Source organism: Pimephales promelas, chromosome 5 (assembly GCF_988280905.1).
Source record: "Pimephales promelas chromosome 5, fPimPro1.hap1.1, whole genome shotgun sequence".
Taxonomy (NCBI): Eukaryota; Metazoa; Chordata; class Actinopteri; order Cypriniformes; family Leuciscidae; genus Pimephales; species Pimephales promelas.
The window spans coordinates 34,770,937-34,892,699 of NC_142773.1; the positions used below are offsets into that span (position 1 = coordinate 34,770,937).

A 121,763-nucleotide genomic window follows, 5' to 3' on the forward strand; every position below is an offset into this window, starting at 1 on the left:
CGATCCTCTCTGATGGAAAAAAAAAATCCTCTCTGATGGAAAAGAGCGAAGGGGCGTCGTCCATCTTTTTTTACAGTCCATGACGTAGACAAACAGATTCTCGTCGCTGTGACTAAATCTGGTCAACTAATTGACGCAAACCTCTGATTTATTGATAGCATCTGGCAGGAATAGACATTGCTATGTTTGGCTGGTGATATCCTTAAGCTAAACAAATACGACGTATGGCACCGTATGCATGTTTCAGTGCAGTTAGAGTTCAAATGTAATACAATCATGCTTGTATATTTCAAACAAATTGCTATTTAGCACAATTGTCGTCATTTTGAAGAAACTTTTATGTATCTCTATTTTTTTCTTATCTGTTATCTGTTAAACAACACTGTCTTAACGCCATCATGTGGTACATTCAGGATATAACAGACCATCTAAAACCACTACTTTCATGTGTTTTCTTTTTATTTGTCAAAATAGCATTTTTTTTTTTTACCAAGGTGTTAAATGGCTCTTAAGGCATCTGCATGAATCCATGCAGAGGTTACGAATATCATTAAGGTTAAAAACGTATTTCATATTTCAAAAATGTGTCAAATAATACCACTTTTTCAACAAATCTTACAGCAATATGACAATATGATCATTAAATATATTCACAGAGCAACACAAACACACAAAAAACACCAACCAAGGATTAAGATAGCAACTAACCCGTCTCATCCAGTACAATGTAAACAAAATCCCTTTAAGGGTACAACGTAATGATGTTAAAGAATTCGAAACATCTAGGGAATGCAAGGCCCGGGGTTAAAACACAATTAAACGTTCAGAGACGCTCACGTCTTCAGCAGGAAGAGGTGTTTGGTAGGAGACTAAACAGGGGGGTAGTTCATTAACAAAAATCAATCAGTCATGCCTGTCTGTGGAGTGTTAAATTAGGTCCTTTCGACCTGTTGAGGACCGTAAATGGGAGGGACAACAGGGAGTAAAGTAGTGCAAGTACCCCTTTATTGTCCGCAACTGCAACTGCTTTATTCGGTCACCAGGACCCGAAAGGTGACGCGGCCAAGAAACTTGTCACGCTCGTCGTTGTTCTTGAGGTTGGAGCCCTCTACCTTGCACTCTACAATCAGCTCCGAGTTATAGTCTTCCTTCTTAAGCAACAGCTTTACAGCAACCAGAGGCTGAACGTAACCCTTCTATTGAGGATCAGAGACAGAAAAACAGAGGTGAAATAATGTGTACTTCACTACACGCACACATACACAATCAAATTAAGATCTAATACTATATTTTCTGAGAGAAATGTCATCATAACATAATTTAGAGTACCATTGTACTCGTCCATCGATTTTTTTTCTTTAAAGTTTGTGTTACGAAGATGAACAAAGGTTTTACGGGTTTGGAGCGACATGAGGTTTAGTAATTAATGACATAAATTTCATTTTTGGGAGAACTAACCCTTTAATAGACCATTTTGCAAGATGTAAACAACACTGGTCCAGAAGCACTTCCTGTTTCAGTTTTTAACACTACATAAAAGCTGGGATAAAATACAACCAACAGAACATATAAAACTGAATCAAAAAGTTAAACAAACATCTTTAAGATGTTTTCTTTACATGTGAAATAAAGAAAACAGTTACAAACTGAAACAGGAAGTGTTTCTGGACCAGTGTTGTTTACATCTTGCAAAATGGTCTATAGGGCCAATTTTGTGAGGATTTAAAAACAGAAATGTGAAGGATACTTTATAAAAGTACTTTTAAAAGGCATATTAAATCTTCTATTAAAACTATATTTGATTACTTCAGGGTTTATAGCATTTCATATGGCAATAAAATTGTAAAATTGGATACACAGAAAAGGCGATTTCTTTTAACACAAAAATCATGTTGACAAATTTGTTTTGTTATCTTATATAACTATACAAATTAAATATTTTAACATTTATAAATTGACCCCAATAACTTCCATTGTATGTGCCTCACTGTAATCCATACTTTAACCCTTTTTTTAAAAAAAAAGGACAGACAAGTGGAATTGTTTTAGTGCTATTAATCATTATACTACAAATACTGTTGATTGGGCTTAGCTTGTATTGAACCTGGAATATTCCTTTAAGCATGTGCTGAGCGCCATACTTACATGTGTCTTTTTCCCATAGTACGGGAAGTACATCCTATCAATAGTCCCCTCATGGGGGAAATACTGCATCTGAAGAGGTTTCTCACGCTGAAGAGAAGCAAGAAAATACCATCAGACAACAGAAGACAACAGATTGTCACTGGGTGAGAGTGAATGATGTACACAAAAAATGGCAAAACACTAAGCTTTTAAATAGCCTTAACCACAAATCATTGGTCAGGAAATGAGAAAAAAATAAGTAAATGCACTTCTTAAAAAAGGAAAACATTTATTAAGAAAAAAACAAAACAGTTTTTGACAGATTATGGGAAGAATATGTGTGTGTGATGAATTATAATGACACACGAGTTGTATGGTGATGCTCCAGAGCGGTGTCTTTGAAAATCTGCTAAGAATGCATCTCAACCCCAGTGAAGAATGGAGGAAGAGTGTCATTGTGTGGGGAGCCTTTTTAGGTGCAGGTATTGGTGAGCTACTTCACTGTGAAAAGTTATTTAATGCTTTGGAGTACTGGAGAATACTGCAAAATGGCTTGCTTCAAATGAAAAGACAACCAAAAGCGGCTTGAGAACAAGTCCATCAGGCTCATGTTTTGGCCTGGTCAGAGTCCAGATATGAATCCTAGTGAATATTTGGTCTCACATCAAACTCAGTCGAACTGGGAGACATTTTTCAACTACTTATGAGCTGTTTGAAGAACACTGACGCTGTCTGCAAGTTCACCACATCTTAAAATTTTCAAGAAAACAAAGGAGAAGGCTATTCCATGCTAAGTTACTTTATCCACAGTATTTGTGGAATACTTGTTAATTTCCAAACCAGTAATTTGTGATTAAAATGGTTAAGACTAAAAGGCCACTAAATAGTTTGCCATTTTTAGCTTCGCATCCCTGATATAAATCATCCATTTGACATATACAGCAGATGCAGCGTAATAACACATTTGAATGCAGTGCATAATTAATCCCAGCAGAAGAAGCAGACTCCTTGCTTTGGAGAAAATGAGCGCTGAAAGACATGCTGCTGCGTTGCCATGCTAAATAAATTACAATTTGCCCCAGTATTAGGCATCCATCTTGATCAAAAATAGCATTAGCAACTCATCTAATATCATAACTCATAATAATATTAAAATGATAACAACCGCGAGAATGGTCAATCAATTGATTGTGATTAGGGATGCATGAGATATCAATTTATTTGAATTTGTTGATATTAGATATTTAATTGTATTCTATTGAAAACTAATAGAATTATTATAATAATAATGCTTTCGTTGTTATTTTGGTTGTTGGATCTGTCATTATTTTATCCTTGTTGTTTTTTTTTATGTAGTATCATGTAAGCAGAATTAGTATTAATATATAATAATAATAATATTAATAATAATAATAATAATAGACAAAGAGAGAAAAATGTGTCACAATTGAAGGTAGATTATATGGTTTGGGCTTGTCGTATATGTATGTGTATATGCATGTATATATTTTTTTTCTTTAAGTTTTCTGTTAATTGTCATTTTATGTTGGTGAGGTCATCTAATTTGTGAATCTTGTTTATAGGAATGGGGTAGGAGCTTATAAGATTTTTTTCTTCATCCTACTCCTGTTCTTTTTTTGTCATGGAATGTACTTTAAATTGTTCTTGTGGCATTTCGTGTTGCATTACCATGAAAAGAGAATAGAAAAATAAATGAAATGAAAAAAAATTGTGCACATAATTTCCACTATTTTTACATGTAGAATACCTTTGCAACCATCGAACACGCACTTTAAGTTAATCTTTAAATACAATAACAGTTCCCTAAATTCACCTGTAACATTTAAAATTATTGATCTTAGTTTTTAGTGGTTTTTATAGTTCATTTTAGATCATATTTAACATATCGGCGCATCCCTAATTCTGACAAGATGTTATTTCAATGTTAAAGCTTGCAGAAATTCTGAAGTAAGGAACGACAGCATATACATGAGAGACATGCTCAATCACATCGGTGGCAAACGACCGGGTGAATGAGAGAGACCATATATACAGTGATCTTACCCATCACTTTACTAAGGAGTTCAACTGGCAGCATGCAATTGAGACATGAGAGGAAAAGGAAAAAAAACACACACACATTTGAGAGAGGATGGAGTAACAATTTGAAATTCAAGCTGGAGACACAACAACATATAAATCAAACCTTAAAGCTGAAATCCATAAGAAAACTACAGAAAACACTGACAATTACAAACACCCAAGAGGATCTGCTCCTACATTGGCTGCCTTGCAGAGCAATGAAACACCCTAAAAGGATTAGAGCTGTATGGGGACCAATCAGAGATATGCTTTGCTGACATCATACTCTATCATTGGTCACATGATTTTTTCCTTCATTATAGCTTAGTATAACCAAAATGATTGAGTGATTCTCTTTTAAATTGCAGCTTTAATCCACAAAAAACACCACAGATACAAACTTGTACATTTATGATCTTATATGGTCTACTATATCTTAATATCAGTAATGTAAATTCAATCTTTAAGCTACTTCCATATTAAACAGGTTTTCAATTGTTACCTTTGATGTGCAGTTGATGTACGGATCTCCAGATGGCCTGAGACCAATGACCTGAGGGGAAAGGATAAGGCAAAATCAGCCTGATTCACCCTCAGTCAGATATGGATAGATAAGGATACCTAGCCAATTTGGCTTTATAAAATGCATTATTAATTTGGAATTAAATGTTTTGTATTCACCACCATTCAAATCTTTGGGGTTTATTATTTTTGAAGCTGTCTTTGACAATTGTCTTGAACAATTGCATCCTTGTTGAATTAAATATACTTAATTTATTAAAAAAAAAAAAAAAATCGTACCGGCCTGAAACTTTTGAATGGATGTTACGGTTACTCACCCTATTCATCTTGACAATAAAACACGGCTGCCCCTTAGCATAGCCGAAAGTGGTGTCCTCCATCCCGGAGCAATGGTGGAGTAAACTCCTCTTAAACTGGCACACTTTCTTCAGAGGTTCCTCATCCTGTTCAGAGTACTCACCCGCCATACACAAGTCATTTTTGGCTTGCTCTGAGTCATTATACTCTGGAAATGGAAAACAGACAAAGTATAAATAAACAAGACTATAGTATCCAAGTACTACGCAACCAGATGAGAAATTATTTAAAAAGCAGGGTGAGGGAAAGTGTAGAGCACTTACGATGAAGAAACGATTCTAGATGCTGAACGTACTGGCCATATTCAAGAGAATCTGATCTGTTAAAAACTATATTCAAAGAGTTTGGCCTGATAACCAACCCTGTGAAAAAGAAAAAGTTAGTTATATATTAAATATATTACTTTTTTAAATATATTATATGTCTCAGGTGTCCCAAAAATGTGTGGTTTTTAGCTCAAATATCATTTATTTTACATTTATTATGTTGTATTTGCCCATTTTTGAGTGGAAGGAACAACGTACTGTTCTCGTGCATGTATTTTTAAATGCAAAAGAGCTGCTGTTTCCCACCCTGTACGGCTACAGATACTCTGCCAACAAAACATCTGTTTGGTTTTGATTTTCTTTTTTATCATAATCACGCGTACTAACATTGACATTGCAGTTCTTTATCATGATGAAATTGTATTATCTGGATGTGTCTTAAAGCCATTTCAGTCTAAAATTCAGATATGTGGTTTTCTGAGCGCACACACTCAAAGCTGGATGTCAGACGGCGTGTCACGTGAATATTGAGTTCACATAAACAGTCATTTTTATTATTATAGGGTGGTTAATACACACACTCTCGACATATTTATGTTCAAACACCATGTAAAAGTGAATTTTGGATAATAGGTCACTTAGGATATTAATAGGTTTTTATTTTCTCTTTTTTATTAACACTTATTGTCAAATTTAATACAAGTTTTCTGTTGCACATATACCCAGTACAGCCTGATAATAAGAGCTGCACACTGACCTGGGGATGCGACACGATCTTGATACTTTGGCATGTCGTCATTCAGCATCTGAAGCATCACCCACAGAGTGAAGACAAACATGGCAGCCAAGAAGACATAGAATACCAAGTAAAAGAGGAGGATGATGCCTGAAAGACAGTACCTTAGACAGTAAAAATAGATATTTCATACATACATTTAAACAGTATAAAATATAAACATAACCAACCGATGACAGAACGAATCAAATCCAAATATTTTGCTAGTGTTTCATATAGAGCTCATTTTAATCTGACCTAGCTTATCAAAATTCAATTTATTTCTCTCTCTGAGATACTTAATTCTGATTGGTCATTCACCGATTTTCAATTTCAGTAATTTATTCAGTGTAGCTACACGATGCACTGTGTATAATTATTTTGTAAATATATAAATACACACACATGCATGTATATTTAATAAAAAAATATTATTTATATATAAAATATTTATATTTATATATAATAAATCTATATAGAGTATATACATGAAAATATTTCTTAAATATATACAAGCATGTGTGTGTATTTATATAATATAAAATAATTATACAGAGCGCACCCACATATATTATGTAAACACAAACTTTTATTTTGGATGCGATTAATCGCGATTAATCGTTTGACAGGCCTAAAAATTATGAAAAAAAGCTCAGTCAAGAATACAAAAAATATTGAAAATATTAAAATCAGAAATGTCAGAAATCCGAATGTGCATAAAAAAATGTCCATCAAAACCATCTCGTAAAACTATGTTCATAGTGCAGTCAAATCGATTAATCGATTCTAAAATTAAAGTCTGTTTATATAATATATGTTATGTTTGTGTAATTGTAGGCTATATACACACTATATATATTATATATAAATATAATATATATATACACACATACATTATACTACATCGTTTTCCTACACAGAGAAAAGTAGCTCTGGCTACTGTGGTGCTTGTATGATGTGAGTGGTGTAAATTTCCCACGAATCATTCAAAACAGCAAACCTCCAGGGAGACACCAGCTGTAAAAACAAAAGTGTCCTAAGTCAAGGGGTTTCATCCTTCGAATGCTGCGTTAGAAGGAAATGTGTCACAGCAGAACGACAAAGTCTGTCCCAATTTAAAGGCTTCTTCAGATGCAGCCTTTAAATTAGTGGATTACTGATGTTTAGTTAGCGAATGAATCAGTAGTTTCACCAAACCAGACTGAACCATCTGAAACGGTTCCGCAATCAAACTCACTTTCAAACATGCCAGACAGTCACTCTGACTCGAAATGAACCAGTATCCACGAGTGTATGTTATTATAATGCATATTCTCATTCAGCACTCCAGTTAGTCCATCAGTACACAGCTGTAATATATATATATAGGCTAAATGTATGTTTCTAATAAGTAACTAGATAAGAACATTCGGGTGCGAGTCTTTGCAGTTTACATTGTAGAGCAAAATGTCAAAGTGTCGTCAAGTTATGTTTCCCACAGGCTTTATTTAACTCATAAAAAGAAAAAAATATTTTAAAGCACATAGGAAAATCTCGAGAGAATCAGTGGCGAATTAGACTTTGAAGTCATCCCTGCACCACTCTATTGGGACCATACTTTGAAGGACACAGTTAAAGAAATCATTATTTAGGTGATCATACGTTCCAATAGGATTAAAATAAAGGGGGAAATTATTTAGTAATTTATTTTATATATTCACAATGTAGTAAAATAATGTAACAGTCCTATTCAGCCAGTGGCGTAATGCACATCTGTGAGAACACCCCCCACCCCACACACACCCTACCCTGCAAAGCACGTGATGGCATGTATGAAAATCAGTTGTGTGTTTGTGCTTATGTCTGTCTCCCCACATACATAAAGTAATTGATTTAACGGTATAAATATCTGATTTAGCATGCAGTGAATTATCATTGCATAGATGCATTCAATTATATAGGCCTAGACTATAATGTAGGCTTATATTATGTGCAGTGATTTTGATATAGGCTATGAAGCCTAAATATAGCCTAGTTCTTTCTAGTCGGACTAAAATCCCAGAAAGGGATCCCAGAATCCCCCAAACTTCAGAAAGTGTGTGAGCTGACCATTAACAAATCTGGTGGGGTAACTGTTTCTTTTTTTGTGTGCAAAATAAAAATAATATTATAAAAATAAAGTTTTTGGGGGTATTTTAGCACTGTTTTCTTCTATGTTTGCCTTTTTTTTGCTATTTTATTTTTCATCTTTACTCAATGGAGTGTAGATCTAAAAAAAAATAGAAAAGCAAAGGCTACTGGTATAGGCCTAGGTGAATCTGCGACATAGCAGGGATGGGGGATGTGGGGGGCCCACACTGCACTGCCTGTAAAAAAATCAAAGGTATCATTCGACCAGAAGGTTTAGTGAGGCGCAAAAACGTAAATTCCCCACAGCCAAGCGACGTCACGGCGTTCAGCGACGACACATTGATGTTGCCGAGCGCTATGAAGTTGTCATTTAGGTCTATGATCTTCAAAATGAACGAGAATGAATGTTTTTTTTTTTGTTTTTTTTTTAATGGGGGCCATTCTTATGGCGGACTCAAAGCGTCTAATCCCTGTAGGCTTTTAATCATTTAGACGCGCACTGGTATCGTCAAAGGCATATTAGGTCAAAAAGAACACGAGAAGGTTAATCACACTAACATTTAACACAGTGGAGTTTCTGACGATCTCGTTATTTTGAAGACTTGCAAGTTATTTAATAAGCACACAAATGTTTTCGTTAGCTAAATAGTGTAAACAAGAGCCTTGATAAATAAACTTAGATTAAAACCACAATACTAACAGTCTGGAAGAAACAGCGTAGGCTATATGGCCACTGAGAGCCGTCTAATGACGTTTATTAGCATCAGGATCCGATTTGCTCCACAGTGAAATATAACTGCGAAACACGGACAATCGTTTCGTTCCATTTTTAAAACAAACAAATAAATAAATAACAACTTAAAAAAATACCAGGCAATAAAGACATCCTGCCGTTTCTTATTATTTTTACATAATTTTAATTTTGTATCAAGTATTGATTCCGAATCCAAAATGTTGTCATTGAGGTTGTTGAGCATTGAGCAACATTATTTACATTGTAGATCATTCGAAACGCCGAGAGATTAAGACATTAAAATACCACTGATGTCATCAGGGAATGAGTTGATGACATTAAGATGCCGGAATGCCTAAGATAACGATGCTTTCGTCATTTTCAATGCACACTCGTCTTAATTCATCATGACCCTGGGGGGTCTTCATGTTTAATAAGCTTTACAGTTCCCTTCTGTCATAAAAAAAAATCCGCCTATAATGAAGGCTATGCAAACTGCACATTTCATGAATGACGCCGTTAGGGTTTCTGTCAACTCACCCCAATTTCTACCAGTCCGACCGAAGAATTCTCCAGTTCTTGGATTGTAGATCACGTCTTTCCAGTTACTCTCAAGCTCTTTGCCCTCCGCTGGTTTTTCGCTCTTTTTAGACATGCTTGTAATTTAGGTGCAACTGATGAAAAAGAGTGCGTGTGCGTGTGTGTGTGTGTGTGTGTGTGTGTGTGTGTGTGTGTGTGTTGCGAGCTGTTTGGTGTGGATGATGCTCTGGTGAAAGAGCGAAGAACCTCCGGTCTCTGACGTCTCCAAATGTTCCTGATTCTAAACTGGTCCAACAGACCTGAACCGACAGCAGCACGTTATGTTGTGGGGGAGGGCACGAAGGGGCAGCTGTTTCGCGCATGCGTACACAGTGCAACCCTGAAATTGTTACAAATTTATTGTGAAATTTATATTGGAGAATCTTGGTGATGATCATCGGCTCTATTGTATTATTCATTATGCATGTTATATAAGGTCGTATCAGTACTGAATTATTAGGCTACCATATTCACATCCCATGCTTTTATATGCTAAATAGCCTACACAAGCCTACTCTTGATGTTACCATGATGCATGCTCAATATATAGGCTACATATACATATATATATATATATATATATATATATACATATATATATATACATATATATATATATATATATATATATATATATATATATATATATATATATATATATATATATACTGATGGCCTATTAATAACACCCGTAATAATAATTATAAATATAGGTGTTGGGATGTTTTAAATTGTCATTTAGTTTCTAATTTTAGTTTTGATGATGATGATGATGATGATGATGATGATGATGATGATAATGCATTTTATTTAGTGTGCTTTTCTCCAACCCAAAGCGCTACATAGTATAGTAGAAAAATACAAGATAATAAAACAGAAGAATCAAACAACAATATACAAATACCAGACATACTACACCTCAAAGACAATAAACATTTTTAAAAAGTTTTCAGATAAATGTTTACTCGTGGGACTCCTGAATGGACAGACACGTCTTCTGAGATTCTAATGAAGAAATTCAACAGTAACTTCAACTGGCAAGATAGATAACCTTTATGAATATGGTTTATTCCTAAAAATAAGTGGGAAAGTTTTAAACACCTTTTAAAAACCAGTGCGCATGCATGTAAAGCTAAGCTTTTGTATGGCTGATAAGCGGATATTCACAGACCTGTACTAAATAATCGACCAGAACTTGCTGAAACCCCTTAAACACACAGGTAATCGATTGAGGTAAACCTCTAACGAGAATGGAAGAAAAGAAGGGAACAAAGTGAAGAACTGCAAAATGAATGCTATTCCCATCACTATTTTCTTCTGCTTTCTGAGCACAGCTGGGCTGTAATGAGGCTGTTAATTAGTGATGACCTCAGTAAACACAGATGACTTATGTAACACACACACACACACACACACACACACACACAAAACATGATTTTTTTCAATGGTATGAATTATGAATTAAAAGCTAAAATTCCTCAGCTAAAAAGTGTAATGCTCTACATTTCTTATTTGAGGTTAGTTGAATAAAATCAGCCATTTCAGATCATACATTTGAACAAATACTGATTTTCATTCGTCTTTCTTTCAAATGTCACCACATTTTTTTCCTTCATTGTGTGCTTCTGAAATGTTTGTTAGTGTTTACATATAAAGCTCCAGTCTGTAACTTTTTATCCCAAATAAATTAGAGCATACCCAGTATTCAAAACTATCTACTTGTCATAGCTTGTCATCTATCTATAAATTACAGGAACGTCCAGCTCTTTCTTTCTCATGTTGCTTGCTGCTCTTCTCACAATCAGATGACCAGCAGGCTCACTTACTTTGTTTTGTTTACTAGTTCTGAGAGCACACACAGTTTAATATGCTATTATACTCTAATAACTCCATGTAAAAGCCAGAAACTAAGCTTTTTTTTTGTTGTTGCACAGGCCTAAAGGGTTAATGGTGCCCCCTATCAACAGTAAAAATTAAAAATGTTTACCTCTTCCCAAGCAGGGAAAACCACCCGAAAAAAATCATGATTATATGGTGTCATGGCTTTGCCATAAAAAAATGTGGTTATAATGGAATTCAATGGGGCAAAAACAGCCAGGAACAGTAAACGAGGGAGTTAAAATGTTAAAATGTGATGCTGCATGAAAACTAACAATGCATCAAAAACCAATGTTGTTTCTAATCTTTGCCATGTCCAAGGCTGTGATAAAAGGTAAAAAAAAAAAAAAAAATCAGTCTACAATCACATTTTACATTGAAAATAAGTAATTTTGTCGCACACAAAAAAACCAGACATAATTTATGAACTTGGCAAATAAAGAGTTAAAATCTGATTTAAAAAAAAAAAACTTTTAGTAGTTTTGATCAGGACTGAGGTTGATTGATAGATTTATACATCAGATGAAAGCTTTGAGACAGTTGCGTCACAGAACGTATCTGAAGCAGCAGAGAGGAGCAGCAACTGGTTGTGGTTGAGACGGAAAGATTCTGGCTGGCTGTGTACAGGCCGCCATGCTGCGGTTTCGTAGAATTCTTGAAAAACTGGAAGAGTTTGTTGGTTTATTGTATATTCAAACTATATGTATATAGTTTGCATAGTAATTAAAGTGACCAAGCTACAAGCTACAAGTTAAGGGATCAAGTATGCAAGCTACCACTTGCATACTTGTTCCCATTCCTGGTAGTATAAATACTGCTTTGTTCCTTTATGTCCCTCAGTTCTTGCAATAATAAATGACTCTTTATCATTCAGGGAGGTACCAGCAGTTTTAAAAAAGCAAAATTTGGAGGCAAAAAATTTGTCAAATTATCGCCCAATCTCAAATCTCTAATTTCTTTCAAAAATATAGGAGGGTGTGGTTGCAGCACAACTAAACAAGCACTTAATTGAAAATGAACTATTTGAGCCTCATCAATCAGGATTTTGAAAATTACACAGTACTGAGACTTCATTGGTGAAAGTCGCTAATGACTTACAGTAATAATCAGGGGTGTAATGTAACGAATTACAAATACTCACGTTACTGTAATTAAGTAGTTTTTTTTCAGAAATTGTACTTTTTTGAGTAAGTTTAAAATTGTGTAATTTTACTTTTACTTGAGTACATTTTAAGTGATGTATCGGTACTTTTTCTCCGCTATTTTCCTTCTGTTTGTGGCCGTTACTCGTTACATGCTTGTTTTAATTTTATTTTTATCCATCAACGTGATTGGATCGAGTAATCGAACTTCACTTCTATTCACAACTCCTCTCCTGTGGCATCATGGGATAGTAAAGTTTCCATCGAATGCAGATTTCAGAATACCATTGTAGTCATCTGGGTAGCTTATTGCCGACTCTTTTATGAGTACTGTGAATTCAGACACGGTAACTTTTGTCACATACTGTTGTGACAAGGTGGTTATTTTTTTATTAAAACTTCATGGTCAGAGTTGAGAACCCCTGCTCTATATGGAGGAACACAATTTTTTTTTGGTAAACTGTTGGTACTTTGTTTAGGTTGAGTTAATATAATATCAACCAAGTTGATATTTCTTTTCATCCTAAAACAAAACACAATGGGTAATTATTGGGTAAAACACTGATATATCAGTATGGAAATTTTAAAGTTACTGTCAAAGTACATCAACCTTCTTCAACCTTCACTTTCCAATACAGATTTACAAACTGAGTAATTATTTTTTAACTGTCTAGTTTGTGTAAGCCAGAAAGAGTGTTATAGGTATTTTAATGATTTACAGGTGTGAAGCATAATGTTCTTGTTAAGGCAATTTTTAGACAAAATGAGCAAATAACATATTCAGCATAGTTGTTGTTAAAGTAATATTTTAATATAATGCAAAAATTTCAGAGCTTCGGGTTAGAAAAAGCATAGCTTATAGGCTGAATCCGAAATTAGTGGTGTCCGAAACCACAGTGGACATTATTGAGTGCACTTATTTAACCACATATTGCACTGTAATAACATGTGTAGGCGGTGTGAACTAGACATCAAAAACTAGGGGCCCCTAAAATCATCACCTCCTTTTTCCCAGTTAGATATTGATGGGTCTGCTCTTAAACCATTAACTAAAAATATACCCTGCTAAAACACAGTTCTTTCACTCAGCTCATTCATCTAAACATTATGTAAATGTTGCAACACTTCTCCTGTCACTGTCCTTTTAGAATGAATCACTTAATTTTTTTTTTTTTTAAAATACTTTGGATTAAAGTATCTGTAATCTAAATGTAAACGTATATACCACAAAAAAAAAGCTTAAATGTCAAAGAGTATGTGCTATAAACTTCTTCTGTCCTGAACAAGACTGTAAAAACCTATTATAAACAACCTTTGAGTTCATGACTTCTCCAGTGTTTGGGTCAAAGCAAATGAGATTTTCAAGGGAGATATTTTTTTCCAAGTGAACAATGTGTTTTAGTCGTATTTCTGTACATTGTTTAACATGGTTTGTGAAGGATTTTAAACCCTCTGCTCTTTCTTTTCAGCATAAATCTCTACCAAACAATTGCCATATATGGTTATGCCTGGGTCCCACATAGCCTCTCTCTCTGTTCTTAAATATGTAACTCAAAGCTAAAAATGTCATCATTTTAAAATAAGCACACAGATTAATTAGGCTACCATTTTTCAGAAAATGGATTTTAACATATTACATCAATTGCTTTCCAGCTTTTAATATTGCACCCAAAAATTGTTTGTTTTAAACTATTGCACATGATTTCCATGATGTTGCTGTGTGTGCATATTGAATATCACAATATTCAATTAGATTAAGCTTATGCTTTTAATTGAGAATTCGTCTCTCTGCTCTTCTCATGTCTTGTCTTTGTTTACATTGGCTCATGCTCTTGTCCTGTTTTTCCAGCACTGACGTGGACTTGATAAAACGTTTTCCTTCATGCACTATGCTAATATAAGTTCGAAATTTTGCGAATTACGATGACATCGTCATTTCTGGCCTGGGTGAACTGTCCCTTTAAATGCATACCTGCAGGATTATTCCTGTGCGTGTTGTTGTCTTATTTTTGTTACACGACACATAGAAATCACAATTTATAACATTACAATGCTGGCATCTCACTTAATTTTGTAAATACAGTACAAAAATCATAACCTATAGTTTTCAAGCACTAAACGTCTCTCAAAGTAGGCTACAGATTCAGCATTTTTGTTTTTATAGCTGGTATGTCAACTTCAGGTCAGTGTTTGACTCTTTCCCCTGGTGTGACAATCCTCACAGTTCCTCCTCATGATACCAGCCAATGACAAGCAAGTGCTCTTGTATCTTCTACATGTAGCCTAATGTTTAAGCCAAATGCTGGACGGTTTTTGTTTCGGCTCTGGATTTTATACACACTTAATGAGTTGTTCTTAAAACTGCGCAGTGTGAATGAGAATGACAAAAATCGAAACCGAAAGAAACCAACTGATACCATCGCTGCAAATATGCTCTTCATTGCCATCCCGTTTCTTCTTGTAGCTTCATCATCGGCTTTTCCTACGGGTAAGTCTTTTATCCTGTTACACAGCATCCTTCCCAACTTATAATAGCCTGTATGTTTTGTTGCTCGTGGGTTTTTTTTTTCTTTCTATGTTTACTTTACTCGCTGACTCGCTGGATTATTGTCAAGCAATAAGCCGCCTCAGTCATGTGTTTTGTTGTTAGATACTGTAATCCAGTTCGAGCGCAGGGTGTTGGTGAACGGGACGATCGTGGAGAGGATCCTTGTCAGCTATAAGGAACAGTTCGACAACAAGCAACCTCTTGTCAGACCCATTCAAGATAAATTCCTGAAAACGATGGTGGAGAATGATCATCATCCAGCAAGTAAATAATATTAACGCAATGATGCATGTAGCTTATCATCAACCGATAACGTCCAGTTATTCTTTTTATCTCGAACCAATCAATATGCTTCAGTGTTTTGACGCAATAATTAAATAAATAATCAGTAGACTAAACTCCATAAATAATAAGCACAAGTGGATTATGAATATAACAATAAAATAATTACATCATAATGTAAAAATTCAACTAATAACTCTTTATTTTTATAGGCTATTATTCTTTATAAGTCGACTTTAATCTATTTTTTTTTTTTTTTTTTACTTTGCAATTGACCTTACCAATTAAAGCATTGTTAAACTAGCATAGGTCTACTCAAGCTTAAAGGGATACTTCAGGATTTAGCTTTAAAGGAGTAGTTCACTTTTAAAAAAAAACTTTTGCTGACAATTTACTGACCCCCATGTCATCCAAGATGTCCATGTATTTCTTTCTTCAGTCGAAAAGAATTAATTGTTTTCGATGAAAACATTACAGGATTTTTCTCCATATTTCAATAGACTCCAACTGTTTCAAGGTCCAAATGACAGTTTCAGTGCAGCTTCAAAGGGCTTTAAACGCTACCAAGCGATGAATAAGGGTCTTATCTAGCGAAACGATCGGTCATTTCAAAAATAAATAAAAAAGTTTAAGTTTTATAAGCTGTTCTGTGATGCCCGTTCGTGACTCTTCTGTTTGAACTCGTTCATCAAAATGAACAAATCTTTTTTTAAGTCATTTCGTTCATTCAACGAACGAAATGGAAATTAAATCCCCTTTTAAATACACATTAATCTTTCCAGATGTGAAGTATCCCTTTAAATTAATATTATATTATATTTGTCACTATTATTCTATTCTATGTATTTATGTCTAAAATAGGCATGTGCATTTTAGTGTCAATCACAAATTTTCATGCAACCACTCTGTGACAATAATTTCACCTTTATTTTTCAGGTTATGGCATATATACACGTTTGAGGGAATGCAAGATGCAAGGCTATCAGGTCCTGCAGCTTTACGACCGGTTTCAGCTCAATGGCCGAGATTGTCTGACTTTAGATCCTGAAACTGATACGTGGACCGTGGTGATGCCAGAGGCGCTGCATCTAAAGCAGTTATGGACGCTTCAGGGCGAGCACACAAGTCTAGAGAAAACTGACCTGAAAGAAGAATGTAAAGATTTCATCAAGCAGATGGATGACATCCAGAATCAAGAGGGTATGATGAATATTTGTTAGAATAATGTATGTCCTACTAATTAAAGCACCCATATTATGCTTTTTCGAATATTACCTTTCATGCAGTGAGTGATATAGCTGTAGTTTTAAAGATCAAAGTGTACAACAAATAAAGTGATTGCCTCCTAAATGAAAGAATCGATTCTGAACTGCTGAAAGTCGTCAGCAATTCCAATCTCACTTTCTGTTACATGCCTAGATAACAATGTCACAAATTTGCATAAAAACAGCCTAAAGGTCTTCATACTTTGACCTGTCCTCAGACCTTCAAAGCAAAATTAGGAACTTTAACCATAGCATAATAGAGGCACTTAAATAGTGTTTTTTCCACTAAACTAGAAAACCAGTTCTTATCAGAATCATGCACTTAAAGAATTTTAAAGAACTCTTTGTGCAAAAAAGGTTCTATATAAAGGAGAAATGTCTTAAATGATTGTGTAATACTTTCAGTTTAAGAGGGTTTTTTGTTCTGGTAATAAAGCAAGTGTATGATATGTTTAATTCACAAAATTAAATTAGGATTGAAAATGAATTAAAACTAAATTCATTAATTAACTAAATCACTATAGAACTTTTACCTATATCTTCCATTTTTTACAGTACATTATCTACTTTTTACATTTTATATAATATTTTTTAATAAATAACAATATATAATATTATATATTTTTAGAAGATCAGATTATTAACTAAGAATATGGAGTTTATTGAATGTTTTTCAGGACATGTTGGTGTGTTAAGAGTGATGATTCCAGTTCTAGCCATTTCTCTCTTCATTGGATTCATATTCATAAGCCTCCTTATCTCCAAACGACACAGTAAGCATACTGCTGAAATCATGTGATGTGTACTTGTGAATAAACACCACTGCAAACCAGTAAAGTCACTTCCAATGATTTTAAATACATGGATAAAAAATTAAATGATCACAATTAACATAAAATAATATTTTGTTTGTTCATCCTTTCTTTGCCTTGCTCTTCCTCTTTTGTTTGATGGAGGTCAACAGCCAGGAGGTGAGATGTTTCACATTGTTTACCAAATGCTTAATTGCTGCTATATAAATGCAGAAGATTAAATATTGGCGTTGCTATAGCTGTCCCTGCCGTGGATTGGATGGCATTCAATGAACTAAGGTTCCCAGGCACCCATAGTTAATAAAAAGTGATTTCTTAATTCTTGCTTGGTTTAGAAATACTGAATATTCATTTATGTAATTCAGAACTATTTAAAGCTGCAGTCCGCAGTTTTTTCCTCTTTGTCGCCATCTCTGTTCGAAATCTGCAATTTTTAACCCCATAAAAACTACGGACTGCAGCTTTAAGGATGTATATTTGAAGAGTTCAGATGCAAAAGCCTCTAAATGCCATTTGAAATTTTCTTCTTTAATGATGATTTTTATCAAACTTGTATATTTAAGTTCAGTAATTTCACTTAAATAACAATTAATAGGTAATTTTCATTGTCATTTAAGTGAAATTACTGAACTTAAATATACAAGTTTGATAAAAATCATCATTAAAGAAGAAAATTTCAAATGGCATTTAGAGGCTTTTGCATCTGAACTCTTCATTTATATGTTAAATGTTTGTACATGCACTTTCACATGACAATGTTACAGTTTAATTAAAAAACTATTTTGTCAGCTAGCACAGATATGTTTTATGAGATGTGATTATGTAATAACATCTAAATTAGTATGTTTCATTGGAGTCAAATTAAAACATATCAACCTTATGACAAAATTGGAGGTTTCTGTCTGTCGGAGATCTCAAAGAGAGTAGAAACAATCCATGAGCAATAAACTTAACACATAGAGAAGTCTTTGAAGTCTTATATCTGAAAAGGTATTGCTTACATACATTACTATGAAAGATCAACACAGACAGATGGAGGTGGATATGCAAAAAAGGCCTACATTCATACCAGATAGGTGCATCAACTTTTTGTTGTTTTTGTTGTTGTTGCTGTTAGGCATATCAAATGTTGATGATTTCATTGCTTCCTTGTAGGTGTTTTAGGTTCATTAATCCACTATTCAGCCCACCAATTTGATGTACCATTGGACAAAGAAAGCTATGGAACATCTCCCAAGTTCCCATACTGAAGAGGGATTGTTAGCAAACACCTACCTAACCTCCCTGGCCACACTCTTTCTCTTGATTGTAAAAGGAGGCTGATTTGGAAGTTCAGTAGGTTACTTTTGATCCAACACTGTATATCCAGTATGGAAATGTTATTGCACGAAATGATCTTGAAAGCTAGCTATTACTATTATCGTGATAATATTGTATGCACAAATTGTTAAGGTTTTTGGACTGAGTAAACAATGGGTCTCATTCACTAAGCATGCGTACACACAAATTTGAGCGTGGAGTGCGTACGAACGATTTTAAGAACAAATCACGATTCACCCAAAAATTTAGTGATAAAATGTATTCTAAATGTATGGGAAAAATAGGATCAAAAGAGATAAAAAGTGTTTATTTTGAGAAATGGTGAGAATGGCACACTTGCCATTGCTCGAGGATCGGGCGAGAGAGCGCGTCTGCAAACACAGTTTGACGAAAGAGTGAGAAAAGGCTGTAAGGAAAGCGTTTGTGGAACCTTATATGGAGATGGTTTGGGCGTGTTTATGCAAATGACTAACCTTGTGCATACTACCACTCATTTAGAATACTCCGAATTCACGAATATGATAACGATTTTAAGAACAAATTCATGTGCGTATACGATTTAGGCAGAGATTTTTTGTGACAAGGGTACAAATACAAAATAACCCACGCAATTTTTAGTAAATGAGACTTAAGGCCAGATTTACTAAACGGGGCAAATTAGCACAGATGGGAGTGGATGCTGCTGGATAATTTCCAGAATGATCAACACAATCTACCAAGAGCAGCACAAATTAGCGTCTGGTTTAAAACATGCTTCTTTTGGAGCAGTAATTAATTAGTGGTGTAAATACCAGTAAATTGAGCGTAAACTAGTAAATCACCTTCCATGATTCATTTAAATACTCTCCTCTCATAAATTTAGCAAAAATAACTGTGTCTACACCTTTTCAGCGCAAAAATTTTCCATTGCGTTTTTTAGCACCAAATGAGGGTTTGTGCTGGCGCAAGCTGTTAGTATATCTGGCCCCCAATGTCTTATGGTTATTTTTAATGTAGTTAGTTAGTTAAATGCAGCTAATTGATATGCTGCCCTTTACTACACAACAAAAAACTAATTCAATGTCTATAATGCAGCTGGCATTACAGACAATTATTTTGTTTTTGTTGACATTTTACATAGAAAATGTTTTATTTGTTTCAAATGTTGTGCTTATTACATTTTTCCTCATTGTGTAAAACTGCTGATATACCAAAATATTTTGTTGTATCTGACACTAGATGTAATTTTATTCTAAATACATGCAAAAAGACTAAAACAAGTAAATAACCAAATCAAACTATCTCATGGTCTCCTCTTTCATGGTCATTATTACTTTTTATTTTTAGTACATTTTTACTTTAATAAACAGTGTGTGTGTGTGTGTGTGTGTGTGTGTGTGTGCAGAGTCGGCCCGAGCCTTTTGGGGGCCCTAAGCAGAATAACACTTAAAACTTACCATCACGACCTATTGGTTTTCATTAAACCGAGAAAAATTGAATTTTCTTTTATTGACGATCACTGAGAAATGGTCTATTATTTAAAATGCAAAAAAAAAAAAAAAAAAAACATTTATTATTTTCAAGGTGAAAAGGATTCATTTGCCTGGATCCACGCCGAAGAAAACGTCTAAATGTCACATTTTTCAGACTGATCTCATGAAGTAGCAAATGCGTAGAGATGACACGCCACCTGACTCGAAAGTGGCGTATATGTTTATGCAAAAGTCATGATGTCATGTTGCATTTTTAATGAAGCAGCCTAAATAGTCCACTTTGCAAAATGTGTAGATGTCAGGTTTTCATTAAACCGAGAAAAATGGAATTTTGTTTTATTTACGATCACTGAGAAATGTTCTATTATTTAAAATGCAATATATATATATATTATTTTCAAGGTGAAAAGGATTCATTTGCCTGGATCCACCCCGAAGAAAACGTCTAAATGTCACGTTTTTAATGAAGCAGCCTAATGAGTAAAATGTCTATTTTTCCGGCGTCCCCCAGCTCCTCGTTTAAGCAAAAGGTACGCTAAAACAACGTATTACATCGACGTTAAAACACGTTATACCCATACCATGGTCTGGGTGAATACTCGATTCTGGTTGGCTGCAGGGTGTCCGTTAAAAAGTGATAGAGGACACCTAGTAAAGTAGTTCTGGTGAAACTGCCTGTTTACCATTCGAAATGAATAAATAAATGCGCTGCCCACAACAGCTGTGAGTAACCATAGCAACAGCAATGTGCACGTGTTTCATATATGTGTGCTCGAATGAAGTTTGATTTAAGCCCTAGACGGCGCCTCATACCTAAGAAGCCTGTTTGATAAATTTTTTTATGTGTAATTAAAAAAAAAAAAAAACTATGCCTACCTTTGTGTTTCATGAAAAAAAAATTCATTTTTGAACCTGAAGGGTTCTACACGCTGAGCGGACTATAAATATCTCTGGTTGCTAAATAAACCAGGCGAGTTCTTATTTGTAAAAACTTGATTTAGCCTAATTAAAATATAAACTAGCAGCTAATGTTTTAAAAATGTTTTATTTGGCAAGTGACCTCCGCTCCGCGTCGGCCGGTTCACGCCTCGCCGTCGTCCATTAAAACCTGACAATGGACACCTCGTCGGGCATTAACCCTTACTTAACCGTGTTAACGATAACCTTTTAAATACTCGACCTAGTTCCATTGCTGAGCAACGGGAAGAAACTCCTGTAACTTCAGTGCCCAACCCGTATCACGACAAGACGTGAAATAATCACGTTGGTCCAATTTGGAAAACGTGTAGATGTCACGGTTTAGTTTAAACTCAGAACCATAAATGGGGCTATACTGCCCTCTTGTGTCAAATTATATTTCTATATTTATTTTTCCAACAAATAAAACTGAACCCGCAATAGATGCAGTGGCTCAGTTGATAAAGCGTTGGGCTTTAATCAAGAAGATCTGAGTTCAGTTCCCATACTTGCGTTAAATTGTAGTGATTTTATTTAAAACAAGGTGGCCTAAACAATATTTCTTCAACCCGGTTTTTTACAGTCTATGATAGACGCATGACTTAAACGCAGGCAGACACAGCCACAGTTGTAACTTGTAGGCAGGTATATTGATCATTAAATCAGAGTTTTCTTGTCTTGAATAATTCATTCAGTCATTTTCATTCATTCATTGATTTATGTCACTTGTTTAAGTAATCTAAAAAAAATAAAAATAAAAAATAACCCCGATTAGGGGGCCCCCTGGTGGTCGGTATATATATATATATATATATATATATATATATATATATATATATATATATATATATATATATATATATATATATATATATATATATATATATACTATTTTTAAAAGAATATATTAAAATATTAATTAGCAATATATTGAAATATATTGTCATTTCTGTTCAGAGATTAGCGAATAAATGTTAAATAAATTATGTATAAATAAATGCATTTATTTTTCTTGGACTACACACACCTCCACTGACATTGGAAAAGCACAACAACATATTAATTTTCTGGGAAGATTAAAGAAAGAAAGTTTGCCTCAGAAACTTCTTGTGAAATTTTATCGATGTGCAGAGTGTATTGACATGCATCATATTCTGGTGAGCTGTAATAGTACAAGCAAGGAACAGAGGGCTCTACAACGAGTTAAAAAAAAAACTGCACACAGTTTTACCATCAATTGAGGACATTTATTTGTCCAGATATTGGAGCAGAACCTCCAAAATCTCCTCCCTGCTGGTAGGAGATACCATAGTGGGGAGATACAGGACAATTTACTCTTCTAAATAGCTGTGCAACTAATAAACACTTCCTGACTGGTTTCCATCTATAAATTATATTTGTAATTGCATTGCACACTTTAAACGGTCTGTTGCTTTTTACTAAAGGCCTACTAATTGTTTTCTTATGTATTTTTAAACACTTTTAATTAGGGCTGTCAAACGATTAATCGCGATTAATCACATCCCCCCCAAAAAAGTTTGTGTTTACATAATATATGGGTGCACACTGTGTATAATTCTTTTATATAACTACACACACATGCTTGTGTATATATTTAAGAAATATTTTCATGTATATACTGTATATAGATTTATAAATAAATATTTTATATGTAAATAAAAAAATTCTTAAATATAAATGCATGTGTGTGTATTTATATATATTTATACAAAATAATTATACACAGTGCACCCACATACATTATGTAAACCCAAACTTTTATTTTGGATGCGATTAATCATTTGACAGCCCTACTTTTAATCTATATTGACATTATCATATGTATTGTTGTGCTTTTGTCTGTACTTTGTGTTCTTTTTAATGCTGTTGTTTTCTGTGAATATTTGAGAAACTATACTTCTAACAAAAATTGGTTGTTTCACATAGCAGTTCAAATGTGCAATAAGGGTTTTAACTTAACTTAATATGCTTGTGTAATACTGTAGATTTACTATGATCGATCAATAACAACCATCATAGCCTAAAGGGCATGCAGAATGATGAAATAATATCAACTGCATACTTTGAATTATTTGCAGCTAGGTCTTTAATGATTACACAGGTCTTAAATGCTTCATATAACAGTCGCAGTAAGCACTAACGGATTAATTACAGAAGGTACTGGTGAACTACACTCTTGGTCAAGAGAGACGGAATGTTGTCTTCTCAAATGGCCTGTTTTTTCTCAAATTGCATCACAGCCTTACTGGTAGTTTTTGTTTCTACCGGAAGGGTGTGCTGGTCGTAACGTTCTTGTTTATTTTCTTACAGTTATTAAAACGAGTTATCTATTGCTGTGTAACTTTAAAGTTATTGTACATTTTCAGATAAACATATATTGTGCTACTTCCACGACGTATATCTAACCTAATATCGTCTCTATTGTTTTTTGAGTATAGGAACGGTGTTACAAGATGTTACATCATGCGAGTTTCCACACGGATATTTTTATTGGCTGGACAGTAACAGCTCATACAGAAACAAAACCGTCTAGCAAAATCCGTCTATGAAATTCTGTTCGCATTGGCTTCTGCATAGGTTTTCTTTTCAGTATTGTTATTTGAAGAGTTACACGGGAGGATGGGAGTGCCTAAATTTTATCGATGGATATCGGAGCGGTATCCGTGTCTGAGTGAAGTTGTCAAGGAGCATCAGGTGAGCTAGTTTGGCTAAATATAACAGGCCGCATAGAGATCATTTACAGCTGTGTGACCAGAAGATCAAACCTGGCACAAAGACCTTAGTTTTACTGTCCCTCCTCCATACATATGTTACGTGTAGAGGAAATTTTATCTTTATGTTTTATCGGCATTGTATGATGTACACTATGATGGTTGTGTCTTTAAATCTAATGAGCTGTGCTGTTGTCAATACAGTAATTTAAGTATCGTAGGCGCTTTCGAACGAGCTACAAAATGCTAAACATTCAGCTAGCTGTGATGAGGAGTTGCAGGTGTAAGTGATTCAAGTTCCCAGTCTGCAACATTTCTGGACCTTTTTCGGAACGCCCATTTGAAACCCAAATTTGCTCCCTAGTATATTGGGAGCTCAATAGGTTTTGAAACTCGGCCTGTATTCTGCTAGTTACTGACAAACAGCAATTGTTTTGTAATCTAATGCATTCATAATTTTGCATTTAATGTGGCTAAAATTATAGCGGATTTGGGGACTTGTGACGTATTGGACTATATATATATATATATATATATATATATATATATATATATATATATATATATCAGTGTTTATATATAGCTACTATTATACGTTAGTGTTCATTTTCAAAATGTATTACTTATTTTTAGTTTTCATTTTTTATATTATTTTATATTATTATAAAATATTATATTTTTTATATATTATATTTTTTATATGCTTTTGTAATTTGTTTATTTTTAATTTTATATATAGCTTTAAGTAATAATTTTTTTCTTAAGTTTTAGTAAGTTTAGAATTTCAGCTTAATTCAACTTAGGTTCTTTTATTTTATTTTACTTGTCAAAAAAAAATTTGTTGAAATAAATAAATAATCATAAAAAAATATTTGTTTTTGTTTTAATTAACGGTTGAATTTATACTAATCTAATGATGTTAGTCATGTTTGGTCAAGTTTACACCAGCCAACTCATGTTCTCTCCCTTATCACAGATCCCAGAGTTTGACAACTTATATTTAGATATGAATGGGATCATCCACCAGTGTTCCCACCCCAATGATGAAGATGTACACTTCCGTATTTCTGAAGAAAAAATATTCGCTGACATATTTCACTACCTGGAGGTACTCTTTCGCATCATTAAGCCCAGGAAAGTGTTCTTCATGGCTGTCGATGGAGTCGCACCCAGAGCCAAGATGAACCAGCAGCGTGGGAGAAGATTCAGGTACAGCAAAATCATAAGCAAAGCACGTGAGGTTCGCTCAATATTCCGCTCTATGCCAATGCCCTTCGCTCAATAGCTCGCAGTCCAAGCCCACGCTCACTGGTAAAATGATGTCTGCACAAATCCCACTCTGACATGAATTTTGTCTGTACTAGGTCTTTCTGTTTAAGTAATGAATTTCTTGAATACATGTCTCAATTACAGAAGGCTTACAGATAAGTGACATGATGTTAAAATGCAGAGCTTGTGCAAACATAATCCACATTGACCTTCACATGATCAGATGCTTTTTTAAAGGGATTGTTCACCCAAAAATCAAAATGATAATTTACTCACCCTCATGTCATTCATTCCAGACCCGTTAGACTTTCGTTTATCTTCGAAACACAAATGAAGATATTTTTATGAAATCTGAGACCTTTCTTTCCCTCCATCGACATCTGCGCAACTGCCGTTTTTTCACTTCAAAAAGTTCATAAAGACATCATAAAGCTAATCCATATCATTCGAGCAATTTAGTCCAAGTTTTCTGATGGGATTTGATCTCTTTATATGACAAACAGATTGAATTTATGCTTTAATTCGCATCTAAACATTGATCAGTGAACATAAACAGAATTTTTATGTTAAAAAAGGCCTAAATTCAATCTGTTCATCATATAAAGTGATCGAGTCTCTTCAGAAAATTTGGACTAAATCACTCAATTCATATGGATTAGTTTTACAATCTCAAGCATCAAAGTGTTAGTTGTGTAGCTGCCATTGGAGGGACAGAAATATCTCAATTTCATCTAAAAGATCTTCATTGTGTTTAAAAGTGAAAGTCTTACAGGTTTGAAACAGCATGAGAGTGATTAAATGATGACAGAATTTTTATTTTTGGGGTGAACTAACCCTGTAATTGTTGTTTTCTCACCGCTGTCACTTTTGTTGCATGGTTTTTGTTATTAAGAAAAAAAGCATGGAGTACATATTTGCATATTCATTTAAACATGACACTTGCTCGCATGACTTCTTTTTCCCCTAATCGAAGAACAAAAAAGAACTTTGCTATCAGTATATCAGCAAGCGGAGGGAATTTTTTTCAAATAAGAGTTGTTATATACACTATATGATAATAAGAAGTGTTTATTGAGCACAGAATCAGCATGAAAATTAATGTGTGAAAATGTAAAAACTTTTGTCTGTGTTTTAAAGGTCAGCGAAAGAAGCCGAGGATAAAATAAAGAAGGCCTTGGAAAAGGGTGAAGTTTTGCCCACAGAGGCCAGATTTGACTCTAACTGCATCACTCCTGGTGCGTGTGCATTTTTGTCACTCATGTTGTTGTGTTATACATATTTTTATCGCTCTCATATACCATTTATTTGTCTATCTTTGTATGGGAGGATACTTAAGAACCATAAAGGGATAAAATCAAGAAGTTTAAGATCTAAATGTTATGTTGTGTTGGCTTTGAGATATAAATGGTTTGGTCTGGTGTTTTGTTATGGGAGGTCCACTGGTGGGCCCTGATCTATAATGTTCTGAGAGATCTGTTTCTCTTGCTTGACCACTGTAGGAACGGATTTCATGGCCAGGCTACAGGAACAGCTTAAATATTTTGTTCACAGCAAACTGTCCACAGACAAATCATGGAAGGGAGTGAATGTGTATTTGTCTGGTCATGAGGTGAGTCACAAGACTTCAGAGCTTTGTGTCGTGTGTGTGTTTCTGTGAAGTTCTTCTGATTCCCATTTCATCACAGACCCCTGGTGAAGGAGAGCACAAGATCATGGAGTTCATTCGCTCTGAGAGCTCCAAACCGGGTCATAACCCAAACACAAGACACTGCCTTTATGGTCTGGATGCTGACCTTGTGAGTACAGTTGTGTATAATAGAGAGAATTCAGCCATATAATCATAACGATTTTGTTTGTATTGATTTTAAACTGTTTTTTTTTTTGTAGATAATGCTTGGCTTGACCAGCCACGAGCCTCATTTTTCTCTCCTCAGAGAGGAGGTACGCTTTGGAGGCAAAAAGGCACAAAAGAGGTATGTGTGGCATTATTTTCACTGTGTCAAGTTGAAAGTTTATTGTGTTCCTTATGAGTTTTTCTGGTCTGTAGGATAACAGCTCCCGAGGAGACAACCTTTCACCTGCTCCATCTATCCCTTATGAGGGAATACATTGACTATGAGTTTTCAGAGCTCAGGGTGAGAATATATCTAACTCACAAATCATGCCAAAACAAAGCTAAATGATTATGACAAGTCCTTGTAAACAGCATACTGCCCCAGTTGGCAAGATGTCAAGTGTAATATGCGGTGAAAATGACTTGCATTACTCTGAATCATGTCATCACGTTATGCATGCATGTGTTTCCACCAGAATAAGATCTCGTTTGAGTATGACCTGGAGCGGATCATAGATGACTGGGTTTTGATGGGGTTCCTGGTGGGGAATGACTTCATCCCTCATCTTCCTCACTTGCACATCAATCACGATGCTCTGCCGCTGCTCTATCGAACTTACATCAGTGTGCTGCCCAGTCTGGGGGGTGAGTCAGTCCACCAGCCAATCACAGAGCATGCGGCTTTGTTATGGTACTGTAATACTGAAATAGTGCTGATCATTGTCGTCTCCATCAGGCTACCTGAATGAAAACGGTCATCTCAACCTTACCCACTTTGAGAAGTACCTCGAGAAGTTGTCAGAGGTGTGCGTTTGGTATTTTTTCCACAAAAATGTCAATGCATTATCAGTAATGCACACCCAGTATTGTTTTCACAGTGCAATGTTACTCCGTGTTTCTCGTTATTCATATTTTTTGTTTGTGAAACATACTGTACGACGATCATAAAATCAAGAAGTTACAATCCAATCTGTTTAATTTAGAGATTTATTATTAATTAATTTTCAAATTTAAATTTTGATATATATATATATATAGGCTTTATATCAGCATAAAAAAAAAAAAATCTGTCCACCACTAGTTTAGTGACTGTTTTGACAGCTGATTGTTTAATGCAATACTGTGTTTTAATAAATAGACAAGTCCATTATAGACTTGTTATAGTCTTGATATTCTCGACATTACATCTCAAAATTAAGACGACTGTGGATCGTGATTGTTTGTTATAAGATCGTGACATGAAATTTTTGGAAGATTTCCTACCCCTAGTTCAAATGTTTGGTGTCTAATGTATGCTATACAGATGCATATTATAAGTAAACAACAGGATTTAATATTTTTCACTTCATTTAGTTATAAACAGTATGAAAAACATGCCTTGCTAATTTTCAATGAGATGGTTTTTTCAATATTTAGAATTTTCAGTGTAGTAGATTACAGTAACTTACATTAAACTAAAAGTAAAAAAACAGCTATTTCAGTTTTATCGAATATCATTGAAAGTCATTTACATTTTATGTGTTGCCCACCCTATGTTGTACCACACTAGTATACTGTGTTTTATTGTGCTTTACTACACTATACTTACTGTAGTAGACTGCATTATACTGCACTGTATTCCACTCTGTTAGGGAACACAGCTAAACCTCATAAAGATACCAATATGCTGAAAAGTTAAAGTTCAAAAAGTTGAGAGAGTTTACTGAAGACAAAGTTCTCCATACTTCCAATGCCCGTGGAAATGAGTAAGAGGATCCAACCTTGGATAATCAGTTAACTATAAATATAATATAATATAATACAGGTTCTGATTGATTAGCAATTCAGATCATTCTATCATCTTATGAACATGGTTTTCACTATGCTCTACATTTGTAGGTGACTAATGTGGGTCAGACCCTCGGTCACCTCTCAGATCCCAAATACAGACATCGCCTGCCACATTAACAGCAGACTAGATGCATCGGATTAAAGACCAAACTATTATTGCATAGTATTAATATAAAAAAATAGGAGGGGTAAATCCAGCATTGGCAAGTCATATATGTAAATCCAAGGGTTGTAAATCCACCCCTAATTCCATGTCATTATCCTCTTCTCTGTTCTCAGTTTGATCGTGAGCACTTCAGTGAGGTGTTCGTGGATCTGAAGTGGTTTGAAAGTAAGGTGGGGAACAAATACCTGAATGAAGCGGCCGGGCTGGCAGCCGAGGAGGCTGATGTCAAAGCCTTGAAGAAGAGAAAGGTGAATATTAGCAGCATGCAGCCAGACGGATGACTTTTTTATTCCTCTCATATCAGTCAAATTTTCAGGCACTGCCAACACGCATTTCAGTACATGAAAGTATCAACTTGAAAAATTGCATATGACCCCTTTAATGAATTAGTGCTAACTGCTCCTTTCATATTGTGTAGCTCTCTAGTTGATCCTTAATAACCATTTTTAATATTTGGTAAACTTTTACAATACGGTTCTATTCGCTAACATAAGTTAACTACATTAGTCAACATTAAAAATGATTTAATTAATTGCATTATTAGTTAATCATTTCAGCAAATACTAATGCTTTGTTAAAAACGAAGTGTTTGTTCTTTTGTTTTTAGTCTTCAGACGACTCTCTCTGTCTTTCCGCTCTTGATGGAGTCAGAGAATCTCACAGCACTCCAGGAAGAGGTACACAAACCACACCCCAAATTCATAGTTACTCTTGATAATTGGTCTAGATACTTGCTAGCACTTTATTTTATAGTCCTGTGTATGGACTTACTGTAATAAGATATGCTTGCAGACATTTAAACACAGCATTTTAAAGCATTGAGCTTCTAAATAAGGCTTAATATTTCCCATAATGCACTAGAAGGCGCAGAGGAGGATGGTGAGGATGATGACATGTTTGAAACAGAGTTTCGACAGTATAAGCGCACCTACTACATGACCAAGATGGGTGTTGAAGTTGTCTCAGAGTGAGTCTCCATTTACTTTAAATTTGGAAAGGATGGAAGAGGTATGATGTCTCTGTGCATTTGAAAATGAATGGTTCTGAAAAGTGTAATTTTGTCTGTGTTAATCTTGCAGTGAATTTTTGGCCAATCAGGCTAAATGTTACGTGGAGGGAATCCAGTGGATCTTGCATTACTACTACCATGGAGTTCAGTCTTGGAGCTGGTAAGCTAAGAGATTGATAAAATGATAAAATTGATTCATACAGTCCTACTTAAGGGAACATGTACTGTATATGTCGGCATGAAATTTCAAGAAAGTTCAGATAGTCTATTCTTTCCTGTTGTGATGTATATCCCAATGAAAGGGTTTCTTGAACAAGAAAAATATAGCGTGGGACTTGATTTTGTCCATTGGGAACTAATTGGATGGTTGTGGTTTTCTATTGGTGGATCTTTAATGTGAGTGGCAGGTTGCCCCGCCCTCACGCCAGTTAACGCATCATCAGAGAAGAGAAGGGATCACGCTTTATGAGGGAGAGGAAGTTATTTTGAACTTGTGCTCCTCTCGTATTACTACAGGTATTATCCGTACCACTACGCTCCCTTCCTTTCTGATGTGAGAAACATCTCTGGTCTCACATTGACCTTTGATCTGGCCAAACCCTTCTTGCCATTCGAGCAGCTCTTGGGCGTCCTGCCATCAGCCAGCAAAGACCTTCTTCCACAGGGTTACCAGGTGACACACTTCACGTCCTCATCACATTGATGTTTGTTTGGAACTTATCGTCATTCGCTGACAGTATGTCCTTCACAGCATCTGATGACATCACTGAGCTCACCCATTGTTGAGTATTACCCACAAGACTTCAAAACGGACCTGAATGGCAAGCAGCAGGAGTGGGAGGCCGTGGTGCTCATCCCGTTTATCGACGAGGTGCTTTAAACATCTGCATTTACTATGTATCTTGCCATAACATCTGTGTTGTAAGTGCACTTTCACGATACGTATGTGTTTGCTTTCAGAAATGCTTATTAGCTGCTATGGAGCCCTATACCGATAAACTGACTCCATCGGAGAAGGCCAGGAACAGACATACTGAGTGTGCCGTCTACTGCTTTGATAAAGAGCTGGACTATCCTTATAGCTCCTCCCTGCCGCAACTCTTCCCCAATATAGTTCACTGCCATGTCAGGTATGTCCTGTCACTCACTCTGATGTTGAATCTGCAAGCCGAGGTTACACGCTTTTGTATTTTTACTTTACACTTGACACTTTATAGTTAATTTCTAATTATTATGTGTTTATTTTTACTGATAATAATAGTAATAAATTATGCGTTCATTTTTATAATGGCACACTATTGTATTTATATTTACAATTAACAGATAAATTATAATTAAAAAAATATTTATTTTGTTAACAATAATAATAAGCTATGCATTTAAATGTGATGGCACACTTTTTTACACTTGATACTTTATAACTAACATATATTTTAATTGTTATTTATTATTATTTCACTCTTTTGAATTAGTTTACGTTTGATCGTTTTCAAATTAATAGATAAATTCATTAATTTGATAGATTCTTTTGATTTATTTTTGATGATGTTGATAATACTTATAATAAAAGTATGCATTCATTTTAAAATGGTGTCGCACTTGTATTTACATTTACACTACAATTAACAGATACATTATTATTTCTAATTATTATGTATTTATTACTGATAATAGTTCAAATAAAGTATGCGTTCATTTTGATGTTGCACTATTGTACTGTATTTACATTTACTCTTAACTTTACAATTGACAGATAAATTCTAATAGTTGTTTATTTTTGTTAATAATAATACCTCATGCCTTCATTTTAATTTGGTGTCACACTTTTGTATTAACTTTAATAGTTTACACAGTACAATTAACAAAATAAATAGTTTTTTAATCATTGTTAATAATAGTGATAAAAATAATAGAAATATTAATAATAATAAAAATTAATTCCAATACCTTAATATGATTTTACTCCAGTTAAGACATCCTGGTGAAGTCACCATCAATTCACTCTGAACAATATCGACACTTGAAATATTTATTTGTTATCTTTTGGAAATCTCATCCAATGTGATTGTGTTTTAGGCAAACACCAATCCCGATGGACGCTTGGCGTGTACCTCTGGATCACGTAGGGCGCAGGATTGACAGAGGAGCGCTTTACTTCTGCGGCTTCCCCACCCTACAGCACATCCGTCATAAAGTAAACAATCCTCAACCCCTCTGTCTGCAGCACTTATTATCTCAATAAAGGGATCATTTTCAGGTCATCACAGGTTTAATGCATATGTCCTGCTGTATTTTTCACAGTTTTATAAGAAGAAGAGTGGGGTATTGGTGTTTCAACAAAGCAGCAGAGGAGAGAACATGATTCTGGAGATTTTAGCAAGCCAGGAGATGGAGCAGGTGGGCAGTTTGTCCCCTCAGACTTCTAGTCCTGATTTTGTTCAATTTTAATCGGACTGTCTCAGACACTGAACTACATTTTAAAGTTGTGTTATTTCATGGTTATGGTAATGTGGTATGCCATATGTGTGTTTTTCTTTATTGCAGGTGGAAGATGTTTCAGCACTGGTTCTTGGAAAGTCTTTGTTTGTGAACTGGCCCCATTTGATGGAAGCTCGAGTTGTAGCTGTTTCAGATGGAGAAACAAAGTAAGTTTGTTTGTTGTGTTGCTATTTAAAGATTATATACTGTCAGATAAAGCTAACTCAAACCCTCCTAGTCCATTAAGAGTTTGTCCCTCTTGGTCTGCAGGTTTTCTTTAGATGAGCCCTCAGGATCACAGGTGTTGTATCTGGATAACACTGTACCGCCTATTAAAGTGACCCATTTGACTGATAAAGAACAGAAGGAGTGGGTCAAAGAAGTGCAAGGCCTCTCAGAGCAGTATGCGGCCCCTTTTATTTTCATTATTTGTCATTTGTAATAAGTTTATTAACAAAAAATTGCATAAGGTATAAAACCGATTCATTCACTGATCATCTGATGTACAACTGATCCACTTGGCACAAATATTGTACCTAATTTAGCTTTCATAAATAATTAATATGAAATACTTTAGTTCAGACAGACATTCTAATCTTAAAGTCTCTGTTTTTTTTTTAAAGCACTGTTGGATACTAGTGTGGCAAATATATTTATTTTTTCGTCAAATCATGGTGGTATTGATGGTTGCTGTGGTCATGACAATCTCTTGCTGTCTAAATGTGTTTTGTTCAGAATAAGCTACAAAGTAGAACACAATGTATGCCCGTAGTCAAAAGTCTGTCTCTGATAACTATACTGTATAAACTAATATTTTTTTAGTAACAATATTAGCTTTGCATGTTCAGAGTCTTAGAAACATTTGCATGTTTTAGTTCTGTCAGGTTGAGTGTGTATGTAGTGTCCATATGTAAAATATCTCTGCGTCTGGTTTGCAGCTTCAATAGACGTAAAGGCATTGTGATCAAAGAGACTGAGGTGGTGGTTTATGCCCAGCTGCTGACAGGCAGGAAGTATGTCATTGGTGAGAACGGAACAGTCCATTTGGAGAAGCAGTTTGCCAAACAGGTCCTGCCCTTTCCATACCAGACAATTGTGAAGGTAAATATTCACTCCAGCCCAAAAATATACAGTAAATATACTAGTCTGTGATCACATGTTAGGGAGGGGGACTGTTGGAAAAGGAGAAGAATAAGTTAAATAAACTTGTAAAGATGGCAGTCTCTGTCGTGGGGAGTGTTACCCAATTATGCAGGATAAAATGATTGGGAAACTTTCTCTTATAATTAATCATGACTGGCATCCTCTTAATTAAATATCTCAAGCTTTTGTGAGTACTCAAAGCTCAAGATTAATTTATCCACGCTGCTGCAAAATATTTTTTCACAAGTGCAGTTAGATTTTATAATCAGTGTTATATAAGATGATACAGATGATGGTGGTCATATATAAACATAGTCATAATGCTTTGAAAAATTGATATTTGAGAACAAGACTTCTTGTTGTTGTGTATCTTGATGTTTATTTATTTATTGTATTTTGTGCTGATATGACATATTAATTTCCCCTGGGGATTAATAAAGTAAATCAAATCAAAGCCAAATCAAATATATATTTTTATACTCACCAGTTCATTTGATCAAAATGGGAAATAATAAAAAAAATGTAATAATCCTATTAATCAGCTTTGCCATGATATTAAATTACATTTTTACAAATATTACAATTGAAAACAGGTATTTTAAATTATAATAACATTTCAAAATTGTAAATTTGATCAAATAAATGCAGCCTTTGTGATCTCTCATGGCCTATAGTATCTGTCTTGATGGGTTTTTCTTTTTTTTGCACTTTAGGATATCAAAACCTTTGATTCGTCATTGGCGCGCTTCAAAACACTGGAGGAGCTGTTTCCCCTTGGAACCACTGTCTTTATGGTTGGAAATCCATATTACGGTGCAATGGGAGATGTAAGTACAGTTTTTTTGTGCTCTCTAGTCCAGACTTCAATAGTTAAATGCCACAAATGAAGGACGTTTTGTTTGCTTAGGTGCAAGATTCTAGTGATGTCATCAGTGAGGGACGAGTCAGAGTGGTCTTCTCTGTACCATGTGAACCTCAACTTGATGCCTTAATACAGAACCAGCATGTAAGTGTTGAGTCTGTCAAGATTACACACACTCCACTATACTCTATTCTGACTGAATCATGTTGTTCTTTAGCTTATTTATATATTTAATACGGAACTTTGGTCTAGGTCTTCGTACTGCTTTTATTTTCAGAATTTGCCAATAGTCTTTTGTTTTCATTCAGAAATACTCAGTGAAGTACTGTCCTGGGTATGTTCTTGCCTCTCGCCTTGGTATCACCAGCTACCTCGTCTCAAGGTTCTCCGGTAGCATCTTCATCGGACGAGGATCCAAAAAAAAGTCAGTGGAATTCAAGTTTTGAAAAACTTGGTAGTTTATATTTTATTTAATTCAGAATTTCAATTTACTCCTTATACAGGGCTTTGCAAAAGTATCCAAATCTCTAACCAATTATAGATCCTTGGTTTATATTTAATTTCTGCATTATTTGTTAAGCAATTTCAGTAAAAAATGCATCTGGGATTAGTTATCCATCTAAAATTGATAAATTTGATATGCACACACTCACATAATTTTGGACATTTCATTGTGAAGCCAATTTCCCTTATTTTTTACAAAGGTGACCACTGATTTAATAACACTGTTAAATGTAATCTTTAGCAGATCTCAAAATGATTATACATTTTTCACATTCTATATATAACAACATATGATGTCTATATTGATTTTGAGTTGCAACATTTGAAAGATTTTAGTTTTAAGTATTTGATTTTTATTATTTAGTTCTTCAATGGCATACAATTACAAAATCAGTCATTTTATTGGTTATCGATCACAATTTTAATATCTATCCCCATCATTTTATTTTCGTTATTTAATTAACAATAAAATAGTTTAGTCTAAAAATGAATAGCTTTTGAATGGATTTTGCACTTTTCAGTCCTCATGGAGAGCAGAAAGTCAATGTGGGCCTTAATCTCAAGTTCAACAAGAAGAATGAGGAAGTTCCTGGCTATACCAAGAGGACAGAGAAGGAGTGGCTCTACTCTGCTGCTGTAGAAGATCTCTTGGCTGAATACTTAGAGAGGTGTGTATGCATATTTAAGGCCGTGCGTGTGTGTGCCTGTGGTTGCACCTGGTTTTGTGTGAATATTTTAACAATTTCTTGTCTTTGTATCTCAGATTTTCAGAGGTGTTTGACTTCATTGCACGAAACAGTCATGATGACGTCTTTTACGAAGATGACATCTGGCCTGGAGTGGATGAGAATGGGTGGGTATTTTGTTTGTTTTATACAGGCAGTAGTGCATTTTCAGAATGCCAGACTTGGCGGTGACTGTATCATTTGTGATTCTTTGAATGAAAAGGGCTGAGAAGATCCAGGAGATCCAGGGCTGGTTGAAAACCCATCCGGTCAGCTCCACCTCCCGAGCGTCATGTGATCTGCAGATCCTGGACAGCGGCATCATAGAGAAGATTGAGGAGGAGCTGGATAAAACGAAGGTGAGGATCACATTTAGACCTCTAGAACCTTAACAATCACTGTTGTTGTTCCTGTCCTTATGTTGTTGTGTTGATTTCTCTGGGTGACAGGCAAAGAAGATGAACAAGAAAGTGCGTGTTACTGTGAAGCCCCATCTGCTTTTTAGGGTATGTGTGTCACTGTATACATGTTTGATATATTTGACGCGTCTATGATGTCTGTATACATGTATGATGAATGTGGAATCAATATGTAATGTATATGACAAATGTCAATTAAATCAAACATTGGAATATATTGTTATAAGCATGAACTGCAACAATATAGCAGTTTGTGCCTAAAATAGCTAATAGTGAAGTGAATAAGGTAATATGTATGTTCGTGTATTTTGTGTGTACCTACTTAACCATATTTTGGGGACAATTTTACCCGGAAGTGAGCTAAACCTGACAACTTATTTTTTGTTAGGTTTAGGGTGTGGATTAGAATTAGGTAATTATAGGTTATAGTATTCATAATTAGCTGTATATAAAAACAATAGAACTCTATGGAATGTCCACATTTAGATATACAAGTAAATGTGTGTGTGTGTGTGTGTGTGTGTGTAGCCTCTGGAGCAGCAGTTTGGTGTTATTCCAGATCCTGATGCAGAGTATCATCTGTTTGACCGTGTGGTCAATGTAAGAGAGAGCTTCTCTGTCCCCCTTGGCCTTCGGGGAACTGTCATTGGTATCAAAGGAGGTAAAAATCGACACAAATTTCTCTGGCATCCTTCTGCATATGTTTTTTTTTTTCATTCATTCTTTTTTTCTGGTCCATCAGCTGAACGCGAGGCTGAAGTTTTGTATGAAGTGCTGTTTGATGAGGAGTTTGCTGGAGGACTCACTATCAGGTATAGAGGTTATTGCACTGAATGGACAATACAAATTTTAAAAAATATTCTTTATATAATGCGTACACGTAGTCTACTGTCCAAAAGTTTGGGGTTAGTAAGAAAGTGTTTTTATTCAGCGTGGCCACGTTAATTTGTTAGACAGTTTAAAACAAAAGCATTTATCTGAAATCCTTTGTAACACTGTATTTAACTTTACTGCCACTTTTTATCAAAGAATTCAATGTCAAAAAATATTAAGCAGCACAACAGCTGGAGACCAGAGGAGTCTATAGCAATGGCTGATAAAAATTGTATTGAATCATAGGCCCTGTACACACCTGGTATAAATATGCGTTTTGATTGATCGGATCACAAGTGGACTATGCTAAATACAGGTGTAAACTGGGGGTAAAATGTTTTGAGCTTGACTACTTTTAACAACTTCCAGAGGTAGTTGAAATGAAAACACATTAGTCTTGATTGCTTTCGTAGTGTAAATGCTCATGTGGTCAAATGCTTACTCTCCGCCTAATGACCTAACGTGTAAACATGGGAAGCGCAATAGCCAGATGGTATTTTAACCTTGTTGGCTGGAGACCCAAGTTTGGTTTGAAGACGAAAACTTGCCAAGCACAATGTTCTCTCACAGCATTCATGTGGTCCGGTACCTGTAGATGAAATGAAAGCTGCTGGTCTATTTTTCTGTTGTCTACATGCACGTTCATATATAAATTACACAAGCTTATTTTGTCTATTAGATCGAAAGATCTAAAAAAGTCCATACGTTTAACAACCACCCATAAACCAAAAGTGGACACAAGAGACGGATTAAGACATCAGCAGTAAAAGGGAATGTGTCTTCCTCGTCTACTTGTGATCTGGTTGACCAAAATGCATTTTAATACCAGATGTAAACAAGAGTACAGCTCTTTAAATGGAGAAACATCAAGTTTTTATTCAAGCCTACGAATAAAATTCCAATTACAAATCGCCAATGAAATCTGACAACAACTCTCATACATGTTGTTTCTAAACACTCAAATCATGACAACCTGAAATTTTCAGGGTCGACCAGCCAATGCGCACATGCATTCATAAGTGTGTATCTCACAAAAGCATCCACAGTGACACAATGACTACCAACTGGCGATTGGCTCTTTTATGACGCAGTGTTGCACTTTCTCCCATTCATAGTAATCTGAGCTCTCTGTCTTCGTACATCTAAAGGCTTTGACTGAATGTGTGCTCTGTGTGTAGGTGCTCTCCTAGTCGTGGCTATCGACTGCCTCCCAGTGCCTTAATCAACCTGAGTCATGGCAGCAGGAAGGAGCAGGGCTCACACAAACTCATGGCCATCGTCAAACCCCAGCCCTCGTCTTCATCTCACGTCACACACAAGAGTCAGCTGGGCGGCCTTAACCACTCGCCACGCTCACCATTTATTCCTACGCAGGTAATGGCCAAACCTCAGATTAACTAATAGATATTTAATGGGTGAAGATCTTACTTTATGCTCCTTGTGCCCGGGTCAAATATCTACAGTATGAAGCATGGTTTTAACTCCTCCTGGTCTTAATATTAAGGTGTAATTATATTAGTCAGTAGAAATCTGTGCAGTTCCAACATGTTCCTCTTCAATAATGCAAAGAGAAGTATACTGTTCAAGTGAGATGGTCTGACTGTGTTGAATTTCCTATTGACAGCAGCAGAATGGCCGACAAAGTTTCAATCTCAGGACTGACTCTCAGGGCAACAGAAACTCTCCTCACAAAGGCCTAAACCAGAAAAACCAACACAAGGTATGAAGGGTGTGAGGGCTGTCCGCTCTGGGGATTGTCCGTAATACATGATAACATCGTTGCTCGTGTGTTCCTGTAGGGTTCTGGTAATGAGAAGGAATTCAGTAATGTATGGCAGTCTCTTCAGAGTTCAGGAATGCCCCAGAAACCACCAGCTCACTGGCAAAATAATGTAAGTACTTTCTCTTACTCTGTGTGCATGTTTGTGATCAGTGTTATCGTTAACTACAACTAAAAATGCTAAAACACATTTATGTTACTTGAAATAAATTAACAGAAATAAAATAGAATATAGAAAAACAAACTTGTTCGGAACCTTTTCATAGTTCTTAGAACTAATGATGGAAAAACCCTCTTTTTGCCGTGTTCGCACCGCAGGAACTTGGAACGATTTTAGTTAAAGGAATATTTTTTGGGGGGGGTCTAACCCAGCACAATAGGCACTACCAGTGAAATAAGTGTACGCTGATTGGCTGAACGCATGTGGAACACCAGCATCTGCCATTTAGAGATTATACAGATTATAGCCTCATTAATACACAAACTGACTCTACGAACATGGAAAACAGTGATAGATGGGCCTTTCAACCTTTATGCTGAGGAGAAAATTCAACACATCTTTGAGGCGACCAAGCGAAACACAATTGTGTATTCCTGCTCAGCTAGCAACACTGGACCTCAACCACACAGCAAATGCTAATACTTTTTCATAAACTCTACTTTCTTTGTTTAAAAGCATCTAATAACGTATTAGACAGGACTGTTAAACAGATCATGAAATAATGGAGAATAAGGGGCGATGTTTGCTCAGGCTCTGTTGTTCTAAGAGCCATCAAAATAAATGTCCGCCGCACCGCCAAATTAAAAGTCACAACAACAAGTGCAACTTATGTCCGTCTGTGTGAATGCAGCCAGCAAAATGGCCCTTGGGGAACATTCAGTTTTTAGGGAACCACACTGGTGGCTAGTTCCCATAAGTAAGTTCCTATAACTACCCGGTGCGAAGGCCCCTATTTTTTATTATATATGATATATGACGTTAACCTGGTGTTATTTGTGACAGGATGGGAAAAACTGTGCACCAGTGCCATATCAGCAGCATCAGTTGGAGGGACAAAATAAACCGAGCCAAGGCAGCGACCCATCCAACAAATTTGTATGTTCACCGAGCTGTATAATTTAGCTGTCAAGCACCATCATCTGGTCACTGTTACACATAATGATCTTTTACAGTTATTCTAATGTCAGTTTTTCTTTCTAAATGCTTAATAAGTGTATTGATTTTGCAGGCCTCTGGTGGCAGTATTAGACTCCTGAAGAGAAATGAGGATCTGAATACAGCTCTCGGACCGGGACCTTCAAATAAGGTACCGTCATTTGTGGTTTCTGAGTCGAATGTTGAATAGACGGTTTACCTAAATCAATATAGTCATACAGACCTGAGGACGAGTATATGAGTGTGTTTTTTTCTGTCCATTCAATGGAAGCCAATGGTGTCCAACATTCTTCAAAATAAATAGTGAAAGAATTTTCACGTTTAGGTGAACTCTTTCTTTAATGACCTCGTATACTGGGTTGAAAAACCTTAACATATTATAAATTATATAAATGTATATATAAATCAAAAACCAACAACACTTTAAAATACATTTCTGTGTATTTCATGTAATTTATTTATTTGTTTACAGGCATCTACTGAGTTTGAGGAGCTGTTAGCTAATCTAAAGATCTCAAAGGATCCTGAGCCCACCCAGCACCATCTGCCTAAAGAGCCCAAGAACCAATCAGGAGAGCCTCTTTCACCACAGTCCTTTGCTATGGTGCGCAGCCCATGTTTATCACATCACTATTTTAGGGAAAGAAAGTAAAAAATAATAATAATGTATTTAATGTCAATATAAAATGTTTTTTTCTTTGAGCAGAAGGGAACTCTGGTATTGAAAGAAATGTTGAAGATTGACAGCTCTGGAACAAGCTCTGCCCCTGATTCCACTTCTGGTGGCCAGAATTCAGCAAACCCCAACAGCCAACTGCAGAACAAGAGACGCTCCAGCAAAAAACTAGGTACTGCATGTGTCCAATCAGAAACAGAATCAATCTCTCAGATTTTGGGCTGTGGAACTGTAAATCAGTAACTAGATGCTTAATTGTTATACTTTGAGATATGCGTAGGGAATAACTGCGGGCATTCTCTGTCCCTTAGCTGCTCGGATAAACACCCCTCAGGCTGACGCCCCTGGTCTGAATGCGGCTCCTCTTCTTCCTCCTCCTCCTCCTCTGGCTGGACAGCCGCCCCTCCTGCCCAGCATGGCCACTGAACTCGGGCGGGTATGCATGGGGCTTGGGATGAGACCGCCAGATTTTGCCTTCCTCCGCAACAGACAGGTTAGTCCATCTCACCCATATGTGTCTAGTTTTAAGGATTGTGTTTTCAAGTAGCACTGGGATTCAGGAAATGAGGTTAAACTCAATTAGAGATAGAATGAGAAAGATGTAGAGGAATTTGCGATATAGATTAAATTTATAAAGTGTTCTGTTTACAGATTAAGAAAGAAAACAACTTTAAAAATATAATTGAATTATGATTGGCTTTCTTTTTTTGTAGATCTTTTTTAATTTATATAGATCTTTACAATAATTAACCAGAAATTTGGATATATTAACCTAAGCCATATATTTTTATAATTGACATAAGACAATGGGGTCTGATTCACTAATAATTGTTTGGATTATTTGTATTTAAACGCACTGGATGGCTTCTGAAAAAATCAGTCTAAGGCCTGTTTATACAAAGATAAATGTTCAGTGCAAAAACGTGGTGCGATTTTTAACATTTTAATTTGAATGCGTCAAATTTAATTTCAATGCATCCGTTTAGACCGCCATTTTAGCCGTCAATGTGACAATTATTTTAATGTAGAGATTCTCTTTTCCATCGCACTGTAGCATTTTGAGCAATGAGCAGCAGTTATGACAAATACCAGTTGTAGCTAATCAAATACCAAGACAAACATGAGAATTTTATGAATATCAGAGTATGTGATCTTTGATTTTACTTTTTTTGTAAATTTTTAATAAATTCTTTTGCTCAAAAGTTAGTAATGAATCCTGATTTGTTTGTGAAAACGTTCATATGTAGATTTCATTCACACATCTGTCCATACACAAGGTTAGTGAACCTCCTCATCCATATTTCCATCTCATTTGCTATTTTTCTTGTTCTTTAGAGTCTGACTGTGTGTCAGGTGAAGTTGTCTAACGGTCTGCTGGTTCACGGTCCTCAGTGCCAGTCCGAAACTGAAGCCAAAGAGAAAGCTGCTCTCTTTGCCCTTCAACGATTGGTAAATGTCACTGTCTCTTCAAATTTGCTCATCAAAACATTGAAGAATTCAATATATGAAAGTACTACATGTCTTTTCTCATGGTGTGATCAAGTATATGCTCCATGAGCTAGTGCCTCATGGAATACAGACAGTGTTCATTTTTAGTGCTTGTCGGCCTTTGCAGAACTCGTTGGGTTCATTCCCACTGCCTCCACCCATATTCCCTGGAGTCCAGCAGATGAGGCCTCTTGGCCCTCATCCCTCCATGTTTGGTCAGCCAGCAGGTCGGAGTCATTGTATTGTTGGTTTTCTGCTCAATCCTGTTCTTTTAATGCAGATGTCCTTGCATTTACACATGTTCTGATGTATTATTTACACAGGTAGTCTTCTGATCCCCCCACAAGGGTTTGGACCTCTTCATTGGGGAATGCAGTTTCCCCATCAAGGGCAGCCGTTCTATGGAGGGACTTTTCCTGGAGCACGGGCCCCTGGGCCATCAGCAGCCAGTGGATCCCACAACCAATTTGTTCCACTTCAGGTGAGGTCTTAATAGCGTTGTCAACATTTTTGGAATAATGAACACTAATAAAAGCTGCGCTTTCTCATCTCTCTGACATGTTGACTCGCATTGCAGTATTTTAATTAAATGGTTTATACAGTTTGTTACATGTTTTGTTTGTAAGCCTTAAAGGTCTCTTGAGGGTTTAACTCTTGTCAGTGGTTTTGACTTAAGTCAAAGTCAATAGTTATACCACATAATGTTTTTAAAGTTGTGAAATGTAACCTTTCTTGAGATTTGGTATGAACATTTAACTAACATGAATACAAAGAGTATCATGGACACACTTATTTGTCATTGACTCCTTTTATCCTCATATACCACTTTAGCTATAACTTGCCATTGTGTCTTTAGGTGACCAAGAAGCGCGTTTCAGGCAGAACCAAGAACCAAGAGGCAAAGCAAGGGTCGGGCAGCTCAGCCTATGCTGGTCAGACCCCGGGCAGTGGAACGGCTGCTTCTGCCTCAGTGACCTCATCTGCCCCCAAGACCCCCCCACCCAGCAGCACCCATGAGCCTGCAGATAAGCCCACACCCAAGACGCCCAGGCAGAACGCCAATCCTCACACGCCTGGCTCGGCCTCCAAGCGGAAACACAGGAAACTGGCAGTCAACTTCGAAGCTGCTAAAGTGACAGACTGAAAACATTTACACGCACTGTCCGTCTCTCTTCATCACAGTAAGAGGAGAACGAGCGATATGAAACCATAGCAAAAACAAGATGCAGTTGTCAGTCTTCGCGGTGAGACAATGTATTTGTCACTGGCACCGAATTAGTTTTGTATTGGTTTTAGTTGGCATGTTTTGAGTGGAGGAAGTGGTGGAAAACATTTTATTGGTATTGATTAACTGCACCAAAATGATCATAGAATTATGAAAAGGGGGTTTAACATTTACCTCAGCTTTTTTTCTTTCTTTCTTTTTCCTGTTGCATTTTGACCCGATTTCAGATCTTTTATCATGTTCACTGGTTACTTTCTGATGCTGGATTTTAATATTCAAAGTGCAATAATTAGTTTGTAGGCGGGACATTATGCACAAGGAAGGAATATAATGTGGCAAAATTGCTGCGATACACCATCTGTATTGGTATTATTATTATATTTTTCTATATTACACCATTGTGCAGTCCAGCATGGGAGGCTAAATAGTGTTATCTTCTTTCGGTGAAACTTCAGAAAGCAGTAAAACTATCTGACTGAACCCTTGTATCTAGTTTCAAGGGTTCAAAATAAGCCCTGTACTAAGCTAAAGATTCGACGGAAGCACTAAAACGGGTGTTAAAACCAGCCCATTATGTTCACCCAGCCAGGAAGCACACTGATTTAAGCAAATGTAATATCTATGGTTTATTGTGTGTGTACATATGACTAAATGTGGTCAGGCAGGGGATGCAAACTTAAACACAATTGCCTTTCTAATAAGATGATGCTTTGAATGGTCTTTTCAGATAGATTGTGGACATTGTTTTTATTTTTGTATTAGCCTACCTTTATTTCCTGGGGGGATGTTTAAGTTCTATGATTTTAAAATGAAATTTGTGTATTTAGATCTATGGATTTTATATGCACCATTTTACAAAAGGGATAAATAACAATTGTTAATATTTCTCTTTGGAACTTTGCTGGCATCTTTTGTTTTCATCTTTTTTGCATATTTGTATCCTACCAGATCTCTTTTGTCTGAGTTTTAAAATGTTGAAAGTATGTAAGTAAAACCTTTTATTTTTAATGACATTTGAGTTGTTTATTTAATGACTTAAATCAGAATGACAAAAAAAAAATGCACCTCCTAACAGGGTGGTGTGCTGTAAATAGACATTTTGTTATCATAATAAACATTTTGCTATCATATTGCCTCTGATGTTGTGATGATTATGGTTTCTCGGTGGTGTTTTTTTTTTTTTTTAAATATGATTTTAAAATCACAATTGCTTTCTTGGCGTATAAAGCTAAGATAAGCTGTTCAGTCATGACAAGTTCGAGCAGCTTGTCCAAAAAAAAAAAAAAAACACAGCAGCTTCTAAATTCATGTTTGAGGCATGATTGTAACTTGTCTCAAATGTTAGTCTTTTCCAGTAATATTAACCACAGACTTTATTTTGCTCATTTAAAATTAATTCTGAAGTTGCTCAGGGAATACTTGACTCATAAATGCTAATAACTTCTTAGCTTTGATTTATTATAAGAACATATAAATTTATTCACAAAATAACAAAGTGTATGAAAATGAATCAATCATTAATCAAATACTCTAAATTCATGAAAAATATTACAAGTCATCTTTGCTTTTTTATTAACACTGTTCTCCAAGCTTGGACCTATAAAAATTACATATCTACACAAAAAAAGATATGTTGAGTTTTTGAACCGCATACTAGTTTACTACCTTTTACTACTTTTACACCACCTTACTTTTATTATTACCTTATACTACCTTTTATTATATGGCAGAAATGGTCATTTGTAATGGAGTAGTATTGCGGCAGTGCAAAGCCCCCTTTTTCCAGTTGCGCTGAAAAACAACTAATTTACTAATGTTAATTTTATATATATGTATAAACAATATATTTCTATTTTATTGTAAAATATGGATATATTTACAAACATTTAAGTGTTTTGAAAACGTAGAGATATCAACTCAGTTACGCCATTTGTACTTCAAGGGAGTGGGCGGAGTTAAAGAACTATTTTGACATTAGTTGCTTTTCTCGACTCTCTGATTGGTTTGATTTTTTTGTAAAGTTTCATGGGTAATGTAGTTTTTCCCACCAGGAATTCTGCTGTTAAACATGATTATTTTAAAAATAAAATGAAATAAAGTGGACTGATAGCTCACATTTGGTCTTATAAGTTATATTCAAAATCAAAAATGTTCACAAAATACTCGACAATTAATATTAGTGTTAGTTTATTTTCTGTGCACATTTCCGGTTTATCGCAGCGAGCGCATGACGTCGGCAGGCTGAGAGTTCAGAAACTCATTGTCGTCTGATAATGGTGCACTGTCTCTTTAAGAACTCAGTATTCACACATATCGACTGATGTGTGACGTACATATTTACAATCGTACTTTATCTACCGACCGCCTGTCGCTTGTTTTGTTGTTGCCTTCTTTACCGAGGTTCACGCGTGTGTTTCTAGTTTTTGTTGACTTATATCACTCACTAATGAAAGTAAGAGAATGTTTTAAGGTCAAAACGCAACTTTTGATATTTTATTTGCCGATTTAAAGTAACCTTGGACTAACGTACAGTTTAGGAAAGTTAGGGGACACACATGCTTTCGATTATTGTTTAAGTGAACACATTCAATCGGCTTGCTTAACGGATTAAAAACCTGCCCGAGTTTGGAAGAATGAAACTCAAATGTCTACGGAGAAAAGTTGAAAACGGGGTAATTAGCTAGAAGTTTGGACACAGCCATGGCGACTCAAATAACCTGAGGCTTTCTGAATAAGCGCATTGTGCAATGGGGACTCAAAGAAACGGGTTCTGCAAACAGGAGACTTTCATTCTCTCTGTTGATGTGGGAACAACCTCCATAAGGTGCCATGTGTACGATAAGAGTGCCAATATCAGGGGGTCCTGCACCTCGAAGGTAAATGACAGCAGGTTGACTGGAATGATTACCTTGACATGATTGTGCCAGTGCCTTCCAATGTGTGAAATCCTGACAGCAGCTTCCTTGTTGCAGGTGTCCCTTCTGTATCCTCAGCCTGGATGGGTAGAGATTGACCCTGATGAACTGTGGAAAGGGTTTGTCACTGTAGTCAAAGGAGCAGTTCAAGGTCAGACTTTTTTATTCAGCCTCTAATATCACACAAGCATGCACACAAAAACATGTATGAATGTCATTGCAGCAGATATCAAAACATCTAGTGACATGCCTGCAAACAAATCATGCTAGAATAATGCAGCATAATAAATAGCAAAATCATGCAATCATTATGTAGGCCTATTTTTGTTTTATATAAACAGTATAATATTGGATGTTTATTATAACCTTTATTTTACCAGGAAAAGAAGCACATTGAGATTAATAATCTCTTTTATAAGAGCGTCCCGGCAGACACGGCTCGTTTGAGTTTAACAGATAACATCCATCAACACACAAGCAAATCCAATCAAATTTCAATATCAATTCATAATTAGCTAAAACATCTACAGCCCGATGTTTCATTCTCAAAATTGTTTAAAACTACTTTAAAAATGTCCAACGAAATCAGCTCCCTATATTTCAATGTACTTTGCAAATGAATCCAGGCAATGGGAGCAGCAAATTTAAATGCCAGTGCATCACATTACATTTTCACCAACTTACAGGATATAACGTTTATTGTAGTTATATGGGCACACAGTTTTTCTTGTTTTTGAATCCATTTGGCCAAAATCTCATGATATAAAAGATGAGTGCTATGCACAGGATATTTAAAACAGTCTGGTATTTGCAGTCTAGTTAAAGCAAATATACTAAGACTCTTCTCCACCCTTTAAATACAAAAAAAAACAAAAAAACATTAGACATCAGTTCTTTATTTACCTTTGCTTCGCAAACAATTAGAGACAGTCCAAACTGTGTGTGGCACTTAATTTAAGATAGAGGTGGGTGGAGTAAGTTTGACTGACAGTTTGATGATCCAATGAAGTTAAAAGGTTTAGTCCTCTTTTAAATGCTTTTTTTAAATGGTTGGAAATAATTTGGCATAGACTGTCAATGGAGGGACAGAAATCTTCATTTGTGTTTCAAAGATGAGCAAAGGTCTTACAGATTTGGAACGTCATGCGGGTGAGTAAAAGATGACAGTTTTTTGGTGAACTAAACCTTTAAATAGGAGGCCTTTGAATATTGTCTTGTACAAAGGGGCCTTGTTGTCAAAAAGGTTTAGAACCACTGCGGTAAATGTTGTTGGTACATGAGTTCAAATGCCTGAATAAGGCTATAATAGAGACTGGTACCTCTCTGTTCTCTCTGTGATTTAGACTCAGGCTTGCAGATGCGCCAAATGGAAGGTCTTGGCATTTCAACCCAGAGGGCAACGTTCATGACCTGGGATAGGTAAGTATATGTTAAATCCTGTGATTGCTCATCAGAAAGCACTGTGGACAAACAGAGATGACTTTTTTTTTTGTTATTATCTCCAGAAACACAGGAAAACCATTTCATAATTTCATCACCTGGCAGGACATGAGGGCAGTCGAATTGGCAAGTTCGTGGAACAGGTCCTGTACTATGAAGGTAAGGCTGCTGTGGATGATGTCATCATCTTGTCGACATGTTTGTTCATTTCAGACTCTCATTGAATCACTGGAACAGATCAATTGACATAATTCAAATGACCACGTCCACGACCATTATTACTTTTCAAACATTTGGGCATTTTGGGTCATTTAACATTAAATTATATGTATATATTAGGGCTGTGCAAAAGTTAATTGCGATTAATCGCATCCAAAATAAAAGTCTGTGTTTACATAATATATTTGTGTGTGCAGTATATAATTATTTTGTATATATAAATACACACACATGCATGTATATATTTAAGAAAATATGTTATTCATATATAAAATATTTATATTTATATAATATAGATTATGTATTTATAAATATATACAGAATTTAAGCACAAATAATTCTTAAATATATACATGCATGCATAGGTATTTATATATACAAAATAATTATATACAGCACACACAAATATATTATGTAAACACAGACTTTTATTTTGGATGCGATTAATCGCAATTAACTTTTGCACAGCCCTAGTATATATATATATAAGATAAGATATAGATATATAAGATATATATAAGATAAGACATTCAATTGACGGTAAAGACTTACAATCTTACAAAAATGTTACTATTTCAGAAAGTTTTTCTGTTCAAAAACTTTCTATTCATCATAGAATCCTGAAAAAATGGATCACATGAATATATTAGATTGTGAAATATTACAATTTGAAATAACATTTATTTTAATATATTTAAAAAATCAGTTGTGTAATTTTATCACAACAAATAGAACACGATAGTTCACAAAATTGTTCTATTAGCGCTTATAAAATATTTGTGCAAACAAAACAAAAATGATGGATTATTGGTTGCCAAGCTGTTGGTAGATTTTTGGTAGTTGGTACAGTTAATGCTGATCTCCAAATGGCTAAACAATTTCTTATACAATTTTAAAACAGTCAATACAACAGTTTACAGCAGTTTATTTCTGCAAACAAAGTGTGTATTGTTTGGACTGTGGCAGTTCGTAGTGTTTATCATTCATTGTGTATGTGAATGAATGAGTATTTCATTCCAAGTACTGTAAGCTAAATAAGCAATACAGCAGTGAAACGAGAACCTCTGTGACTTCTCGAAGACGGATTGCTGATATTTTTGTGTAACATGCTGACAGTGAATATGTGGCTAAAAGTGTTCATGTTTGAGTCGGCAGAATTCCCTTCTTAATAGCTGGTTTGAATTTCATGACCCGGTTTGGTCAGTTAATGCTCTTATGGTTTGCATCATTCACATTGATAGTTTTTTGTCACATCATAGTTGAGACAAATCTTTTCAGTTTGAAAATAGTGACCCATGTTATTGCAGCTTCTTATTAGTATCAATGTCCACATATTTGTAATGGCAGATAAAACTAGTTCTTCTTGTTTCAACACTGGAAAATGTTTTCATTATCTTATCATAGAGGGGAGAGGTCAAGCTGGAAGTTGGGGCTGGTATTCTGTTTTACTGGTTAAGTTCCTTTAAGGGTTTTTTTTTTCTTGTCCATGTAATGCTGCTTTAATATTTAAAATATTTAAAGTCAGCATGATATGGAGGTTGTGATCATCATCTATTCTTCCCGATTGTGACGCTTACACGAGTGAAATGGCTTCTTTAACAAGAAAAAAGTAGAGCAAGATCTAAATGCAGCAGTCTTTATTTTCAAACTAACTAAAATCTTTACAAAACCAAATAAGCAAGTACAGAACAAACTAGAATATAGATGTCGACAGACAAGGAACAGACTGAAACACAGGCTTAAATATACAGGGAACAGATCAGGGAATCTAGACACAGCTGGAACAAATTAACTCCTAACGACAGTAATTAACAAGCCAACAGGTGACGGGGATTAAATCAATGAAACATGCAAACTGTGTCCCAATTCACCTGAAAAAGCAAAATAGCACCCATTTAAAGTCGAGGGCAAATTAGGTGAACGGATAATAAATACTAATTAATAGATAGAATTAATAATAAATAGAATTAATAAATACTGCTATTTTTTCATAAAAATTAAGATTTGTCTATTTTGATTTTATGCTGACGTTACCAGCATATTTATTTGTATGTATGTGTTACGACAGGCGGTACATGGGGTAACGAAGATGCTGCACTATCTCACCAGACAGAAGCGGTTCCTTGCAGCCAGTTTGGTTGTTTTTAATACCCATCATGTGTCACTGCGTCTTGTCTGGGCCTTGAACAATATCCCTCAGGTAAACCAGGATTAGTTAAAATTTGGTATTCAGTATTTGTCTTCTGTAGGAAAAGTAATTTTTGAACCGATCCTTCTCTCTCCTCAGTTGCGGCAGGCAGTTGAAGACGGCTCGTGTTACTTTGGGACCATAGACACCTGGCTTCTGTACAAACTCACTAAAGGTGGATGTTCCATTATTTAAAAAAAAAAAAATCATAAATTGATGGATCCTGTACTAGAAGTCACCTGAATAGTGGAAATCAGATCTCTGTGTGGATAGAATTCTAGCTGGATTTCTTTGGCTATGTTCACACTATCACTATCCCTTATTATAGAGCTCAGCTCAGTACTTTTAAAGTTCTGTTATGTTTTATTGTTTGTTTGCAGGCCTGGTTCATGCTACAGATTACTCTAATGCCAGTGCAACAGCAATATTTGATTCCTATCAGGTCAGTTACAGCTGTTCGATTTCTATATTTGTGTAATTGCTGTTATCTGATCATTACCTTTGGTTTGTTGACTTGAGTACAAACACACGTGCCTTGAGAGATAGACAAATAGACAGTTAAAGGTATAGTTCACCCAAAAATTACATTCTGTCATCATTTACTCACATTATTCCAAACCTGTATAACTTTCTATCTTACATTGAACACAGAAGAAGAATATTAGCTGACTTTTAATAAACCCAGACAAAATCGATATAACACTGTCATAGCAAATAACAAAAAATCCACAAATAACAATGTTCCACATTTGAAATTACTTTTCTTACAACACAAATCCCTGTTCTTGTTTTTATTTTTTTTTTACAAAATCTTTGATAAATTGCAAGCACATCACATATTTTTCTTATGGAAAAAACAGTTTGCAAGGGTTTCCATTCAAACTATTGTTTGTGAATCAAACGTTTAAGCATAAAGAGCGTGGTCAGCAGTATATTTTATTGATCATTTTTTGGGTGAATTATCCTTCTAGGGCTGCCCAAGTTTGTGTTGTGTTTTTTTTTTCCATAGTGTCTTGTAATGTGTTTCTGTAAGTGGTGCTTGTTCATAGATACTGTCTGTTCATAGTGTGTGTTTGTGTGATCATCAGATGTGCTGGAGTGGATTTATTTGCTCACTCCTCTCTATACCTCTCTCCATCCTTCCCAGGGTGCAGAACACAAGGTACTCATGCACCGTGAATTGTTCCAATACTTCCAGAATACTTTTTAGTGCACTTTTGATGAAATAATTAATGCTCTCTTTTTATGTATTTAGTCACAAATTTGGAACATGCGATCCATCCATATTTGGAGTGCCCATCCCAATCATGTCTGTTGTGAGTATAAATGATGTCTAGCAGTATTACTTCATTTTTTTTATAAAGACAATACACCTCAATTAACATTTCTGTAAATGTACCCTTTTTTATGACATGTGCTTGATTGTGTTTGGTGCCACAACCCTACCTGTCATGTATTTGTCACAGATGGCGGACCAACAAGCAGCCATGTTTGGACAATGCTGTTTTGACACTGGAGATGTGAAAATTACTATGGGCACAGGGACCTTCATGGACATCAATACAGGAAACAAACCACACACATCTGTAGCTGGTATGACCTTCCTGTGCTGATCTTACCTTGACTAATACGCTCACAATGTTCAACTGTAAAAGAACTACTCACTGTAAAAAATGTTGTTGGTTTAACTTAAATTAAGTAACCTGGTTGCCTTAAATTTTTAAGTTAATTGAACTGGAAAAAGTGAGTTAATACAATGAAGGAGATTGATTTAATCATCAGAAACTCAAAATAATAAGTTATCTCAACTAAATAAATTATTTAAGTTGATTTGACAAAAGAAAAAAATGTTGTGATAACAAATCTTGAAAATATTTTTTTACAGTGTAATAAATGACTAGAACTATTACTAATCGAAACCAGTAACACAAAGCAAATTTAGACCCCATGAAATCAGCTTTTGGGACTTTTGGTGTGCCCTACCATTCAAAGTGAAAATAATAACTGACTTATTGTTTTTTAATACTAGTATTTATTCAGCAAGGATGCAAATTGATCATCTGTGAGCGTAAATGCTGATCTTTTGAACTTTCTATTAATCAAAGGATACTGAAAAAAAAGATCAAGTTTTTTCACAAAAATATTAAGCAGCAACTGTTTTCAACGTTGATGCATAAGAAATGTTTCTTGACCCGCAAATCAGCATATGAAAATAATTTCTGAAGGATTATGTGACACTAGCTGCGTTTGCATTGTCCTGCGAATTGAAAATACACCAATGGAAACACGTAGTTTTTGCATTTTGCAAAAACTACTATATATCGCAAAAAAGCTTGTACGCTCGCATGGGGTGGTTTTCAGCCAATTCGAAAAAGGAATATTTTGTAAAGCTGCGATGGAGACAGTTTTCCGCATTTACAGGTCACTTGGCGTACGTAAAAGAAGATCCTTCTTTAAAGGTGGTGCGGTATGTTTGGACCGAAAACGAGACGGAGTTCTTTATTAAACTCATAAAAGACAAAAGAATTATGGGAATACTGGATTCTGCCACAATTTATCAAGACTTCGAAGCAGATAGGAAGGAGAAGCCTCATATATGCCGCTCCCAAGTATGAGGTGCTTTTCTTGCCATTAATGCTTGGACAACACACCTACGTCTCCTTCGATTAAAAATAATGACTAGTGCACTGGCAGGGATACATAAATATACTAGCATTTGTTGCCATGATTTTTGTAATGACTTTTCGCGAGAGAAATAAAATGACATTTTAGTCGCATACCATCATTTAATGGAAACAATAGCTTTTGTTTCACATTTATAAACAGCAGTGGGACTTTTGTACAGCAGTGCACATTACTGGAAACACCAGGTTTGGGCATGATGTCTCATTGACTCATTGATGAATCAGTGTGATTAGTTAGAAATGAGACACTAATGTGTACATTTGTTGATCCATCTCTCTTTTTCATCTCTCTGCATCATGTGTTTTCTGAATAGGCCTTTATCCGCTGGTGGGCTGGAAGATCGGTGCTGAAGTTGTGTATCTGGCTGAAGGTAACGCCGCTGGAACGGGTGCTGCGATTAAATGGGCACATGATCTAGGTGAGGAGGATTACCAATGTGCATTTACTTGCAAAGTAACAAGCCCACACATATCAATATGCATTTTCACTACATACATACAAATATAACCATTGAAGATTGTAGATGCACACTCAACTCCATTATGAGAATATATTTAACTTTAACTAGATCTTGTTGCAATTCTATTATTGTAGTGTAATTTCTTTGGTGCCTGTCTTACAGAACTCTTTTCTGATGTGAAGGAGACCGAAGCCATAGCCAAAAGTGTGGAAGACTCAGATGGCGTATATTTTGTGCCTTCTTTCAGTGGCTTACAAGTGTGTTTAAGTGCATCTGTGATATTTTGCCTCATAGACTCATTTATGTCTTTTTGTTATTAACTCATGGTTCACCTCATGGATTTGTTATTATTTGTAATAGAGCAGATTCTTAAATCGTGTCATGTCATTTGATTAGACATCCATCAATCTGTTCCACTGTCTGAAAGAACTGGGTGATGATTCACTTATGCAAGAGATCCAAGATTATCTGAAAGACTATGATTATGTGTGTTTATGTGCTACAGACCCCTTTGAATGATCCTAAAGCTTGTGCCTCTTTCATGGGCTTAAAACCTTCCACAACCAAGAGACAACTGGTCCGAGCCATTCTGGAGTCCATAGCGTTCAGGTGAGCTGAGCAAAGCTGCTTGCAGGATCTGACTATCATCAACAGATCACTCATGAATCAAAGAATATGATCTGTTAAAGTTATAAAAAGACAGAAGGGATGGATCTTGTTAGGGTCAGAAATTAACCATGGCTTTGGAAAATATCGCTCCTTTATTAACTTTTACTAATGAAAGTTAATAAAGCTGCAAGCAACATTTATCGGGGTTCAAGCGTTTAAGGCTTTTAAGCACATATGCGGAAAAAAGATATTAAGTTTTATTTAGCAAGCTTGTAAACACTTAGAAACCAAAATGACTCATGAAAATATGTCCCAAATTTAGCGAAAATATCTATTTCTGTTCACAAGTTGTAGCCTTTTTTGTAAATATGGCCACTGACATATATAACATTTTGGCACTTTCTAATTTTCTTGATAATTATTGACAATCAGACTCTAGAGAATCTTGCTGCACGGGTTTGGTTCCGGTCAGGCCAAAAACCTAGAGCTAGTTCGCAAAAGTAGGTTTTTTGGAAAAAAAACAAAAACCTGGAAAATTCTCAGGATGACCCTCTTAAGCCAAGGATTCCAACAATTTAAGACACGCCTAACGGTTTAAGAGTTATGAGCCATTTTGAACTTTTGACCGGTGTAGCGCCCCGTCAGGCTGATCAGGGCTACGTGCTTGAACCCCTAATAATAAAAAATCCTTACAATTACATTAGGGTTTCAGCACTTCACTGTTATTGTTCCTGTTCTGATAAAACACAACATAGCCTACTTAAATGATTAACTAACTCAAATATTCCAGTTCACTGCAGGACAATATTTCAGGTCACTGCAGGACAGTGTAAACTTTGTCCTCAACCGTATGTATTTTAAGGCATGTCCAATCCTTTTCGTAGAATTTAGCTTGGTATTTAACACTGTTTTCCCACTGATTCATTGAAGTCGGCATTAAACAGAAGTTGTATTAGTCTTTCTTTTTTTTTTATCAAATGGCTTTTTGAAAGAATGTAGGGTGGGACTTGATTTTGTCCATCTAGAATTGACTGGAAGATTGTGGTTTTTTTTGTTGCTGTGATGACATGCGAGTGACAGGTTGTCCCGCCCTCATGTCAGTAAACGTCATCAGAGAAGAGAATGACTGCAGGGATGAAAATGGCACCCGAGTTGTAAAGAAAGCATATTGGCTTGTTGAGGCCCCTGATGATGCTTTTCTTCACACAACGCATTCTCACAATCAGTAATTATTGTAAAAAAGTATTTCTTCGAATTGTCATCTGACTAGGTTCTTCCACTACACAATCAGAAAAAAAGAAATTGGATGCAAACCACTATCCCTTGGCATTCTCTACCAATCTAAAGTAGTTAATCAGGAGTATATTAATAGGGACCCAGTCCTTGCTTCCCCTTTAAGAAAAGTTTTATCCTTCAGATAAATGAAGGAAACTCCTGATTGAACTTTACTCAAAAGCCCATGGGGTATTCCACGTTAACTTACTGTCACATATACCCTGAACTCTCTGAACTCTGAACTCTCCCTGAACTCTCACATATACCCTGTTTACTCGTGGTATGCAGGTTATGTTCAAAGAATAAGCTTCTATAGCAACTTGCATAATCAGAAATTTACCGGTTTTTGAACTGAAAGTTGAGGTTACAAGTTGTGTAAACTTACCCTGCTAAGTTGCATAACCTGCTATACCCAATTTTCCTACTTTACTCCTCAGCTGGTGTCTTTGCCCATCAAGTAATTGACTTATCCAATCCCATCTCATGAGAAAACCTTTTAAGTTTGTGTGGAGCAAATTTGATCTTTCAGATGTGTGTTTGTATACATTTAAACATTGTAATTTCAAATGAAAATCCAATTTAAAAAGTAAGCATCAAAGCATGAAGTAAATAGGGTCTAACACTGTAAACCTAATCTTCAGGGTCATGAGAAGATAGTATGAAAATGTACGGATGAGTTTGTTGGTATTAATTCATACAAATTGCCAACAATTTGCTCTGATGGACTTATAGGTAACGACCAAAGTTTTAATTCCAGCGCATCTCTTGTTATAACACCCTTGTGTACATACTTGCAAATAACAGCCAGTCTCACTCTGATTTTCAGGAACAAGCAGCTCTTTGATGTCATGCTTAGGGAAACGCGTATTCCCATCACTAAAATCAGGTGAGGGTTTCAGCCCAGTTCTGTCTTGTAGCATAGCCTGATCCTCCTACCTGCCTAAACTTGCATGTATTTCTGCACATTTATAGGGCAGATGGAGGTGTATGCACAAATGATTTCATCATGCAGTTGACCGCTGATCTATTGGGGCGTAAGATAGCACGTCCATGTCACTTTGAGATGTCTTGCCTTGGAGCTGCTTTTGTTGCGGGACTAGGAACAGGTAAGGAAAAACACATTATAAAGCCTACTATGATGTCCTATAAAGCCTTCTGTATCTATTTGATATGCACATTTCTAAGGCCTCTAAATAATCAACATGATCAAATATTTGCAAGTAACAGTCGCCTGATGCTTTTATATTTTAAGTAGTCTGCTGTACTGTTATAAAGATTTATTGATATTTCATGATATCAGAATTTCATATTTTTACTCTGTTTGGGCCTCTGAATAAGATTGAGGATTTTTTTCCCTTCCTCTTATATCATACTATATGAGCCATAAAAGCCTGATGTATCGTGAAAAATTAAACCTTTTTTTTTAATTGTGTCTAAAGGTTCAATATACTGTTACATTTGAATAAAAACTGAATATACCAGGCTTTAGAGAGTTAATCTGCCCATTTTATTCTGAATCGTCCTTTAGGATACTGGAAGAACCAAGGGGAGCTGAAGAAGCTTTTGACCACTGACCTACATTTCCTACCTCGAAAGAGTAAAGCAGAAGGGGACAATGGAGACCAATACAGAGATGTCCTTCAGAGCTGGGAGAGGGCTCTTCAGCGGTCCATGCACTGGTACAACCAGCCCTGATTTACCACAAGTTTATTCTGTAAACAGCGGTGGGGCGTTTCTCTTTCTCACTGAGAAAAACACTTAAATAGTATAATTCCAATCTAGAAACTTGCAGATCAATGGTTTATGAGTACAGTTGCCTAATCGTGAGGGGTTTTACAGATTTACAACTTGTTTGTGCAAATCCAAGCCACTCAGTTGTGAATCCAGGAGTATTATTACGAGGTTGCAGGCTGCAGGACGATTCCTACTTTAGAATAAGATAGATGTTGCATTATGATTTTGCCAATCAATACTTTAGCCATTAGGCACTGAAAATCAATCAGTGCCTTTATCAAACTACTGTTTAATAAATATGAACAAATTAATTTAACTCACTGTGTGCCTTAATGAGGGGCTTTTGTATGAGTGATCCTCGGTTTCTCATCTCTTAAATGATGACATCTCACTCTGAGAGGACTATAGTAATATCTAATTCGTGTTGTTTACATAAATGGGATGCGAGTAAGTGAAAATTACTGCTCTTTCTCACCTTTATTAATACACTGAGTTTATACATGTTTTATCCATTATTAGGAGTGTATGGAAATTATACAAGCGCTATTGTAATTTTCAGTTGATTAGTATTTTTTCTAATTGCACATATAGTTTTGATGTTATGTTTAAACATTAAATGTGCCTCTTAATACTAAGACAATGCTGCAAACATGGAAAACCTGATACCTTATTTACTTTCTTTTTTCCGCTTGGTAGTATCTACAGTGGCTAATGATATAATTCATTCAACTGTAGTAAATAAGTGACTGTGAAACTGTAATATCATAGGATGTTATCAGGGCTTAAAAGAAAGAACAGACACATTTGTTGTAAAGGAAAGTATTTTATGAATAGACTGTCAAAGAACTCTTAACATTGTGCTATGTTTCATGTCAGTATGTGAATTTGTTTGTTTTAATAAATGTCCAATATGCCATTGTAATGTCAAATTGTGTGCCTTGTCATGCAAATAAATCCCAGGTTTTCAATCTATTTCATTTATTTAAAATGTGACCTTTTTAGTTACTAAAATACTAACTAATTAAAGACATGATAGGCATTATATAATGTATGGGGCTAAAATTGTTAGTTACAGTAGTGTTTTGTTGAAAATAGTTTGCTGAAGCTCTGGGTGAGTGTTATATCCCGAACAATGTAATATACAGTGCAAATCGCACAATAATAAAGGCTAAACTGAATAAGGACCCCTTACGATTATGTAAAGGATTCTTTTGTTATGAGCACGAAATAATCCTAAAAAATAAATTATAATCTCAGAGCATTATCTGCGTATGGTTTTTGTCGTGCATTTTATTATTATGTAATCGGAATTATTTATAGTCTACGGGCGTAGGCAGAGCCATGGGCGTAGGAAACGGCCTCCGTGTTTACTATTGGTTGATCTATGTGTCAATCATCTAGTGAAGTGGGCGGGTCTACAGCAAAAATGGCGACTTTATCTGTCGGAGAGCCTCAAGAGATGGAAGGTGAGCGGACTTGTCTATTTTTAATGATTTATTTTCAAAGAAGCATTTCATAAATCAGCGATTATTATTTTTGCTCTAAGCTTTTGTACACGCGCTGAGTTTTTATTTTATCTTAGCTCTTTCCATTCATTCCAACTGCAATGTGTGATTGTTTACGTTTATCATGATACAGCCGTTACTAAAGATAACATTACTCTTATAACTGCTAGTCTGCACGCATGAAATGGCGATAAAAGCTGCTTCGTTTCTTGAGTTTTCTTTTTTAGTGTATTTAAAAGGCATTATTTTGTAACAGACCTCTTTTGGCTGTTTGTATAGTTGTGTACAGGGCGTCAATGCCAATGCCAATGCCAGCACATCTTACTGGTTAGCTAATGTAGCCCACCAGCTCCCATTACCTGACAAAGTCTCACCTGTTCAGATGGACAAAGTGTAGGAGAACATGATTGTGAGCTATCAGACGTCACAAATCGAGCTGCTGTATCAGCACAGTTTGCTAGCCTGCTGCTGCTGTGGGATGAGGGTGTGTGTGTGTGTGTGTGTGTGTGTGTGTGTGTGTGTGGGATGGGCTCATTTAATAGATGGAGGCTTTGAAATAGTGCTTTCGTGTTAGTAAGGGCCACCAATCATTTTTGACCCAGATAACAGCAGTAGTATTTTGTAAGCAAGTTGGTACTGTGGGTGTGCCCTGAAATCATTTAAAATATTATAACCAGTGATTTAAAGTTGACAGGAGGGGTGAGTCTGAGGAATCTGGTGATGATGAGACCAAGAGGAAGAGTCTCAATGGAGAGGTCGACTCTCTGCAAGCCCCTTCCACTGGTGAGTGAGACCCACCTTGGTTTTATAAGAAGTCTGAGGGAAACCATTAAAAACATTCTTTATTCCCCAAATCTGTTTCCTTAATACTTCTCTCACTTCTACTTTTAGTACCTGAGGAGTCACCCGTTGACATGGACACCATAACCTTAGACCCAGATGAAGAGGTGACTGAGAAAGTCTCTTTTTTGTTACACCAATCTTTTTTTTTAGAGAGAGAGTTTAGACCAATGATGTTATTACTTGCACATTCATTGCCTTTTATTTATTTAGGATGTGGATCTGGTCCACTGTCGCATTGGGAAGATTGAGGGTCTGGAGGTTCTCCAGAAGGCAAAGGTGAGAGTATCAAATGTTGTTTCTTTAGATTATTGATGTTGTAGAATTAGTTACTAGATAAAGATTAATGGACAGTTATTTACTTAAAGTGTGGAATTTTGCCTAATTACACATCTTTAATGAGTAATTTTCTTTGTTTCCACCATCAGACAATTTCTCTCAGACAAAACCTCATCAAACGGATTGAGAACTTGGACAGTCTTGTTTCATTAAAGGAACTTGATCTTTATGACAACCAGATCCGTAAACTAGAGAATCTTCAGGCCCTAACAGAGCTCGAGTAAGTCATATATTATTTTGTCCAGCCAGACTTATTAATTTTTCTAAGTACATAAAACATTTTATTTAAACACTACTGTTCAAAAATCAGTAGTAATTATTAGACTTTATAGTTTAGTATTATGTTTTTATGTAATTATCACTTTTATTCGGAAGGATGCATTCAATTGAATAAAATTGTCAGTGAAAACTTTCATAATGTTACAAAAACCTATGTTCCCAAAAAAATGCTGGTTTTAAACTTTCTATTCATCAAAGAATCCTAAAAATGTTTCTTGAGCAAATCAGCATATTATAATGATTTCTGAAGACTTTAGTAATGATGCTGAAAGTTCAGCTTTGACGTCACAGGAATAAATTACATTTCAATAGAAAATGGTTGTTTTAAATTGTAATAATATTTCACAAATGACTGTTTTTACTATATTTTTATCAAATAAAAATTTGTTCAGCATAAGAGACTACCAACCCAGTACTTTTGAATGTTTGTGTGTACACTACAGCTTTTGCCTCATGTTCCTTCCATGAGACGAGGCTGTCCAAGTTCTCAAGGTATTCAGGACACTGTATATACACACAAACATTCAAAAGTTCTGGGTTGGTAGTCTCTTATGCTCAACAATTAGTTATTTGATAAAAATATAGTAAAAACAGTCATTTGTGAAATATTATTGCCATTTAAAATAACAATTTTTTTATTGAAATGCAATTTATTCATGTGAAGTCAAAGCTGAATTTTCAGCATGCTCTTTTATGATGAGCATGACATGTTTTTTAATGACTATTCAAATTCTCTGTGATATTTTTTGGGGGGGGATACAGATTTAAAAAAATTAAGGTAATCAAAATCTTGAAAAAATAACCTTCAGTAGTTTAGCATAATCTTTTAACATGGGATTTTAACAATAATCAAACCTGATTATTAATATTTTCAAAATGTTATCCACCAAACCAAAGTCATGTGGTGCAACTGACATTCAGGGGGAAAATAACATAAAACAAGAAAATATCATATAGAGCACCAGAGGAGATTTTTTTTTAAATCGTAAGAAATCAACAAAGATTACATTTTTAAGAGCTTTAAAAACTTGTATTGCGTGTATTTGAAGAATTAATAAAGAACAAAGCTTTTAAAAGAGTTGCTGCATGCAGTTTTCTCATTTGTGATCATAATTTGCAGGCAGCTAGATGTATCGTTCAACATATTGAGGAAGATTGAGGGATTGGATTGTCTCACAAAAGTCAAGAAGCTCTTCTTGCTTCATAATAAGATTACAAACATTTCCAACCTCGATCAGCTGACGAGCCTCCAGATGCTTGAGCTGGGCTCTAACCGCATCCGGGTGAGACATCCAAGACCAAATCAGTTATGCTATATGTACACATGTATATTCTCTTTTGCTTACTTAACATTTCTCTATTCATATTGTGAACATGTTTTCAAGCTCAAATTTAGTGCATGTTAATACTTGTATGTTCATTGTAGGTTATTGAGAATCTGGATTCTCTTAGTTCTTTGGAGAGTTTGTTCCTTGGCACGAATAAAATCACTCAACTACAGAACCTTGATGGATTGCACAATCTGACGGTCCTCAGTATCCAGGTGTGTTTGTGATTAGAAAGTGCTTTTTTAAGCCATGTTTACCTTCTCTGTTGATGTTATAACATCTGTTCCTGCCTAACAGAGTAATCGCATCACGAAGTTGGAGGGACTCCAGAATCTTGTGAACCTGCGAGAGCTTTACTTGAGTCATAATGGCATTGAAGTCATGGAGGGCCTGGAGAACAATGTAAGATCTACCATGGTTGTTCATGACATGGATGCAGTACTTTTTCCTATTCTCAATTCAACATTTATCCATAACATACTCTGAAATAATAACTTGCATGAAATATTTGTGACTTTACAAACTTCTATAGTCTTCATAAGAAGCTGTCAAGTATCAAGTAAATTTCCCTATTTCTCCAGCTATTTTATTCTGTGCCTCTCCACTGCATCTTTACTCCACAGGGGCTTTCTTTGTGTTCTGATCCGTCGTCTCATTTAGCAGTGGTTTTATTTTTATCCGTCCCAAAATATTTTAGTGCTAGAATATACAGAGCTTTCATCTTCCTCTCTTTCTTTTTTTAGAAAAAGCTAACAACTTTGGACATCGCTGCAAACAGGATAAAAAAGATTGAAAATATCAGCCATCTGACTGATTTAAAAGAATTTTGGGTAAGAAGAAACAGGTTTCATTTTTGTACATCCTATATGTTAATAATAAAATACACTACTGTTCAAAGGTTTAAGGTCAGTAAGATTTATTTGAAAGGAAATCAATACTTTTACTGATCGCTCACAAGGATGCATTAAATTGTTCAAAAGTGTAAGTAAAGACATTTGTAAAAAATATATATATATACATATATATATATATATATATATATATTTAAATAGATGCTGTTCTTATGAGCTTTCTATTTGTCAAAGTTGCCTGAAAAAAGTCAGGTCGCACTTTAGATTAGGGTCTAATTCTCACTATTAAAGGGATAGTTCACTTTGAAATTAATTTTTGATATGTTTTAGCTTACCTCCAGGGCATCCAAGATGTAGGTGTCTTTGTTTCCACAGTATTTTCAATTTTGATATTTTTAGGTCAAACTGTTCGTGTCTGTTAGCCATTTAATGGAGGTCTATGGGATCCACCTCAAAGAGCGTGCACCGAGAAGTCCAAATTAAACATGATTTAATGACTCGTAAATGTAAGTACACATTGATGCCTAAGACACGAAACGAGCAGTTTGTGTGAGAAAACGAACAGTATTTATATCGTTTTACCTCTTGTAACCACAGCCATGTTCAAGTGATCTGACAGCGCGCAAGCGCCGGTGTGGTGAAGAGACGAGTCCCACTGAAGAGATGGGTCCCAGTTTAGGACCCCATTAGTATGCCAGTAGTATCGCGTTATGTGAAGCTTGAATGCTAAATCCCGCTGCTATGTGCAAGAAAAGATAAAAGCCATCAAGTAATACATTTATTTCTATAGCGCTTTTCATAGTAGGTTGCATCAATAGCAGAGGAGAAAAGGCCGCGAAATGTAAAACAAATACTACTTTTATTGTGTCACGAAAATGTTTGTTTCGTGTCTTAGGCTGTCAATGTGTACTTACATTTACGAGTCATTAAATCATGTTTAATTTGGACTTCTCTGTCCATGCTCTTTGAGGTGGACCCCATATGCCTCCATTATATGACTGACAGACAAATAAATCCTTAACACACTTGAAGCTTTCAAATTTGTTTCCTTATTCTCTCTTATACAGATGAATGACAACCAGATAGATAACTGGGGAGACTTGGACGAACTCAAGAACGCCAAAGGTCTAGAGACTGTCTATCTGGAGAGAAACCCCCTGCAGAAGGACCCTCAATACAGACGCAAGATCATGTTGGCGCTTCCCAATGTCAGGCAGATCGATGCCACCTTCATTCGTTTCTGATCATCCACTTCACCTGCCCAGCCCAGCCATCCACTGCATATTACAAACACAATGCCACCATATCTCCCTCATGCACCTCATGGCCCTATTTACCTCTTTTATTTAACAAAAAAATATCTCACACTCCAAGTGTTGCCATTCCATGTGCCAGCACCTTTTACTCACACTGAGCCTATATAACTATGCTCTGACTTATCCTATAGCGTGAATGCTTGTTAATTTATTTTCACTTTAAGACCTGATCAGTGTGAGCTGAGAGGAGCTGATACCTATCGCACAGAAAATATATCAATGCTGACCCTTACTGCTCTTAGCATTTTGGCTAGGGCATGATTTCATTCTAGTCCCTTCCATCCTTCTAGGTGATAGGCTAAAATCAGACATTTCTACCCTGTATGATTTTACATCAGGCATTGAGAGGTGGTAAGAACGTCACATTGCATTCAGGGACTGAAGACAGCTGTGAGGAAATTCTCATTCTTTGGTGTGATCAGGGACTATTTCTTTGAGTGATATGTATGGCTACACTCATGGATTCAATTTGCATATCAGTTCTGTTTCTGGTTGTAGCAGTATGTTGAAATATTAGCTGGTTGAAATGTGACAACACATTGTTCACCTTTCGTCAATACTGAATATATAATAACAGCCTCAATGAGAGATTAATCCCATTTTAAAAGGTTCATGGCAGTTTAGATGTTCTACAGAGCAAGGTGAAATTAGGTGATTGCTTTTTTAGACCTTTTTTTGAACAACTAAATATCACATGCACTCAAAATATTCACACACTTCATATTAATGCATGACCTGAGAAGTAATTTTGTCCCCCCCTAATAGGAGGTGAATGGAAGAGGCCATATTGTGGTGACGGTGTTAGGCCACTCCCATTTGACCAGTGGGAGGGGGGTTTGAGAGGGCTCAGCTGATGCTGTATAAAATGAACCCAACCCCTTTTAAAAGGGTCAGAGAACAACTGTGTAGGATTGCTTTTAATTTGCTCAAATTTTCACTTTGTTTTACAAGCTTGGTTGACTGTTTCAGAATTGAATGTACTATAAATAATAAACTGAATTTGAACTGCTCATCTTTCAGACACTTGTTTTGCATTCAAGACACACAGGTTAACTCTTATTTCACAATGCTACTTATTATACATTGCCAATTGCGATATTGATTGAATCAATTTTGGATTAATTTGATAATTTAGTTAATATACAGAAGAACGTATATTCCCATAAACACACAAAAGTGAATAGACAGATCCAACCTATTACCATCTTATTTTACAAGAATAGTCTTGTCAGATCTACATACTGCAGATGTCAAATTAAAACATTAAGTATGTGTGAACTGGTCTTGTGAATTATATTGACGATAAAATAGAGAACAGTATTAGAGCTTTAAGCGTATAATAAAAACGGTAAGACTAATGATCAAATGGGTTGAATAGAAAGTCATAAATTAAATGATCCAAATATAAGTAAATGGTTTTACATATATATATATATATATATACATACATATACACACATACACTGCCGTTCAAATATTTGGGATTGGTAATTTTTTTAATGTTTTTTAACAGAAGACTCCTATGCTCACCAACGCTGCATTTATTTGATTAAATAAACAATATCTTCTTTAAATATTATGACAATTTAAATTAAGTTTTCTATTTTAATATATTTTAAAAATGTAATTTATCCCTGCGATGCAAACCTAAACTTTCAGCATCATTACTCCAGTCTTTAGTGTCACATGATCCTTCAGAAATCATTCTGATATGCTGATTTTATGCTCAAAAAACATTAATTATTGTAAATGTTGAAAACAGTTGTGGACTTTTTTTTTTAGAATTCCTTGATGAATAGAAAGTTCTGTTTCATTTCTATTTCATTTATACATTTCTTTACTGTAACTTTTGATCAATTTGATGCATCCTTGATGAATAAAAGTATTGATTTCATTTATCAAAAAAAAAGCTCTTCTTTTGAACTTTATCAAATAATTCTGAAATTTGTTTTTTGCATTAATAATAATAATGTAATGTAATAGGGAGGATATTAAATAATTGCAGTAAGCATAATCGACACAATTAATTAGATGTAATTGAAACAACATAATAATAAAGTGGAAATATTGTAAATATAGATTTTTATTTGACATACAATTTCATCAAATTGTTTAAAACTGCAGGGTTGAAGTGCGCATGGTGAGTTGCTGAGTTCATTATAATATTTCACAAATTTTGCACTTTATTATAGACTGGTGTTACACTGACAATTTATAGATTTTATTTTAATCTAAATTGCGATAAATTAACCCCTGGTTTCACATACTAAGGGTTAAGTCTCAGACTAAAATGCATGTTTGAGCTGTTTTAACTGAAAGCAACTTGCACTGATCTTAAAATATGTCAGTTGTTTTGTCTCAAGATGCAAACCAGTATTTTTTTTTTTCAAAGGCGTTTATAAAAGCCATAAATGCCACAATTGAACTAAAGCTTAATCCTGGCTTAATCTAAGCCCTGTCTGTGAAACCAGGTCTTATTAATATTCCCAAAATGATTCTGAAACTATCATGATTCATGACGGCAGTCCCCATTTTAGAAAAGTCTGGATTTGTGCTAATTTATCTGTGCTTTTACTGTCTCCCTTGACAGAAATAATGGTAAAACCACTGGCATAAGCACTTAGCATCAGTATGACTAAAAGTAGCTAATTAGGCCTAAAAATTCATACTAAAGATGTCATATTAAACCAAATTTAAACACATAGCAGCAATACATTTTTTTTTTTATTAAAATAAGCATTTTTACCAATTATTGTTTTTGGTTTTCTTGTTCTTCTAGGCATTTTTACAAATTCTTGTTTGCCAATAAAATGAAAGATAATAGCTTTAGAAAAATAGTAAACTATATCAAAAATTAGGTTATTTGCTAAATGAATGTGTAATGAGAAACAAGCTGGATATTTATATCATATAATTGTAAAATCAGTTTAGTAAGTGCATAGTGGCATCTTGTTCATGAAACATTTCGAATGAACTACATTACCCAGAGGTCCACTGAGGTGACGCACGGAGTCAGACGTAGAAAGAGATCCCATTGGTCGATGTCGTGCATGCGTTCAGTCGTGTTGTTGTCAGTGGCGGCAAGATGGCGACTCTCGGAGACGCATCAGCCCCGGGGGTTAATGGGTTAATACAACAGTTTACAGCCATAACTGGTAAATATTGACATTTTGCATTTGTGGGAATTTTTGCACTGGCCATTTCGTTTGAGTAAAACATGGGGTCTTTAGAAATGCTGTATGTAGGGAAGAATAATCGAGAGGCATCATCATTACTGCCCCCTCTGTCATGGAAAGGAAAGGGACTAACGAAAGAGCTAGCTGCTATCTCCACTTGCTTTAATATGAATCTACATGCAAAAGAAAAGAAATCACACCAGGAAAGGGGCGTTCAGTTGTAGACTAATTACTAAAGTGTGCCGATGGACATGTAAAACTCCCTCGCACTGAACTTTGAGCATGTGATTGTAACGTTACTTGTGTTATTCCACCATCGCTACATGTAACACCTTTAAATTCAAACCAAATTAGTACTGCAGCAGGATTTTCACTCTACGATTATAATCTCCATTGCCGAATTTAAATGCTACAGGTTGATAATGTGTGTTTGGATGTTTCCAGCCACCGCGAATGTTTAACAACTTCAGCAAGTGTTTCTGTGAATATGAGCCACAGTTCTCAACATGGCGGGTTGTGTAGGCTGATTCTCAATCAGTTATCCGTTTGGACTGTATGCCTCTCACAACTCACATCTAAGTGAAAGGTCCTCGCAAAACTGTGATGGTCTACACGGGCTGGGGATGTTCAGTTTAACTGATGTTAGAAGTGTACAAACAGGCTGCTATAGAGCCTCGCATGATGGTGTGTAAAATTTGATAGTTTCGGTTCTGTTGGTCAGAAACACAAGCCATGTTAAGCAGCTCGATACTTTTTTTGTGAAAGGTGAAAGATGCGGTACTTGTGCGCATGCGCGCTCTGAGGGGGCGGGGTGTTTAAGAACTGGAGAGAGCGAGCGAGAGTCCAGCTGCAGCTCGCGCTGCTTCTATGCGTTTTGGTTTTAAACTTCATATTTCAGATTTTACCTACTTACGTGTTTTGTTTAAATCCTCTGTTTTCGCGTATTGCCAGTAAGCGGATAACGTGAACTGCATTAAACTATAAGGTACCTACAAAGTATATTTTACAGATATTTTGAACAGTGTAACGTTAATTTTTTTTAAAATCTTCGCTTCCTTTGACATGTTTCACATACCATAAATATATAAGCCTCATTACACAAATGTAACCGTATTACACAAAATTTAGCTTATTTGTTTTATTTCGCACCAGAACTCTTCAACCTTTTTCAGACCAGGAACCCTCAGCCTCATATCAGTGTACCATTCATATAAAATTGTCTTTTAATCTGGTCAGAAGTCTGGAATCATTACTATTTTAATGGCTTTGAAAGAGGCCTGTATTTATTTGGTCTACAGAAAAAAAAACATTAATATTGTGAAATGTTATTACAATTTCAAATAATGGTTTTCTATTGTAATATACTTTAAAATATAAAGTATATTAATTTCGTTGTATTGTAAAGTACAATGACAATAAAGGTATTCAATTCAAAATATAATTTATTTTTGTGATGCAAAGCTGAATTTTCAGCATCATTACTCCAGCCTTCAGCGTGATATGATCCCTAAGTAATCATTATAATATGGTGATTTGATACTCCGTTATTATCAATGTTGGAAACAGTTGTGCTGCTTAATAATTTTGTATAACCTGTGATACTTTTTTCAGGATTCTTTGATGAAAAAAAAAAGATCAGCATTTTAAAAAAAAAAAACGAAATATTTTGTAACTGTGTACACTACCGTTCAAAAGTTCAAAAAGGATGTGTTGAATCGAGAAAAAAGGTGATAGTAAAGAATTATATTGTGAGAAAATATTTCTATTTTGAATAAATGCTGTTCTTTTTAAACTTTCTTCATCAAAGAATCCTGAAAAAAAGTATCACAGGTAAAAAAAAATTCAGATTATCAAATCAGCATATTAGAATAATTTCTGAAGGATGAGGATCATGTGATGCTGAAGACTGGAGTAATGATGCTGTAACAAAAAATAAATTATAATTTAAAGTATATAATTAAAGTATATGTAATTGTATTTCACAATATTACTGTTTTTTTCTGTATTCTGCAGCAAGTAGTGCCTAAAGAATATTTATATTTTATTAAAATCGAAAACAGGTCTTTAGATAAGATGTCATATTTTTTCAGACTTGAACTCTCTCAATTTATGGAGCACAAATACATATATATTTTAAATTGAAAACGGTTCAAATATGCCAGTGCTGTGTCACTTTTTGATGAGACATCATAATGTTTTCAAAGAAAAACACTACTGTCAGTATATATAATTAAATCCTCGTTTCATGTCTAACGGTGTGATTTGAAGATATGTGCAACAGCAGTGCCCATAACATGTATTTCCAGTCTTTTCTATTTTTTTTTCTTTCTATTTTTTTTCCCCAGTGTGTTTATTTCTCCTCACAAATCTTTGAATGCATATTTTTGTTTGCAGGAGCCACAGAGAGTGTAGGGAAGCATATGTTGGAAGCATGTAACAATAACCTAGAGATGGCCGTCACCATGTTTCTAGATGGAGGCGGCATCGCAGAGGAACCCAGCACAAGCGCCAGTTCAGCCGGAGCCTCCAGCAGCAGACAACCTCCTGCAGAGTGAGTGGCAGTCTTTCTCAAGCAGCATTATGGTGTTTGCAAGTCACTGCATGCTCTGTGCTTTGAGTTTGATTGTTGTGACCTCCTCTCTGACAGAGACGACGTGCGAGCACCCATTCCTCAGAAGCAAGACATTCTGGTGGAGCCAGAGCCCTTGTTTGGAGGTATTACAGGTCACATTTATACATCTTTTCTGCCTAAGCTTATTGCGAATATTGGATGGGAGGTCCCATCCACGCTACAAACATTTTTTTGTTTCTCGCAAAACATTCATCAAAATAAAGATTTATTAAGAATGAGGAATCGATATTGCCAGCTCAGCCTATAGTTGACTTTTACCTGTTGTAGTTTATCCACTTTGTGCGCACAAAATAGAGACTGTCACAGTCAAAACATGCCATCAAGAAGCACTAATTAAACAACACAGATTTGGTCAATGATTTCGGCCCTCTAAAACTGAAAACTAATTTTTGGTTGTTGAAATTTTGGTGCATTATTATTTTTGAATATATCAAATACTCAGTCTTTTATTTTGTAAACTTGAGTCCACAAAAATGTAGCAAATTATACGAATGTGTAAAAAAGTTGCGTTCCCAAAAGTTTTAATAATTATAATAATTCATTATTAGCGTTTCATCAAACCCCCTGCAGTTCCCTCATGTACTCTCAGGGGATTGTGTTTACATATACGCTAATATATATCTCTTTCACAGTACCAAAGAGGCGTAGACCAGCACGATCGATCTTTGATGGATTTCGGGATTTTCAGACTGAAACCAGTAAGTATATATGTGAGGTATTTCTGATGGTTCATCACATTCAGCACACATGGTCTGGCTCATCCTCTGAAACCCTGCTCTTGTTTTGTGAATCTTTAGTCCGACAGGAACAGGAGTTGAGAAACGGTAGTGCAGTGGACAAGAAGCTGAGCACTCTTGCCGATCTGTTCCGTCCTCCCATTGAACTCATGCACAAAGGCAGCTTTGAGACGGTGATGTCTATGACTGCTTTAGTACACCTATTAGTATTACCAGTAACGCTTCCAGTAATTGGATAATTCACGTGTTGCAGTTCTCTATGCCATTAAGTTCAAACTTTGTCAGCATAGTCATGTTTTTTTTTTATGGCAAAAACCAAGTTGAGCATTGCTAATCAGGGAGTTTCCAAACACAGGTTTGGGATGTTGTGAGCCGTACATAAAGGAAAGAACTGAAATCAGGCTGGGTGGAATCAGTGAACAAGTTCTTAAGGAATGTTCCTGGTACAATATAGGTTCAGCATCTGTGACTAACAAACTTTGCAAATGAGCCAAGACTATCTATTTTATGTACTTGTCTTTTTAGAATTTTTAAAAGTATTTTTTATTTTATAAAAGTTACAAGTTTGTGTTTGGGTCCATTTATCCCCAGGTATCAACTGAGGCTTTACACATATACCCCTGGTTTCACAGACAAGGCTTAAGCCTAGTCCCAGACTTAAATGAATGTTTGACCCGTTTTAACGGAAAGCAACTTGCACTGACATATCTTAAAATATGCCACTGCTATTGTTTGGCACACCAGTGATGTTTTTTTTCAAAGGCATGTTTATAAAATGTACTTAAATGTCCTAATTGAAGGATATACGCAACATTTTCATCAATATAGTCTTTAAAAAAGTAGTTTTTTTTTACAATAAAACAAAATATTCATATTTATTAAAAGGCCTATTTAATTACAGAATTTAAAAATCCGTTCTTTTGTTTCTGTGCACAGAATCAGAATCGTTCACATAAAAATAATTATATTCCACAGCTCTAAAAAAAAAAAACTTTTCTACAAAAGTATAAGCTGCATTTTGATGCTTTTGAGTTTGTATTGAATCTGGAACATTTCTAAGTCGAGCCATTATTATTGCCAACTATTTGTATTAACTCTTTCCCACAATATCTCACATCAGGCAAAAGACTCCGGTCAGCTTGAAAACAAATGGCTGATGATCAACATTCAGAATGTCCAGGATTTTGCCTGTCAGTGTTTAAACCGAGACGTGTGGAGCAATGATGCTGTGAAAACCATCATCAGAGAACACTTCATATTCTGGCAGGTAAACAACTTACATAGACATGAATGTCTTCTGTCACTCTATGTTGCATGACATGACGTGAATATGAGCTGTTGAATTGTTTAGGCAGCTTGTTTTTGCTTATAGGTTTACCATGACAGCGAGGAAGGCCAGAGGTACATTCAGTTTTACAAGCTTAACAAATTCCCCTATATTTCTATCTTGGACCCCCGTACAGGTGAGACACACAAGGCATCTACATTACTTGAAAATACCTTTTCTATAATGAGCCTCTGTTTGATTCCTAATGTAAAATTCATTTTAGGGGACATGAAGTCAAAAATGCATCATAAAAAAAAATGAATGATCACAAAATATATTTTATGACAATGCAAGGTTAATATCTATTTAATATCAGGTTGTATCTATTTATTAATTAACCTTGGTAAAATGTATTTAAAAACAAATGTTATTATTGATTGTACTTGAATTTACATGACATGTTTAAAGTCATTAAATAAAAAAATGAAAAATGTAATCTTTTAAAACCAATGAAACCAACATGAATTACGAGAATATATTTCCGGGAACCTGGCATGTGTGTTTTAAACTAGATGTTTAATTAAATCCATTGATTACAATGGAGTACTGGTAATTGTCATATGACATTTTTAACATACTGTATAATATAACATTAACATTTCCCATAAATATTGATAAATGTGGTTTTTTTTTCAGTTTGTGTAATAAAAAAAGGTGGTAATCATAGTAATAACATTGTATTAAGGTGGTAACATGCAAACCTTTTAAATGTATTATTCATTCATTAATAAATTGTTTATCAGATACAAAATGGCTTAAGTTGACAAATATTAAGGTATGACCATTTCATAAGCTTATTTATGGTCAAAAAAAAAATGACAATGTATTTAAGTGCTTCTGATTACTGTCTGAAATTCAGAGTATTTCAGTGTTTTCATCTCTGACAAACACAGGACAAAAGATGGTGGAGTGGAACCAGTTAGATGTGTCTTCATTCCTGGATCAGGTGACAGGCTTCCTATCAGAGCACGGGCAGCTGGATGGGCAGTCCAGTCAACCTCCGGCCAAACGGGCCCGTTCTGTAAGTGTCCCCTTTAAGGTTCTGGAGCTTTCTGAAAAAAACATATTATCTTAAACTTCGCAATCCTTTATCTGTCTATACAGGAGAGTTTGATAGATGCCAGTGAGGACAGTCAGTTAGAAGCAGCTATCCGGGCCTCTCTTCAAGAAACACACTATGAGTCCGCCCAGGACAAGGCAGAGTCACGCTCAGATGATGATTCAGATGCCGAGCCTTTCTCTGACAGCGAGGGCCTGATATCAGTTGACGGTTCGGATAATGAAATAGGTGGTGGGGAGGATTCTTTAGATGGACACGTCTCTGCAGAGGTAGCTCCTCCCACCAGGCCGGACAGCCCAGTCCATCACAGGAAGTCCCCACACAAAGAGTTGTGCCACAGGAAAGAGGAGAGCAAGAAGAATCACCTAGAGCCAGTTGGGGTCTGTCACAGTCAGACAGGACAAACAGAGTCCCAACAGCGGCTGGGAGAAAACCACAGATCAACCTCACACCAGCCCTCAGAACCTGCCGGCACCAGCACAGCGGATCCAGACGACAACGGTATACGGCATCTCTGTTATGTCAGGTGTCTGTTTCATTTTTAGGTGTACTGGCCCTTTAAGCCAAAGTGAATTAAATCCTCTCATTACTTGTTGCAGTTATATTTTCCACAGAATACATTGATGATCATAGTGGATGTAAAAGCAGCTTAAAAATACTGTGGTTCATATGACTTGTGCCTTATATTCCTCACAAGTCAACTTTCTGTGAACTTATTTAGACAGTGAGCTGAACGTGAGAACCGAACCAATCCTATTTGTGAATGAATCATTCTTTTAAACCAGATGACAACCAGTCGATCCAAATTCCAAATCGGACTGAAAGATTCGTTTACATCATTACTTTACCATTAGTTAATGACTTTAAATTTCAGTCTGATCCATTCCTCACACAAATCTATTGGATGGCTTTAGAAGATTTACATTAGAGCACACAAGTCATAACACACAAGTCTTGTGTAGGTTTTGTTCTGTCATTTTTGCAAAACATTCATAAACATTGTCCTCTTGTGTTCTGAAAAAATAACATACGGGTTTAGAATGACACGGGGTAATTAGTGACATGTTGGTTTTTTGGTGAACTGTGACTTTTAAAGGATTTGAACTTTTATACAAGGTAATAATATTCAGAGAGAATGTAGTAATAACAAATGTACTAAAATGACTCTGTCCGCAGGTCCAAAGGCCCGGTTAATGCTGCGATATCCAGATGGCCAGAGGGAACAGATAGCATTGTCTGCTAAAGCTAAACTTATGGTGGGTGAAGCGTTTCACGATTTGTAGAGTTCAAATGGTTTTACCATTGCTGACTTATTCCCTAATTACACTTAATCAAATTACACAAACATATTGAAAATATAAACAAACTTCTGTTTATAATTTTTTTTCAAATAACAAAAAGAAGCTGTATAAAGTAAACAAATACAAGATAACAATATATATATATTTTTTTTTTAATTAACCAATATCTAGATATCTTGTCTTGGCTGTTTTTGAACTTGTCTTGAATTGGAAATATAGTGAATACAAAAGAAATAAAGTACTAAGATTATACAGAAGTCGACATTTAAAGTGAACATTTGAAGACTTTATTCTTGATATTTAATGAGTTTATTCTTAAGATAGTATTTTCTCGAAATTTACCGAGTTTAATCTCGCATTATAATGACTTTAATCTCGAGATGTTTTTTTTTTATTATTATTATTGCTTGGCCCTAATCCTCTTCCGTAGTTTTATAATAGGCTTCATAGAACACTAATTTTAGAGATGTCATTCTCAGATTTAAAATGAAGAATGATCACAATTGTGGCTACACTTTAGTTGTGGTTATAAGTTGCAATCCTACATTCACGTAATATTTTAATAATTTTAATAAAAATAATTAAGCTTATATATCTCTATATTAATAACAGTCTGATTAATTTGGAGTCTTGAACTGGAAACTCTCAAGGGTTGGCTTTCTAAATATATGTGTGTTATGTGTCTATAATTCAGAATGACTTAAGAGCAGAATCCATTTTATTTTAGGGATGTCATGAATGCACCACTTGCCAAAATTGGGGCTGACTTGTAAGGAGTTAAGATAGTAATGATCTAATGTAAAAACAAAGTCGGTTTGTAGTTTCACCCTTCATTTTCTTCCTTTGTTGTTTTTTTGTAGGCACTGGTGAGACATGTTCAGTCAAAGGGATTCCCCAACGAACGCTTCGAACTTGTCACCAACTTCCCCCGCCGAAGACTCGCTCATTTGGACTATGACATCACACTGCAGGAAGCAGGACTGTGTCCGCAGGAGACTGTGTTTGTGCAGGAGAGAAATTAGCCCCTCCCCTTGTAGATAAACCACACCTCCTTCTATCCTGTCACTTGTGCCCTAGAAAGACTGAATTGACTGTGCCCTGTTACCACTTGTCTTCTTTTTTTTTTTCCTTCTTTTTTATAATAAGTCCAGGATACACAGAACATTTGGTAGTTCATAGGGACCTTCCCCTGAGCTGCATTTGTCAACGTATTTATTTACAACCAACTTGGCACATCCCATCCCTTCTGGGTCTATTTCTTCAAGACAGTCCATGTACACGAGTTAAGCTCATTTTGATATGGAATTTAATCCCCAAAAGCTTTTACAAATGGCCTTGATATAAGAAAAACATTGTGTATCATGTGTATGCAGATGTTCTAAGGATTGAACATCATTTCCAAAATGTCTACCAGTTCCTGTCAAAATCTTTAGAGCAGGTTAGGATCCTGTTGAACATGGGCTCAGGTGATGGATTGGGGTGGATGCTTATTTAGAGGTAAACCCTTGCATATCTCATCTGCAATGTGCAGGGACGAATGGAGAGTGACATTTAGCTTTAGTAAGTTTCTGTCTCCTTTTTTATATACTGCATCATTTCCACAAAAAACTGATTCTCAAATATAATCATTGAAACAAAAGGGATAGCTGGTTCACCTGAGTATTTCTTCAATAACTGTTCTGACAGTATACGTTTTTGTGGCATGATTCTTGGTAGGAACATTGTGGTTTTGAACAAAATGTAAAGTGATTCAAAGTGACACAGATTCTTAGTAGTGCTCTAGCATCATGGACTGTATGAGCACAAGGATGTGTGGCCTCTGGGGGCAGACGAATAGTCAAAGTAGCTTTTGCTTCTTCTTTTTTTAATGCTAATTACTTAAGATGTCCACTGTATTGGAATGGTGCAACCTTTTTATTCTGAATATAGACTGAATATCTATTTCTGCAATAGTCTTAAACTGGTGTTTTAAAATAGTCTTATAAATTAAAAAAAAAACGATATTAGTTGAAGCTGTAAATATATTGATTATCAGAGAATCCTATTATAGATATCTTGCAACTGTATGCTACACATTATAACATTTTCAGTGAAAATGAATTGGCTTGTTAGTGTAAGTGATCAGTACAAAGTTTCCACAAAAATATTAAGCAGCACAACTTTATTTCAAAATTGATGACAATAAGAAAATGTTTATTGAGTGTCAAATTAGCATATTAGAATGATTTCTGAAGGATCTGTGAGTAGGCTAATGATACTGAAAATTCAGCTTAGCATCACATGAATGAATTACATTTTTAAATATATTTATATATAAGACAATTATTTTAAATTAATAACATTTCATAGTATTTATCTTTTGCTTTTTGCCTTGGTCTCCCAGTTTTATGCTCAAAATAAAGGTGAACAGGGAAAAATCAAACCTTTAGTTGATTAAACTCCTCTACACATCATCAAGGAATTTTAAAATCATGACACCATGCCTAGAAACATAAAATATTTAGAAGTACTTAGTAGTCAGTGAGTGTAAAACTAACCTTATGCGGTTGGAATAATTTACCGGCATTGCTGTCTAAAGGGTCTATTGATTTGATGACGAAAAACATTTTAAAACGCACCTTGCCTGTCGTTCATCTGACATTAATGACAACTGAGATCTCACAGTGTGACATGGCTTACAGCGAGGATCATGTTTGAACAATATAACAAGGAACAACTGCAAAGGACTATACTAAATTGTACAGTGTGCACCCGGCTTTCCAAGACGGGATTCAAAGGGATCATTAAATATCAGAGCACCTTAGAAAGGATGTGAAGAGGATCAAAAAAGGGAGTAACACTAGAATCATTAACAGACATTTATGATAACACAACAGTATGTAAGTTTCGCCACAAGAGGTCGCTTATTCAAATCAATAACAAAAAAGTAGCTTAATCACACTGTGAATGAGTGTTGAATCATGGGAGTTGTTGTCTTCACCTCCACCTCCTTCTGTTTTATTTACACTAAAGCGCAGAGAAGCAGATGCCTTTGCAGCTGATAGTGTCCAGGTATATATTGCTGGAAAGTGCGGTTTAGTTCCAGCCATGGTTGAGCAGTATGATGAACGTAAGAATGAACATATGAATCAGTTCATAAGAAACCTACTAGTCAGAATTTACATGTTTAATGAAACCTAAAATGTTATTCTCTCTTTCCTTGCAGAAAGTTGTCCCAATAGTGGAGGCAAGTATTACATTTTTCTAAACTGAGAACAGTTTTCTATACTTGATCCGATAATCCTGCTATGAACATTTCTGTGATGTGCACAGACAGAGACCTCAAGTTACCATGTTGTGGCGGTTGTGCGTAAGGGCTCGGGTGTAACGTGGAGTAATCTGAAAGGGAAAAAGTCCTGCCACACTGCCCTGAACCTCACTGCTGGTTGGAAAATACCCAGATTCAGTCATATGTGGCAAAACGCCTATGTGAGTATCACTGTAAAAAAAAGTTTTTTTTTCTGAGTATGTTTCATAATCAGGCAAAGTACTAAGAGACATCAGTATAACCAATATAGGGATAAATCTGCACCCTCTTATGGGGGAGCATTGCAATTCATGTCAATGCTTAAGAAAATGTGACTTCAACAACAGAGTTTGTAATAACATGAAGGCGAGTATAAAATATTTTGGGCACGGTTCAGTCAAGAATTCTGTGACACCCTCAATATTCATGTCACAAATTGATCACTAGAGGTCACTGTCAGTTTAGTTTTAGCTAAATGTCTTTGATTGACAGCTTTTCTCAGGCTTTGGCTCAATTCTCAAAATGTGTTTTTATTTAGGCTATCTCAAAACAATTTAAGTTCAGTTCCCTGAACAGTTAGTTTCTTGTTCATCAAAAGCTGTCAGACACGTATGTTTGTATATTCCATAAATGTCTGACATGGAATGTTTGTCATGTCTGCTAAACTTGCATATGGTCTGCCATTTTAATGAATAGAAATCACAATTTACTGTATGAAGTTTGTCAAGCACATTCACTACCATTTTTTAACAAGGAGGAACGTCAAAACCCTACATATTAAACCCTGTATAAATACATTTGTATTATTCAGTACATTTATTTTTTGTAGAAATGTATTACATGTAAACTGTAAATTCAAAGTACTTGTTGTGGAGCAATATGAAGACGTGGTGGTTTAGTGCTAGGGGAAGACGAGTGTGTAAAAATAAAAAAGGCAACTGTGAATTTCATTTTACATAAACATTTCTGTAAAAATAAATGTACTGTATACATACAATTAATTTTCTTTTTATGTACAGTATTGCATTTTCCTAGTTCATTTAAAATCTGTAGTCTAAAAAGCCAATACATTGACAAAACTGGCATTCATGTATTGTATTGAAAGTACATATACTATAACAAACATTTCCATGGTTAAAAAAACTCTAAACATTTTTATTAGAGTGGATAGCAGCACGATTGGCCAATTTAGTGACACAATAGACCTTATTCAGAGCAGCGCCATCATGACAGGTTTCCAATGGCATCCGCTGTAAAAAGATGAATAACGCGGCTAGATTACATACAATTTTCCACAGCTTACATTGTCGGGAGTTTTTTGTCAACTGACATTTCTTTGAAAGATATTTTTCCAGTATTTCATGAGCAGAACAATCCGAAAACACATTAAATAAGAGATGCAAGTCTATCCCTCATAGCATCGCTTTCATTCTCATTACAAATCAAAGATGGCGCTGCCGTGAATAAAGTTTTGAAGAATGGATTAAATGTTTTGGGTGAGTAACTACATTTTTCAGAAAGGCAAGCGTTCTGATGTTCAAGCAAACAGTTGAGACATTTGCCCTTACAGTTTAGAGAATGTTAAGACACAGTTAGTCTTAAAAATGTGCCCTAGTAAAAACTGCAACAACTCCCTGTTAATAATTATGGTACTTTCCTTGTGTTCATAGTAGTTCATATTTCTCATTGTTTATTCTGATTTTACATGTATTCCCAATTTTAGATATGATTGATAAGATGTTGAAAAAAGTATTTTGCACATCACACCATGTGGACAAATGGTCATAATATAGCCATACAAACCGTGCCTGATCTTGTGTCTCTAGCACATGTATTGATCCTGTGCTATTTACCCACTGTGCTCCCACCACCCACATGCTGACAGCACAGTTTTCCAGGCAAAGATCACAGAAATGTGTCTACTATGATCATTTCTACTATGTGGTTTGCAGTTCTTTATCTTTGGAACCGCAGTGAACACCATTCTTTTATAATCGATATAGCCTTGGAAATGAACCCACAATCTGCATTAGTGCAGATGCTTCACTCTTAGATTACTTCCCCTAACACTATAAATAATAAAACCTGAGGCAATAATGTACATTTTTATGATAGTCTGAATTTCTATTGCACATTTTCATGTTATTCTTGGGCTTTATTAACATTTTGCTAATGAGTTAAAATAATATTCAGAATGTTTCTCAACATGGGTCATGATTCTTTCTCAGGTAACACGTAAAGTACTAAATTAACTTTTCATTATAGCTCACCTGCGTGGTAACAAGCACAAGAGCATCAACTTTAAAACACTTTTTGATGTTGAGGTGTGCAGGGTAAAAAGGGAGAATGTGAATGAGTCACATGAGATTCAAAGGCTGCAAATGAGGTTACAAAAACAGAATTCCAATAAATGTCCCGAGATTTCTTAATGTTACCTGTGTGACGGGATCTCCAGAGTTGCAAAATATTGCAAATATTATGTGGCCAAATTCATAAAAAAAAAAAATCAAATTCATATTCATATAATGTAGGCCTACAGAAACTCACTCAGAAATTTAAATTTAAAAGAATAAATAGTAGAAAGCATTGGTTTTTTTTGTTGTTTTTTTGTTTTTTTTTTAAGAATTTGGCCACATAATATTTGCAAATATTATTTTTTTTAAATCAAATGTCCATTCAGTTAGAGCTTGACTGTCTGAAAGTTGCGGTAGTTGGTCAGTTTGAGTGCAAATGTATATTTTAGAAGAACATTTTCCCACATCTGATATCATTTCTAGAAATTACTATTGTACCGATTAAATATTAATTTAGTTTTCAGCAAAGCTCGCTCTATTTTGCTGTAGATCATTAAACCGTTATGCTGCCACAGGTGTCCAAAATCAATTTCGTGAGGTACCTTCATGCGCCAACGCTGCCCACAGAGTCATTGCCTGATAGGGCAGCAAGCCTACAAGCCTACAAAACAACCAAACCAGTTCTCCTTTTCGTCTCACATTGAATGCCTACACTCTAAAAAAAAATGGTGCTAAATAGCACTAAAAGTGGTTCATTGGCTTGTAATCAGGGGAACCACTTTATAGCACTTATCTTTGTCATGTGGTGCTAGGTAGAACCATAAGAGGTGCCATAGAGCACGTTAACCACCCCAGAGAACTACTGAAGAACCACTGATGAACAGGTGGTGCTATATAGCACCATGACCACCGCCAAGAACCTCTGAAGAACCTTTTTTTTTTTAGAGTGTATATGATTATGATGTAAAACTGACTGCTATATGCAACATATTATTGTTTAATTCACAGGTATACAAAAATTAAATTTTAAATAAATCAACCACCTAATTTATAAATGTTTGAATTAATCTCCATTGGACAATTGTGAGCTGTCTATCTCGGCAGTTTTGGTAAAACTTTTCATTGTTTTGTTTCCTCTTTATCACAGTGCTCTTCAATGTTTGCATAGGCCTTTCAACTTGTGCAAGCAGGACTAGGTTAAATAGCTGCAGCTGGACAAATAATCAGGTCAATCAACCACAGGATTTACACATATAGGCACAGCTGTACTCACACTTGGGAATGTAGAATCGAAACAGAGCAATATGACTGCATGCTCAGATTTTATAAAGTGCTACAGGACACTATCTAAGCGGTTACATAAGAGAGCTGAATCTCAGTCACCTTTGTTCATTCTCAGAAACCAGTTTATGTGCTGCATGGGCTGCAGTCTGCGTGAAACAAAACAATGATTTCCATTATACGAGAATAGATGTTAACTTCATCCTGATGGTGGTGTGACCCTTTCTGTCAGTGTACTTGGCGCGTCAGCACACACGACGGTTGCTTAGTTCTCAATTCGCCCACTTATACTAGCTACGCCCTATAAGTATGTACTCTCTTTATGAAGAAAAAGTACATTGAGTGTGTAGTAAAAGAGTAGGCAAGCTTGGTACATACTTCCTCATCTTTAACAGACAGCTCAGTCAATACCAGCAATATGATACCAGCAAAGAGTATTTCTTATAACTTCAGATTGTAAAAGATTTTTCCTTTTCTTTGTTGTGCAAAAATTCATTTGTCATTGACCCAATACAGGATTTCATTCCCTATTTGGTTCAAATGTGGGATTATATTCTGTAGGCTAGTGAATCCAAGTCAATGAATTACCAGGATTGAAAACCACTGCTCTAAATTCATAATACTAATTTTCATAAACAAACTTTTTCTTTTTCTTTGGGATATAAGACGGAAACTAAAAAGAGTTAATGTTGATAGTGCAAATGACATGCCGAACAATGCATTTACTGTATTTTGCAATAACTATATTTATATATTTGATCTTTTCTCTCTCTGGAAAGCCCAGAGTTGTGCAATGCCAGTGACACACTGGTGTGATTTCTGTGATTTAGTAGCAATGTGGACACCATCTCTCTCTTGACATACCCCAAAAAGGCTTTTTGGTTTCTTTGCTGAACTTCTATCAGTTTGTACTTTACACTCTTGGATTGAGTAATATTTACAATGTACAAAAGTCAAATACAAACCAATCAACTGATTTCTAAGCACACATGCAACGATCTCCGAACAGAGACAATAGCCTATTTACTCTTTACAAATCATGATATCCATAAAATAAGTTAATCATGTCAAGCATGTACGGAATGTGATAGACTGTGTTTGGATAAGTCAACACACACTTTTATGCTGATGCATACAGCAGTAGGAAAGATCGGGGCTAGACTAGTTGTCACAGGGACTTTAACTTAACTATACATTTTGAGTTAAAAGTTTATGCAAAAATGTGGTTTTGCACTCAAAACTACAAACTACAATTTCAATATCATAGTTTTTTTTGTAAATGTTAAACTAAAAACAATAAAATCACACTAACTTTTTGGCAAATATTGCATATATGATGAAGGTAGATTTTAATGAAAGGTAGGTTTGTCATGTTTTTATGTGATTTTGTGAAGTATAATTGTACCGTTCTACTATTTATTTATATAAAGAGAAAGTGAATTTTTATTTTTCAATTTTTAATAAATGTTCGACATAAACATTAGCTGCTGAATTTCAGTGAAAAAAGAAAATGTCCACTTTGCAAATGTGAATGGCTCACTTTCTGCACAAGCATATTGAGAAATCATGAGCAAACGATGATGATGATGATGATGATGATATCTTGTGTTTGCCTGGCCCAACCCACTAGTGCTTCCAGACCTCCTATAAAAAGCATGCTCTCTCCTGTCTCTTCCTACCAGAAATCGCTGGTGAAGTCCTAATATGAACATCTTGCTCATCTCGTTGCTGGGCTGCCTTGGTAATTCTCGTCTTTGATATTGTTGTTATTTTCATCTTCAGTTCTGATTTAATCATTGTGTTTCTCACTGATTGTTTTCTTTGCAGTTGTGGCACTGCCCTCAGCCAGGGCTCAGAAAGTCAAATGGTGTGTGAAAACACAGAAAGAGCTGGATAAATGCAAACACCTTGCAATGAAATCATCTGATAGTATTGTGTGTCTTCACAAGCCTTCTATATCCGAATGCATAAAGAGCATCAGGGTAAAAAAAATGTGTATTATTTTACCTCACTCACCCTTGGGGGTTTTGTTCTGTCTAAACTATAGTATTTTCATTCCACTGTCTATAATTCACAGGAAGGTGAAGCAGATGCTGTAACTGTTGATGTAGAACAGGTTTACTTGGCTGGACTCAAACCTCATGAACTCCGTCCTATCATTGCAGAAAAGAGTAAAAAAGGTAAATATTTGATTGTGTTGATGAAATATATATATATATATATATATATATATATATATATATATATATACAACAACTATATATAAAAAATATATAAGATATAGAACAACTTTTGAATTTAATAATGCATTAGTAAATGTGGAAATGAAAATATTAATACATGCTTTAGACGTATTTTTGATTGTTAATTCATGTCAACTAATATAGTTAATGTTAACACATGGAACCTTTTTGTTAAATGTTACCAATTTTTGATGCAGTCTTTCACATTAATGACACTTTTTCAAATTAATATCAATGACAATTAATGATGTTCATGGTTTTCCACTTGTGCTTTAACAATATGTTAGGAAATGTTTCCATTTGTTTCCTTTAATAATAAATTGCGTCTGTCCTCTCCTCTCTGCTTCACTTTTTAGAGCCTTGTTATGCTGTAGCTGTGGTGAAGCGTGGCACTGACTTCAGTATCAAAGATCTCAAGGGAAAAACTTCCTGCCACTGTTGTTATCAATCCCCTGGAGGCTGGAATTTACCTATTGGAAGTCTGGTTAAAGCCGGGATAATTGACTGGGCTGGTTCTGATGACATGCCTCTTGAGAAGGGTAAGTTTGGCTCTACATCATATGTGGATTATTATTAAATGTCTCTCTGAAATACTGGCATTCAGTGGCCTGGTATTTCCTTATATCGACCACTGTCCATGCGCTGTGTATCAGTCCACTTATCCATGCTGCTGAAATCACTTACCGTATGTGTCTCTCGTCGTATCACACCACACACTCTCGTTTCACAAAACTGCCGCCATCTTGACTCTCATGTATCTCTAACAATAGCCTTTTGAGGGCTTCATTATGCTTTAATATTGCTGCAATGTTCATCTTATTGCTAGACCAATTGTTCTGTGCATGGGCTATTTTTTTTTTAAATAATATGCAGGAAAAAATATTTTAAAAAATTAAAAATCGAATAAATATTTTATTTTATGTATTTATTTATTAATTTGGCGAGAAGTCGTGTGAAGATGGGATAATAACGCTAAAATTAAAATGTTGCCTTGGCAGCTAACTGAAATAAAAAAGATTAAATATGAAAAAATGACAAAAGCATATAACAAACTTGTTAAAACAAACTAAAATTAAAATAAATACTGAAAAACTATAAAAATCTCATTCAAAATGGTAGATTGACCAGCTTTAAATGTGATTTTTGGTTATGTGAATTGTTTTGTAATTGATGTATAACTGAATGATGGGGCACTTTTTTTGTGTTCTCCAGCTGTGTCACAGTTCTTCTCACGCAGTTGTGTTCCTGGAATATCAAAAGCCGATTACCCAAACCTGTGCTCAACTTGCCAGGGTGACTGCAGCTGCTCACAGAGTGCTGGCCAAAAAGCCTTCGAGTACGAGAATTCCACACTACACTCATATTTACATTGTCTTCTCTCTGTATAAACAACAATATGACTCATGCATCCTTTCCAGGTGCCTGAAAAAGGGTGATGCAGACGTTGCATTTATTTGCCAAGATAGAATCCCAGGTGAGTGATATCTTTTGTCAAAATATAAAATATTATCGACTGCCACAAACTGTTAAAGATATTAGAGTTGTGGCAGGAGGTTATGATTTTAAGGTTGCTGATTTTCTTGTCTAATCTGAATCTGAATTCCTAAGTGAGCGAGAGACAGGACTACCAGCTGTTGTGCATGAACGGCACTAGGAAAGATGTTGAGCAGTACAAGGACTGTCACTTCGGCAAAGAGCCTCCCCGTGCTGTCATCGGCCACAAGGATGCTGATAGACAGCACATTTATAAAGTCCTTACACAGGTTCCGGTATGTCATTGCAATAGATGCTGCATCAGTAACTTTTAAATTCTCCATACTACTTTATTACTAAAGAAAGCCTGCCATTGTTTTAGGAACGTGTGAAATATTTATCTAAATCTCTATTTCATCCTGTAATTCAGGAGACAATGAAAGCCTCTTGTTGTGTTCAACAGGGTTCATTTCTTTTCACTTCTGATCCTTTTGGGGTTAAAGACCTGATTTTCTCAGACTCTGCAACTGGCCTGGAGGAGCTCCCAAAGATCACAGACTCCTTCCTCTACCTGGGACATGATTATTATGAGACCATGCGTTTCCTTAAAGGTGACATAACTATACTAAAATACACGTGAACGTATACAGTGTCCCTAAAAAAAGTACTGGGACAATGAAGCTACACATAAACATGCATTAAACAACATATATTTGAATTATTTAGCATTCATTAAGAGGGGGGGGGGGATTGTCATAAATTACTCACCCTCGTGTCATTTTAAACACTCAAGACTTTCGTTTATCTTCGGAACACAAATGAAGGAGTTTTTAATGAAATCTGAGAGATTACTGTCGGACATTACTACGCCGACTCGCAAGCACTTGCTGTGGTATTACGCCATACGATATAGTTATCCATTTTACACGCTTAGAAAAGCGCAACATTTTATTTTGTGTCACCGTCCTAGGTCGAGTTACACTGCTCGAGTAACTGTATTTAAATAGGGAAAACGTGGAGGTGGTAGGTCGCTTTTTTCTGATTGGCCCATGTTGAATGAAATGAGCTAGTTAAGTGCTATGAAAGTGTCTCGCACGCCAGAGCGATTGAGCGCACGCACTGAGACGACAGAGTTATGTATGGGAATAACATAGTTTAATATATAAAAACGGTGGAGTAGATCGAAAAACTAAACCATGATTATTTTCTGAAGAGACTCGATCGCTTTATATGATGAACAGATTGAATTTAGGCTTTTATTCACTTATAGACATTGATCAGAACATAAACAAACAAGCTCAAAAGTACAGAATGAACCTCATTGGTTCTTGCTGAAGCTCAAACGTGCTGCGTAACACACGAGAATGAACCTCATTGGTTCTCACACGTCAAGCGAATATGCTTGGGCTTCTGTTTGCCATAGATGATGTATGAGTTGATGAATGTTTACATGTGAATAAAAGCCTAAATTAAATCTGTTTATTATGTAAAGTGAACAGCTTCATTCATATTGACTAGTTTTTATGATCTCTTTATGAACTATTTGAATCGTTCAAGTGGTAGTGGCGTAGGCTGTCAATGGAGGGACATAAATCTATAATTTCATTAAAATATTTTCATTTATGATTCAAAGAATAACTAAAGTCTTGTGGATTTCGAACCACACGGGGGAAAATTCATTTTGTGGTGAACTAACCCTTTAATTGCTAAAATACATTTTATTTCGGAGTTTTGGTTACACTTATTTTAAAGTGCCCTTGTTACACTGTAATTAATTATATAACTACTTATAGGGTTAGGATTATAGTTTGGTTGCATGTAATTTTGCCTTATTTATAGTTATTACTATAGTAACGACATGTAACAATGACACTGTAAAATGAAGGGTTACCACGTTTTTTTTTTTTTTGTGAACATTTGCAGATGCCCCATTTTAAGGCTGACTTAGGTGTCAAGCGCTTTTGGGGCCTTAAGATTGTAGTTCTTGACATTTACTTAAAGCATGATTGCATATTGTGTACATTTCTCATCAGCTACGACCCTGCCACCACCGGCCTCGGAAAGTAGAATTCGATGGTGTACTATTAGCCATGCAGAGAAAGATAAGTGTGACAAGTTGGACATCATGGAGTGCAGAAGTGCAACATCTGTGGACGAGTGCATCCAGAAAGTCATGGTATTGTTGGGTCACATGGATGAATGCTGAGGTTGATGTCAATAATCTTTACTTGCTGTCCACCAGTATGTTAATATTCTGTTTTATTTACACTAAAGCGCAAAGAAGCAGATGCCTTTGCAGCTGATGGTGCCCAGGTATATATTGCTGAAAAGTGCGGTTTAATTCCAGCCATGATTGAGCAGTATGATGAATGTAAGAATGAACACATGAATCAATTCATAGGAAACCTACTAGTCAGAATTTACATGTTTGATGAAACCTAAAATGTTATTCTCTCCTTCCTTGCAGTTGGTTGTTCCGATAGAGGAGGCAAGTATTACATTTTTCTAAACCGAGAACAGTATTCTATACTTGATCCGACAATCCTGCTATGAACATTTCTGTGATGTGTACAGAGACCTCAGCTTACCATGTTGTGGCGGTTGTGCGTAAGGGCTCGGGTGTAACGTGGAGTAATCTGAAAGGGAAAAAGTCCTGCCACACTGGCCTGGATCGCAATGCTGGTTGGAAAATCCCAGATTCAGTCATATGTAACAAAACTTATAACTGCCTATGTGAGTATCACTGAGTGTGTATTCTCAGCTGGTTAATTCATGTTTTCTATTGATTCTTTCAGATTTAGTTGATGTAGTTGCATAAAATAATGTCATTTTTCAGACACATTCTTCAGTGAAGGCTGCGCTCCTGGTGCTGATGCTCAATCAAGCATGTGTAAACTGTGTATAGGAAGTGAGTCACCAGTGGGCGGAGATATAAGCAAGTGCAAAGCCTCTTCTGAAGAGAGATATTATGGCTATGATGGGGCTTTCAGGTAATGGACCGGACCGTAGACTAGATTGGAAAGGGAAATGTTTTTAGATCTATATGCTGACTCCAATCCTTAATAAACACAGTATAATCTCATTCCTCGTGTAGGTGTCTTGCAGAAAAAGCTGGTGACGTTGCTTTTATCAAGCACAGTATTGTTTGGGCTTACACCGATGGTTAGTGTGGTTTACATCGATTAATAAAGCTTCACACTTTTCATAGTGTCATATTTTTAAATATGGTTTGGTTCCTTCTCGGTATCTACTTAGGTAAAGGACCAGAATGGGCAAAGAAACTGAAGTCAGAAGAATTTGAACTGATCTGCCCAGAGTCACCTGACAGAACATTCAAATACGATGAATTTGCTAAATGTAAGCTTGGCACAGTGCCGTCTCATGCTGTGATCACTCGGAAAGATGTACGCGAAGATGTGGTGTCTTTTCTGAAGGAGGCTCAAGTGAGTTCATTGCAGTTCTGTGTAGATTTTTCTGTGGATCTCAGTTTTCTTCTTTCCCAGATTCTGTATTTTATCTTTTGTGATGTTGAAACTGGCATAGGTAGGTGATGTCATGTACATCTCCAGTCCTGTATACGTTTCATTTACTTGTATTTAAAGCAGCATCTTTTGTGTTACTAGACCTGTTTTGAAATGTTGTCTTATCATTAAATTTTCTCCCCCATGTTTTAGCCTTCAAACAACCTGTTCAAGTCAGAGGGTGAAAGAAACCTCCTTTTCTCCGATTCCACTAAATGCCTTCAAGAATATACTCAACCTGTGGGGGAATTCCTGACTGAACCATACATAAAAATGATTGAAAAGACCTACGAGACTGGCCAGGGTGTACCAGGTATAGAATATGTCTATGATTTCCAAATATAGATTTTATAGCCGTGTCTTGTTGCTTTTGACTTCTTAAATGATTCCCACTTAGTTATTTATTGTAATGTTTTTCTTTACAGATCTGGTAAAGGCATGCACTTTGGATAGTATTTTGAGTTCCTAAAAGAAATACACATCAACTTCAGACCATATGAGCTTTGTCTGACATGTTCCCTGAATCCACTCTATTTCTCCTTATAAGTTACCAGTACGAGAGAAACATGATGTGCATATGTTGCAGTAGTGTCATTATAAATCATAAAAGACAAGGGTAGCATTGCTGGTAAATCTCACACTCAAAAGCAGAGATTGATGTGATTGGGTTTCTGTTTTATTACAACAGTGGTTAAAATAAAAAAATAAAAAAAGTTTTTTTCTATGAGTATGTTTCATAATTATAGTCAGGCAAATGTATAGATCTGCATAGCATCCCTAAGAAAGAGGGTTGTGTCATCAGCAAGCTGACTGATGATCACCTCTCTTTCAGCTATAGCTACTCCTTTCAAATTGCTGTTTTTATGTGAGCACAGAGAAGCTGAGCAGCGAGAAGAAAAAGGTATTGTGAAATGGGGCAGCCCTGCCTTATTCCCCTTGAAATTTCAAAGCGGTGGGTTGCGCCATGATTTAGGATAACAGAACTACTGCCATTTGTGTATAACGTTCTTATGGCACTAAGACACTGAAAGATGAACCCATGCTCTATAATGTCGAAAGCTTTAAACAAATCCAAAAAAAGAACAAAACTGTAATCAGAAACTAAACTAATAATCTAAGATATCTAAAACTGAACATTATTTGATGTGTCTATTACTGATAAATCCAAATTGAGCCTCATCTATTATAGAACCGAGCACATGTTTTGTACTCTTGGAGAGTATGTGAGCCAAAATCTTATAATCATTATAAACTTATTGGGTGCCTATTGTCAATAAAGAGCTAATCTTTGTTCTGGAATGAGGGAAATTATTCCTTGAGGAATGTTGAGGAAGTTTGTGGTTTTTAATACTATCGATAAGCACTTCCAAAAGAAAAGGGGCATCAGCTACCTTCTAATATTATATCCTGATCACAAAACTTTTTTTCTATAGCACTTATTGAATTTACACTTTCTAGGGAGTCTAAGAAGAGAGTTGCAGTATCAGCACAATAGCTGGATTTGTAAAGATTGACAAAAGTGCAAAATAATTTGATAATCATCTGCAACATGACCATTGATGCTCAAATGGTGAATTGTGTTACGTTTACCTCGCTGTGAGTTTTGTTCACCTTTTTCTAACCCTTGACCTGACAAAGGCCCCTTCTGCTATGAGTTTTTACGTGCATATGAGACGCAGTTCATTTGCGTACATAGGCTCCACACGCACCCCACAGCACTAAACCTACCCTAACAAACCATACGTATCCTATGCACGTAAAAACTCACTTTAGCGTATATAAATTACACGACATAGCCTACACATGCGTACTTTAGTGAGAGCTCGTCAGGAGCCTACCATAGAAAGAGAGGTGATTCCAGACACAGTTTGCTCCTCTGAAATTCTATTTACTTTACTTTAGAAAGCAAAGCACCATAGGACACATACGCTTTGTCCATATTTTTTACAGTCTATGTATGATTCTACAAGATTAGACTCCGCCATGTCAAAGAACAAGGCAAAACTCTGATTTTTTGGGGGCAACAGCCACTAGGTGGCACTTTCCATTTTATTCAACTTTACACATTTACTAAGTATTAGTTACCAACTCAACTAGGCTTGGATATATTTTGTAGGCGACGTTTTAATTCCCTGGATCATGCTACAAACTCGATGATCTTATAGAACATGATCCATTGCTGTGTCATCCTATAATTAGCTACTTTTGGACAGTGGCTGTTTTTTTGGTTTGTTTACATAGCCTTTCTTTAATGCTCATTAATATAAGATAGTACTGCAAAACCAGTTTACTGTAAAACTATTCTATTGCTGTTTATTGTCCAACTTTCCCAATTATCTGATATAGCTCCTTTACTTAAATGTAATATGGTATTAATTCAGTGTTTGTAGCTAATGCTAATACTAAAGGTTTTGTGGGGTGGGGTGGGGGTGGGGGGGGGGAGTAAGACTTGTCTAAGTCTGTGAAATATACTGTTAAAAGGGATTTAATGATCACTAGTGATTGTACGTGGATTTGAGCCTATTTGGCCATGTCATCTCATCTCTCATCATGTGATCACTGAACTTCCTGCTGCACTGTGTCCAACTGCAGCTCGTGCTAGAGCAGAGCAGACGTTTAGGCTACAATAGTTTACAATGGTTTTTAATTTTTATAAAAACAGCTAAATGACAGTGCAGTGTGGCGGTGGAACAACATAATAATAATCATACACACAATGTCTTGGGATACACTTTTATTCAAAGAACAGTTCATCGTTAAAAAAATGCAGAAAAGTCTGCTTGAGGTGTCTTTTGCTTTCCTATTAGAGCAAAGCTCAGATTTTTTTTAGGTCGTAAAACGGTGGCAACCAGAGGCCTGGTTCTATTACTTTGGGGTTTGTCACATCTTGCCACCACAAGGCCGACCCATTAAAGGATGTCTTGTCTCAGGTCGTCGTAGACCAGGAGGTTCTGAACTGGCAGCTGAATATTCCAAAGCATTCCGATTGGTAATCAGAACATTGTTTTGAGTGTTTTGGGAAGTGGAGCCTCTGGTGGAGATCTAGGGCACTCCAGATAGTGGGTGTTTTGTAAGGGTTTATTTAAGTTGTTATAATATTTTCTTCTAATATTTTAATCTTGATTCTTTTATTAATCAAATAAATGTAGGACATAACCACTTTTATATTTCGGATAAACAATTACTGCTCAGTCATTATCTGAGTAACATGTTTATGCTTGCTCTGATTACCAGTAGGCTAAGTAAAAATGATTGATTTCCCAATCTTAACACTTAGAGATAATAATTTAATATATAATGTATGCAATTTTAAAGTTATAGCCTACTGACAAGATATGTAGGCCTATCCCTCAAAACTAAGTGAAATTTACCATTTAGCCTGTTTCATGACGCTTTTAAATGTACAAAAATAAATACATTTCGTGCTTTATTTATGCTTAATTCCTTGTATTTAATTTAATTGATGGCAACATGTTATTTTTATATTTTACATAAATTAATTTCACGCAGGTCATTTACCTGCATACTGAATGTCGTATTTCATGTTTTGTTTCCATTTCGTGTTATAAATAAATACGAAGCAGGAAGTTCCTGCCTCACTGATTTATACTCACGGTCGTTTTAATAGCTATTTCAATACGTGAGTGTTTTAATTGTTTTTCTATATAAACAAACACTTTTATGTGTGCCGAAGACTTTTATTATAGCGCCTTATTCTACCCTTGGCGAATGACCCCGCAGCCCTCGGGTTGATTAACCCGGAAGTACCCACGCGGCTCACTGAGCACTCCGTCCGGTTCTGCGGGCTCAAGGGGAGAAGCGCCGAAGCACCATGGCTCCGTTCTAATCGCGTTTATTAAGAGAAGTGTGATCAATTTACCGGCAATCCGTCACCATCCGCGCCTTAAACATGGACCTCCAGTCAAGAGGCTTGTCCTGGGGGCATCAACTTTGTCAGTAGTAACATCTGAAAACTGTATTTTATTATCTTTTCCCCCATACTGTCACTTTTTCTTGCTTTGCACGCTACATGGGATTTAAACCTAAAGTGTCAGCCGCTAGCCAACGCTTGTCACTTGATTAACCTAAATATCCCTGTGGAAACCAAGACGCCCTGTGCCAGTAACGAAAAATAATAAAAAAAACTTTCAAGAAACACGTTGACGAAGTCTTGCCCTCAAGTTTTCCCATTTGTCTCCGGTGCCGGGTGAGTAAATCCTATTGCCTATGCATGCTAACTTTGATAGCCGCGTCTAAACCGATAATCGTAGGGGCCAAGCGGGCCTAGATTGATTCTCACGACGGGTTTAATTTTGATGTGAGGTCACATATCAAACATTTTCTTCTTTTAACACGTTTCCTTTTACTTCCCAACAGTTATTTTCCTATTTTCCCTCCCTGGTAAGCCAGTTATGAATTCCCTGTGCTTTATTTCCTAGAATTTCTGGGGGTTTCAGGTGTGTACACAATTCATATTACTCGCATTTCTGGGATTCATTACACTTTAATTTGGAGAACATACCTTTTCGGGACAGTTTTGTCTCCTCCCGTTTGTTTTCACACGGCCTATCTGTTGTGGATGGCTTGCTCTCTGGTATTTTAAGAGCTTTTGTGACCGTTAAATGTCTCATGTGACGTATAGAAGGAATGTCGGCACGCGGACGCTAGAATAAGTTTGTGAGACGTAACGTTTCTGTTTTTTCTTAACGACCACAACTTTACCGAAGTCTTAAATACGATAAGTTACAGTTATACGAACCGTAGAGACTATCTTACCGACCGAACGACCGTCTACTTCACCATGTCATTGATTTAGAAAGGGGGGTAGCTAATAAGCTAGTGCCGTGGAGTGGACACTTCCCCTCACATTTAGGCCCTGGTTGATTTGATAGTTTTCTCAGATGGTTATCGAGGTGATTTTTGTTTTGGTGGATGGTGTGTTGAAGTGGTTAAATCTCGGCTTGATTTATGAAACCGTGTTGTTACGGTAAGTTATATACAGTGAAGTGGATGTGAAGGCGTCAGTGCCATATGGAGGCTAGCACTGTTAGCCACACCGGCAGAGCATCATGGCTGCGGTGTGACACGTCTCTGTAGGAGCAGCCCGATGCTTGCCTCACTCTTCAGGGAGTGCAGCGTGCAGAAAACTTGGGAATTTTAAAACTGTTATCCTAGCGATTTTTCATGCTCTAACTTACCTGTATTTTGCTTAATGAGCATGCAAACATTTTCTTTTAAAGCGTTTTTGGATTTTTGAGATTCACTTCATGTTTTAGTATCTTGAGGATTTCATAATTGAACCGGCCTGTTTGGTTTATTTACTCTTGGCTCTGTCTTATGAATCACCATAGTGGGTTTAGTTGCTTACAGGCCTAGTTAACCCTAAACTTTTTTTTAAATGCGCATACACCCTCTTTTTTATGTGGAAAATAAAATGTAATGCAGAATGATATCCTCCGTTACCATTCATTGTTTAGTTTATGGTGTAATTAAAGTGAATGTGTAATGTATCTAAGTTGCTGTTTTTATGAAGAAGAAAGTTATTTAAGCTTGGAACAACGTGTAAATGATGACAACAAATTGTTTTAATGAAATATCTGCAAAATACGGCTCTCTGTGACAAACATTGAAGATAATAGTTGTCTCAGAGAGCCTTTTGAGTCAAGTGTTTCATGACGTTTTTGTTTTTTGGTCAGTTGCATAAAGTTAGCACTATCTAGTCATCTAATTCAAGTTCATTTACATGAAAAAGTAGATTGGTATAATTTGATTCTAAAAACTAAGACTTTTCACTCTAACTTAACATAGAAGTAGCTATGTTTATGCAATTTGCAACAGATAAAAGAAATTCTAAAGTCAGTCAATAGTTTTCAAAGTTTTTTTTTCCAAGAACAAGATGGCTGTTAATTTATTTAAAACGTATATATTTAACTTACTATTTCATGAATTAGAAATTATTTAAATACATTTGTTAAAGCTGCAGTCAAAATACATATTTGAGAAAATACATAACCAGCCAGTGTTAAACTATCTGCTTGCAGTAGCTTGATTCAAAATGGAAAGCTTGTAATGATTTTAATTCCAGTGGTCCTGACTCCTGGTGGATTTCTGCCGGAGATTCGAGCATGTCTTTGCGCCATTACGTCACATCTGTTACATATAAGGGAGTCTCGGCTAGTAGGCTTACTAGGCTTTGAGTGTGAGGATGCTGGAGGTGGACATTTATACCTTTTTTTCTCAGCACTTAATATAACTTGTGATCAATTTGATGGCGGATCCAGAAAGGTTCAAACGTCAGTCATCAGTGAACTAAAATTCACCCGCTGTAAATCTCTAGTTGTCACTGGCGACGAAGAGGAAAAACTGCGGCGAAGAGGAAAAACTGCGGACTCCAGCTTTAAACAGACTTGCACTTCTTTTTTTTATGCAATCCTCACTCTTACAGTATTTTCACGAAGAAATTGTAAAAAAATAATTAAAGGAAGTCAACACTAACAGGAAACTTATCAAGTAGTGAAGTTTGTGCACATTGGGAGTCTTTATTTTATTTTTTATGTATAAATTAAGACAAGGAAACATTCATTTTACATGCAGCACACAGTGAAAATGATATGAATATGACCTAGTTGAATAGATATTAATATATATAGTTTGAAATCAAGGGTTCAAGGTTTGCAGATCGTGTGTCTCCAGTGAAGCTGAAGTCTCCTCCCATCCACATTTAATTTGCACGGACTGTCATGCACAAGATGCATGTGTTTATTCAGGCTACAAATGCACTCTTCAGAAGATCTCACAGCTGATTTTGACAAAGTCTACAAGGTTTGAGAAATGAAATATTAGGTATTTAAATGATACATGCTGAATGCTGATGATAAATGAGAATTATAGTGAGTGTTAGCTTTTTTTTGTCGCTGATATAAAAACATATGCTATAATATTGTCTTCATTGTTTAACAATTCTCTCTAATAATAATTGTAATTGTCTAACAGTGAATTGTGTACAGCGTTGTGTGCACAGGCAACGGCCGGCCATATTAGCACCATCAAAATAAGTCCTGTTACTGACATATCGACTAAACAGACAAACTTATCGGCTGATGCGATATTTAAAAATGCTAAATAGCGGCCGATATAACCGTACGTTACAGTCTGTATGTGAGGATGCATGGTTTCTAAACCATAAAAGCATAATTTAACTAAGTGTGCAATCTAAATGCAGCGGGCCTAGATCTAGCATGATAACAGGACAGAGTGGGTTTATCGTTATGACATGGAAGAAGGCACAGAAACGGTGAGAACAGGAGGTGAATTCGGAGCAGGAAAGGGACTTGGCCCAAAAAAATGTATGTTGTGGTTTGGGAATAATTTGGATACAGGACAGATGTATCATAGAGCCAGGTTATTTGCAAGAACCGTCAAACTATGGTTGTGGAAAAACACACAACGTGTTCTTGCCTGTCAAGTGAGTACAGTAAATTCAATTGCATTTTTTTTGGGTGAGCTAACCCTTTAAAGATGTCCATCTTGCATAGAACAGTAGAACAATGACACATTCCGAACCGGGTGAATACACAGGCATTTGCAAACTGCACAACATATAAAAAAAAGGTATAAAGAAATGTCCAGTGCCATAATGTTATTTATGCAAAGATATGGTGCCCGCAAATGTCATCATCAATAAGACAAGGATGTGCAAGAAAATATTGTTTCCCAAATTATAATTGAAATTGCAATAATCAAACTCGTGATTGCATTTTTGTCCATATTGCACAGCCCTATTTGAGAACATATGTAAATTTAGTGATGTACTTCACAATTTTTATGCCATACGAAACAATGGCTTTTGTGGAAGTTCGTGATTGGTATCTTGTCTATTCTCCCAAATGCATTGATCATAACTCTGAGCCTGGGACTCCCTCCCCCCATCACCCAACAAACACTTCATCTGGATGTCATGGATGGCTGGGCATCGGGTTATATTGAACACGCGTGTGGCCTACCCTTCCCCCCACGTGCCATAAACACCCCATGTTTATCGTGTTTATTTCGATGTTCTCTGTCGCTTTTTGGCCTGCCCTGTGACCAGTGCCTCTTTGATCTGTTCTCCTGCTCTATTTCCTTTTGAGAGTGAAAATTCATTAATGGAGTTGGGCCTTGATGATCTGTCAGAGGCTCTTGTGTTTCCTCTGAAGGAAGCACATTCTCCACATGCTTCAGGTCCCTAGCATCGCTCGTCCTCCCCCGTCTGCTGTGTCCCAGAAAATCACAAAGTCTTTTTCAGAGGGTCTAAGGGTGTTAATTGGTTGCCATCTGTCGGGATCAAAAACACAGAGTCGAATAGTAAGTCAGGCTCTATTGTTTGTGGGTCACAGGGGGCAGACAGACACTCTTAGAATGAAGAGCCTGCATCTCTATAACCCCTGGCCTGAGCTCTCCAGCTGCTCTCCTGTGCAGTTCCCTTCTTTTCTCAGCTGAGCTGGGAGATTGTGTTAAATGCGCATTCTGTCGCTGTGTGTTTGAGATCTTTGGGGTGGGGTGTGGTGTGGTCTTATCTCAATTGACACTAGTAGACCCCCACCCATCTTTTACTTGTTCGCAGAGATCATTCATTCAAGCTTTCTTAGAGTCTAATCAGGTACACAGTGTACATCATTACAGTAGTAACCCATATCTGCTGTGTCCTATAGTTCCCATCTTTTACTTTCAAATGCTTTTCTGTCATCAGACATCCCAAGTCTCCCGGAAGTTCCGGGAGTCTCCCGCATATTGATAGCGTCTCCCTGAGGCATCCAAGATGTAGGTGTCTTTGTTTCCACGGGATTTTCAATTTTGACATTTTTCAGTCAAACCGTTGTTTAAAAAAATGCAGGTGAAAATGCCTCTGGAAATCAATTTAAGGTTGCAAATATTGCCCTTGAATAAAAATATTAATTTCTGTCACTGACTGTTGTGAGCTGACCACTGCATAGAATACGAAAATATTAATATCTTCGTGAGTCTGCTGTCAACAACAGGCCTAAAACCGCCATGCACTAGCACAAAAACACAATCAGTGAAATATCTAATTATCAACAAAGCGTTGAAAATATCGATGTTTTTTGTCTATGTTGCACACCCCTAATGTGTGGTGTTAATTTTGATTTCTTCAGGTCTTAAAAAGCCTTAAATTTGACTTTAAAAAGTGTGCAGGAACCCTGATTAACAGGATAGATAATTTTCTTCTATTACCTAAACAATTACAATACAGAACATTGAAATTGACTGCGACCTGGTTTTGCCTAACCTGTTGATTTTCTGTTAAATTTTGTGTAAAACTTTAATAGCAAACTAATTGCCCTTTGTTCCTCTCCAGGGCGAATTGCTAAAGGACACACTACTCAAGAACTTGTCTATACCCAAGAGATTCAGAATACTAATTTAGAGGTATGTTTTCTCAAATTATTTTTTGAAATGTACAGGATTTATATTTCACTTTTGAAATGTACAGGATTTATATTTCACTGTTGAAGTTCATTTTTATAAATTGGCAATGGAAATCTCATGTTTGAACTCTTTCCCCGCCAAGAGAAAAGTTACCAGCAACCGCCAGCATTTTTGATAATTTTCAGACAATTTTCATGGCCCCCAGAATATTTTGTTATAAATATCTGAACATGCAATATATCAAAATAGCAGAGCTGCTGATTATAAACAGCAACGTTTTATTCTAGCTTAAAGTCCCTGTAAAGTCAAATTTAGGTATGTGTTTTGAAAAATTTGTTATTAGCCACCCAGCCAAATTTGAATAGTAAAAAAAAACGCCAAGTTAATAAAAAAGCTATCAAAATATTGAAAAAAATGAGCATTATTCTTTGCTCTCAAACGCTGGGGGCGTGTCTGCTGGCTGCGCTGAAACCACGCCCACTCGTGGGAAAGCTGCCGACAGTGATGGGCAACTTTGGTCCTTGAGGGCCACTGTCCTACAGAGTTTAGCTTCAACCCTAATCGAACACACCTGAACAAGCTAATCGCGGTCTTTAGGATTACTAGAAAGTTACAGGCAGGTGAATTTTTTTTATTTTTTTATTTTTTTTAATATTTCAAAAACAATAAAAATCCAAACACCAGTTGCTGATATATATTTCTTCTGTAAAAGTGCAGATGATAAAATAGTATAATTGTACCGGAAAACGTCACAATAATAAACACGATAATTCAAACTATGTACAATTTTGAAATGTTATCACAGATTCTGTAGTTATTCATACTCTCAAGGTGCAAACAGCAAAAGTAACAAACCCTACCATGTCTTCAGATAGGTTACAAAATTACAAGAGTGCAAATATTCAAGTATTATTTAATGAGAGAAATTACAATAATACTAAGATGATACTACTACTGAATTTTGTATCCCTTTATTCCTTGTTGATTTGTTGACTCCCCAGTTTGGCAGGCAAGTGTGAGGCCCCCTCATGCAGAACCACAGGAAATGAATAAACCACCTCAGCCTATAGCAGGATCCTCCCAAGTTCCCCACCCTTCCCAATCACCAGGACTGACACAGGTGAAAGTGAATTCGGAGATTCTTACGGACATGAATTTGGACATATTCAACATTGTCATTGTTTTTATTTCTTTTACAGGGTGCCTATCCCCCAGGCCAGTCTAATTCGGTTGTCTATCCCGGACCATCTCCACAAATGAACACTGCACCGCAACCCAGACAGGTACACCATCTTCTAGCCTCGAAAGTCTTGACGGCCGACAAAGCCTTCAGTATGTTTTGTGGCTTAGCTAGGTGTCCTAATTCCTGCTTGTGTTGGAGAAAAAAACTGCATGTGTGGCAGAGTATGTCTCCTTTTTGCATCTCAACTTTGACCTTTTACTCTTTACTTTCCTCCCAGTTTGCGCCAGGGCCTCGTGCTTTACACCAACAGGTACTACCAATTTTCCTAAACTGGAGCCTTGTCTGTACAAAAAAAAAACAACAAACCTCAAACCTAGACTAATTCACTACAGGTTGTCTTGCATTTAGATGCTCCTCTTTCTGGTTTTTCCATGTTTTCATTGGGAATCAAATGTTTCATGAATCTTGTTCCGATAATTTTTTTTTAGTACATTTGAACCACCCATACCTGTCTCACTCAAAGCACTAAAAATACATTTTTTAAAAAGTTGTAAACTACTTTTGCAACAAACCTGTTGTCTTCCATTCCACTTGAAATCTTGTTGTTTTGAGTTGGATTAAACTAATGCCATGATGAAACCTCTAATGTTAAATCAATTAAAGCAAACCGTTTTTGATTCCCATCCATAATTGTTAGAGACTGCATGTGTTTTAATGGTTGTTTGAGTCTCAGGCGTTCACCATTAACACCTTGTTTTCTGTGTGCCACTGACCTCTGCTGTGCTTGCACTATTTCACAGACTCTTCTTAATGTTGCATGTGGGAATCTTGCTTTCACTGCTGATGGCTAACGTTTACTGCTGCTTGTTGTTGTCTCTTTCTCTCTCCCGCCTCTTCTCCACTCTTTCTTCTGCTATTTTGTGTGGCTGAAGGGTGGATTCAGGGCACTGCAGGTAACTGGCCCTCTCTTCTCTCGCTCTGTTCACAGCCATTTTAATCAGGCTGTCCAGAGTTCTTGTTGTATGTGAGCATGTTAAATTGTACAAGAAAAATTGTTCAGGAAGAGCTAGTTAAACTGATTAATCGTGCACATTAAGACTGGAAATTTGTGTTTTTCATTTTGATTTCATGGCAAGATGGACCATAAAGTAAATTTCATTAATTCTTGGTGTGAGCTGGTGTCATGTTGAGAAAAGGTACGGTCTCATTAGGCTTTAAACATTCAAGATAATACAGCAACAGAATGTAATACTTGAGCTCTTCCGTTTGTAAAAAATTATACAGTGCTCTTTGCACATGGCAATAGAATCACCATTGGCTAGTATTAACCTAAAACTGTATTCTGGACAAATGTGGGAAAAATAGTTTTGATTTATTTTTTAAAAATACTTCGGTACAAGACTTGGCTACTTTTCCTAAGTTTGCCTCCTGAACACACACACTTTTTTAGACTCAATTCTACAATGTTAAGTGGGTGAAAAAAAACTCCATTTCATCTTTAGGTTTTAGCTCTAAGAACTTATTGGAATGATATTTTAATGTATAGTTAAAAAAATAAAACCACATAGTAATTAATTTACATAGAAAATATGGTACTTTTTGAAGTAAATAAATTCAAAAATAGCCCCAAAATTAAAAAAAAAACACCATAAATGGATAGACAAAACTTTATCGAAGACAGTGATATAATATTTTTAATAAACAAAAATTAGGATCACACCTGTGTTCTCTGCCCACATTTGTCCACAATTACAGGATTAACGGCTATAAAATGAATACGGTTTGAGGGCTACAAAAAAACAAACACTTTTTACTTGCGCATGCATATCAAATCAGCCTTTCTTCACAAAATGAGCTTTTTACAAAGATAGACTCATAGGTGATTGTCATTTGAAAGCAAAACAAAACTTCTAAGGAGCATCAATCAAGCATTATTTATAGATGGAAATTAATTACAACTGAAGAACCAAATTAGAATGAAGTGGCAACCATGAATGAATGCGATTCTTCTATTGGGTGTTGGTGGTGTTTGAGACATTATTGGTCATTCAATGTTTCTGCAACAAAAGATTAACTACAATGCTAATAAAATATTAAATATTAATATAACATGTGCTAATAAAATATTAAATACTAATAAAGCACATGCTTTCTTCTGTCTGACTACTTTCAGCCAAACATTTGGAGTTGTATTAAAAAATATGCTGGCTCTTCCGAGCTTTTTAATTGGGAGTGAATGGTACCTTCGATTTTAAATGGTACCTTAGAAACTATAATCACTATCTTCCGGTAACGGCAGTACACGTGTCTAGTTTTGGCAGAAGAGTGACCTGAATGTTTGACGTAGGATGTAAGAGTAGCATAAGCTTAGGCAAGTAAATGCCTCTCGCAGTTCAAATAGGGCTGTTCAACAAACATCAAATATCAAAATCCTCTGACATTTCTCTTTAAATTCTTGTTTTAGACTTCTAATTTGTGAATAGTGTTTTGTTTTGCCTTCAGTGGTCACTCCCATTATAAAGCTTGTAAGAGCCCCAGATATTGTAGTATAACTCTGAATGTGATTGGCTGAAAGAAGAAAGCCATACACCTAGGATGGCTTGAGGGTAAGTAAATTATGGGATACCCAGCGTTATAGTCCAAGTGATTTACTTAGAGGGTTAATATATTAGTATTAGATATGTTAATCTTATAATAACTGATACTTATTTTAAGTCTACACTTGTGGTTGGTGAGGTGTTTTCTAAAAAAATATTTCTTTTTATTTTATTTATTTTTTTATTAAGCAAGGATTCATTTTGTAATGTCAGAAAAGATTTCTAAAAATGTCTATACATCAAGAAGTCCTGAAATTTGGCAGCCCAAATGTTTTCCAGAATTCATTATAAGAAATGTTTCTTGAGCACCAAATATGCATGTTTCAGCGAAAGATCATATGACACTGAAGAAAGGATGAATGGCTGATGAAAATTTGGTCCCGAGTATGCATGTATATGAATAGATGTGAATGCAGTGTGTGACGGCACCTTAAAGCTTGAAGAAACACTAAATGTGATGTTTGGTCATGTGCAGCTTGTATTCTGACACTCTCATTTCCTCAAAAGCCGTACTACACCAACCGGCCCAACATGCAAGGCAGCGCCCCTCGGGTCCCACAAAGCAGCACCCCCCGGTCTGTTCCACCCACTCATGTCTACCAACCTACCTCACAGGTTATGATGATTCCCCAGCAACAGTTGCCATTCACCAACTCTCAGGGACACACTTTTTTTTTACATGGACAGGTAACCTCTATCATTCTCTTGACAGCTAAGTTGTGCTCTTTTTTTATGATTGTTCAATTGTCTAATACATTTTTGTTTTCTATTGTAGTACCGGCCCCCCTACATGCCCCCGACCCAGCAATACTCTGTATCCAGTGGAACTGCAGGCTTCTATGCTGGAAGCAGTCCAGCTGAATATCCTACATATGGTAAGAGACTCTAGGCCTCCCCTTTTTGTTTGTACCAACCCTGTCTTTACTGTGCCTTGTGCCAGTAACCTGTTCTTTCTTGCGTATGCAACTTGTTCCTTTTGCTCAAAAGTGGTCTTGCGCCAGTCTGTAAAATTACATGCATCACATTCCTGGAAAAATATTTAGACGTGTGGAGGTTCTCTGAAACAAATATTTGCGTTGGGTGAATCTCACTAAAACAGGTTAATTTCATTCCAGAATCAAAAGAAAAACATATAAGCCAAATCAGTATGAATTAGAGACCAATGCTTTAATTTTAATGGGACATTTCACCACCAAATTCATGTTCCAAACCTTTTCTGTAAATCAAGATATTTTTAAGAGTTTTTATATATATATATATATATATAAATTAATTAATTGCAGGCCAAAACTCGACCAATCAGCTGTGAGAGCAAAATTACAGGTATCTGATGCAATCAAGCCACTCCTGCTGTATCCTTCACTCCAAACTAAAGCAGTTTATGATGTAAACATTTTAGAGACAAAATTGCTTTGCTGCTAATAATTTGTTTATATTATATGAATTGTAATTATGTAGAATTCTATTAATTGACAACTTTGCTTTTAAATTAAAATAAATAAAATGCATGCATTAATATAGAAATCTAGTCACTGCACGTGACACTATCAGGTACATGCGCTTCAGAGGTAATCGCAAAACTTGGATTAAACCTGAGTTGACAGTATTTGTACAGAGTGTTGTAAGCCCGTTGAACCCGATCTAAACCAGGTTTGCTGTATGTGGATTTCTCAACTCCAAACCTTCTCTGAAACTCTGTTCAACTGGCTTCATGCAATAGGCCTCTGTCCTGGTCCTCTCTCATCCTTCTGTCGTCACTCTTCTTATCCTCTGTGAGACTCGACTCATTAGCAATCTTGCTTGCTATGGAGAGAGAAATGATTTGAGAATAAATAAATGAATATATATATGAAGAAATCAATGTAGATATACAAATGTTTGGCCTGTACATGTAAAGGTCTGTCTTAAGTTTGCTAGAGAGCATTTGGATGATCCAGAAGAGGTTTGGGAGAATGTCGTGTGGTCAGATGAAACCAAAATAGAACTTTTTGGTAAGAACTCAACTCGTCGTGTTTGGAGGAGAAAGAATGCGGAGTTGCATCCAAAGAAAGAATGCTGAGTTGCATCCAAAAGAACACCATACCTACTGTGAAGCATGGGGGTGGAAACATGCTTTGGGGCTATTTTTCTGCAAAGGGACCAGGACGACTGATCCGTGTAAAGGAAAGAATGAATGGGGCCGTGTATCATGAGATTAAGTGAAAACCTCCTTCCATCAGCAACATGAAACGCAGCTGGGTCTTTCAGCATAACAATGATCCCAAACACACTGCCCGGGCAACGAAAGGAGTGGCTTCGTAAGAAGAATTTCAAGGTCTTGGAGTGGACTAGCCAGTCTCCAGATCTCAACCCCATAGAAAATCTTTGGAGGGAGTTGAAAATCCGTGTTGCCCAGAAACATCCCTGCTCTAGGGGCCAGCAACAGTGTGTGAAAACCTTGTGAAGATTAAAAGAAAATGTTTGACCTCTGTCATTGCCAACAAAGGACTTTTGTAGGTGACCAAATACTTATTTTTCACGATAATTTGCAAATAAGTTCATTAAAAATCCTACAATGTGATTTTTCTGGATTTTTTTTTTCTCATTGTCCACTGTAGCTAATTTATTTTTAGTGTGTGACATTTCGTGGGAGGATGGCACATTATAACATTCTGTCAGCTGTACGTTTTGATGATCGTTTTGACACTTATGTTTGTTTAGTGAACTTAACTCCATATGTTGTAAATTATTGTAACCTCGAAGCCTTCTCCATAGTTACCTATTGTTAATCTATCATAACATCCCTGTCATAACTAACTACTAAGCGGCTAGTTCTACCCTTCATGTCTGCTTAGATTACTGGCTCACTAACCCTGTTCAGCACTTATATCTGCTGCTTGTTTCCTCTTACTCACTCGCGACCTTTGTCTCTTTCTCTCTCTTGTTCTCGCTTTCCTCTCTTCCCCTCTCCTTTGGCTGAGTTCAGATCCCTCTCTGGCAGGGAGGGAGAGGCGGGGGGGTGGGGGGAGAGGTGCAGGCAGAGAGAACGGACGTCTCTCGCTGCACGGAGCTCCTCTCACCTCCCAGCGCTATCCTGGTGAGTCTGAAGCGCGGTGCTGTTTGTCACACCTCTTGTCCGTGTCTCAGTCTGGCTGGTCATGTTTTAACACTGCAGAAAGCATGTAGCCTTTGATGTAGTGCTTGCTTCGCCCTTTGGCTCCATGAACTAGACAGAAAAAGAGCTGCAAACTCTCTGGGATTTAAAACCAGAACACTTTGTCATTTTGTAATTCAAGCTGTTTGACAAGAATCATATGAAAGATGTATTGAGTTGTCAGACACCGTTTTCTCCAGGGGAAGTGTTTTTTTGGGTGTGAGAATACTTGCATGTGGGTCCACCCCTCCCAATACATCTGACTCTTATTTTAGCGTTTAATCTGGTCTCTTTTTTTTTATTGGTCTAGCGGCTGCCTATTACCCTGCAACACAGCAGTACCCAACATCAGTCTCCGCCACATCTGTCATGATGCCTCCCGCTCAGCAGCAACCGGCTCCACCTCCACAGCAAGCTCCGCCTCCACAGTCGGCACCCGTCAAACCGAGAGAACGCAAACAGGTGTGTATGGCAACAACATTTGGTGTGTTTTTGTTTTGATTCCTTTGTCTGTGACTTACCAGTTATTTCTCCACAGATCAGAATATGTGACCCTAACCAGGGAGGACGTGACATCACAGAGGAGATTATGTCTGGAGGAAGAACGACCTCCACGCCCACTCCTCCGCAGGTTTGTTGATGTCCTCATCTGTTTGACATGAGCAGGGCAAATAGGGCAATCCTTTAAACGGTTTGTTCTTTCTCAGAGTATTGGTCCAGAGGCGGGAGGTCCTGTCCAGACCAATGGTGAAAGTGTTCCGCTTGTTACGATCAGAGCCGGTGAGTGGGTTTTCTTTAAAACACCCAACCAGGTTTTCATCTTTAACCTTCAAATAGTCTTCGTTTACTGTTTACACTTTCGGGCTTCGGGGTCTATACGACCCCATCAATTGATTGAGTAATTGTACAAAAAATATACATTTTTAATCATACAAATAATATATCATTTTTTTCGTTTACTTCTCATCTATTCATTAATGCTGTGTTTTGGAGATATAACGTACTTTTGTATCCATATACCACACAATTCCTCAACTACACCATTAGCTTGCATATGAAATATTATTTTTTGACACATTGCATTTATGCTCTAGTACTAAGGCTTAATTTGTGTATATATTTTTTTTTTGATAAGAAAATATATTTCGTTTTTTTCCCCATTTCCCATTCATTTCATTGTGTTGACCCAGAAGACCAGAAGTGTAAACATTTATTTATTTATTTTTACATGCCTTCAGAACAACCGAATCAAGCCCAGTTTTTTTGTGTGTGTATAGATGGATAATGTATGAAAAGTCACAAAATCTTATTCCACTGAGATGAAGGGAACATTTTTTTTTTTTAAGTATAATTTGATTGGGGTCGTATAGACCCCATGACCCGATTTGATGGTTAAAAATCCTGGTTGGTAAATGTAAAAATATTAGGGAGTTAAAAAAAATCCTAAAAAGAGCCTTTTTGAAGTTGTCAAACCTTTTTAAGAGGTTATGATTTTTAGGAACAGTCTTTTCAGAACATTCAAATCAAGTTTTGTCTTTTAAAACAATGTTTAGAAAACAGATAAACATTCAAAGATGTTTTTGGGAATACAAAATATTTCACCCATAAATGTTAGTCATTACTTGCCTTTATGTCCCAAACCTGTATAAGTTTTTCTTCTGCTGAACTCAAAAGATATTTTTAAGAATTTTCGTAACCAAACAGTCGACTAGCCATTAACTTTTTTCCTCCTAATGTGGAAGTCAAGTCTGGTTACCAGCATTCTTAAAAATATTGGTTTAGCAGAGAAATATTTGAGGGCGATTAAATGACCATTTTCATTTTTGGGTGAACTATCTCTAAGTTAGAAAATTAGAAAATGGCAGTTAAGTTATTTATTAGGAATATTTAGTGAATCCGGCCCTAGGAATGTAAAATCGTCAGCTTGAGTTTCTTCCTGCTTATACTGATTTTATACCATTTACTGCCATTCCTTAGATGATCAAGTGAAGTCCATAGTTCCTCTTGCAGCTGTGTCCACCCCCCCTCCATCAAAGACACCGGAGCAAGCCCCAGCTGCCGACTCTAAACCTATGTCAGAGGTCAGACCTGTTTCACCGTTGAGCAAGATTCCCATTCCTCCAGCAGAGGAACCTGCGCTATCCCCCAAACTCCCTCCTTCTCCCCCTCCTGCCACAAACGATCCCCAATCTTCAGAGCCTCAGACTGGTGACAGTGTGGATGCTCCAGTGCTCCCTGATGCCCCCCCTACTCAACAGGAGGAGCCCGAAGACGCTTCCCCTCTTGAGCCGACTTCTACTGAGGTTGCTAAAGATGAGCCAGAGGTAGCCAAGGAGAAAGAGTTCGAACCTGTGGCTGAATTAGAGGTCGTATCGAACTCTAGCCCGGCTGCTGTCGCCTCCATCCCCATGGAGCCTTCTCCTGCTGTAGCTAAAGAAGGTGATAATGCTTCTGAGGACCCCACCCCTGTAACCAAGGCGACACCCATTCCAGAACCGGTCGTTGATGAGCCAAAGGAACAGCCTTTGCTTAACGGTTTGCCTCAGGATTCTGATGAGGCTTCAGATGTGAAGCCAGAGAGCTCCACTATTCCAGTTGCTGAACAAGCAGTTCCTCAGGTCCAGCAGAGCTGCCTTACGGCTGTGAAAGCACCTGTGGAGGAAGCAGAGAAGGAGAAAGTAGAGGAGATGCCTGCCCCTGTAGCAGTCTGCCCTGTTGAGGAAACAACTATGCAAGGTGGGAAAATAAGTTGAGCAACACTTATTGGTTTCTCTCTTTTTCGAGTTGAAGTTTGACTTTGCTTTCTCTCTTCCTCTTCTTAGCTGCCACAACAGTAGTGCCAAAGAAGAAAAAGAAGATCAAGGATCTGAATAACAAAGGTTTTGGAGATGTCCTAGATGCCTTCAAAGAGGTTTGTAGTAATTATAATAGTTGGACACATTTTCGCTTTACAACAGTAGACCTTTTGTTTCATTCTGTGACTTGGCATGAGTACACATGTGCATTTATGAATCCTCATTACCGATTTCAGCCAGAGGAGGAAAAACCTACTCCTGAGCCAGAGGTTGCTCAGAAAGAACCATCCCCTGCACCAACCCCTTCCCCACCAGCTGAAGAGTTGGAAGAAACATGGGAGGAAAAGGAGGACAAGCTTGACACAGAAAATATTGAACCTGAGGCATCTAAACCTGTGGAACAGAAGTATCAATATAAAGAAGGTTAGAAGTCAGATTGAGTCTCGCTTAAAGGGTTAGTTCACCCAAAAATGAAAATTCTGTCAGTAATTACTCACCCTCATGTTATGTTGTTCTAACCCCGTAAGACTTTCGTTCATCTTTGGAACACAAATTAAGATATTTTTGATGAAATCTTGAGAGTTGTCTCACTCCTCCATAGGCTTCTATTGTAATTGAAACCTGCCGGCCCAGAAAGTTATTAAACCATTGTTAAAATAGTCTAAGTGACTATAGTGGCTCAACTTTAAGTTTATCAAGTGACAAGAATACTTGTTAACTGAAGTGATAAATGATAGATAAACAAACTTCACTTAATTGATCAAAAATACAGTAAAAACTTGCTACATTAGTACATTAATTAATTTTCATGAATAAAGTTAACTTTCTAATTGCATTGTTTATGTAACAGTGAATAAAATTTAAATCTTTAAGGCTATGGGTTGTATGTTCTTTTGGCTAGTTTTTGCATTCCCACAAAATAAAAACCAAAATGTTGCATTTAAAGACTTTTTGGTGGTCTTGTACAAGGAAAATTCACCATCTCTAAATGTCTTTAAATGTTTATGGGGCTGTCCTGCTGCTTTATTTATTTATTTTCATTGTCCCCCTCCTATAGAGCAATGGAAGCCCATCAACCCAGAAGAGAAGAAACAATATGATCGAGAGTTTCTGCTTGGCTTCCAGTTCATTAGTGCAAGCATGCACAAGCCAGAGGGTTTGCCGCACATCAGTGATGTTGTCTTGGACAAGGTGAATCATCTTTCTGGACCTTACAGATTTAACCTGAGCTATTTCCTACTGATAAACACCCCCTTGCTCTTTGCTGTTTCCACAACAGGCAAATAAAACCCCCTTACGGCCATTGGATCCCAGGAGTCTGATGAACTGTGGGCCTGATTTCACACCTTCGTATGCTAACTTGGGTAGGCCATCATCTGGAGGAGGAGGGCGTGGACCGGTCAGTTGACGTTCTTTATTATGATTTTAAAAGTCAGTTATATGTAATGTGGCTTTATGTTCAGGTATTTTTGTGTTTTTAGCACTCTTCTCAGTCTGCACGGCGCCCTCAGCCAGGTCGAGGCAAAGACCAAATCAATCGCAACCCCAAGATCATCACCAGCGTGTCTCTTAAAGACAATGTGGAACTCAACCAGGCTGAGAACGCTTGGACACCTTCGGTGAAGAAGCAAGTCCGAAGCCGTGGAGCAGAGGAGGAGGAAGATGACTCAGATACCGCAAAAACAAAAGAGTTGTTCCGCCGCGTGCGCAGCGTCCTTAACAAGCTCACGCCACAGATGTTCCAGCAACTGATGAAGCAGGTGACGGAGCTCAGCATAGACACGGAAGAGAGGCTCAAGGGTGTCATTGACCTCATCTTCGAGAAAGCCATCTCCGAACCCAACTTCTCTGTAGCTTATGCCAACATGTGCCGCTGCCTTATGGGGGTGAGTAATGTTTGCTTTGGTGTGTTGGCTCCGTTGATGACCTGTTTTTGTTTGTCTGGGCCACTGAAATTTTCTTGATTGTATTGAGGAACTGAGAAGCCTTTTACTGTTTATAAATCTATTAAATTTGTTAAGTCACTGACCATTTCTGCTGATGTTAATGGACTTAAACTTGTAGTTCAATGAAGAAAATTATTTAAAATTATTACAAAATTTTTACATTTCTTGTCGTTCCAAGTAGGGCTGTCAATTTGCATGGAATGCATGGAAAACAAGACTCTAAAGCAGATGCTAATGACTATTATGGGCACCGCCATTTAATATGATTGCGTTATTAGAGCGTTTTGTTTTTACCTGTATTTTATTCTTGAACTGAGACATGAATGTTTTCAGGACTCAACTGCTTTCTCAGTAAACCCATCAGCCATCATGGTCATTTGTATTACTTACAAATGCCTTTTAATTCTTGGCGCTTTATTTTTGTCATGTTAGGAATTTTTTTTATTTGTAAAATAAGTAGGATGAGAATGTTTGAATAAAACGGTGAAAGATTAAAGACAGAAGTTACGTTTATTAAATTAAGGTTAACAAAAGGATTAATTGACTTAACAATTGATTTTTATAATCATAAAAAAAATAATATATCGACTAATCGTTAATCGATCATCAAAATAAACGTTAGTCACAGCCCTAGTTCCAAACCCATAAGACCTTTGTTCATCTTCGAGAAACACCAATGACAATGTTTTTAATGAAAGTCTATTCCACTGAAACTTCTTAGTAATTTATGTGAATCAAGTGGTTTAATCCAAGTCTTTTGAGACATCTTGAATATGAACATATTTAATTTGACTTTTTAGTCCCATTTAAACAATCCACGTGCACACAGAGAACATCAAATATGGTAAACAACAATGATGCTAAAAATAAATCATTGGTTCTTGTGCATCAAGAACATTTAAGCTATATTTGAGTAAGTGATGACATAATTACAATTTAAGAAGTTTCTGAAATGTTTTATAAACTATTATTCTGAAATATCTAAGTGCGTTTTCAATTATCTGTTTTCCAGCTTAAAGTGCCCACTTCGGACAAACCGGGAGTCACTGTGAATTTCCGTAAACTACTGCTCAATCGCTGTCAAAAAGAGTTTGAAAAGGACAAGGATGATGACGAGATCTTTGAGCAGAAACAGAAAGAGTTGGATGCTTCCACTGAGGTGACGTCTCGCCACATTTATCTAGAGGTTTATCAAATAGTTATGTTAAATTAAAATTAATACTATTTGGGTGGTTTTTCCATAGGAAGAGGAGCGTCAGCGACTGAATGAGGAGCTGGTGGAGGCCAAGGACAAGGCACGTAGACGGTCCCTTGGAAACATCAAGTTCATCGGAGAGCTGTTCAAACTGAAAATGCTGACAGAGCCCATCATGCATGACTGCATTGTCAAGCTCTTGAAGAACCATGATGAGGAGAGCTTAGAGTGCCTTTGCCGGCTGCTGTCCACCATTGGCAAAGACCTAGACTTTGAGAAGGCCAAGGTACAGCACAGTTTGTACTTTTGCAAAATGATGTGATTTGACCAATCAGAATCAAATATTCATCAGAACTCTGAGGAGTTTGAGTTATGAGCTTAAGGTTTTAACGGTATTACTACTCTAACCGATACTGCTTATCGATCCTATACTTATTCTATACAGTATTCTTGTCAGTTCTTTGTTATATTTATTTATAAAAACAAAACAAATTAAGAACATAATAAACCTTGCTTTATAATCTAACATGTTTTTTAGGGTTGGTATCGTTCTAATTTTAACGTTTTTTCTGCTTATCTGATCCGATTCTTATCGATCCTAATTTCGATTCCTATAAGGTAAAAAAAAAAAACTTAAATATCATTCCCATTTAGTCCAATTGAGAGAATTTTAATTGTAGCTGAATATCATGTTGAACACTTACGCAAGGAACATTTGACTGGTTTAAAAATATCATATAAAAAAACACTAGCCTACCTAATAAATTTCAAGCATTATTAAAGTAAACACTCCATAATTAAAGAACAAATAAAAAATTCACAATTTTCACTGCATAAATGGATATATTAATACTTATTAAAGCTAAAGTTATTAATTCAGGAACTGAGTAATCTGCTCTGCCTTTTATTGTTTAATTCACAACCGTCAATTAGACTGCTGCCACTTTAAAGGTGCGGTATGTAACTTTTTTTTTTAGTTGGCATAAATATACCATAATATGTTTGCCTTTGAGTTCACATTATCTTTCTCTGAAAAACACTTCTACAGCCAGTTATTTTAGTCTTTCTCCCAACGATTTACACCCATCTTTGACACGTTGCCTGTCCTTTTTGGAGCGCACATTGAAGGTTGGAAACTGCATGGATTGTTGTGGTTTTTATTAGCTCTTTTTTTTTTTTTAATTTTCAAACACGTCCCGGAATTTAGCAACCTGGAGACTGCATTTTACTGCAATCACTGATTGTGCTGATTCCGACATTAAGTTTGGGTTTTAGAGAGAAATGACAGCGCACCGCCGTGAGGAGATGGAAGTTAAGCTAGACGGAACGCAGCTAGTTTTTAATTTATTTATTTATTTTAATTTTTTACCTCGCATCTTTTTTTATAATCACTGGAACCCAAAATTGAAATAAAAAATAAAATTAGTTTAACATCTCCACCCTAGAGTGTAACCAGACTAAACTTAACTTATCTCGGCCATCCTCACTAATTAAGCAGTGGTGTTCGTGAGCGAGATCTCTGTTCTGGATTGCCAAATGCAACAGACAAATGGTTTATTGGATATAGGAACAGCTGCAAGATAGTCTATATAGCAATACTAAAAAGTAAATTCATTTTCTTAAACGCTACACAATAGAACATTATAAATTTAAGTTGTGACAGTCTTCACTTGTTTACGTTTAGTCATTACATAATATTGTTCTTTTATGTACAGCCTCGTATGGATCAGTACTTCCACCAGATGGAAAAGATCATTAAAGAAAAGAAGACCTCTTCTAGAATCCGCTTCATGCTACAGGATGTATTAGATCTCCGAAAGGTAACATCATACTTGGTTTAAGAAATATTTTTCTTTTCATTTAAAAACATCACGTTTTTTTATGTAAATAAAGTCGTTACCAGTTTTTCTTGCATTTTTATTTCCTCACTCTTAACTGTGCATATGGTCCCTGTCACAGAACAACTGGGTGCCCAGGAGAGGAGATCTCGGTCCCAAGACCATTGATCAGATCCACAAAGAGGCTGAGTTGGAAGAACACAGAGAGCAAATCAAAGTCCAACAACAGCTGCTTTCCAAGAAAGACTCTAGTCAGGGTCGAGGGGGCCGTGGTGGTGGTGGTGGTGGTGGTGGTGGTGGTGGTGGGCAGCACTCCTCAGGGGGCCGTGGTAGCCAGACCCAGGACGAGGGCTGGAACATAGTGCCTATTTCCACTAAGAATAGACCGATTGACACCAGCCGCCTTAGTAAAATTACTAAGGTAAATTTTTGACCTTTTTTCTTTCAATTTGAAATTCATGGCATAATGTTTTCGGTTGTTTGATTGTCAAATTTCCTGTCTTCAGCCTGGTGATTTCAGCAACCAGCTGTTGGCCCCAGGAGGAAAGGGCTCATGGGGTAGCTGGGGCAAGGGGAGCAGTGGAGGCACTGGAGGCACAGGACCCAAGGCCACTGCAGATCAAGGTGAGTTTGCCCAGTTTTAATTAAAGGTGCTTAATTAAATTATGCTGGTTGTAAGTCTCCTCATATCACTCTGTTAAGCGGTCTAAATATATGCCATCTGTGGAAGGCGTAGGACCATAGAATGTTTGTTTAATCGTTGCGTTCGGTCCGAACGGTCCTATAGCACAGCGGTTCTCAAACTGGGGGCCACTAGATGGCGCTAGGGGGGCCGCAAAGAAATTCTAGAATATGAAATTTTTAAAAAAAAATTATTTTACCTGTATGTAAGTTTGGATTGTCCTATGTGAAATCTGCATTGCATGATTTCTTTTATATTGTAAAACTTGTATAAAATTGTATGTCTTCTATATTGAAAAAGTATTTCTTTAAGTAGAGTAGAATTTTTTTTTTTTTTTTGTTTCTTGCTGAAAAAACAGATTGCTGTTCAAATTTGCAAACCAAACTTGAGCCACTGTCATTTACTACCTAAAATGTAAGAAGTTTAATGCACTTTTTTACAATCAGCAAATTAATTTTTCAGTGTTCATCTTTTACTATGAACATCACAAATGTTCAGTATTCAATACTTTTGTTGCACTTTTCAGACAATATTACTGTTAACTGTCAACCATTTTTTATAAAAAATTGTTATATTTAATGAAATGTACAATTTAACTAATTTTGTATAGTCAAAGACATAAAGCTACAAACAGAACTGTTGTTCCAGCATTGTACAAATTCATTTGTTTTTGGTACAATCTAAAATTTGTAAGTAAAATTGTACGTTTGAGGATGTTTTCGTTATGAGTTTTCTTTTGGGGGGCCACAAAAGGATTCACCCTACACAAGGGGGCCTCCTCCTGAAAAAGTTTGAGAACCACTGCTATAGCATGTGTCCTCTGTCGGTCAATGGGTGTTTGTTTACCACTGCACAGGCTGTTCACCCCGACATAAGTCATCAGCGAGTTCACGTACGCTGTGCAGACAGTGACAATGGCAAGCTGCAACAACCAGACTCTCATTGTGGTACCTCTGGCTAGTTTTGCTCGCTAAACAAACCAAAAACTTGCTGCATCTAATTCCCTTTTTAAGAATTTGTTTACAATTTGTTTATTGTAGTAATGTTACTCACTGTCTGCACTGTAAAGTCTACTTACTGGTGAAGGACACATGATGTATTGCAGTAACATAGTCTCTGGTCTTATTGGCTGTCTGCATTCATGCTTTCAGGAGGGAATGGCTTTGGACGTTGATTTGCTGGGAGGGTGGGGCGTATGCTTTTAGTGCTATCAGGCTAAAGCTAGCTTTTTCCCAGATGTCGTATTCCACCTTTTTTTAACTTGAACCTCACACAGAAGAGAATACCAGCTCTTTATTCATATCATAGATGGGTTAGATAGCTGCATACGAAGGCAACGGACGTGAGTGATTAAAAAAAAAAGGGGGTAAAAGAAAATATTTCTTATTTTAATGTCACAAGGCTTTAGTTAAGTTGTGTTGGCTTATTTAAATGTTAGTTTTGGCAAAATGAATCGATTTTATTAATCTTTGCGATTTCCAAATGGCGATAAGCCATCAAGATTTAAGTGCGTTGACATGTAAAATTGCAAATTAAACGTGCAGCCCTAATTTGAAGCCGTTTTAAGGCCCTCTTGGAAGTTTGAGTAGATTTGCTTTACAAGCACTGGTTTACTCTGTGACAAAGGGGCACGAGTTTAATCTAGAAACCAGAATGTCTTGCAGACTTGGTGGTCTCTTTTTACTTGAGCTAGTTGTCAACCCCACAAGCGTAACTTTCGTGTGGGCAAACATCACTCATTTTTTACAGAAAATCTAAAAATCTAGTTGTCTGTTTCATTGTAAATTCAACTCTAATGCTGTCCTTTTTAATATTGTGCAGACCAGGGGAGACCTGCCACTAGCACACTCAACCGCTTCTCTGCATTGCAGCAGTCTGGACAAGCCTCATCATCCTCTTCCTCACTTGACTCTGATCGTAGAGTGCCTCAAAGGTACAGTTTTGAAGAGCTTTTTGTTGTTCAAATGAGTGTTAACATCAGTGTTGCATGGTAATCATCTAATACGTTTTTTTGTATGCCCATCTCCTATGTAGAAACAGTTCTAGTAGGGACCGTAGCGACAGAGATCGCAGTGACCGTGACCGAGAACGCAATGACCGAGATCGATTTGACCGATTTGATAGGCGGGAAGACCGGGACCGAGGCCCAGACAGACCTCGTCAGCCCATCACCAAACGCAGCTTTAGCCGTGAAAATGAAGAGCGCAGAGGAGGCGACAACCGCGGACCACCAGATTCTGTACGACGCGTCTCCAGCATGACGGAGAACCGCGACCGAGGCAGTCGGGAGCGCGATAGAAGCAAAGAGACAGGTGAGAGTCAACCAGCCTGTGAAAACCTGTCATGAGCTGCACCAGCAATACAAATGTTTGAGTTGATTCATAAATGAATGGCTTCTTTACCTGCTTGGGTTTCCTAGTGAAGCCAATTTCAGTTCCTGCTCCACCGCCTCCTGCTCCAGCCAAACCTGCCCTGAGTGAGGAAGAGCTGGACAAGAAGTCCAAAGCCATCATTGAGGAGTATCTCCACATCAATGACCTGAAGGTATGTAAATCCAGATGCACTTTATCATAAAGTGAAAGTGTGGCCTGCTGTTCACCCTCATTTTGGGTACCTGATGGGATTGTGGAACTGAGGACCCATTGCATAGAAAAAAAAAAAGAAAAAAAAAAAGTTTGATAAAGATGATGCATTTCTGTATCAATTTAAACCTGTAAATTTACCCTGGCCCCTGATGTTATTCTCATTACTTGTCTGTAGGAGGCAGTGCAGTGTGTGCAGGAGCTGAACAGCGCCTCTCTGCTCTTCGTGTTTGTACGGAACGGTGTGGAGTCCACACTGGAGCGCAGCACCATCGCTAGAGAGCATGTTGGCCTGCTGTTTCAGAAGCTTGTTACTGCTGCATTACTACTTCCTGAGCAGTACTACAAAGGGTAAGTTCATACCCAGTTAACCCTGAACCCGTATTCTGGACAAATGTGAGCGAAATAGTTTTGATTTATTTTTAGTCCTCTGTGCCCACATTTGTCCACAATTACAGGTTTAAGGGCTATAAAGTGAATACGGTTTGAGGGTTAATTATTCTGAACAATAATACGGTTCAACAATGTTACATGATGACAACTGCAAATGTTTTTTTTCTTTGCTCTAATTTAGCATGTTTGCTTTAGTTGAAATAAATTCCATAAACAATATAACAGCTAATGCTATCAAAACTCAAAACCATTATTTTAGTATTCTTGTAAAATTTGCTTTAATTTGCATATTTTTAGCTTTCTTTTCATTAGTTTAAGCTGTAGTAATTGAGCCTTTGTCTTAATTTTTTTTTAAATTTATTTATTTATTATACATTTAGATTTAATTTATTTGATTTTTAGTCATTTTTATGCTTTTATTTCGGTTTTAGGTTATTTTTTATAAAAAATATTTCTGTGCGCCTGCACTTTGATTTGATTGTCTAATTTTACCCACTGTAGACTTCAGGACATTCTGGAGATTGCAGATGATATGGCGATTGACATTCCTCACATTTGGCTCTACTTGGCTGAGATCATCACACCCATGTTGCAAGAGGGGGGCATCCCCATGGGTCAGCTCTTCAGGTTAGTCACTGACTCAGATACATGTATGCAAAGACTATAAAGCATGTACACACCATCTGAACTTTTTAAATCATTCTGTCCACAGAGAAGTGGCCAAACCTCTTCTGCCTATTGGCAAAGCAGCAATCTTGCTTGTTGAAATACTTAACCTTCTCTGCAAAGAACTGGTGAGTATCTTGCTATGGCAAATGCTTGACGAATACGATATTTGCATACACTGAGAATATTTCAGAGAAGAAAATAAATAATCAATTCTGAAATTGCAGAGTCACAAAAAGGCTGGAGCGATGTGGTGTGAGGCGGGACTTAGCTGGAAAGACTTTCTACTTGAAGATGAGGATGTCAATAAGTTTGTTACAGAGAAGGTACTGAAAGCTAAACATATTAAAAGTAAAAAGATTAAAAAGGGTGGGAACCATTGTTGTGGTCAAACATCACTGCACGTTTGCTAGAAATGTATTTTTCCTAATCTTGGTTTAATTTTTCTTGCAGTAATATTTTTATATATCGTCTATGCTTGCTTATGCACCTCCACACCATATCTTTATGCTGCCATGTCTTCATGAGTCTGATGGTTCTTAATGCCATATTTGTAGAAAATGGAGTTTACTCTGGGTGAGGAGTCTGAGAAGCCCAGTAAGAAAGAACTGACTGCTGAGGAGCTGAGTAAACATTTGGACAGGTTGTTACAGGAAAAAGCCAACAACCAGAGGATCTATGACTGGGTTGAGGTGAGCTTGTGTGCTTTGGGCTGTGGTTCAAGGCCCTATTGCAGCGATCCGCATTATGGGTACAAGATTATCCGCATGGGACATGTACTGACTGGTGTTTTTCTCCTTTAAAGGCTAACCTGGATGAGCAGAAGATGAGCTCCAATCAGTTTTTGCGGGCCCTGATGACATCTGTGTGTCAGTCTGCCATCATCTGTGAGTGAATCCATCAAATGCAATCTAGAGCCTCAAATGCAATCTAGAGCCAGACCGATATATCAGCAGACCGATATTATCGGCCGATATTAGGCATTTTCCAAACTATCGGTATCGACAGTTATAATGGCCGATAAATGAATATTTAAATAAAATAAAAACGGACGAAACACACTTGAACCATGTCATGAGTGTTGGAGTTGTATAGTTTGTCCACCAGAGGGCACTCCACTGTTTCCTGTTGGCAACACTCGTTGAATTGGTCATGAGACATACATTGCTTGAATAACAAGTAAAAGAACATCCCCATCAGTTCTCTTAACTCAAATAAGCATGACAAAATTTGTGACTATCATGTCCAGTTTAAAATAAATAAATAAATAAAATATTGGCCGATATATCGGATTCTAAAACCCAAAAATATTTGTATCGGTCGGGCTCTACAATCCACATTCCTTTACTTTAGTTTGACTTCAGACCTGATATTTCACTTGCTTGTACTTGATGTTAATTGTGTGCATAAATGAACTGTTGAAGGTGAGAACCCCTACAAGGTGGATGGGGAGCAGATTACCCAAAGGGCCAAGCTGCTGCACAAGTACCTCTCTGATGAAACGAAGGAGCTGCAGGCACTCTACGCTCTCCAGGCTCTCATGGTGCAGATGGAGCAGCCGGCCAGTGAGTGCTGTTTTGTTTTGTTTTTTCTTCCTTGGGGGTTCAGCTTTAATGACTTGGTTTAATTGTGTTGTATTGTTAATCTATTGTGAATATAAAGTAATTTAGTCATTTATTTACCCTTTTTTTTGGAGATACATTGCTTTTCAAAAGTTTGGGGTCAGTAAGATTTATTTGAATGTTTTTGAAAGTGCTCACTAAGGCTGCTTTTATATGATCAAGAATACAATAAAACCAGTAACATCGTGGTCAATATTACAATCTAAAATAAATGTTTATTATAAAAAATATATTTTCATAAGTGAAGATTTATGTGATTGCAAAGCTGAATTTTCAACAAATAAATGACTTCATTTATGATTCTTATCATGAATCTTCAGAAATCAAGACAATTGCTAATATTTTGTGCAAACAATTTTTTTTTTTATAGTTCAAAAGAACAGCTTTCATTTAAAATGGAGATTAATTTAAATGTATTTTCTGTCACTTTTGATTAATTTAATGCAGTGGTCACCAAACTTCTCTTGAAGAGGCAAGATCGACCTATAGATTTTTCATTGCTGATTCCATTTTATTTTTTTTTTACTTTATCTTTTAAGCAAGTTTTTGTTAATTTGCCTTCACTTTCAAATGGCTGCAGTTTTTTTAAAGGCAACCACTGCATTTTAATCACAATCCAAACAAAGATGCTATACACAAATGTAGCTCATGCTACATTTGTGTGTAGCATCTTTGTTACATTTGGAATCAGTTGTTTTGAGAGAAATTAGATTGCATGATTTCACTACTTAGCTGGACTGAATGAAAATGTAATGTAACAATTTCCCAAAGCTAAAATCGCACCATTCTCTATTTGCTCTGTTTTGGTTTTATGCACTCTCGGACACCAGGTGGCACTTATGGGGGAAGAAGCATTTCTTTGGGCACTGCTGTAAAAAAGCAGCTGTGCTTATAAACACGACTTTATACAACAGGAAAACAAATATTTGTAATATAATATCATGTAATATTTTCACAAATTACATTTCGGAAAACGATTGTAATGCGGTTTGTGTGGATGGCTGGAATAAAGGAAGAGAGATCATCCAACATTAAACTAAATACCGCGATCGGCAGGTTGGCGACCACTGATTAAATGCATTCTTGCTGAATGTTAATATCTTTATCTTATTAACTTTTAAAATGTCTTGCTGCTGTTGGCTTTTTAAACTCCTTTTGTTAAGTGTAGTTGACTAGCGTTTTCTCTGTTTTACCCAGATTTACTGCGCATGTTTTTCGACGCGCTGTACGACGAGGACGTGATCAAAGAGGATGCCTTCTACAAATGGGAGTCCAGTAAAGACCCGGCGGAGCAGCTGGGAAAGGGTGTGGCCCTGAAGTCAGTCACTGCCTTCTTCACATGGTTGCGGGAGGCTGAGTCCGAATCTGACAACAGCTAATCCTGAACTTTGCTAGCCCAGGTAGCACTGGAGAAGAAACCGCTTCCAGGGACTGAGGAGGATATCTGACAACAAAGTTGAACTTGGTCCTCACGAAGCCAATCTTATCTGTTCAGGGTGGCTCTTGACAGATACAAACTACAATCATTTCTCAGTCATTTCTTTTGCTCTCTATATCTCTTGTGGCTGACGTCCACCAAAAATCATAAAATTTAAAAAAAAAAAATCCGCAGGACTGCTTAAACTTGTTAACAATTCATCGTCATTTATTTTTTATGAGAAATCTTGGGGGATAAAGTACAAACCAACGCTGCTCTTACATGTTAATATAGATTTATATGCAACGTGGTATATGACGGACCAGACAGGATGTCATATATTGTATAGAGGGCTTGATGGCGATCATGTCCTTTAGGTTTGTAATTTCAGATCAAACACGGAGCTCTTACAGAAGTTTTTCTTTCGTGTGCGAGAGGAGTCATGTTTTTAAATCTGCAAAGACAAAAGTATATGAGCTTAGTATTTGAATTCTCTAAGTGACGGATGAAATTTGCGTAGCGTTTGTATTTCGCCCTTTTTTGCTTCCTGTATCCTTTAGTAAGGGGTGGACCTGTTGAACTTCAGGATGATGGTCTTGGATGGACTTTGACCTTTTTGACCTTAGTACTGCTGGATGAGGAGGGGGGGTCCAACATGCTTCCTATGAAGCCATCCATGTCCTGCTTCCTACCCCACACTTTTGCGTCTTACCTCTCTTGAAGAACTGATGGGGTCTTTCATGGAAGCCCTACTTAAGCAAGCCTGCAGTGGAATTTTAAGAGAAATCATTAAAACTTGAAGCATATAGAAAAATCAACTTGATGAAATGACAGTAATGATCCTAAAGCCTTTTCTACTTGCAAAGTGGAAATACATTTCAGGAGCGTTCTGCACATACATATGGAAATGTGTTTTTTTTTTTTTTTTTTTCCTTTTTTTTTTCTTTTCCAGAAATTAAAAGTTTAAAAATCCGATGTAATGCCATTTATTTTTTTCCAAAAACAATGGCTGTTTCCCTGTATTTAAGATTTGTTTTCTTCCAGATGGTAAGAGGTGCTTACAATGATCCATTGATTAGTTTTATTGAAAAAAAATGTGTAAATATTTTTTTGCGCTCTTTATTATTTAAGGAATTAAATGCTTTCACATCAAACTGGAAACGTTGGAGAGATGAAACATTGCAAATAATAAAAAATTATCAAGTTGCTTAGAGTGTGTTTTGAGGGAAGTGGAATCTGGGTGAAGGAGTGTTTGTTTTTGGTATTTTTTGGGGGGGGATGTGTTTTTTTTTTTTTTTTTTTTTTTTACCATTTGTAGAAATGCAACTTTGGCGCTTTCATTCTGTAATGAGTTTTTGTGCCAGGAGGGGGTGTGCTTAACAGAATTTGTTCAAATGAAGGTTAGAGGGCTAGAGATACAGTTGTGTTCAAAATAATAGCAGTCCAACATCACTAACCAAATCAATCACTGTTTTTGGTAGAAATTATATTTCTACATGGCAAATGATTTACTAGTAGGTGTAGTAGAGTAATAGAAAAACAACAGACCCAACAGTCATGACATGTATGTTGCTAGTTCTGTATAATTGAATCATTAATTGAAAGGGGTGTGTTCAAAATAATAGCAGTGTGGAGTTCAATTAGTGAGGTTAATAATTCTGTGAAAAAACTAGTGTCAATTAGTGGCCCTTATTTAAGGACGAAGGCAGTACTGGACTGTACATGGTGGTTATAGTGCATTTCTCTCTGAAGATCTGAATAAAATGGGCCGTTCCAAACATTGTTCAGAAGAACAGCGTTCTTTGATTAAAAAGTTGATTGGAGAGGGGAAAACTTATAAAGAAGTGCAGAAAATGATAGGCTGCTCAGCTAAAATGGTATCAAATGCTTTAAAATGGCAACCAAAACCAGAAAGACGTGGAAGGAAACGGAAAACTACTGTTCGAATGGATCGAAGAATAGCCAAGATGGCAAAGACTCAGCCAATGATCAGCTCCGGAGTGATCAAAGAAGATCTCAAGTTACCCGTGAGTACAGCAACAATTAGAAGACGCCTATGTGAAGCCAAGCTATCAGCAAGAAGCCCCCGCAAAGTCCCATTTTTAAAAAAACGACATGTGCTGAAGAGAATACAATTTGCCAAAGAACACATTAACTGGCCTAAAGAGAAATGGCGCAATATTTTGTGGACTGATGAAAGTAAGATTGTTCTTTTTGGGTCTAGGGGCCATAGACAGTTTGTCAGACGACCCCCAAACACTGAATTCAAGCCACAGTACACTGTGAAGACTGTGAAGCATGGTGGCACAAGCATCATGATATGGGGCTGTTTCTCGTACCATGGTGTTGGGCCTATTTATCGTATCCCACAGATTATGGATCAGTTTGAGTACATCAAAATACTTAAAGAGGTCATGTTGCCTTATGCTGAAGAGGAAATGCCCTTGAAATGGGTGTTTCAACAAGACAACGACCCAAAACACACCAGTAAGCGTGCAGCATCTTGGTTCCAGACCAACAAGATTAACGTTATGGAGTGGCCAGCTCAATCCCCGGACCTTAATCCTATAGAAAACCTTTGG

The 121,763-nt window shown here is 36.4% G+C and overlaps 9 protein-coding genes and 1 non-coding gene across 16 annotated transcripts; 9 read left to right on the forward strand and 1 right to left on the reverse strand.

The window, feature by feature from the left end:
• Window positions 1–429: 429 nt before the first annotated feature.
• Window positions 430–9,844, reverse strand: atp1b3a (ATPase Na+/K+ transporting subunit beta 3a). The gene is made up of 7 exons (XM_039678064.2): window positions 9,509–9,844; window positions 6,109–6,237; window positions 5,349–5,447; window positions 5,046–5,233; window positions 4,709–4,759; window positions 2,146–2,232; window positions 430–1,196 (listed from the first exon to the last, which is right to left on the reverse strand). The coding sequence occupies exons 1-7, from the start codon at window positions 9,621–9,623 to the stop codon at window positions 1,029–1,031; spliced, it is 837 nt and encodes a 278-aa protein (XP_039533998.1). The 5' UTR covers window positions 9,624–9,844; the 3' UTR covers window positions 430–1,028.
• Window positions 9,845–14,787: 4,943 nt separating this feature from the next.
• On the forward strand, window positions 14,788–20,074 carry LOC120482905 (uncharacterized). 2 transcript variants are annotated; one of them, XM_089131372.1, is made up of 6 exons: window positions 14,788–15,055; window positions 15,199–15,379; window positions 16,334–16,597; window positions 17,340–17,435; window positions 17,619–17,633; window positions 18,630–20,074. In XM_089131372.1, exons 2-6 carry the CDS (start codon window positions 15,352–15,354, stop codon window positions 18,722–18,724), a joined length of 498 nt encoding a protein of 165 aa, XP_088987498.1. In that variant the 5' UTR covers window positions 14,788–15,055; window positions 15,199–15,351; the 3' UTR covers window positions 18,725–20,074. The 2 variants fall into 2 exon arrangements, with proteins under 2 accessions (XP_088987498.1, XP_088987497.1); XM_089131371.1 differs by having other exon boundaries at window positions 15,218–15,379.
• A 3,462-nt stretch (window positions 20,075–23,536) lies between these two features.
• xrn1 (5'-3' exoribonuclease 1) lies at window positions 23,537–44,520 on the forward strand. 3 transcript variants are annotated; one of them, XM_089131374.1, is made up of 42 exons: window positions 23,537–23,938; window positions 24,932–25,164; window positions 26,362–26,459; window positions 26,724–26,833; window positions 26,910–27,020; window positions 27,112–27,197; window positions 27,272–27,359; window positions 27,535–27,703; window positions 27,795–27,862; window positions 29,168–29,302; window positions 29,662–29,731; window positions 29,916–30,021; window positions 30,134–30,223; window positions 30,580–30,736; window positions 30,815–30,934; window positions 31,024–31,193; window positions 32,140–32,257; window positions 32,365–32,460; window positions 32,608–32,708; window positions 32,812–32,943; window positions 33,480–33,642; window positions 34,398–34,511; window positions 34,592–34,690; window positions 34,855–34,970; window positions 35,572–35,718; window positions 35,814–35,903; window positions 35,999–36,134; window positions 36,225–36,281; window positions 36,723–36,855; window positions 36,937–37,006; window positions 38,246–38,441; window positions 38,695–38,787; window positions 38,867–38,959; window positions 39,851–39,943; window positions 40,077–40,154; window positions 40,476–40,607; window positions 40,710–40,851; window positions 40,991–41,172; window positions 42,015–42,128; window positions 42,295–42,394; window positions 42,491–42,648; window positions 43,024–44,520. In XM_089131374.1, the coding sequence occupies exons 1-42, from the start codon at window positions 23,864–23,866 to the stop codon at window positions 43,309–43,311; spliced, it is 5,127 nt and encodes a 1,708-aa protein (XP_088987500.1). In that variant the 5' UTR covers window positions 23,537–23,863; the 3' UTR covers window positions 43,312–44,520. The 3 variants fall into 3 exon arrangements, with proteins under 3 accessions (XP_088987500.1, XP_039532769.2, XP_088987499.1); XM_039676835.2 differs by having other exon boundaries at window positions 23,538–23,938; window positions 38,692–38,787; XM_089131373.1 differs by having other exon boundaries at window positions 23,538–23,938; window positions 29,919–30,021; window positions 38,692–38,787.
• Window positions 44,521–45,784: 1,264 nt separating this feature from the next.
• On the forward strand, window positions 45,785–57,023 carry gk5 (glycerol kinase 5). The gene is made up of 16 exons (XM_039675572.2): window positions 45,785–46,268; window positions 46,365–46,458; window positions 47,651–47,726; window positions 47,813–47,906; window positions 50,035–50,166; window positions 50,254–50,329; window positions 50,535–50,596; window positions 51,243–51,316; window positions 51,410–51,470; window positions 51,621–51,747; window positions 53,153–53,257; window positions 53,462–53,556; window positions 53,805–53,908; window positions 56,010–56,069; window positions 56,156–56,289; window positions 56,712–57,023. Exons 1-16 carry the CDS (start codon window positions 46,140–46,142, stop codon window positions 56,876–56,878), a joined length of 1,590 nt encoding a protein of 529 aa, XP_039531506.2. The 5' UTR covers window positions 45,785–46,139; the 3' UTR covers window positions 56,879–57,023.
• Window positions 57,024–58,324: 1,301 nt separating this feature from the next.
• On the forward strand, window positions 58,325–63,447 carry ppp1r7 (protein phosphatase 1, regulatory (inhibitor) subunit 7). Its single transcript, XM_039675575.2, has 10 exons — window positions 58,325–58,383; window positions 59,110–59,205; window positions 59,314–59,369; window positions 59,476–59,541; window positions 59,691–59,821; window positions 61,001–61,163; window positions 61,307–61,423; window positions 61,506–61,610; window positions 61,952–62,038; window positions 63,127–63,447. The coding sequence occupies exons 1-10, from the start codon at window positions 58,344–58,346 to the stop codon at window positions 63,301–63,303; spliced, it is 1,038 nt and encodes a 345-aa protein (XP_039531509.2). The 5' UTR covers window positions 58,325–58,343; the 3' UTR covers window positions 63,304–63,447.
• Window positions 63,448–66,413: 2,966 nt separating this feature from the next.
• ubxn7 (UBX domain protein 7) lies at window positions 66,414–75,251 on the forward strand. 2 transcript variants are annotated; one of them, XM_039675573.2, is made up of 11 exons: window positions 66,414–66,530; window positions 68,946–69,102; window positions 69,199–69,266; window positions 69,816–69,881; window positions 69,981–70,093; window positions 71,041–71,187; window positions 71,293–71,383; window positions 72,141–72,268; window positions 72,352–72,808; window positions 73,484–73,563; window positions 74,469–75,251. In XM_039675573.2, exons 1-11 carry the CDS (start codon window positions 66,461–66,463, stop codon window positions 74,628–74,630), a joined length of 1,539 nt encoding a protein of 512 aa, XP_039531507.1. In that variant the 5' UTR covers window positions 66,414–66,460; the 3' UTR covers window positions 74,631–75,251. The 2 variants fall into 2 exon arrangements, with proteins under 2 accessions (XP_039531507.1, XP_039531508.1); XM_039675574.2 differs by lacking the exon at window positions 66,414–66,530 and adding an exon at window positions 67,417–67,536.
• A 1,288-nt stretch (window positions 75,252–76,539) lies between these two features.
• LOC120482123 (serotransferrin-like) lies at window positions 76,540–77,173 on the forward strand. Its single transcript, XM_039676133.1, has 2 exons — window positions 76,540–76,717; window positions 76,925–77,173. The coding sequence occupies exons 1-2, from the start codon at window positions 76,555–76,557 to the stop codon at window positions 77,110–77,112; spliced, it is 351 nt and encodes a 116-aa protein (XP_039532067.1). The 5' UTR covers window positions 76,540–76,554; the 3' UTR covers window positions 77,113–77,173.
• A 4,907-nt stretch (window positions 77,174–82,080) lies between these two features.
• Window positions 82,081–88,430, forward strand: LOC120482122 (serotransferrin-2). The gene is made up of 17 exons (XM_039676132.2): window positions 82,081–82,210; window positions 82,297–82,451; window positions 82,547–82,649; window positions 83,069–83,251; window positions 83,925–84,048; window positions 84,131–84,186; window positions 84,321–84,481; window positions 84,649–84,796; window positions 86,219–86,361; window positions 86,460–86,556; window positions 86,653–86,673; window positions 86,760–86,918; window positions 87,022–87,175; window positions 87,280–87,347; window positions 87,441–87,628; window positions 87,860–88,019; window positions 88,132–88,430. The coding sequence occupies exons 1-17, from the start codon at window positions 82,174–82,176 to the stop codon at window positions 88,173–88,175; spliced, it is 2,001 nt and encodes a 666-aa protein (XP_039532066.2). The 5' UTR covers window positions 82,081–82,173; the 3' UTR covers window positions 88,176–88,430.
• A 3,057-nt stretch (window positions 88,431–91,487) lies between these two features.
• Window positions 91,488–120,389, forward strand: eif4g1a (eukaryotic translation initiation factor 4 gamma, 1a). Of its 3 annotated transcripts, XM_039675850.2 has the most exons (33): window positions 91,488–91,913; window positions 97,062–97,132; window positions 98,134–98,252; window positions 98,332–98,415; window positions 98,593–98,625; window positions 99,248–99,268; window positions 101,420–101,599; window positions 101,688–101,787; window positions 104,356–104,507; window positions 104,584–104,676; window positions 104,753–104,825; window positions 106,023–106,781; window positions 106,868–106,956; window positions 107,077–107,263; window positions 107,898–108,031; window positions 108,120–108,239; window positions 108,322–108,726; window positions 109,799–109,945; window positions 110,031–110,267; window positions 111,697–111,801; window positions 111,941–112,240; window positions 112,326–112,443; window positions 114,323–114,434; window positions 114,536–114,813; window positions 114,921–115,045; window positions 115,262–115,434; window positions 115,978–116,103; window positions 116,189–116,270; window positions 116,370–116,468; window positions 116,700–116,834; window positions 116,948–117,029; window positions 117,567–117,707; window positions 118,962–120,389. In XM_039675850.2, exons 3-33 carry the CDS (start codon window positions 98,178–98,180, stop codon window positions 119,141–119,143), a joined length of 4,947 nt encoding a protein of 1,648 aa, XP_039531784.2. In that variant the 5' UTR covers window positions 91,488–91,913; window positions 97,062–97,132; window positions 98,134–98,177; the 3' UTR covers window positions 119,144–120,389. The 3 variants fall into 3 exon arrangements, with proteins under 3 accessions (XP_039531784.2, XP_039531785.2, XP_039531786.2); XM_039675851.2 differs by lacking the exon at window positions 99,248–99,268; XM_039675852.2 differs by lacking the exons at window positions 98,593–98,625; window positions 99,248–99,268.
• On the forward strand, window positions 108,755–108,825 carry LOC120483289 (small nucleolar RNA SNORD66). Its single transcript, XR_005623581.1, has one exon. It is a non-coding gene; the product is annotated as a small nucleolar RNA SNORD66 (small nucleolar RNA).
• Window positions 120,390–121,763: the final 1,374 nt, after the last annotated feature.

What these genes read in the sequence shown, in the direction of transcription:
- ppp1r7 (XM_039675575.2), top strand. Translation starts at nt 58,344, where the DNA reads ATGGCGACTTTATCTGTCGGAGAGCCTCAAGAGATGGAAG. An exon ending in CAGGCCCTAACAGAGCTCGA is followed by an intron (nt 59,822 to 61,000) that starts GTAAGTCATATA and finishes CATAATTTGCAG; the next exon opens with GCAGCTAGATGTATCGTTCA. An exon ending in TGACGGTCCTCAGTATCCAG is followed by an intron (nt 61,424 to 61,505) that starts GTGTGTTTGTGA and finishes CCTGCCTAACAG; the next exon opens with AGTAATCGCATCACGAAGTT.
- LOC120482905 (XM_089131371.1), top strand. Translation starts at nt 14,854, where the DNA reads ATGTTTAAGCCAAATGCTGGACGGTTTTTGTTTCGGCTCTGGATTTTA. An exon ending in ATCATCGGCTTTTCCTACGG is followed by an intron (nt 15,056 to 15,217) that starts GTAAGTCTTTTA and finishes TTTTGTTGTTAG; the next exon opens with ATACTGTAATCCAGTTCGAG. An exon ending in GAATGATCATCATCCAGCAA is followed by an intron (nt 15,380 to 16,333) that starts GTAAATAATATT and finishes TTTATTTTTCAG; the next exon opens with GTTATGGCATATATACACGT.
- LOC120482123 (XM_039676133.1), top strand. Translation starts at nt 76,555, where the DNA reads ATGAGTGTTGAATCATGGGAGTTGTTGTCTTCACCTCCACCTCCTTCT. An exon ending in GGTTGAGCAGTATGATGAAC is followed by an intron (nt 76,718 to 76,924) that starts GTAAGAATGAAC and finishes GTGCACAGACAG; the next exon opens with AGACCTCAAGTTACCATGTT.
- eif4g1a (XM_039675850.2), top strand. Translation starts at nt 98,178, where the DNA reads ATGAATAAACCACCTCAGCCTATAGCAGGATCCTCCCAAGTTCCCCAC. An exon ending in CCTGAGCAGTACTACAAAGG is followed by an intron (nt 115,435 to 115,977) that starts GTAAGTTCATAC and finishes TACCCACTGTAG; the next exon opens with ACTTCAGGACATTCTGGAGA. An exon ending in GTGTCAGTCTGCCATCATCT is followed by an intron (nt 117,030 to 117,566) that starts GTGAGTGAATCC and finishes GAACTGTTGAAG; the next exon opens with GTGAGAACCCCTACAAGGTG.
- xrn1 (XM_039676835.2), top strand. Translation starts at nt 23,864, where the DNA reads ATGGGAGTGCCTAAATTTTATCGATGGATATCGGAGCGGTATCCGTGT. An exon ending in TTCTTCCACAGGGTTACCAG is followed by an intron (nt 30,737 to 30,814) that starts GTGACACACTTC and finishes TGTCCTTCACAG; the next exon opens with CATCTGATGACATCACTGAG. An exon ending in CACCATTTATTCCTACGCAG is followed by an intron (nt 38,442 to 38,691) that starts GTAATGGCCAAA and finishes TCCTATTGACAG; the next exon opens with CAGCAGAATGGCCGACAAAG.
- gk5 (XM_039675572.2), top strand. Translation starts at nt 46,140, where the DNA reads ATGGGGACTCAAAGAAACGGGTTCTGCAAACAGGAGACTTTCATTCTC. An exon ending in CAATATTTGATTCCTATCAG is followed by an intron (nt 50,597 to 51,242) that starts GTCAGTTACAGC and finishes TGTGATCATCAG; the next exon opens with ATGTGCTGGAGTGGATTTAT. An exon ending in TGTTGCGGGACTAGGAACAG is followed by an intron (nt 56,290 to 56,711) that starts GTAAGGAAAAAC and finishes ATCGTCCTTTAG; the next exon opens with GATACTGGAAGAACCAAGGG.
- ubxn7 (XM_039675573.2), top strand. Translation starts at nt 66,461, where the DNA reads ATGGCGACTCTCGGAGACGCATCAGCCCCGGGGGTTAATGGGTTAATA. An exon ending in ACAGTTTACAGCCATAACTG is followed by an intron (nt 66,531 to 68,945) that starts GTAAATATTGAC and finishes TTTTGTTTGCAG; the next exon opens with GAGCCACAGAGAGTGTAGGG. An exon ending in CGGCCAAACGGGCCCGTTCT is followed by an intron (nt 72,269 to 72,351) that starts GTAAGTGTCCCC and finishes CTGTCTATACAG; the next exon opens with GAGAGTTTGATAGATGCCAG.
- atp1b3a (XM_039678064.2), bottom strand. Translation starts at nt 9,623, where the DNA reads ATGTCTAAAAAGAGCGAAAAACCAGCGGAGGGCAAAGAGCTTGAGAGT. An exon ending in TCGGACTGGTAGAAATTGGG is followed by an intron (nt 6,238 to 9,508) that starts GTGAGTTGACAG and finishes ACTGTCTTTCAG; the next exon opens with GCATCATCCTCCTCTTTTAC. An exon ending in TCTAGAATCGTTTCTTCATC is followed by an intron (nt 5,234 to 5,348) that starts GTAAGTGCTCTA and finishes TTCCATTTCCAG; the next exon opens with AGTATAATGACTCAGAGCAA.
- LOC120482122 (XM_039676132.2), top strand. Translation starts at nt 82,174, where the DNA reads ATGAACATCTTGCTCATCTCGTTGCTGGGCTGCCTTG. An exon ending in TGACATGCCTCTTGAGAAGG is followed by an intron (nt 83,252 to 83,924) that starts GTAAGTTTGGCT and finishes TGTGTTCTCCAG; the next exon opens with CTGTGTCACAGTTCTTCTCA. An exon ending in GATTGAGCAGTATGATGAAT is followed by an intron (nt 86,557 to 86,652) that starts GTAAGAATGAAC and finishes CCTTCCTTGCAG; the next exon opens with TTGGTTGTTCCGATAGAGGA.